Below are 140,338 nucleotides of genomic sequence, written 5' to 3' on the forward strand. Positions count from 1 at the left end.
GGCTGTGGCAGATTGGTGCCACCTCCCTGCAGCTCCGTGCCTGTGAGGACCTCTGACCTGTGTCCGGGTCCAGGGCACTGTGAGGGGCACATGTGAGCACAGGGCCTGTGTCCCTGGGTGCCCTTATGGCGGTCACTCCCTCCAGGGCCCATGCGTCCCTTTGGGTCACCCTCCATCCCTCCAATGGTAGGGACAGATGGGGCACTTGGGGAGGTCCGTGGCTGCCCATCTACCTGGGCTCCACCCAAGTGCTACCCAGGCAGCTGGGGCTGGGTGACAGCAAGGGCACCCCACACTGTCCCTACCATTACGACACATGGTTCCCTGTTACGGATTAAAAACTGGTGGTCAACTTAATGCCAGCTGAATGAAATCAGCATGAGTGTGGATGGCCCACCTGAGGAAGGTTACCAGCATAAAAGGAGACGTGGACAGGAAGAGTGGGGTGTTGTGGGCTCTTCTGAGTGTTGTTTGGGGCTGTGGGTTCTCCTGGAGGACCTTGTCTTGCTGGCTCCCCTGACCTTGTTGCTGAGAGTGTCTGCGGTTCACTTTGGGGGGCTCTGGTCCTTACTTTGAGCATCTCTTCCTGGCACTGGAGGGGTAGACGTGTGCTGTTTAATCTCCAGGAGAAGCTTGTCACGCTGGCTTCCCGGCACGTACTAGACTGTTCTCATCGGAGGAGCTCGGGGCCTCCGTGTTGCTGAGGGTGGCTGTGCTGCTTTTCAGGGGAGCCCTGGTTCTTATTTTGAGCATGACTTCTCAGCTCCAGTGTAGAACCCTCAACCTGTCAGCACAGCTCCTTCACCCCCTGGCATAGACTTTCTAGCTTCCACCAGTGGCCTTTGGGCCTTCCCAGTGCAGATCTGTAAAACAGACTGGCGTGAGTCCTTGTCATGGGCTCTGGACCTCTAGTTGGACTGGTTGGTGCGAGGTATTGTCACGGGCTCTAGGTTTTCAGCCAGACTCATGTAGGACCTTGCTGTGGGATTCAGGCCCTGGGCTGAATATTCTGGGTCTTTAGTGTTGTGGACAGATTTCCTGCATTTTCTTGTATTTAACTCTTGGGTGACCATCGTAAAATAGTATTATAAATTCTGTGTCCTGTATGTAATTGTTCTCCTTGAAATCTCTGACTGCAGCAGCCCCTGTTCACGCCCCGATCCACCAGTGTGGAAGAGGAAGGGCGCTTACTGCTCGCTGTATGAAAAATAATGGAGTCATTAAGAAAAACACCTTTGCTGAGCATTAAAATTAGAGGGGAATTGATCTAACAGTAAAAGTCTTTACTTCTTTGGGCTTATTTAGAGCTTCCCTGCCGCCTTCTCCGTAGAGCACGTCTAACAGCCTGCTGTGGCCTGGGCTGGCAGCAGCCTCAGTGCCTGCCCATGTGGTGGCATTACATACAGCTCCCTGCTCTGCTGGCCTGGTGTCCCCAGGGCCCCTGAGGGTCGTGCCTGCTCTGCAATCTGCTATGGCTCCCGCGTACCCAGAGCCAGGCTCTCTCACTCCCTGAACCTGTCTCTTCCCGGGGTCTCCACTCCCCTGGACGGCCATCTGTACCTCCTCAGCCCCATCCCATGCCCCTTCCTGGGAAGATGCTTGGGGCCCTGACCATGGCACAGGCCTGGGCTGCAGGAGGCCCTGATGCACCCAGGCTGCCACAAGGACGCCTTGCGTGGGAGCCATCTGTTCTCCACTGGAGTGGAAGGGAAGCCAGTGGGGGAGCTAGCCAGGCGAGATTAATTCCCTCAGTGTTTCCAGAGCAGAGAGTCTGTCCTCTGTCCTTTCTAACTCCAGAGCTGGCTGACCATGCTGCCCACAGAGCACCAGGCTTGGCCTGGAACTGCATGTGGCTCCTGGAGGCTGTGGGCCCACAGGCTGAGTTTTTTTTCCCACACCCCAAGCACCTGAGGTGGCATCAGCAGCCCTCTTGTAGGGGGCAAGGACCCTCTGAGTGGTCTCCTGTTCAGGAAGCCCCTGCATGGGGAGCGGTGGGTGCCCTGTCCTGCCACCAGAAGGCCCTGCAACCTGGGGCTGCCCTCTGACTGGCCTGACACCGTTGCCCATGAGCACAGGGGCTCAGGCTGCGGGCTGAGTGGCCTCCGCCCCTTCAGCCCAGCCTGACTTGCAGGTGATGCCTATTCCAGGGCACTGGGGGGGGGGGGAGGAACTGAGGCCCAAAGCCCGATCTGAGGCCCACAGGGTGGGCTCAGTGGCACCAGATCACACATGCTCAGATATACTGCTGCCTCATGTCAGGCAGGGTGCTGGGCATGAGAGTGTGCAGGGCGGGGCCCTAGAGACCCAGGGGTCCCGCCACAGGTGGCCCAGGGCCCAGGTGCACAGGCAGAGCTGCACTGAGTCGGATTGGGAGGAGGCGGTATGTGACGATGGCCTGGCCTCAGTGGGGTGGCCAAGGCTCCTGGGCCCACAGGGGCCCTGCCTGCCTGCTCAGCCACCAGGCCCCGGGGAAGGTCCTGGGGTCTGCCTGCAGCTCTGTCCTGGATGGCCGGCATGTGGCAAGGCTTGTGCCACATCAGTGTCCCCTCTTGCCACCCCGCCGGCAAGAGGACGTGGCTGGGGCTGACATTTCGGTGAGGACCAACGTTGATTTAGAAGTTTTTATAAGATTGTTTATAAGAATAGTAACAACTCTTTCTGAGACAATAACGTGGCTGCAGATGATTTAAAGAGCTTCAGGAATGAGAATTTGATTAGCAATCAGGAGCCCTTGCGGCACCCCTGCCACTGCATCTCCATGCTGTTCACTGGAGTTTTCCCTCTGAGGACTGAGCTCCTCTGAGTGTCAGGCTCCTTCCCAGGCGATGCCCCCTGGGCGGGGGTCCCGGGGGCCCTAGACTGTGGTCTCTGCAGGAGGCAGCCAAGGTATGGTCAGGACACGCCAGCCAATAGAGGAGGGGAGGCTACTGGCTGATGTCCGCCCATGTGGGCCATGAGCCACCAGGTGGCGACAGAGGCCCAGTCTGCGAGGTAGGGGTGTGCACCAGGACAGGTGGAAGAGACACCCCGGGAGAAGGCCTCCGCCTGGGAGTTGGAGGCTGTGCTTGGCTTAGCAAGGGCTGTGTGGAATCCAAAGCAGGGGACCATGGCGGGGGGACCACACCCAGACAAAGTGCCACTCCCAGGCTCCTGTGCAGCACCTGGGCCACCCCACTCCTGGGCTGGTTCTGCTGTGGGGACCCAGGGAGCTCTGCCCTCCTCTGAGTGTCCACACCTGTCAGGATACATGGGGGTCAGGGAGTTTCCTGGACAGGGCACAGCCCCTTGTGGGGTCTTCATGTGACTGAGGGTCCCAACCTGGAGGGCTCTGGCTGCTGCCTGTGGTGCCATCTTCTTTGCTATCCTGAGTCCCAGACAGGGCCTGGGTCCTCCTGATCAAACCCAAGTATCAAAGTGCTGGGTGAAGACACCCTGTGTCCTGTGGCAGGGCTGTGTGAGGCCCCCTGAGAGCCATTGGTGTGGCCATGGTGTTGGTCTGTGGCAGCCCTGTCCTCCTCCTGGTGGGTTCTCCTTCTGGGGTCTTGCTGAGTTCCCTAGAGATAGGTGAGGGTCCCCAGTAGCTGCTTGGGACTTGGGTGAGGACCATGGCTTGTGCTTGGGGCAGGAGATGGAGGTCTCAATTCTTCCCCTGTGGTACAGAGGAGGGGCCCTCTAATGAACCTGCTTATGGTGCAGCCCTGTGTAGGCACCAACTCACAGCTGAGACCTCCCAGGTGATGTCCCCAGATAGCCTCTTGGTGCCCTGCCCACTGCCCTACCTGGGCAGCCTGGCCCTGTATGGAGACCTTGCCACTCTGGCTGTCGAGGTGAGTAGTTTCCAAGCAGCACTGTGGCACAGTGGGGGTGTTCTGAGGGTCTGCGTGCCTGCAAGTGGCCACAGGCCAGGGACTGGCCTGGTCCCCATCTGCTCCAGCTGCCCTGCGTGTTGCCCAGTAGCACTAGGGAGCTCAGCGGGACCCAGGCCGGACAAGGGGGCTGCTTCTGATAACCTGTGCTCAGGTGACAGGCAGTCGGGCCGGGGTCCTCTGGGCAGTGCACAAGAGCTATGGGGCTGGCGGTTTCCCCAGCAGCCCCCTTACCCACTGGGTGACCATGAGCCTGTGCCAGAGCTTCTGAGATAGTCCCATGCTGAGTCTGGATCCCAGTCCACAGGAGCAGGGTCTCATCCCATCTGCTCCTGCTTCATCCTCATGAGCCCTGGTCCCAGCCCATAAGGAGCCCCTCACCGAGCCCTGGTTCTGCCTCACACCAGTCCTGGGTCAGCCCTAGGCAGGGCCTGAGCTGGGCAGGCTCCAAGTCCGAGGCTGGAACAATGACCACCAGGCTTGGGCAATAACTCCTGCTGCTTTGAGGGGGGCTTCAGAGGTATCCCAGGAGGCACCCAGCTCCTTTCCAAGTGCCTCCTCATGTGACTTTGGGCCTGTGGCTCGCATGGGCAGAGGGGATGCCCTGGGAGGGCATTCTGGGTTCAGGGTCTCTGCAGTTCTCTGAAGGTGATTGTGTGCTGCCTTTAGCCCTCCCTCGCCTGGGAACCCCGTAGGAGGGACATAGCATCCCGTGTCCTCTCTGGGGACAGGGCTCTTGCTGGTGCACTGAGGCGTGGAGGTGTCTTGGCCTCGAGGTGGACACTAACAAGGTGGGTTGGGCCTCGAGGACGGGAGCCCCGTGGCAGCGAGCTGACTGCAGTGCGGGCAGCCCCACCTCCACGTCACCTCCATGAACTTCTCCCCTGGGAGTTAGGGCTCCACGCCCCGCTCCCAGCCCGACTCGGTCATTTTCTCCCTGCTCCACCCCTGTCTGGCTGTGTGTGAGTGGGGGAGTTCTGAGGAATTACCTGCCAGCAGGGCTTATTTAAATCCCTGGCTGATTTATGAGCATGGACAGTTTTAAGGCCACCATGGAGCAGGTCGTCAGCCAGAATGCTGAACTGACAGTTTGCAAAGTGAACACAAAGGCACGTGTGCGGGTGCCGCCTGCTGGCCCTCTGCCCCGCCTCCAGCGGGGTCCCACTCAGCACTGTGCCAGGACACCGAGAGCATCTTGTGGGACTTTGGGTGCACTGGGTGCTCATAGCAGGGGCCGACAGGCCATCCGGGCAGAGTGCAATAGCAGGACCAGGCAGGGGAGAGGGGCTTGCAGGACACAGTGGCCCTAAGCCTGACCAAGCCAGGTCCAGGTCAGGCTGGCTCAGTGGAACAGAGGACAGCTGTGGAGGGGGCTGGCTTCTCCTTTTCCTCAGGGTGAGGACAGTGACAGCAGACGCGGTGGCCCAGAGAAGCCAGGATGGGGGGGGGATGAAGACGGGGTGAGGACAGGAGGGAGGGCTTGGAAGTTGGCCCCAGGCCCCAGCTACCAGAACAGTCCTGCCCTGAGGGAGCCTGAAGATGCCAGGAAGGAGGTTGGCTGAGCAGGGCAGGAGGTGGGCTTAGAGGGCACACATATGCAGTGCCAGTTGGGGGCGCATAGGGGGCGCCACTGATGTTCTTGCTTTGCATAGGCACAAGGATACAGAACCTGAGCTCAAAGACTGATGCTCAGCTAGGCCATCAGGCTCCATTGGACCCTACACCTCTGGCCTTGGACAGGTGCCTGGCCTGCTCCGGAACAGGCAGGGAAGGGGACCCAACCACAGCAAGGACACCAAGGGACAAGGCCCCAGGAGGGGGTGGACATAAACTCCAGTTGGGCCACTGGAGCATGGCACCAGTTCACCAGGAAGCCTGGGGTGATGCTGTCCCTCTCATGGGCCCATCTGCTTCATATGTGGAAAGAGCTCAGGGGTCCTCAGTTGTGCCCACCATAGCACCTCCTGGGGCTCCCATGGGGCTGTGCACACGGGCACCTGCGTGGCTGGGCAGTGTGTGGCTGTGTGCCTTGTGCACATGGGGGCACACTCGTGCTTGGGTGTGCATGTGTGCAAGTGTGTGTGTACCAGGAGCAGGGCTGATGCCCCCTGCAGAGGAGCTGGGTGTGAAGCTGCTGGTTCCTGGGCAGTTCCAGGGTCTGCATATCTTTGCACCTCTGAGGTGGCAGCGTGGCTGGGCCCTGCAGTGGCCATAGCCACGGGATACCCTGGTTCTCCCCGTGGGGACTCAGATGTAGGGTATATTGCAGGAGACACCTGGAAACTGACCTCCCATGCTGCTGAGTCACGGAGACCTGGCGGGAGCGTGGAGGGCCCAGGGAGACCCCACGGCCAGGCAGTCGTATGGGCAGAGCAGACACGGGCAGGGTGGCACTGGCTCCCAGGACCTGTGGGCTCCAGGCCTGCTCTCTTCTCCAGTGAGTGCTGGCCAGGGGAGGGAAGGACAGTGGGGCAGCCCAGGGACAGCCAGGTCCCCATCACAGGCAGGCCGAGGCCCTGCCAGGGTAGTGCAGAGTAGCACAGGTCTCCCCACAGCCTCCTGGGCGTGTGACATCCTCTCAGGGCGACTGCAGCCAAGGGCTCCGCTCCTGGGGAGGGTGCCTGTGTCCGCCGGGGACGAAGGGCCCAGGGAGTGCTGCTGGTGCAAGAGTCCCAGCTACCCCGGGAAGCAGGGCACCTGGAGACCTGCCTCGCTCAGACAGGCAGTATGTGATGGCCTGCACCCTGCCTGGCGTCAGGCCCGGGTGGGTGCCCTCGGACTGGTCAGGGGCTGGTCTCCCTCTGTGGGGACAGACTGGGAAGGTGTGGCCAGGAAAGCTCAGAGGCTGAGACCTTGGTGCCTGTGCCTGGGGTCAGAAGACAGAGCCGGGGAGGATGTAGACACTGCTGTGGGGGAGGAGGGCGGCTGGGCAGGGGCCCTGTGGCATTGGTCACCCAGTGGCCTGGACAGCGAGGGGCAGGAGCTGTGCTTCAGTCCTGAGGCACACCCAGCTTGTGAATATTTAACTCGGCCTAACAAAACTGCATGCATAATTAACCATGCGGTGGAGGGGCTGGAATAATTTGTCTTCTTAAAGGGGATTTGGTAATTTGTTAAGCTGTTTTGAAATCTGCAGTTTAGCTGCGGGAGCTGCTCTGATTTCTAAATTAATTTGTGTGATTTAGAAAGTAGCAGCCCTTTCATTCTGTGAGGCCACAGGCAGCTGGGCAGTCTTGCTGGTACCGGCAATGAGTTCTTTCTGACTCTGTTGGTTGACTGACTGATTGATCGATGCATTTATTCATGGCCCTGCAGGCCTCTGCCTGCTGATCCCAAGTGGCTGTCTCTTGGGTCTCTGTGGTGGGACTGCGATCCCTGCCACCTCAGGAGGATGGTGGTGCTGAGTTCCTCTCCCCCACTTCTCTGAGCCAGAGGGTGAGCCTGGGCAGCACACCCTGGGCCTCATGCTGAGGTCCGTCTGCCCTTCTGTGTTCAAGCAGCAGGCAGTGAGATCTGGAAGAGCCGTGACTCGGGGTCCCTATGGCGAGCTCAGCACGAGCCCCCCTACTGCAGCCTCAGAGCCTGGACCGCGCTCAGTCACGGAGCCCGTACAGTGTGTGGAGGTTTCCTCTCAGCCTGGTGTTGTGCTGTGCACAGCTGGCCTGTGCCTTGGTGCCTGTCCTGTCTCTCAGGTCGGTGATGCAGGCTGCTGGGACAAGGTGGGCTCAGTGGGTTCTGTGCGGCAGGCACATGGAAGGCTGGGCAGACGGCAGACGGCATGTGGGCGTCTCCGGTATTGAGTGAGGCACTGCCCTTGCGGGCGCAGGAGTCCGATGCTGTCCCCTGCGTCAGGCTGGCGGGTTGGTTGCCTGAGCCACGTGCCGCAGCCCTGTGTGCCTGCCCAGCCCCACGCCGAGCTGGTGTCTGCCTCTCCCAAGCCTCCTGACTGACGACCAGCATGCATGACCCCAGTGAGCTTCCCACGGAGCCAGCCCTACCCGGGGCTTGGTGCTCCAGTGCCTTCTGGGTGTTGGCGCTGGCACTGATCAAACCCTGCCTGCTGGCCGTGGGATGTCTCCAGTTCTCCCTGTGGGCTCCTGTCACAAACCTGAGCACATCCGCCGTCTCCTGGCACTGTGTGGTCATCCCCAGGGGAGGGGCAGGCATGGTGGTCACTGTCCTGCAGGCCCAGGGCCCCCAAGGGGACCAGGGTGCTCCAGGGAACACCTTGTCCCCGGTTTTCCTGGCCACGGAACACGGCTGCACCTGGGGGTTTCTAGGTCCCGGGGAGCTGAAAGGGGGCATGCGTGGGGCCTCTTAGCCGGGGCTCTGGATGGGCAGCTGGGATGGGGACGCCCGATGAAGTCCGTGGTGGTTTTGGTGTGTGGTTGTTTGGATTTGGCGAGGAGAGAGCCCATCCAGGGTGACTGGCAGCCAGGGAGGACGTAAGAGACCACGGGCTAGCTGGTCTGCTTCCTGGCAGTGGTTCTGACACCTGCCCGGCCTGCATGAGAAGGGGTAGGGGTGTCCGCTGCTCTGTGCTCCCCTCCGCTTTGGCCATGGCTTGGTTTGGGCTTTCACGGCTGGCCAGGCCTGATGACCCACGGCACAGGCCCTGCTGTTCCTCTGCTTGGGGAGAGCTGGCCCAGCCTGCCCACTGCCCAAGCCCGTCGGGAGCAAGACTCTGGGTGCTCATTCCCTAGCATCTACACAGATGAGCTTGGGCAGGGAGAGCAGTGCTCTTGCAGGGTACAGCCTGCACCTGGGACGGCTCTTTGCCCTCACCCCTGTCGCTCCAGGGATTCAAAGCTTCCTGCAGGAGCCTGTGGCCTGGAGCTTGAGGCAGGGTGCACAGGGCTTCAAAAGCCATCCTCCAGGGGGCTCCAGCTGCTGCCGCCTCTGCCTTAGAAGCAGGGGACCCTGACAGCCCCTTCCCACCACAGCACCTGTGCTTCAAAGCCACCTCTGGGGTCTGAAAATTCAGCTGCCGCTGAGAAACCCCAGGAGAGACAGTGACTGGTCCCGAGGAGGGGACTCTAGGGGTGAAGAGGCATTGGCAGGGCCAGGCCTTGGGGTCATGGCCAGTGGCCAGGGCTGGGTGGATGCAGGAGGGCAGAGAAGATTGAGCTTAGAAGCCTTGTGACAAGCCTTGGGTTCTGTTGAGCAACCCACTTCCTGCACAGGAGGGAAACTGAGGCTTAGGGTGCAGAGCAGTGCCTGGCGGCTTCTGATCAGGGCTACAGCATCCTGGGTGGGGCTCCCTCACCCCAGCAGCCCCAGGTCCCTCGCTGTGGGGCTTTCTGAAGACCATGGAGCCTTCCACCCCCCCTCTTTGTTCCGCTCATGGAGGCCTTCGGCAGCTCTCTCCACGGCTGGGTGAATCCTGAAATTCTCTTTCCATTAAAAATAAATGCCCCATTTTATCTGCCTGAAATGGCTCTACTCTCTGATTGTCTTTTCCACGATACCGTATATGGAAAACTATAAAATCATAATACAACTATTAATCCCCTGTATCTGCTTGTACCTAATTTTTATTAAAACTATCCTGTGCTCCAGCTGCCTTGGAAATTGTACTGAGGCTGGGAAGTCACGGCAGGACTGGCCAGGCGAGCATCGTGCTGAGCAGTGGCTCCCCCGGCCCAGGACATCACCCAAGGTGGCCCCCCCATGGGGCCCCTTGGCCTGGGGCTGCCACCTGGCGCCCAGCCCTGCTAATGACTGGTGCCCCAGCAAACTCAGGCTGCTGCCATGGTCTGGACCACGTGGCTCTTATGTGGGCTGGGGGCGGGGGCAGGGCATGGAGTTTTGGGAGTAGCCCAGGCTGGCTCTAAGCAGGCTGGCTGTGCCCCTGCAGCTCCCGCCCTGTGGCGCTCAGACTCTGGGGTGTCGGCTGTCTCCACTGCAGGGTTCTAACCAGTGGGGCCTCTCTGTCCAGCCCAGGAAGACAAGGCCTAGTCTCTCTTCACAGTCCCAGCCCTGCCCGGCTGCTGTGAAGGGACGGACCGGCCATGAGGGCTGGAGTGATGCCATGGGGTACAGGAGGAGCCCTGAGGTCCAGGGCCATGGCCTGGGCAGAGGCAGAAAGGTGCCCACCAAGTGCCAGCTCCACTCAGCATGGAGAACCGCGGGCCTGAGTCTGCAGAGGCTGAGGTCCTGCCTGCCTGCTGTGTGTTTTGGAATCACCTGCACCTTGGGTCATGTGTATGTCCACACTTGCACTGACCCTTCCAGGGTCCTGGTCCTTCTAACATCACCCCCCAACAGGCTCTAGCAGGGCCCCCACTTCCCACAGGGATGACATCTCTCAGCCCGCAGACTCCCCAGGGGCACTTGGTGTGCATGCGCATGAATAACCTTCCCGGCCAGGCTCAGCTGGAGACGCTGCCGGACCAGAGCCAGGCTCCAGCTGCTGTGTCTGGTGTCTGGTGTCTGGAGGAACGGAGTCAGGTGTTTTTCAGATCAAAGCGCAGGGTGCTCAGGGGCCCTGTCCCCATCCAGGGCCTCGGGGGCCACCAGGCTCATGTACCTCTTGCCCTGCAACCTCCTGCCCTGAGAGCCATGTGCTCAGAGCTGGCCCAGTCCCCAGCGCCTCTGCTCCTCGGGCCCAGGGCTCTCAGCTGGCCCAGCCCAGCACCTGCAGCTCCGCCTGGCCAGGTCCCTGGAGTGAGCCCGTTCTTTGGGCCAAAGCAGAGACCCATTCTTTCATGTTGCTCTTGACTTTGTGAGCTTGGTCTTGAGCATCTGATTTGTGTTTATAACTATACTGGTCATGCACCCACATGCTCCATGTGTACAAATTCCACCAAATGAGAGTCAAAAAAAGTAAAATAATTCCATCCAAATTGAACACATGCAGACATTGCCTGTCAATGCACCCTGAACAACTCTGGGAAAGTGACTGGCACGGGCACAGTGAGCTGAGGTGACCCGGTGCACACATGAGCAGGCGGTGGGGACAGCAGGGACTCAGGCACCGGGAGAGCTTGGTGTCTTCTAGGTCCTGGGACTGCAGCCTGCAGGGCCCAGGGACGAGTGTGATGACCATGCATGTGCGTGGGGTCACCCCTGTTTCAAGTCCTGACCTGGCAAGGAACACTCTTGGGGTCCCCCACAGGACACCAGTCAGCAACACCTGCTGTGTGACTCAGTTTCCCAGCACACAGCTCTCCACCTGGTGCCACTGCAAGGGACCTGAGTGGGGCCTGGACCTGGAGAGGGAGACAGAGAGGCCGCTGTCGCGGACACCCCACCACACTGCATGGGACCCCAGCCAGGTCTGCTGCTGAGTCTGTGCCTAGATCCCCAGTCTTCCAAACAAGAGCATGCTGAAGACCCAAACAAATGAGACAAGAGGGGTGGTCTTTAGGGCTCTAGGAGGACCCAAACCCTCTGTAGATCTTAACTCTGCTGGCCGGGACAGACTGCGTCTCTGGGCGGCCTGTGTTTATTTAGTATTTAAACTAGGTTAGAGTGGAAAATGCAGGAAACCTGAGCAGGGTCTCAGGAGGGGTTCAAGGAGCCCTCAGAGCAACAAGAGATGCTAATTAAGGAGAACTATCCGGGAAGCCTCCAGGTGGCCTCACTGTGGCCTCTTGCCTCCTGAGGGTCTCCTCGTGCTCAGTTAAGTCATGCCTGGGCTGCGCCAGGGCTCTGCATGTGGATTCAGCTTCAGCGGCTCCAACAGGCTGCCCTCCACGGCCCAGCGGCAAGGTGGTGGGTGGGCTCAGAGAAGGGGGTGCCTGCTCTCTGGCCCCTGAGCCTCAGGTGTCCAGGCCACAGTCTCCGCTGGGCTCAGGCACCCCTGTGCAGGCTCTGAGGGGCTCCAGCATGGCACCCCCTGCAGGCCCCAGCTTGGCGCCCTCCCGGGCTCCCAGGCCTGGCCAGCAGTGGGGTGAGCACAGCAGCCTGGGCGTGGTGGGGGACAAGCGCTGGCTGCTTCCTGGGGACACAGCTACCCCACCGCGTAGCCTCCCAGCCGCCCCTCTGGAGTTCTACCCACCACTCCCAGGGGGCCCTGGGTGGCCTTTGGGGTGCAGGTAGGGGGTGGAACTCCAGTCTCCTCTAAACCACACCATCTTTGAGGCTTCCTGAGGGTCCCTGAGGCCAGGGCCTGCTTATCCCACACACAAGGGCGGGCGGTGAAAACCCGTTTCCCACAGAAACTGAGCCTTAATCCACATTTCCCTTCCATGAGCAGCTTTATTGTGAAGGAGGTTTCCTGCAGCCAGTTCCAACAGTGACCCCTCGAAGGTGCTGCCTGCTCCTGTCCATCAAGAGCTGCTAACTGGGAGGGAGTGTGAGGTGAGGGCAGCTGCAGCCTGGCTGTGGACCTGCGCCCAGGCTGGCCCTCACCCATCTTGGGGCCCCGCCCCTCGCCCTCTGGGCTGCCCAGGCCTGGTAACACCATGAGGACAGGTCTGGAGGGTTACAGCTGAGCCCCTTGCCCAGGCATCTGGGGTCCCTCCTGCACCGTAGGTCCCAGTTTCTCCCATGTACAGTAGGGACGGGCCTACTAGGCAGTGTGACCTTGGGGATCTCCACCTCCAGCATGGGCAGCTGTAGACAGGTCGTCCCACCTCAGCGCCCCTGTCTGTGGCTTCTGAAGTGGGGTCCTGACCTGCCTGGGGACCCAGGGCCGGAAGAGAAGTTGGAGAAAGACAGCAGGGCAGGGAGCCTGGCTGTGGGTGGGGTGCGGGGAGCTTGGGGTGGTGGTGGGGGCTCTGCTGGGCTCTTGGGAGCCCCTGGTGACCTTGCTGCTGGGCCTCAGCCTCGCTGCCTCTCCCAGAGGCCAGGCCCCGGGCTCTAGCTGAGGACACTGGTGGCAGAGAGCAGGGCGGGAGGAGATGCCAGCACTGCAGCAGAGTTGACCGTGCGCCATCCGACTGGGCACCGAGTGAGGCTCGCACACGGGTGGCTGAAGGCGGATGCGCCCAGGAGGCCTTCAGCACTGTCCTGCAGCAGCTCACTGAACTGGGAAATCAGCTCAAACTCTGGGTCACCCAGTCCCCGTGAAAGCCTGACCTCAGTGCAGTTGGAATCCAAACACCAGCTCTACCCAAGGCAATATTTTGGTCTCTTGTCAGGGTAAAGACCACCTCAGACTCTGTCCAGTTTCTCTGATAAGCTGCCATTGGCTGTATCAGTCAGTAAGGCTGCACTGTGCCAGTAATAAGCACGCCCAGGCCTTGGGGCCACCAAAAGCTGACTCTCACCCTCTCACCGCTGCGGCAGGGTCTGGGACGGTGACTCTTCCCAAGAGGGGTGAGTGCTGGCTTCTCCACCACACCCTCTGCACCTGCCTGAACAGTGTGGCCCTCGGAGGCAGCATCACCGCACTGCAGGGCTTGCACAGCCAAAGCCCTGTGGCAGCCGGCCCAACTTCTGTCAGGGAGCTGAGGGGCCACGGACGAGTCCACCCAGCCAGCCTTGCTTGGTTTTGTTTTTAGTAACAGTTATTCTGGGCTACAGCCAACTCAACATGGGTTCACCAGCGCATTCTCATGTTTCTCTCGTAGCAAGAAGTCTGAGGTGAGGTCGGCAGCCCCAGAGGGCGCAGGGTCTTTCTGTCCCATTCTGCCTTCCTTAGTGTAGCTTTGGTTCTTCTGTTTTCTGCCTCATGGTCAAAAGATGGCTGCTCAGGCTCGGGCATCATGTCTACACTTCAAGCAGGAAGAAGGAGCAGACAGAACACAGGTGGGAGCGAAGAGGCCCGGGGCTGTGCTGCCCGGCCACCTCCGCTTCAAGGACCTGGGAAGCCTTGCTGGTGGCAGGGGTGTTCCCTGGTCAGAGCCTCGGTCCCTGGCAAAGCACAGGGATCCTCCTGGGTCAGGACCTCCTGCAGGGCCGCCACCCCCACCCCGTGTCTTCACAGAAGCAACCGGCTTTCACCTCAACTGCTTCTTCACACATGCTAAGTCCTGTCTCGCCTGCGCGCAGGGTCACAGAGCCCTTCCAGGCTCTTGTGGGCGAGGCACCTGTGCCCTCCACGCGCACTCCTGCAGCTGGTGTCTTGGACCTGTCCCATGACACTTGCTGGCCCTGGGTGCTGGATCAGGCCGCTTTCCCGACAGACGCAACACCCAACACTCACCCTGGAAAGGAGTTGGTCCAGGGTTCGGCTCCAGGTCGCTGGCCCAGGGCAGGGCCACGTTGCAGTCCTGACACACCCGGAGTGGGCTCCATGACCCCTGCAGCTCCCTGTCAAGTTGACTCCGCACCCAGGTCTCCACAGGTTCCGCTGTCCTTGGGCCTCTGTGTTTGGAGGCCGAGAGACAGAGCTCTGGGCTTGCGCCGACCTGGCCTTTGCCCTGGCCCTGTGTCCCTGGGGGAGAAGCAAGTGCCAGAGCAGTAACGGTTGTGGTCTCCTGTGCCCCAGCCACCCGTGTCCTGGCGGGCACTGTAGGGGACAGAGTCAGTTTCCCTTCTGGCAGACGTCACCACTACCTGTCCCAACCCCTGTCACCAAGGATGGAGAGGGGCGGGCATCAGGTTTGGGGTGGGAGAGCCCCTCCCACCCACATCGGCCGGTAATTAACAGGACACTGAGTGCACTGAGCAGCCTGGCTGATTGCTTTTTTTTATTAAAATAAAGACGCCTCCAGGCAATCAGGGGGAATCGCGTGGAACTCAGCAGTTTTCCCTGTGTATTTATGGTGGCTCGGAGCGCAGACAGTCTCATTACCATCTGTAAATACCAGGGCTGTGTCCTTGATGCTGAGAGGTTGCTGGGGTGGCGGGGAGAGAATGGTCACCCAGTGCTGAGACCACTGGCCCTGGCGTGACCGCTGTGGTCCACACAGGTGTGCGGCAGTGCAGAAGCTCGACAGAGCCTGTCGTTCTGCTCCAGGTTCCCCAGGGACTGAGCCACAGAGATGGGTTGGTCAGGGCCTCCCTCTCAGAGGCAGGATCCTGGGTCAGGGCGAGGACAGGGACAGGGGTGGCTGTGTTTTCCACACGATTTCCGCCTTCCTAGGCTCACTCTGGTTCAGGACAAGGACCCTCCATGGAGCCCTGGTCAGACGTGGTCTGGGCAGCTGCCTCAGGCCAGGGGCTGATGTCTTCCTTGGAGAGGACATCACTGTCCACCTGTCACCACCCTGCCATGAGGTTCCCGGTGTGGTCATTTCACGGCAGGTGGTTTCATGCAGGGGTCCTGTCCTCTGTGTCTTTTGGAGCTTTGGGTGGCTTCCTGAGCCCTCCCAAGGTGTCCACACCCAGGCCTGTGTCGGCAGCCTGGCCATCTCTCCTCTGGCCTGCTTCCCTGGGGCCTCCTCTGGCTGCCGCTCCTGGTCATTGCTGTGTCACGATGTCCCACTCAGTTCTACTTGCTGGATGGCATCCCTGACCACCGTTCTTCCAGCTGTGCTGTCACAAATGAGCCCACAGGTGGCTGTGGACACCTGGAAGCCCATCTGTGTCCCAGTGGTGCAAGGTGGAGGAGGGCTCAGCCCAGCTTGCCTCAGTGGATCAGGTGACACCCAGGCCTCTCCAGGCAGCTTGGGCCCCTGTCCCATGTCCAGTGTCTATGGCTCCAGGACCCATTGCCACCAGGTGAGGACGGTGACCCCACAAACTCCCTCGTGTCCCGTCCATCATGGCTGCCTGCCCCCTTGCTCAGATGCCTGCTGATTTCCCTGTGAAGACCTATGACAGGAACAGGGGTGACAGCACAGTGAGGAACATATTGGAGACTTTGGGGTCAGCTCAGTCTCCCAGCAATGTGGAGAAGCCTTGAGCTTCCAGGGGGGCAGAGCCCCATTTACCCAGGTCCCCTGCACCAGACCTCTGGCTGGGGATGGCACTGGCATTTAAATCCCTGAAATTCTGGGGGTCGCTCTAACTCACACTGGGGTGTGCAGACGGTACCATCCTGTTGGCAGTGGGGTCTCCACTGCTGCTGCCCCTGCCCACCCAGGCATTGCAGTACCAGCCTCCCTACTCTGGCACCAGGTGTGAGGTCTCCAAGTGCCAAAGAGCTCCACACTGGTCATCTGAGGCAGCTGTCAGGGCACACGGGACTGATGGGAAACCAGGCTTGGAAAATGGGCAGCAACCCAGGAGGCCAGGTGATGAGAAAACCTTCTTGTGCCCGCAGGACCATGTAGCTACAGGGCTCCTGGTGCCACTGCCACAGCCCAGAGAAAGCACAGCTGCCCTTCATGGGTGTCGTGCCCAGCTTTCCAAGTGCTTTGCAAATTGCTAAGATCCAGGTGGCCAGGACCACGCTAGGAGTGTGGCACACCACAGAGGTGCTTCCAGAGGGAGGGTTGGCAGAGCTGCCCGGAAGTCCTCTCGTCATCCTATACGCTGCTCGTGGGCCTTTGGAGGTTCCCTGCGCCCTTACCCCATCTCCCAGCTCTGCACGCCCAGGCTCCCCATCCAAGCCCGGCGGTACTCCCCAGTGTTCCTGGGGGCCCTGCTGAGCCTGGCTGATGGCATCTTGCCCCTCTCCACTCAGCTCTACACAGGAGCCGCCTTCCTTCCCCGTCTGGTAGGAATGGGGAAATAGTGCTTTGCTTCTGAGCCAGCACTGGAGAGAAGCAGTGCTGCTCCTAATGGCCCTGCAGGGAGCCTCAGCACAGCCTGGCCAGGTGGGTGCAGGGCGTGGAGGGCAGCCGGCCAGCTCTGTGCTTGGGAGGACGACAGCCACTCCATCTCCATGCTGTGGACAGAGGAGGACACGTTGGCTCCTCCCACCACCACCTCACCCTTTGGGATGCCACACCTCAGAGTAAGGCAGGTGAGGGGCTGGACGCTATGGATACCCCATCCCCAGATTTTGACCTGCCTGGGCAGCAGTTGAGGCAGTGTGGCAACAGGGGGTTCTGCAGGCGGGAGGGATAGCCCAGAGAGGCCTGGGTTGAGGAACCTGCAGGGAGTGGGGGACCTGAAGCCACCGGCGAGCATTGCCAGGGTAAGCACACCCCAGGGTCCCTGGCAGTCCACAGGACAGGAGGGACAGGTCTCCCATAAGCCCAGCCTGGGCCAGGGAGGAGGGCAAATGGCACCCTTGGGGACCTCAGGCTGAGAAGAGGGTGACAGAGTGGGACTGACACAGCAGGAGGTAGCACAGACTCCAGGGTCCCTGCCCTCACCCAGCTGGCCTCCCTGACAGGTGGCAATGCTGGTGGCCGGAGGATGCCGCTGGAAAGCTGCAGGTGGTGTGTGGCTGAGTGTGTGGGGAATGGGCCCCTGTTCCTTCCCCCCCTGCATATCCACGTGGCCTTGGGACTGAACTGACTCTTGGGCTGGGGTAACCTTGAGGCAGGCGCCTCGTCCCCTGGAGCCTCTGCCAGGGGAAGCTGGTGTGGTGAGCGCGGGAACAGAGCGTGCACACAGTGCGTGCACAGCCAGGGGTCAGGGCCTTGCGTGTGGCTGAGCACTTCTGGGAGTGTCAGCATGTCACACTGGTCCCTGTGTGCCTTCCCTCCATCCCCATGTGTGACAGCAGGAGGGTGCCTTTCCCCTGAGAGCCAGGACTGAGTGCTCTGCAAAGAGCTTGCCCGCCCTGCTGTGAGGATGAGTCAGAATAAATTAGCATGCTAACGAGCACTGTGCGGAACCATCTGGACGGTGCTGTCAGGAGGTGCCAAGCTGGCTGCAAAGCCATGCTGAAAGCTCCAGCCTGGTACCCCCTCCCCCTGCCTCAGACGCCGGCATCCGGGCATGAACAGGGTGCAGCCCCTTCCTGCAGGCCTGGGTCCCTGTGACTCCTGGGCCCCAGGTGATGGAGACAGCCAAGAAGGGTGGAACCAAGGGCTGATCTCAGGCTGCACTGTTGCAAGGCGAAAGGAAGCTGTTTGGGGGCATCAGAGCTGGGACCCCAGGCATCAAGATGGGGACCTTGGTGTACAGGCTTGACAGGAGAGACAGACAGACACATAGACATACAGACATGTAGAGATACACTCAGACACACAAAGACACATAGATACATTAGACACATAGAGACAGACACAAGATTCTCTCTCTCTCTCTCTCTCTCTCACACACACACACACACACACACACACACACACACACACACACACGCCTCCCTGGCTCTAGTAGGGTGCTCTTTACCTGGAAGGACACAGCACTCAGGAATCTGCATCCATAAACATCTGGCCTCTTTGGTGTCGGTGTGCAGGACACACCCACCTTAGAATCGGCTCCACTCTCCTGCAGATCACTGAATCCTGCAGCCTGTTTCCTGTTTGATGAGGGTGACAGCAGCTGAGCCTGGCCACAGGTGCTGGCACCCAAGCCCGGGGCCCCAGGTGCTGGGGAAGCATCCCCCAGCGCAGATGTGCTGCACAGGGCTTGTCTTGCGAGACTGGCCCTTGGTCTAGGAGGCGGCTGAGCTGCTGCTGGGGGAGAGGGCTGGAAGGATCAGGGAGGACAGAGACCAAGAGGGCCAGCGGGGAGACCCTGGGCTCTGGTCAGGGGGCAAGGCTGTGGGAAGTGAGCAGGTGCCTCCCAGGGCCAGGAGACTCCAGACCCTGGCTGTGGGGTCCCCTCTGCAGTGGCCAGCCTTTCTGAGTGTCCAGAAGGTAAGGAAAGCATTGCACTGTGGTCCGGTTTGCCTGGACACTGCAGAAGGGAGTGCGGTGGGAGATAGGATCAGAGCCTGGGGCTGGAGTGTGGGGGGTGGGTGACCCCCACAGAGCCACAGGACCTGGTCCAGGTCCACGGGGCAGGGCAGTGCCTGGCTTACTCTCATTTGTGCTGTCATGACCCACTTTCCACGTGGGGCTGAGCCATTTATCTCTGACGACTGCAAAACAGGTGTCAGTTGCGGTGCCAAAGCGCTGTACTGCAGGACAGCACAGTCGCCCTGGGACACGGGTGTGTGGCTGCTTGGTCAGAAGCTGCAGGACATCAGGTGCCAACCCCTCCCATGGCGGTGGGGAGACTGGAGGCTGGGTGCTAAGAAACAGGGGCAGAGTCTCTGGGCTGGGGAAGCAGTGCCCTCTTGGCCACCTTGACCCCTGGGGTCTCTGCTCTGCCACCTCCCAAGTGTGGGAGAGTGCTGTGCCCACAGGACAAGCTCCATGCACTTGTCTGCTGTGTCCCCTCCCATCACTAGGGGAGGGCACAAGGCCCAACCCATTCCGTCAAAACTGCACTCGAGCAGAATTAAGCAAGGTGTGATTTCACGTAGTGGAGACTTAGCCTTCCCAGCCTCTCAGCTGTGAATTTGCCGTGGTGTTTGGGACGCTCCTTTGTGTTGCAGATCAGGATGGTAAATGGTTCACTGCTTAAGGCCCACCTTAGAGGTTGTCCGGTTCTCCTCAGTCACCAGTGTCAAATTACTCTTTTTCCACTTTCAGGGCGTCCTAACTTCATCTGATACCGTTGTTACCGACTCCTTTTATTTCTGATGGTGGCCTAACACATCCCTTTCTTTTCATTACCGCAGGTGTCATTTTCGGTGCATGCTGGGGAAGGGTGCGCACTGAGCTTTCCCTGTTGGTAAAGCAGACGTGTTTGTTGACACATCTGTTATTTACGCTTTGTTTTCCTCTTTCTGCCTTTGGCTTGGGAGCTGTTTGTTTCCTTCTCTAGCATTTTGGAAGGCCTGGTTCTCATTTATATTCTCTCCGCGCTAAATTCTAAGTTTAAAATGTCTTTTTAAACATCTTTGTTGAGGTATAATTAGCATGCAGTTAACTACATGTAAAGTGGGTGATTCTGAGGAAACCATCCCCATGATGGAGGCCTATGTGCGCCCCTAAACTGGGCTGTGTGCCCGCTGTCCTCTCTCCTGAGGGTCTTCCCTCCCGGGACCACTGATCCACGGCCAATACCGGTTAGTGCACGTGCTCCTGAGCTCTGTGCACATGGCGGCGCAGTGGGACGTGTGAGCTCTTTTGGTCCATGTGCTTTTGCTGAGGATGAGTCCTGAGACCCATCGCTCAGTCTGCCTTTGAGCAGCATCCCCCACAGGGACAGAACAGCAGGTGTCTTCACCTGTTGGATGCATTCACTGTTTGCAGGGGAGGTCTGTCACAGCATCCGTGTGGACATCGGCCCTCTTTCTCCTCTCTAAACCCCGAGGGCTGGTGTGGCCAGCCCTGGTGTGGGGCTAAGTTTAACTTTAAAAACCCCACTGAGCCACTGCCAGAGAGCAGTGCCCCATTCCCACCCCGCAGCAGCAGAGAGCCCTGGCCGCCGGCGCCCTGGTTCACCCCACTGAGGGAGCCGGACCACCCCACATACAAGCGTCCACCAGATGGCTTCCGTTTGCTGCCTGAATGCCATCTTTGGTGAAGTGCTGGTTCCAACCTCTTGCTCCTCCTCTGCCCTTCCTCTGATACAGGGTTGGGGCAAACAGAAACCAGTAGCAAAGCCATGGTTACAGCCCAACCCTGCAGCACTCACGCTGAACAGCAGTGGTCCGGACAGCCAAGGGACTAGGCGAGGATTTGCAGGTTGTATAACAGAACCAACTGCATGCTGCTTACACAAGAAGAAAACCTCAAACACAAAGTCATCTAGAAATATAAAAGAAATGTTAAAGGAAAAATGGGGTTTCTTATCATTGTCACAGTAAATTTTGGAACAAAGAACACTGAGGGAATAAGAAAGGTCATTTCATAAGGAAAGAACTGTCAACTAGGCATGATGAGATAATAATCATAAATGCTGTAAACAGAGTGACACTCAAAACACCAAAACAAACACTGACAGAACTTCAAGGAGACGTAGCCAATTCCACAGTTGGAGCAGTCTTTCTGTGATTGAGAGGAAAAACTAAAAAAAATAAAATCATCAAAGGTGAACCTGAGCTCTGCCAGCCAAGCCTGGCGACACCAGGCCACACTGCAGCAGAGCTGAAGGACGCTTGTCCTCGGCATTTGCCAGGCCCGTCACAGTAAGGGCCACAGATAGAATCTTCAGAAAGATTCACACTCTATGGGGCCTTGCCACACTTAGAAGTTTATAATAAAATGAAATCTGTAAACCTCACAAACATTCAACTAGGTAACATAAAAATGCACCATTCACATGTCTTGGTCACTTTCCTCATTGTTGGGTCAAAATGCCTGACTTCTGCGATCTAAAGGAGAAGAGTTTACTTCGGCTCAGAGTTTAGATGCTTCAATTCATGCTCACAAGCTTCACGCAGAAAAGGCCCCTGGGCCATGGAAGGGCAGGGGTAGGGAGCTGCTCCCACGGGGCAGCCAGGAAGGGCAGGAGAAGGCTGGGGCAGGGGCAGAGGCCGCCTCCAGGCCACACCCTAGACCACGCCCCATCCAGACCTCGCAGGTCCAGACGCCCTGCCCCAGCCTCTTCTTGCTGAGTCCTCCTGCTAATGGTCCACTCAGCGCTGAGCTCACCGGTACCCGAGCCCACCCGGCACAGCAGCACCCACAATTATTCACCTTGCAACACAGGCGGCTTTGGGGGGACAATTTGGTCTAAACCATAATGCCATAAGCACCAAATAACCAGTGGCTCAAGGCAGAAACTAGGAGAAATTAGAAAATATCTTCAAGTGTAAAATAAAAGTGTAACCCAGCAGCATTGTGAGGAACGCAGACCTGAAAATGCCCTGCCATGGAAGGGGTGCCCTGACATCAGTGGGTATGTCCAGGCTGTTAAAACCACAGAACGAGAGCAAGTCAGCCCCACAGTGAGCAGAAGGAAGCAAACAACAGAGATCAGAGTAGAGAGCCATGAACTAGAAGATAATATAGTACAAAACGAACAGAGAAAGCCAAAGCAGAAGCTGGTCATTTGAGACGCCCGGTAAGATTTATAAACCTCTAGCCAGATTCGCCAGGGAAAAAAGCACGAATTATGAAAGTCCAGAATGAGAAGGTACAGATTTCACCAGGATCATAAGGGCGCATTATGATCTTTACATCCATGTATCTGGCGACTTTGTTGAAATGAACAAATTCCTGGGGAATACAAACCACCAGAGCTGATTCAAGAAGCAGAGAACTTGAACGACCAGGAATCTATAAAAGAAAAGGATTAATAATTAAACTGTTTCCACAAAGAAAATTCCAGGCCTGCGTGTCCTCCCCAGGGAATTCTGTGGGACGGTTACGGGAGAAATCGTGCAGGTTCTATACCAGGCCCGGAGCGCTGCAGAGAGGGGCTCCTCCTGCCGGTGCTGCGTGCTGAGGAGGCAGGGGACCCTCTTTCTGTGGGACGGGAGGGAGACAGGGTGCCCAGTCTGGCCGTCTGCTGCTCTTACGGTCAGCTCCGTAAGCCAGGAAGAAAACCCAGGGCATCGTCTGGGAAAGGCAGAAACACAACTGCTGTCATTTGTGACAACATGGTCATCTTGTAGAGAAGCTCATGAAATGGACAGTAACACCGTGATGCTTTTAATTTAAAGTTCTGATTGCTGAGCCATAACTTGATGGTATGAGGCACAATTTAGTGAGGTTACAGTTGAGATTTTAGACACATTTAAGAAGAAATTCTGTAGGCCAGGGCGTACTGACTCTGGCATTAGAACAGTTAGAGCTGGATATGTCTTCTTCGTTGGGGGCATGAAGACTCCATCAAGAAAGTGAAAAATACCTCAGACACTGGGAGAAGCTGCGAAGGGCCATGCAGGAGTCTGCAGAGCACAGAGCAAACCTAACAACACAGGATAGTGGAAGTTGGTGGACGCGGCCCCTCACTCTCAAAATATCCTACAGCCTCTGCTCAGCCTTCTCGTGTGCTGTGAGGTGACAGAGCACCTCTGTGGTGAGACGAAGGTGGCAAGGACGTGGCCTTGTGTCAGGCGACTGATCTTCTGGCCATCTGGCAGGAAGAGGGGGTCCACCCTAGTGGCCTGGACCATTAAACAGTGGTGGACACGCTGGCCAAAGAGACAATTCGTGTCCTGTGTGGGATAGGATTTCTCCACATGCTCTGAATGGCACAGGATTTGAGACCCAGAGGTTGTCTATTTCTAGAATTTCCCATTTAATATTTTTAGGCTGCAGCTGACGGAGGCCAGGGAGGGTGAGGGAAGGTTAGGGTATTCATGAGATTAGCCGTGGTTAACGGTTTCTGGAAGAAAACCAGCTGGTCCAGACAGTTTACCAGTGAATTCTACCAATCATCCAAGGGAAAACTCCCGATTTGCCTACCCACAATGAAGCTGCCATTGCCTAGATAACAAAACGACAAATGCATTACCAGAACAGAACACCAGAGACTGACATTGCTCATAAACGTGGGTGCAAAAATATGCAGAAAATAGTACTTAATCAAATGCCAAAACAAAACGTGTAAAGTGGGACAGACCAGAGATCCTAGAGATGAGACCCCATGCCTGCAGCCAGCTGGCTGGACAGGACGCATGTGACAGAGAGGAGTCCTCCTGTACTGGAGCCCGTGGCTAAGGTCCGCACGTGGAGGAAGGATCCAGTTGTGGCCTTTGCCCCGTGACCCACTAACCTAGTGCATGGCAGCCCCGACAAAACCAAGGAACTCAGAGGGAAGCCAGGGGAGGCTGAGCCTGACCTCGCTTGGGCAAGCATTCTCAGTACCGCCCAGCGCAAAAACCTCGGGCAGTTGGGCTCCATTTCATCGAAAGCGCCTGCGGCTGGAAGGAAAGGGAGGGGCAGCCCCCGGAAGTGGGGTCTCCTGGGGTCCGCTCACTTGCTCTGGGACGGAGGGGAAGTGGTCAGTTGTAAATCGAGTGCTGCCATTCAGGCGGTTCTCTGGGGCCGGCTGTGCGGGCTGCGGGTCAGAGCGCTCTTCCGCTGTGCACTGTGTACCATGTATTCAGCCTGTGGACTTCTGTGCAAAATGCACAAAGAAATCTCCACACTCAGCAACGAGAAAACAAACATCCTGATTAACAATGGGAGAAAGATATCTGGAGAGAGAGCAGATGGCCAATAAGCATATGAAAAGATGTTCAGAGCCATTTGTTTCTGTGGAATTGCAAATTAAAACAATGAGACCACTAGACTCAACAGAAAAAAGGAAAAAAGAAAAGCGACCAACACCAAATGCTGGCGAGGACCGGGACTGAGCACCAGGAGCTCCTGCTTGAGGCTCCTGTGCTGGATAACAGGAGCCTCACTCTCCACACCGCTGGGCGGTGGTTCCTAGCTGTCTACTTCAGCTCTTCCAGCACAGGCGGCCAGTCTGCTCCCTGGGGCTGGAAAAGCAGGCCTGGCAGAGGGAAGGCGTGGCCAGGCTCAGCATCACAGGTGGAGCCCTCCCCTTCAGTGGGGTCCTGGTGGCCACAGGCATCGATCCCCCTGCCCCCTGATTGTGCAGGGAAAACCTCTTGGCCAAGCCCTGCCTCCATCTCAGGCAGGAAGGGTGAAGGTGCCAGGCCCCTCCCTCCCCTTTAGAATAGGATCATCTGGGGCTCGGGTCCCTCAGCAGTGGAGGACACTTAGCAGGTGGGAGGCCGTGCACGTCACCCCCAGCACCAAAAGGAAATAAATCCAGACAATGAGAGTAAGGGTTCTGCTTCTGTGAGAAAGGCCGACCCTCATCATCTAAAAAGCCAGTGATGTAGGGAACCAGGAAGGGGGGCGCTTGCTCCCGGCCTGCCTTGCTGATGGCCCGCTTGGGTCTTAGGGACGGTCTCCAGAGGGATGGTGGCCAGAAAGCTCACAGCATGAGATAAGGGCAGAAACAACTTCAGAGCCTCAGGTGGCCTTGGCCAGGTGAAGCGCTACCCAGCAAGCCAGAGGGAACCGGAGGGGAGCCTGGGTACTTGTCACCAGCCTGCGGAACCAGCATAGCGATTCTGAGGCGGCCATGTGCAGGGCTTAGATTTTGGCTCCCCACCCTTCCATCATTGCTGATTTTGGTTGGTTGTTTGTTTTAAGACAGGGTCTTGCTACGTAGTTCAGGCTGGCCCTGAACTCAGCAATCCTGCTGCCTCTGCTTCCCGAGTGCTGGAAATTTTGGTAATTTAATTTACCCTCTCACACATTGTCACTGTTCATAGCTTTTAACTGTCCTCCTCCATCGGGTCCCCACCTCGGTGCCTGCAGCGAATCTCCAAGCTTTTACCAGGGCCCCTGGACCTCCAAGGTTTGTTCCCAGTTCGCCCTGGCCCACCCAGAGTTCCTCAGGGCTCATGTGCAGGGGACCTCACAATTTATCATCTGGCCTGGAGTGCTTGGCAGCTGCTGCTTTGAAATCAGGAAATAGTTTCAAATTTAACGAAAAGTTGCTGATTGAGTATTTTTGAGCACTCAGTCTGAAGCGGCCGGGAGAAAATGAGAGCTAAGGTAACAAAGGAGAAGGAGGCCTTTAATGCAGGCGTGGGAGAGCTTCATGGGGCCGTGGGTACAGAGGCTCTCTGTGAGGACAAAGAAGTGGGGCCACTTTTATCAGTCTCGGTTTGGAGAGGAGTTTAGCAAAGTGACATTAATAGCTGATTTGAAGGAGCATGTGCCTGTGTTAAACCTCCCGGGAACAAAAAGATCACTGGGGGCTGGAGGTGGAGGCTTGGGTGGTTGTGTAGTTTGGGGATTGGAAAGGGCTGGGCGCATGTGCAAGAGGGAGAGGAGATCTCTCTCTGGAATGAGCAGGAGGACGTAGAAGTTACTCTTGGAGAGATGAGTTGTTTCTCTGAGTCTGGGACCAGTTGGGAGGACGTAGCTAACCCCAGGCCAGCAGAACCTATCAGCTGCAGAAACTAAAATGGTACCCGGAGCAGCCAGGGCCTCTTTCTCAGATTCACCTCCACTGTCTGGCGTTCCTGTTTTTGGAATGAGGGATTTGCCACACGGCCTCAACTGCATTCTTGCTGGTATGCTCACCCCGTGTGCTCCCCTGTGGTGTCGAGTCCCTGCTGTACCAGAGCACTTGTCGAGGAGAGAGGTGGGGACCACAGCTCAGGGTCCTGCGCCCCACCCTGCCCTCTCCCTCTCCAGGGTCTGCGTGGTTTTGTGAGGCTGCTCGCCTTTGGAACTCGCCCGCCTCTGACACTTGGGTGAAGCCCCTAACCATTTCCGTCCCTTGCAGCCGTCCTGATGGTGTCCAACCCCTGGCCCTTGTCCCCTGGGGCCTCTGGAGCTGCAGACTCGGCTTGGGGACCCGAAACTTTTCACAGCTGGATGATTACTGTCTCCTCCCCGGGTTTCGATCTCTTCCCCTTAGCACCCTTTGCACGTGTTAGACCTGCGCGGCTTGAACTCTGTTCCTGCTACCTTGTTTCTGCACTCTGGTCCTTAGCAGTGTCCCTGTGCTGTTTCCCGTCAGGGGCTGGCTAATCTGGAGCGGCTTCTGTAGCCCAGCACTCTCCCAGCTCTCAGGGCTCTCAGCTTCTGTTTTCTGTGCTCTGTCCTTGGAAATACACGTGTCTTTCACCCTGTCCTCCTTGGGGACCAGGCTGTCTCGGGGCAATGGAGATCTCTGTCCCAGTCTGAGTTTCCTGGGGTGGCTCCTCTTGGGGTGGGTGTTCTGCATCTGTCTTTCATTCACAGTCCTTTCATTCTAGTTTCTGAAGTCTTTATGCAAAGGTGTGAAATTACTTCTGCCTCTTGATAACTAATCTTTCACAGGAGGACGCGGTCTACAGGCTTATGTGTGTGCACGTGTGTGTACAGGAGTGTGCTGGTGTGTGTGTTTTGGGGCAACCCATCCTCCTTTCCCAGGGGACACCACGCTGTGGGGAACTCGCAAGGCTCACAGGAAGATATATCCAGTGCTGGCCACTGTGTGACTCTCTGGACACCTCCTGAAGTTTCTTTAGGAAGTGTAATCAGGTCTGCTCATGTTCTCATCTCCCCGCTTTCCTACAAAGAAAGGTTAGGGTTAGGGTTAGGGTTTAGGGTTTACGGTTTAGGGGTTAGGGTTAGGGTTAGCGTTAGGGTTGCCTGTGTGGTCAGGGTCAGGGTCAGGGTTAGGGTCACCTGTGTGGTTAGGGTTAGGGTCAGGGTCAGGGTCAGGGTCGCCTGTGTGCTTTGAGCTTAGAGCTGCCTGTGTGCTTTGCCAGCATTGTTAGACATGCTGTCTGCCCTGCTGCAAACACAGGGCTCCGCGGGAGCAGTGGCCACCACCTGTTCATTGGCCTCAGGCTCCGATTCAAATTCCAGTTCCCCCACATGCGTTTGTAGTTCCAGGAAACCTGGCTGTGTCACCTCCCAGGGGCTGCCCTGCTGGCAGTCACACTGATGCATGGTCCTCACCTGCCCACGTACCTGCCATTGAACGTACAGGCTTTGCCACTTTGGGAGATGAAACCTGGCATCTGAGAGTAGCGTGTGCTTTTAAAACTGAGGTTAGGCACACATTTGTTAGGTGCATGGCTTGGGGATGTTGACAGGGGTCTTTCTGGGTAATCCTCACCTCTGAGCACACAGGGACGCCCTCTCCTGTCAGGCAAGCTGGGGGATGCTTGTCCTGCTGTGTCCTCCATGCTGCTGATGACCACTCCCTGCAGGGACAGACGATTAGGTGTTACCTGCTCACTTCAGGGACATCTGGCACCTTTCTGGCCGTGAGGAGAGAAGCTGCAGGCGCTCATAGGTGTGGACACAGATGTGGGCACAGATGTGGACAGGAAGCTCTTCTCCCAGGTGAGTCTGGGAAGTGAGCCAAGGTCATAGAGCTGATTCTGAGCCGAGCACCCTGTGTCCCTCACTCTGAGGAGGTCCCAAGTGCTGGTGGTCAGTTTTCACCTCTGCTGTTCTCTGAGCACACAAGCAGTGGGGGGGGGGGCTGGTTTCCTTTGTCTGGGGCCCCTCCACAGTGGACCTTTCAAAAGGATGAGTCTTCTCCCCTTTAGAGCAATGAAATGCTCATCTGGATTATTCTGCAGGCCCTCGTGGAGAGGGTGCAGGGTGAGCTCACCTCACACAGGGCAGGGAGGGAGAAGTGGGGTCCATCTGTGTGCAGGGGGCTGCAGGGGTGAGGCCAGGGCTCCTAGGAGAGGTGACTCTGGACCTCTCTGGGACTTGTCCTTGGCAGTCACCGCCTTTCCAGTGACCTTTGTGCCTGTCCCCTTCCCACTGCCCCAGCCACAGTCTGAATGTGGCCCATGTTCCTGGACTCAGTGTCTGGGGTCTCATATGGGGCCCAGGACAGGGGGCAGGTGTGGTGGGGAGGCCAGTGCCAGGGAAAGACAGGTAGGCTTTTCATGTGGGTGGACAGCAGGCTGAAGGCCCCAGCTCACAGCCAGCTCCTGCCTGGTAGCTTCATGGTACTGAGGTGGCACCTGTCCTCCTGGACCCTGATGCTGGGAGGAGAGCATGGTCCTGAATTACCTGCATGGCCTTAAACTAGTGATAGAGAGACCACGGAGGAGAGAAGAGGAGGAGAGTGAAGACTGAGGCAGGGACTGCAGCAACTTGGTGACCACAGCTGGAAGAGGTTGCAAGTGTCAGCTCCAGATGCCTGGAAGGACAGGGACCCCACAGGAACCTCGGTTTTGTGCATCAGCCTCAGATGGTGAGATGATACGAGCGCCCTGCACCTCTCTGGTTTGGCTGTTCATCGCAGCAGCCTCAGAAGCTGACTGGTGCAGCCCAGGTCCCCTCTTGGCATGGCCCAGGCCCTGAGAGCTGGCCACAACCTCCTCCAGGTGGCCACTTGGAGACCCAGCTGGTGCATACCTCTGGCGAGGGTGGTGAGAAAGTGCCTGGGCCCGACCTCTCCAGCCTCCATTTGTTTCCCGGGGTCTCAGCCATCTGAGCCACAGCTTAGGCCTGTCCCCGCCTGCTCACAGCAGCCCAACACTATTTATATGTCTTTGTGGTTGAACGCATGCACAGCCTGCCTTCTTCTAGAGCAGCCTCGCCTCTGCTCTGAGTGCGCTCACTGGTCCAAGTTCACTTCTACTGCTGGGTTTAGATTTGAGCTTTCTGTGGTCAAGGCCACCACCTGACCTCCTGTCCCAGGTGTGAGGCTAGAGTATCGGGAGATGTAGCTGTTTGATGTTTCAGTTCCATGAGGAAGGGCAGGGCTCACACTGGGGAACCTGCAGAGAAGGTAGCTGTGTTCATCACAGCCTGCTGGGCTTAGAAAGATTAGGGATAGGGGCTGGGGATTTAGCTCAGCGGCATAAGCGCCTGCCTTGCAAGCAGGCAGTCATGAGTTCGATCCCTGGTACCGATAAAAAATGAAAAAGACCAAAAAAAAAAAAAAAAAAAAAAAAAAGAAAGAAAGATTAGGGATGTTAGTAGTGGGCCAGACTCCCCCTCTGACTCCTGCCACCTCCAGGGGGTTCTTGTTGCTTCTTCAGAGTGGGGTCCAGGAAGGAGAACCAGGACCTTCCATTCTGCCTCAGAACCAAGTCCTGAACTTGACTTCAGAGGCCAGGACAGCTGTAGGACAGTGTGGCTGAGAAGACAGAGGTCCCTGGCCAGGGAGTGGCTCTGTGAGCAGGTGGGGACAGGCCTAAGCTTTCTGCAGAGGTGAGGCAGGGACCTGATCTCCTCTCAGGGCCCTGAGGATGCGCAGTGGGCTGGGGCTACGGCCTGGACAGTGCGGTGCGTGACATGGCTCACAAACCTGGCCCCTTTCTCGTGACCGCTGTGGCCCTAGCCATGATGGAGAGGGCTGGCCAGCTGCCTAGAGAGCTGCAGACTGGGTTCTAGCTGGGCCTCTGCAGAGTGGACAGGCTACAGATTCCCAGGCTCCACACACCCCAGTGCTGCAGGGACAGACTGTCCAGAGGAGCCCTGCAGGCATGTGTGTCCAAATGTGGGGGAAAAAAAAAATCACACAGAAACCTCCAAAGTGGCCAGAGGGGACAGTTGCCTTCGTGAGACCAATGGGTCATACACAGATGGCTTTTCTGGAGGGACAACAGAGCTCAGAAGACAATAACAATGGGTTTGCAGGAGGGCAAATAACTCAAAGGACTGAATCAGTAAGGGTGCTGTCCACCCTCCTGGGCCCAGTCTACTATCTGGAGTGAGGATGAGCTGACCTGTTAGGTGGGTCGTGGGGGTAGGAGAAGAAACACTCACCTGGCCTGCTGAGCTGCTGTTGTTACAGGAGGCAGAGGTTTACTGGAGGAACAGAAACGGTAGCAAACTTGGCAAAGTGGAGGGAATGAAGCTTAACACCTGCCTGTAGGCTCAAAGAAGCCACCAACTCCAAAGTCTGAGCCCCAAACTAGTACAGGAAGTTACTTTTGTACTGTGAGGGTTTTTTTTGTATGTGAGTAGATATGGGGACAAACTGGAAACAGAAACAAGCTGGATACAGCTTGTACCTGGTACATCTTGTGATCAGCAAGCCTGTTTACAGAAGCAGAAGGAACCCTGAAGACTGTTGACACATTTGGGTTTGGAAACATTTTGAACACAAAAGTTCTACACAGTAGGTCTGGGTGACGGCAAGGTGGGGGTGCCAGGGCCAGTGAAGCTTGTGTTGGTAGATGCTGGAGAACAAGCAGGTTGCTAGGGCGAGATGTGCTGGGGAGCAGAGTCCGAGGGAGCGTGGTCTCCACCCCCATTTCAGGGCCCTAACGTCTCCCAGTCAGAGCTGCGTGTTCTGAAAGTCTAGCTGAAGCTGTAGTCAGCAGCCTGCATATGTCAAGCGTGTGCTTTGACTTTTTAAAATAAATCATTAATTTTAGAACAGATTTTGACTCACAAAGAAATTTCTACACATGCATGCTTACAATGGTCCCACAGGTGACCTTGAACCTGCCTGGTCCCCTGCTTTCTTGCCTTCATCTTCCAGAAAAATCGCACCTCACTGTTTCCTGGAAGCACCTGGCGTGCACCCTGGACCATCGCCTGCCTTCCTCTCTCCTCCTCCTCTTCTTCCTCCAAACCTCCTTCTCCTCCGTCTCTCAGAGCCTGGTCCTCAGACAGGGACCCCCTCCAGCTGAGTGTGCACATCACCTCCACCTAAATCCAAACGTCTTAACACCCCCAAAAGAAGTACTCACAAAGTGGCACTGCCTGTCCCGCCCAGGCGTTGGTGGCCTCCAATCTCACCAGCAGTCTCCATTTGTTTTAATGGGACCTCCCTGTAGGTGGCCCAGGCACCAGGGCTCCCATGGGCATGCAGCTCCATAGCACAACATGCCCTTTACTCTCAGGAGGCTGAACATCTGCTGCAGGTTGGATCAGGAGGTCATTCTGGAGGGGCCAAGTCACGCATTAGAAGTCTCTTCCATTCAAGCCTTCCAGGGACTCCAGGACACCCTGGGGACACCCTGCACCCCTCACCTGGCCTGTGAGTCGTCACTCTCTGTCCTGCCTTGGTGGCTCTCTGTCTCCTCACTGCCCACTCCGAGCTCCCCTGAGGGACTGTGCCACTCCTCAAACTGTTTGACGGGGGACCTCCTCCCAGCCACCCACATGGACCCTCGTTGCCATCCAGTTGGTCCCGGGCCGTGGTCCAACACCCTCACTTCCACTGCCGCAGCCTGGAGGTGGCAGCCCAGCTCCCGGGTGCCCCCAGGGTGCCTGGCACTGAGCCGGTGCTGGTGAGGGGCTGAGCCTCTTTGGCAGGGGTGGCATAGATGCAGAAGGAGTGTGAGGTCGCGGTGCTTCACCACCGTGGCGCGGTTCCTGCTGGCACCACAGCCTATTCTGGCACAACACGCACAGGGGCTCCGCAGCCAGCTGGCCACGCACATAATTGGTCTATACCCATCGCAGAGACTGTGACATATTTTTCTTTTAAAAAATCAGTAAATCTTGTGTGGGGCTGTGGCCAGCAGCTCCGTGCTATGTTAACCCTTTGTCTGCTTCAGGGCCGCCCTATCTGGGAAACTCCTGTAGGACTCTGACTGGCATGTGTAGATGGGTTGGGTCCCAGACATTTCTGGGTCATTCTGTAAGCTCCTGGGGATGGGCAGGAGTTTGGGACCCTCAAGCCAAGGTGCCCCTACTTGCTGCCTGGAGTCCCATGGGCAGAGGGCCCAGGAGTCACGAGGACAGTGGCAGGGACAAAGTGGCTCCGTGGCTGCTCTTTGGTTCAAAGCCTCAGGATCTACTGTGCGGCTGGGGTGGTGCCTGGGACGCCACTGCTGTCAGGACACTAGGCTGTGTCTCCTAGAGTCACTGCAAGACCCAGACCCTAACCTGCCCAGCACCACTGCCCCATGGTCAGCCTGGCCTCTCTGGGGTCAGCAGTCCTGTGCCCCGCCCTCCAGCCACAAGGCCCCTCCTTCCCCGATGACTCCCTGACTGAGCTCCCCGTGCTGGGGGGCACCTGGCTCCTGTCATGAGTTGAGGGCAGGACAGGCTCCCGGCCCTGCCCCGACGGGCACCTGACTGCTGACTGACTCGGGGCCCTCTGTGTGTCTGTGAACTGCTCCCAGTCAGCTGGTCTTTGTGGCAGACTTGTCACAGACATGGACGGTCGCAGCGCACACAGGTGACTTGGCAGAGGACCCCCGCCGTCCCCCTCTGTGCCTGTGGTGTCCCAGCCCATGCTGGCCCCAGGGACATCCTGACTCCCTGCCCCTCCCCAGCGGGCCTGGTGTTGAGGTGTGAGGTCCTCTCCTGGTTCCCTGTCCACGTTCTTCGGGGACCTCACACTGCTGGTGCCTTCCAATCTCACCCTTTGGGTTTTTTGGTGGGAGTCTCTCTCTCAATGTCCTTGGCTTCCACAGGATCTTGGGGTTCCTCGAGGCCCCTGTGACTGGAGGGGACCTGTGACCCTTCAGGGACTGGCCTTCGAGGCCCCTGACCAGAGCCTCCAGCTCCTGGGCTGGGCCTGGGCTCATCTCATGGACAAGTGGCCGTTGCTGGGGCAGATGTGTGTGTGTGTGTGTGTGTGTGTGTGTGTGCACGTGCACAGGTGTTCACACACACGTGTATCATCCCGACACCAAGTCAACTGCGCTACATAGGCGTGTGCCGCCTGGGACCCTGGACTCTGCCGCGGTGGATGTTGGGAAACGCCCTGGGAGAGAGCCTCCTAGGAAGTGGCACCGAGGGCCAGTGCCCAGCAGGGGTCACTGTGCAGATGGGATTACGTGTGAACCCAGGGGCAGGGAATGCCTGGAACCCTGGAGGGTCCCTAAGGAGGGCTGGGCCTGCCATGTACCTATAACTGTTAAACCTGTTTCAATGGTGTATTTGTGTAATTTTAAAATAAAAAATGTGAAAAACAACACTGCTTTCACATAAAGATGACTTTGTAATGGGCAGAACTGATAGGAAGGCTGACCCTAAGTCCCTGCACCCTGTGTACTGGCATCAGGGCTTTTCTGGCTGGCATCTCAGGGTTCCTCAGCCCTGGCATCCAGCCTGCCCCCACTGGGTGCAGCCATACCCCTACCACAAGCGGGCCCAGGAGCTGAGGGGTGAGAGTGGCCATCCATGAGGTCGGGGACTGGGACACAGGAAGGGGTGCAGCCCATGCTGCGTGTTGGAGGATTTGCAGGATTGGGTGAAGGGGAGAGCTGGGAGGGAGCGAGGCCACGGCCTGTGTGGGGCCTGGTGCCAGCCATGTCCTGGCTGGGCCGCTTCGCCCCACGGCACGCCTGTCGGCGATGCCAGCAGAGCCTCCGTCTTGGCTGGGCACGAGGCTGGCCCTGCCAGGCTCCACTCAGAGCCAGGAATCCTTGGCGAGCCCCCTGGGGCAGATTGCTCCCGCGTCCCTGGCTGGCCGCCCTCCCCAGATGGGCCCGCCCTGCGCCGGGTGATGGAATGTGGTGCTGCCTGCCCGCCCCACCCGCTGAGTGGGCCCCATTGTGCGGATGTGGGGTGGCCCCTCCCACACCTGTGGGGTCTCTGCCTCCCTCCTCCTCTGTCCATGACTGGTGAAAAGAATCTGAGCCCTGAATCAAATCGCATTCGCAATTTGTCAAATTATGCAGAGGAGATGGTGGAGAGGAAAGGGAAATGGTTTGATTCTATTATGTGGAAATTAGCTTGAGACAGAGGCTGTTCACCAGGGAGAGTGGTTTCTCTCCAATTTTCTGGAGAAAATTGCCCTGCGCCATCCTCCTCCCCCTCCTCCGGCTGCCCCCCAGATGCGCCCCCCATGGGTGTAGGCCCACAGCGGCTCCCCAGAGGGTGGGAGTAGGGAGGGGTCACAAGAGGCTGCCTGAGGAGGGGCTGGGCAGGAAGGGAGGGGAGGGGCACCCCAGCTCACTGCCCGGCCAGCTGCCCTCTCATTTGCCACCAAGACACATCCTGGTGTCTCCTGCAGGCCAGACCTCCTGTGCCCCAGAAGCAGAGAGCTCTCCCTGTGGACGGTTGGGTGTGCACGCACTTGGCCTCCGGAGGCCCAGTGCTGCAGGTGGTGCTGGAGTGGCAGGGACTGCAGGAGAACGAGGGACCACTTACAGGCACCCGGCAGTGTGTGGAGAAGTCCAGGGTCAGCCAGGTCCAGGTAAGGAAGTGGAGACCTGGGCTGCATTTTATGTCAGATCCCGGGGCCCAGCCTCAGGGCGGATGGGCATCTGGGGAATGGGCAAGCGTGAGTCCTTGCCAGTCTGCCCTTGTAGCGCCCATGAGCCTGGACACTGGGCCCCCTGCTCCACTGTTCCTGTGGTCCAGGCCCTTAGGGGGAGCCATGAAGCCTGCCCCCTCACCTCAACCCCAAGTCCTCCCCCCAGGAGGAGGACACAGCTGGGGCTCCAAATATAAGATGTACAATGTGTGTGTATATAAATAGATACCGGCCGGTCTGTGGACTGTCTTAATCTTTTCCCAGTGTCTTGGTGACCTGAACTTTTAACTTTTGATGAAATTCCATTTATCCTGTGTCGTTACTGGCCAGTGCCTTTTGTGTGCCCTCTAACATGTCTTTGCCACTCATTGTCACAAAGACACCCTGTGTGCTGGACACCAGAAGCACCTGTGCGTCTTACCTAAGGTCCACCTGGAGTTAACGTGTAGGTGTGGTGTGAGGCTGGGTTAGCTCTTCCCTCCTCGCATTCATCCAGTTCTTCTGACATCACTTGTTGAAAAGATGCTTACTTCCTACTGAATCACGTTGGGGCCACACGGCTGAGGACTGCGTGCCGACCTGAGCCCTGTCTTGTTCTGCGCCCTTGGTGTCTGCTTCGTCGGAAACCTCACTGTCTCGGGTCCTGTGATCTGCAGAAGCTTGGAACCTGCTCTGTTCCAGGATAGGTGTTGCTCCTTGGGGCCACGGTACCTGCTAATGCACTTTGGCATTATTGTGTTAATTTGATTTCGGTGGAGTTGCATGGAGTGAAGCCATCAGTTTAAGGTGACTGACACCTGCCCGTGAACTGGGTACATCTTTCCTTTTGAGGACTCTAATTTTTCTCAAAATGCTCCTACGTTGGGGGCACAGGTCTGGACTGGTGTAGTCTTGGTAAGCAGAGTCTCCACTGGCTGGGATGTGAAACCTGGTGCCCAGGAGCCTGGGACCTTTAAGGCTCTGGGCAGCAGAGGTGGCCGCTCAGCATCCAACCAGGCAGCTGTCACACCCCACAGCAGTGCACCGTGGGGCTTCACCTTCCTCCCACCCAACTCCAGCCCACCCTTGGGAACGTCCCAAACATCCTTGTTCAATAGAGCAGGGGAGAGGAGGGACTGGTTCCCCCAGGCCCCGCCCCCCCATGCTGAGAGAATCCAGGCCTCTGCTTTTCCTCCATTTGGCTATGTGTTGGCTATGCCTCTTGCCGGGGAAGTTGAGCAGGACCTGCTGCCTCTGTCGTTATGGCTACGAGGAGGGAGGACAATTTCCTGTGAGATATCTTCTCATCGCTCCTGCTGGATGCTGGGGCAGATTAGGTGAGCTCCGTGGTGACGGCTCTCCATTCTGCGGGGACCCAACCATACTCATTCTGACCTCTCACACGGACTGCTGTCTGCTGACTCCATGGGGGAGACAGGATGGAGCTCATTAAAGCCATCAGAGCATCATTTGCTGGTTTTGTTGCAGTGGTAAAATTGCCTTTGCCTTGTTCTCTCCAAATGCCAGATTACAGCACTTCAAGACACTGAGGAAACCTGGGAGGGAGGCCCTGGAGGGGCGGCCACCACTGTGTGGCGACAGCACCTGCCAAGGAGCCCCCACGGTGGGGCATCTCCCTGCTGCACATCAGCCCAGGATGCCGGACCCAGCCCAGGAGCTATAGATGGCAGGGGAGACAGGTGGAGACTCACCACCAAGGTCAGCAAGGAGGTGGGGGCTGTAGCAGCGGGGCGAGGTCACCAGGAGAGGATGAGGGGGTGGACAGTGCAGGGCAGGGGCCCGGAGTGGAGAAGCAGCTGCAGCCCAGCAGGAAGCCATGTTTTGGTCCTGGTGTTCCTGAGCTTGGTGATCTCTCCAGCCATACAGGGAGAAGGGTGGCCATGGCGTGGTCTCGGGCTGCCTGGGACTCAAAGTCAGGAAGCAGCAGCCTGGCTGCTGGCTCACCCAGCTCTTTGAGGGGACACCTGTCCCCAGGAGCCCCAGCCAGCAGCTCAGCCTCCCCACAGCAGTGTCCCGCACCTCCTTCCAGACCCACTCTGGCTCAGAGCAGTGCCTCACAGGGGCAGGGGAGGCGCTGGTGACAGTTGAGCACTCCTGGGGCTGTGCTCCTCCATCTCCCACATGTGACTGTGCTCACCCAGGTGGGGCTCTTGGTGGCTCCTGCGGTGACCACGCTCCCATTGCTACTGGTGGCCTATAGAGCCCCTGCCTGCCTGCCTGGCCCCTTGCACTTTCATAACGATGCTGCCTGGATACAGCACACCCCCGCCCTGGCTCGTGGGCAGCCCCTCCACTCTGTTTTGTCCTCAGTGAACACCACTGACCCTGCCTGGCCACATGGCATCCATGTGGGGCACTGGGGACAACTATGCTGATCTGGTGGCAGATGTTGTGGCCCAGGAGTGGCAGCCTTGACCCCAGCATGCACAGCGATGCAGGGGGATGACACCCAGCCTTCTGAGGCCAGGCTGCTGACAGCACAGATGGGGATGGGGATGGCTGCCTGCGGGGCTGGGTGGTGGGTGTCGCCGGCCTCTTCCCGGTGTGATCAGGACCTGGGACTCACAGGTTCCGGGCATTTTCACCTGTGGAGTTTCCCACAGCCCCATGTCCTGGCCACTTGTACTCTTCAACCCTGCTCCTAGCCAAGGAAGCCTGGAGCCCCCTGGCTGGCCACAGGAGGTCAGGGGCTCTGCAGTTGCTGTCCTCGAAAACACAGTGTCTTCAGGCCAGAAATTCCCCTCTCATTACCCGAGAGGCTGGAAGTTCAGGATGAAGCTTGAGGGCTTGGAATCGAGCTGTGTGCAGAGCAGGGTGCTCTGGAGGCCTCACGGAGGGTCTTCCTGCCTCTTCCCGCTCTGGGCCCCCAAGAGCACCCCGGATTTTGGCTGCACCCTTTCTCCCACTCTGCCTCTCTCCGCTTCTTCTAAAGATAGCCATGGAGCACTGAGGGCCCGCCCCATGCAGGACCTCCCCGACCCCGAGATCTTCACCTCAGGCCTGCGGCTGACGCATGGCCACCTGCCTCCATGGAACCGACTTGGAGGTTCCTTTGGGATGGCTCAGAACTCCTGGGTTCTCCTTTCTCTGCTCTCTGCCCTTCAGAGTGACAGCTCTGTGTCCTGGGAGATGAGGGACACTGAGGACCAGGAGGAGCTGATGGCAGCGAGTCCTGAGAGACCATGGTGGGAGTGTCTCCTGCAGAGTGCAAAGTAGAGTGAATGAACTCTGTAGGGGTCCCCGAGCCCCTCCTGAAAGCCAGCTGTCCCAGGGAGAGGGGTGCTTCAAGAGGGACCCCATAAAAATCACGTCAGTCAGAAGGCTGTGAAGCAGGTGGCTCGGACCCACGAAGCAGTCAGAGTGGAGGAAATGGAAGACACAGGAGAGCCCAGGAAGAGTCCTGCCTCAGAGCGGGGCTGAGTCCACGCAGGGGAAAGGCTGCTGTGGACCCACCCCTATCCCCGGGGCAGGGAGCGAGTTTCCAGAGGACCTGGCTTATTTGCCTGGGGCTCAACTGTCTGCCTGAAAGAAGCCAGCACCCTTCGAAGGAGTGTACCCCAATCCAGAGCTCAGTGCTGGGCGCCATGCTGTGTGATATCCAGCACCCAACCTAAAAATTACCAGATAGGTGGGGACCTGAGGAGATAGGACAATCAGGAGAAAAATCAGCACATGGAGGACAGACCCAGACTGCCGGATGGGGGGAATGTGTGAAGACACATGTCACACATAGGTCAGCAGTGCTTATGCGTTACACACACACACACACACAGAGTGAAAAGAGGATTGGGAGACACTGGCCACAGTGGCCTCAGGGACATCTGTTTGGTCCTCAGGTGCCTGCAGCCCCCATGAGCTCCTGGAGAGCTGGGCTCAGGTGTGAGGTTCGCTAGAGGGGGCCAGAAAGATTGAAAGAAGGGAGAAGCTGGGGAGGGTGAGACACCCATGGGGTCCCCAGTGAGCCTGCGGGCACCTTGGAGTCACCCACCCAGGGGCCAGGGAAAGTGGAAATTCCACAGGAGGGCTGGGATGCTGCGGGAAAGGCAGTGGGGCCTTTACAGGTAACAGGGCGCTGCCGAATGGCGGCCTGCGGCCAAAAGCCAGCCTGTTGCTCTTTTAGCACAAATAAAGCTTTCCTGGAGTTGCCTGCTGCTGCGCGACACTTCCGAGTGGAGTGGCTGTACAGAGGCCTTGTGGCCCACACTGCTGAGTGTTCTCCCTGCCTGGCCCTGTACAGGGTCCGCTGGCCCGCCCAGGCCTGGATCTCCAGCCCCCACATTGCCGGCTGGCTCCAGTTTCGTGTGCAGTTTAAGTCAGTTGGATTAAACTTGCTCCACATCAGTAGCCTGAGTTTCCAAGGGTGGGAATTGCAATCTGGGATTATAGTGGGGCACCACGGGGATCGAACAGAATGGATTGTGAGAGTGTGCGTCGCTCCGGTGCCCACGGGGACCTGGCCCAGGCCGGGCCTCCCTCCCTGCCCTGTCCTGCTCCCTCCTTCTCCCCACCGGGGCCTGAGCCCTCCACTGCCAGGAGCCTGCCTTGTCCTGTGGCTGCTGGCTCGGACGCAGCGGGAGGCCTGACCCTGGGCCACAGGCCACGGGAGCTGCGGGAGCAGAGCCCAGGGCACAGAGATCGCAGCCTTTCTCATCCCCGCGGCCCGGCGCTCCTCTTCCCCTCAGCCTCTCTTTTGTCAGATTTTAGCTGACATCTATAATTTGGAAAGCCATAAAAATGAGTCTAGATGAAATATTAGAGGGTGGCAGGATGAAGAAAGCAGAACAAAGAGGCTCTTGCTGCTTTAAACAGGTCTTAAAACTGCTTTCATCTGTGTGCTCGCCTCAGCCCAGAGAAATTGATTCATTGACCAAATTGGCCATTTAAAATTCAAAAGCCTTCGCTTCCCGAGAGCGGTTCCCTCCTCTCCAGATTTATGGGGCCGTGGAGAGGCACCCCGGTGTCTCTGGTTTCTTTTTTAAGGATGATCTACAGTGAGCAACAGGCCCCTCTTCCCAGAGAGCACACGGGAGGCTGTGCTGGCCTGGGGCCCGGGGCCAGCTGGGGCGTCTTTGAGGCGCTGTCCATGCGTGGAGCTGAGCTCCGGTCCGGTCTGTCTGAGGCTCCTACCTCCAGAGGAGGAGGATGAGGGGTGTTCACAGGGAGGAGCAGGAGGAGGGGCTTGAGATTCAGACTGTGGTGGCATCACGTAGAGAACTAGGGCTGCTCTGCCCGGCCTCAGGGAGATGGACACAGGCGGCTCCCACCTCTGAGCTCACCTGTCTGTTGGAGAAGAGGAGCAGATGGCACAGGTAGGGCAGAGCAGAGCCTGGAGGCATCGCAGGCCAGGTGTGGGCTTCTTGTGCTGCAGAGAACTGCAGAAGAAGCAGAGCGCTGCCCAAGGGGCGAGCTGACCTCCACCTCCCTCGGTGGGGGAGCGGCGTAGATAAGCCTTATTGGTGCGGCCCGATGGGAACTCCTTCCCTGGAGTCACCTGGGCTCCAGCTACCTCTCCTAGGCAGACCAGCTATCCCTGCAGAGCCTTTCAGACTGGAGAGAGATGGGGTGGGAGAGGGGTGGGAGTGAGCACGTCTGCAGAGCAGTCACCAGTCCAGGGGACTCCTTCAGGAGAGCCCACAGGGACGGCAGGAGTGGAAATGTGAGGGAGATCAAGATGAGATCAAGATCTGGGCTCAGTCTGACACCAAGCTGGTGCTAAGTGGCCGAGGGGGCTCCCTTTCAACCTGTGAACAGGGAGCTGTTCCCCTGGCCTGCAGTCCTGCTGAGGTTCTGTCCAGGGCCCACCCCTCTGCCCTGCAGTGCCTTGTGCTGCGTGCCTGACCCTCTGCAGTGCCTCCTCTGGCTGCATGGGGCCTCGTTGGCCCCCATGCTCTCGCCACAGCACACCCTGCCCTTGTCTGCCCAAACACACGCCTGGCCTACAGTGGCCTCAGGGACATCTGTTTGGTCCTGCAGCTTCCCTGGGCCCCTGGAGAACTTGGCTCACGTGTGAGGTTTGCTGAGGAGGAGCCAGAAATAGACTTAAAGGAAGGGAGGGGTAGGTACCCATGGGGGTCCCCAGCAAGGCTGTGGGCACCTTGGAGTCACCCACCCAGGAGCCCAGGTCTGTTAGCTGCTCGCTGTATCCCAGGAGCCAGGCAGAGGATGATCCTCTGGCATTCGTGTGCACGTGGCTCAGGGGCAGGGTGGGGGGGTCCCAGGGCACTTGCCCAGGCAGTGTGGGTGCTGGCTGTCAGGGTAGGTCCGGGGCACTGGGAGACATGCTGAGCTTTGCAAGCCCCTCTTCCAGGCAGATAGAAGGTCATCCATGCTGGCCAGGCCACCAGGAGCCTGCTGCTTCTCTATAGCTCGCCCTGGGTAGAGCTGGGGCCCCCACAGTCATCACCCCCAACAAAACCTCTAGAATCTATTTTAATTACCCTGTATTATTTTGTAACTTTAATTACATACTAAGTGACATACTAAAAAACCATCGTTAAAATTTAAGTCTTTGTAATAACACCATTTTATTACATTTTGATGACTTTATAACTATGATACTTTATTATTCGTTCCATGCTATTTTATGAAGGCACAGTGAGGTTTTTAATACCTAATTACAGTACCGGGTGATCATTAAACCCCACGCGTGTGTGCTGGGGGAGGAACCCCCCATCGGGCCCGGCTGGGCACGGATGGCATCCTGGAGACCCGGGTGCTGGCCCTGGGCAGCTTGCCTGGCTGGACCATTCCAGCAGGTCGCTAGTCAGCCATCGTCCTTCAGAAGTGACCGTTAGACGCTTGAGGCATTTGTGGCTTGGGGTATCCTCCAGGTCTGAGCCCATGAGAACAGCTGGGCTTTGAGGACACTGGCAGGGCCCTTGGACTTCTGCTTTCTGTGCCCGAGGTCACCCTGGGAATCTGTGGTGGCCCAGGGAGCCCCACAGCTGAGCGGCCTGAGGATCTAGCTTGTGGCTGTGGGCAAGTGGGGTGGGAAGACTTCCGGGGAGCAGAGAAGGTAGAGAAGCCAGGGCCTGCAGGGCTGGGGCTCCTGGCCTCTGTGTCCCCACCTTGGGTGGACCCTGTGCCGTCCCTGGGCTGCAGAGGAGCAGCCACTGCAAGCCTGTTTTGTCTCAGGACAAGAAGCACAGGGACGGCTGGAGCCCCAGGGGCAGGAATTCTGCTGTGCTTCCTGCAGAGAGGCTGCCTGTGGTGTGGCCTGCAGGGCCCTGCTGCTTGCCTGGCTGTGGCCAGCTGTCCCCTAGACCCTCTACCCCCTGCTGTCTGTTGAGGTGCTGGCCACAGCCAGTTCCTGTCTGGCACACTCTCTTCTGTTGTTCTGGGGCCTTCCTTTCTTTGATGCCCACTCAGTGGAAGCAAATCCTGCCAAGTCCCACCCCTCCTGCCCTGGTCACTGCATGGAGCACTCTTTTTCTTCTTATTCCATTGGGCCTGTGTTTGCTCCAAGGCCAGCCCAGTAGGCAGAGGCCCTCTCCCATGGACTTGGGATCTGATACCCAGGGAACCCTAGCCTGGGGTCCGGGTATGATGCACCCAGCAGCAGTGTGGAGCCACCTAGAAGCCAGGGGGACCAGACAGCATGGGTGGTGGCCTGGGACCATGCCGTAGGTCCCAGAGGTCCTGGCCCCTGGTCAAGGGTAGGAGGAAGGCTGCTCCTGGCAGTGGCGCCAGATCTCTCGGGACTGTGGCTCTCGGCCTCTCCCTGGGGCTGTGGGTAGCACAGCAGGTGAGTGGCGAATGGGGACAGAGCCAGGCGGGGGGGGGGCTGGTGGGAGCTCGAGGGTCTCAGGGAAACCGCTGCGCAGAGTCTTTCCACCGCTGACTCCTGGAGTGTGCGGGAGCAATCTCGCCAGAAATGAAGCGGCAGCCTCGCAACACTCACTCCAATCCCATGATTCAGTAGCTTTGCACAGGCCGTGGCAGGATTTGATCGTCCCAGGAATTATATGGCCCTCTCGTCCCATTCAGAGGAAACTCAATTACCTGGAAGTGGAGCAATCAGCACTGCAGTGGCTGCGGCAACGGCGGGGGTCCATGAGCTGCGGCCTGGGGGCTGCCAGGTCTGAGGCCGTGGAGAAAGACCCCCCCATACATAGGTACCCCAGGGACATTGAGCGACTCCAAGCAGGATGCCACAGGGCACTGCCTGCCCGCACCTTTTGCTTGCAAGTGAGAGAGGGTGAAACTGAACCAGTGGAGTCCTCTGTAGCAGCATGGGTCCAGGCGACCTTGGCTCTGCACTGTCATCTCCTGATGGCCTGGGGCCGGAGACATGGGCACTGTCCTGGGACATGACTCTTCCCCAGAGTCAGGGGGGGAGGGAGGCCATGGGCATCCTGGTGGCTGCACCTGTCACATCTATGTCTTCCCTTCCCAGGAGGCTGGGGCTCAGCAGCACCTGCTGGCAGCCAGAGGTCCTGGAGCCCCTCCTGTGTGTCCAGACCCCAGCCAAAGAGGCCCACCCCCTCTGTCCTCCACTGGGCTGCACCCATCTGCCCGCCAATCCACAATGATGTCTTGGCCCTGTCCACTCTCCCTGCCCACCCTCCCTGCAGCATTACCCTGCCTTTCTCGGGAGGAAGACCTGCAGCTTCTGGCAGCCACCTGCTTCATCCCCAGCCTGCACAGGGAGGCTGTGGGAGGGGATTCCCTTGGGGAAGGGCTGAGGAGGAGCCTGCAGGCCTGCGGCCAGAAGCTGTGGCCCCTACGAGCCCACTCCTCTCTTCCCAACCCCAATACAAGTCCTCTCCATGGGTCCCTGGCCAGGCAGCCCCATGTGGCTCTCCGTCGACAGGGTCTGCAGTCCATCTTGCAGCAAGGGTCACTCCCCCTCCCCCATTGAGGGTTGGGCCTGAGCCTGCTGCCCGCAGGGCCCCTGTGTTGTGGAGAAGCTATAGTCTTTGCCTTCACCGAGGAAGTTGTCTCCTGGCTTCAAGCATGGACTCCTGAGCCCCCAGCACAGACCCTTCAAGCTCTGATATGGACTCCCACAGGTCCCTGCAGTAGGCACCGGGCCTTCGAGCTCCACAATGCGTGGCAGCTCTGCGGCTCTGCGGGCACCGCTGTAAGCGACTGTGCACCCTTCTACTCGGGAAGCCTGGCGTTCAATCTGTCTTCCTAGTGAGCACTGGTAGACACAGATTCTGGTGTCAGGTGAACCTGTCAGTCCCAACAGGGAAGGGCAGAGGATGGGCGCTGGCAGGGCAGGGTTTTCCTGGTCTGGAGGAGCCTGAGGGGAGATGCTGAGGGGCTGTGGGGCCCTTTCTCACTCACACCCCCCACCCCCTCCTCCATGCTGGAAGGGACCTTCGGGCTTGGTGGACAGTTGGCCTCGCCCTGCCATCCTGGCCTCACCCCAGGTCTAAGCTGTTACTTGGACATCACAGCATCAGTCCCATGGTAGGCAGATCGAAGATGTCTCTGGAACTAGGACAGCCTGGCTGTGGGGCCCAAGGAGCTGGCCTGGCCTGGAGCTAGGGGCTTCTGTCCCTAGGAAGGTCCTGGAGCTTTCATCCTGGGGACACCAGGCAGCCTGAGGGACTGTCGACTACAAGGACATCCCTGGGCTGAGCAGAGAGGCCTGGGCACAGGCAGGCTGGAGGAGAAGGGGCAGAAGTGGAGGGGCCCACACTGGCACAGCTGTCAGCTGACGATGAGGACGGTCTGAGAGCCAAGCGAAGCACTTAGCATGCAAGATGTGCCCATGGGTGCCAGCGGGTGCTCACTGCAATGCATGTGTGAAGACAAGGGCCTGCAGGCATGGGCACCCAGACTTCTCTCCTCTCACCTTTGGGAACCTGGGGTCACCAATCGGGGTCCCCTGCTGACCCCTGCCAGGCCAGGCATGACAAAGACACCCCCTTCCTGCCACACTCTGGGCACAAAGAGCTTGGGTGGGACTTCACTGTGACCTCCTTTCCCCTGAGAGCCAGCGACTGTCCTCCTGCCCTTTGTGCCTGTGCCTCCCTGGCCCGCCCTGGCCTGTGCCTTGGCAGACTCGCCCCAGGACGGAGCTGCTTCTGAGGTTGTGCTCATTTTCAAGTTTGTGTACAATTCCAGGAGAGAGCTGGAGGCTTTGTCCATGTGGAGGCAAGGGGCTGAGTTGGGGTGCAACTGGGCCCCCCAGGTTGCCCGTGTGAGTGTCAAGACCTTGGTGTATGCCTCTGTTTGGATGTGGGACCTCGGTGGAGGTGAGGATGGCCCAGTGAGGTCACTGAGGTGGCCCTGACCGGCAGTCCTGACATCCTTCTACGAGGAGACGTGAAGAGAGACGGGCCCGGGGGACGCAGGGGAAGAGGGGTCCCAAGTGGCCCCGTGCCAGCCCCACTGACCTCAGATGTCCAGCCGCCTGTCCAGTGCAGAGTGGATGGACAAGCAGGCTGGGCCGTGGGACCCAGCGCTCAGCAGATCCCCTGGGAGGCTGCCTGGAGCGTGGGAACAGCGTGGAAGACTTCCTTGTGGTTTTTTCTGTTCTTTCTTTCCGTGTGAGTCCTTCACCCAGTTAGAGCTTATTTTTGGTTAAGTGAGTGGCTCCACTTTTATTTCTCGGTAGCTGGCTGCCCTCACTGTGTGTGGGCGCTGGCCTCCCGCCCCCAGAGCCTCCTTCTCACTCTGAGCCACTCATGGCTCCTGCGGGTCCCTGCCTGTGTCCCTCCCCTCTGCACCCCACCGCTGAGGACTGTCCCTCTGTGTGGACCTCACACAGGGCCAGAGACACGACTGATCCTGCAAATCTGTCAGCACATGATCTTAAGCTGCAGGCTGAATTCAGAAGCAAACATTTTCATATGAAAGTGCTTATCAAGGAAGATAAACTTTTAGTGTCCTTAAGTAAAGTGTTGTCATGCTTTTCAGGCTGCGTCGGTGGGGACCTCCGGAAGCCAGAATCTGCTCCAGGTCTTTGGAGCGGAGGGGATGTATCTCGGGGAGCTGGTCCCTCGCAGAGAGGGTGTGCAGGCTGGGAGAAGAGGCGGGGTCGCCTCAGTGTGGAGCCTCCAGGGTACCCAGCCGCTGCCAGAGGAGACCCTGGGAGAGAAAGGGGAGAAAGGGTGACCGCAAGCGTTGCTGTCCTGCCCCTTCCACCTGCCAGGAGCCCGGGCAGCGGAGCAGAAGGGGCCGCTGCAGACCGGCAAGGCCTCAGCTCCGCCCTGCTGCTGGCCCTCCTCTGTGGACACACTGCTTTCTTTTCCCTTTTGTTTCCGGATTCTTATTTAAAACAGGCTGATATTTTGTGCCTGCATAATCACATGCACCTTCCATCCTGTCACATTTTCCTGTGAATTTTAAGCTTTGAATACAGTGGCTGGGGCTTGAATACAAGTTCCAGGGCCCGGGGTGTAACTCGGGGAACAGCATTTGCCTGGCATGTGCAAGGCCTGGAGTTGAATCCCCAGCACCACAAAAGCAAGCAAACAAACAAAACAAATGGTTTTCTCTCTTTCTTCTTCGAGCGAGCTACTAAATACTGCGTTTTCGTGTTTGTAACTGCCCGAACCCTGACCCAGTTCCAGGTGGCAGCAGTGCTAAACCTGGGAGTTCTGATCCAGGTCAGTGCCTCATGACCTGGGTGTCCCTCTTGCCAAGTGGCCAAGCTGCCCCAAGGGGCTGCGGCGGGGTCAGTGGCCCTGCTCTTGGAGATCTGGTGGTCACCTGCTGGGTTGGACAGCTCTGCACAGACAGCGAAAGTCAGATTGCAGCCCACAGCTGCCGCGCCCCCATCCATAGGCCGGCATCAGAACAGAGGGGCTGGGCGGCCCTGCCTGGAGGACCCTCAGCCGCAGTTAGCACTTCACAGAGACTCAGGGGCCTGCGGCTGTCCCTCAGGAAGGGTGACATGGGCCCTGCTTGGCGCCCTCTTGCCAGGTGTGCCAGCCTGTCCTCCAGGAGCCCACAGTGGACTCAGGTGCAGGCTGCCCTCGGGGAGCCACTCCCAACCTTGCTGGCATGGGAGGTTGCCCCCTCCCATGTCTCATCCTGGCTCTTCACAGGCCTGACGGCTGAGCTCCGTCAAAAGCATCTCTGCATCTGGGGAAGGGATGTCCTGGTGGGCAACAAGCATTCAGATTCTCAGCTGGATTTCCCCGTATTGAGCCATCCTTGCTTGGCTGTGGTGGATTCATAGTTCTTGATTCCATTTGCTAATATTTCCTTTAGGTTCTTCTCTGTGATGAGCGATACCATTTGTGGGTAGCATTTTCTGTTGTTAGGAGACTGTATAAAGAACGTGTCACTGACCTTGCACACTATCTGCCTCCTGTCCCAGAATGTTCAGAGTGACACTCGATTTCTACTGCTGTGTGGACAGAGCCAGATCTGACCTCTCTGGTCTTGGTGACTTTAGGAATCAAAAAGCTTAATTGATGCATGTGACACCCATCTGACGAGCACACGTCGGCGTGTTTAGTAGATCCATGGGCCCTTGCACACCTCCCTTGTGTAACTCTGGCTGCCTTCACCTCATGAGCTACAGCCCACCCCCAGCCTCCACCCCTCCACAGGCCTCCGTCTCATCCATTCTCCTGCTCACAAACGCCATTGCACAGGCTGGCCGCTTGCAGATTTCCTTTGATGAAATGTCCATCTATGTCCTTTGGCCACTTTTAAATGCTGTTTTACATATCAAGGATATAAGTCCTTTACCCTGCAAATAACTTGCAGATATTCTCTCTCTCTCTCTCTCTCTCTCTCTCTCTCTCTCTCTCTCTGTCTCTCTCTCTTTTTGTTTTGTTTTGTTTTGTTTGTTGGTATCAGGGATCAAACTCATGACCTTTGTGCTTACCAGGCAGGTACTGAGCCAAATCCCCAGCCCCTTGAAAATATTTTCTCCCATTCTACAGATTTGAATTTCCACTTTCTCAGTGGCATGAGTAATAGCATTAAAGTTTAAATTTCGATGTAGTCCAGTTTATCTACTTTCCTTTTGTGGTTTGTGTCGTATCCAGGAAACGGCTGCCTACCCAGGGTCAGGCCGACTGCTTTCCTGGCTGAGGACAGAAGCCAGGGCCCCATCCCTGCCAGGCCTGTGCTCCGCCGCTGAGCTGCACCCAGCTCTGTTTCTGTCTCGCCTTCCCAACCTCACCGTTTTAGCTCTCATGGCGAGACCGGGGATGCACTTTGAAATTAATTTCCGTGTGTGGGACAAGATGGGACGCAAAGCAGTGCCCGTGCCCTTGTTGAGAAGATTTCTCCTCACTTAACTGTCTGGCTCCGAAGCGCAGGGTTCGCTTCGGTCTCCTTCTGCTCCGTGTGGCCATGCTCAGGTGGGGGACGCTGCGTCTGGGGCACCACCGTGATGGAGTCAGTGGTGAAACGGGAAAGTGCGGGTCCTCAACCTCTGCTCTTCCTGTCCAGCTTCCCCTGCTGTGCTGGCCGCTCGCATTGCGTGGGATCTGCTTGCCAGCTCCGGTGATAAAGCCAGCTGGTCGTGGTGAAGGGGCTGCGCTGGGTTTGAGGTCACTCGGAGCAGTGCCGTCGCCTTAGCAACACGAAGGCTTCTGAGCCGTGCACTCGTGCTATTTGCCACTGATTTTGATTGACTTTCTTTCAACCACATTTGTAATTTCCAGCATACAAATGCTACACTTCTTTGTTAAATTTATACCTAAGTATTTTATTTTTTATGCTATTATAAATGAATTTTTTCCTATTATTCATTACTAGAGTGCATAAATACGATTGATTTTGTATAGTAGTCGCATAAACTGCAACTTTGCTTAAGTCATATGCTAGTAGTAATTGGTTTTTCTATGTGTGGATTCCTTGGGATTTGCTACATAGAAAATGATGTCATCTGCGGATTGAGGTATTCATACTTCTTTTCCAGTCTGCATGCCTATTATTTCATTTTCATGCCTGATTTCCCTGGCTGGACCCTCTCGCCCGTGATAAACAAGAAAGAGGAGCAGCGGCCAGGTCTTGTTCCGGGGCTGGGCAGGGGCACCCAGTCAGCTGTGGCTCTTTGCAGATGGGTTTGCAGGGCTGGGGACCCCTCATACACCTGGCCTGTCCAATGGTTTTACCTCATTGTTCTGGGCTTGTTAAACACTTTGTGTCTGTGAGGTGATCACTGGTTCTTGTCCTTCATCTTTTGTAACCTGGTGCCTTCCACCAATAGATTTTTGTGTGATAAATCAACCCATCATTTCTGGCTAAATCCCATATGGCCATGGTAAATAATCCTCTTATATGCTGCTGGAATCAGTTTGATAATACTTTCTTTGAGAAGTTTTTCATGTATGTTCACAAGGTAACTCACCGGAGCCCACTGTGTGATGTCTCTGTCTGGTTCTGTTCCACTTAATCCCGGCTGCAGAGGATGCGCCGGGACATGTTCCCTCTTCTTATTTTTTAGATGAGATTGTGAAGGATCACTATGAATTCTTGGAACATTTGGCAGATTTCAGTGGTGACCCTAGGACCTCGCTTTTCTTTACGGATTTTTCCCCCTAAGTTTCTAATTCAGTATTTTTGCTTGTTATAAGTCTACTTAGCTTTTCTAGATCATCTTGAACTAGTTTTGGTTAGATTTTTCTTACTATGAATTTTTCTGCTTCCTCTAAGTTATTGAACTTGTCAATGTCCCTCTAGTCACTGTATTTCGTAAGACCAATAACTTTACAGATTTCAGTGGCTTAGTCTTCTCTTTTTCTTTTCTGGTCTCCACCACTAAAAAATTGTCACTTTTCTTCTTTTCTTCAAAGAACCAGACTTAAGTTCACAATAACGCAACTAGATCTAGTGGTCTTTATTGTTTTGCATTCTGTGTTCCATTTATTTTTGCTCTGATCTTTATTATTTCCTCTCTTCTGTAGGCTGTGGGATTAGTTATTCTTCCTATTCTGCTACTGTAGTGTATACATTTGCAGGTGTAAATTTCCCTCGAGCATTTTTACTGGCTTCCGTTCATTGTACCTTGTGTTTGGTGGGCTGCGTTTCCATTTTCGTTCATATAAACGTGTCTTCTAATTTAAGATTTCCTCTTTAACTATCGGTTAATTAGGAATGTTTTGTTTAATTTCCTCTTCTTGTGAATTGTAAATTTTGTGGTGCTGTTGCTTCCTGACCTGATGACGGTGGTGGCTGGTGGAAGCGTTTTTCCATCCCGGCGGCTGTGTCTGGGGACCACAGAGTTTAGGCCAGAGAGCCCACCTGTCCTTCTGGGGGCAGTGCTGTGGGCCTGCTTGGGGTCCGGCCGTGTGGACACCTTGTTTTCTTTACCCGAAGTGAGCAAAGGCAGAAGTGTGTTGGATTTCTTGTTTTTCAGATGCTGAAACACACATTTGAACTTTACTGGTTGGACACGCTGAATCTCAGAATCTGAAATTCAGAATGCTTGGAATTTTGTAACTACCTATGCACCTTTGCTGACACTTTTTGTTTATTGTGTGGGTTTGAATCACTCTCTTGTGTTTCTTGCTGTCAGTCTGGAGATTTTTCTTTTCTTTTCTTTTCTTTTTTTTTTTTTTTTGTTATTTCTCATAAGGCAGATTTGCTGGCAAGAAAACAATCTGGTGTTGTCTTTCTTTAACTCCTTGTTTAACGATGGATTTGTGGGGTATAGCGTCTCGCTTGGCAGTGTTTCCTGTTACCATCTGAATGCGTCCTCCCAGGCCTTCTGGCTGCCCGTGAAGCGGGGAGGGGGTCCCTCATGGTGCCTCTGGCACACGCAGCGGCCTCCTGCCCGTGCCCACAGCCTCTTCGGCCTTGGTCTTCGGTGCTTTGCTGGCCACGGTCTGGGTGAATATCTCCTACTCTGCTCACAGGGCTGAGCACCCTGGATGCCGGAGGAATATTTTTCAACAGATCTGGAAAATTTCCAGCCACTATCTCCCCACATTCTCTCACCCTGCCCATCCTGCCATCCACGTGCTCCTGTTGGGTATTCCCTGCTGTCCCACGTCACTGAGGCTCTGTGGTTTCTCTTATTTCCTGATCTACTCTTCCGTGTCCATGACTTCTACAGGTTCATCATTAACCTCACTGACGATTTCTCCTCGCAGCTGCTCGAGATCGTGCAGTGTTATTCTCACTGGGGATGCTGTGTGCATGGGCGCTGGAGTCCCCCTCAAGACGGCTGTGAGCCCCCACCACGCCCAGCTCTCGGTTTCTAACAACTTTCTCCAGGCACAGGGCTCCCTGGCTCCTTCCATGGCTGGGTCAGAGATTCCAGGGGAGCCCAGAGAGCAGAGCAGTGTGGGAAACCCTGCCGTGAGGAAATGGATCAGAGGGACCTGACTGTGGGAATGGTCCACACAGCCAGGGACATTACAGCAACAAAATAAAGTAGGCGAGGTCATGACCCAGGAACCCAGGAGTCCCTCCTGATCTATAGACGACTGAATAAACTCCAAAGAGGGGAGGGGTGGCATCTGTTCCATGCAGAAGCATTCCAAGCAATTTATGTCAATCCTGTGTTTTCCCTCTCCTTAGGTGTGGACAGCTCACAGCTACTTCTTTCCAGAGACATCAAGGGGTGACTAAAAGCCACTGTGAAGGCTTACATGCTAGAAAACCTGCTTTGATCCCAGTCAGGACACGGAGGCAGGTGTGGCATTGGGTAGGAGACCCTGCCTGAGAGGCCCTGTGGAGGCCTGCAGAGGGGCTGGGCCGGATGTCTGAAGGAGGGCTCAGGGCTAGGGAAGGTCTCAGGGGCCTCTCCCAGGCTCATGTCTGCAGGACCTGAGGTCAGCGGATGCCACATGGCCATGCTGTGGGTGCAGCACTGGGCACTGTGGAAGCTGCATTTTTGATTCTGGTGAGGACAGCTGACTTCCCACGGAAGTAACTGTATCACGAGTCACATATTCTTCATCAAAATGATACAAAGCGACCCTTTGTTTCTCACACCAGTGTCCTCCAGGGGTTATGGGGGGGCCCTGGGGGGCTCCTGCTGCCATGAGTCCTTGCTGGCAGGTACGGGAGCTCAGAAGACCCAGTCGCTCAAGTTTGCTCTGCAGTGAGCTCAGGCCCCCACTCCTGGGCTGTCGCATGCCGAAGGAGAAACCCACATGGGGGGTGTCCAGCAGAAATCCCCGGGTAGCGGCTCACTCACAGGGTGGCTGTTCCTAGAGTGATGCAGAAGGTGGCTTCAGAGGATGGGCACAGCGTCAGCAGACTGGTCACACACCAGGCTCAAGGTGGAACAACTCCAGCCAGGTGGGTTTTGATCTGCAGATATTCCTTTTCGTGGCCAGCGAGTTCACACCCAGAAGAGAGGTGCTCTCCTGGGGGATGCACAGGAATTTAATGTCCGCTTTGCAGTTAGGCCGTTCTGAGCCCAGGGATGGCACAGGGACCCGCAAAGGGTCATCAAGGGCCACCATGGAGATCTGCATAGAACTCAGATGTGGCTTCCCTGGAGCCACAGCCAGGAGCTGACCACTGACCTCGTTCAGGGCATCTGGCCAAGGCCAGGAAAGGAAGGCGATAGGGTCAGAAAGGGGCGATGTGGGTTATGAGGTTTTAGTAGGCAATGTAATTTTGCTCAGGGACTCTGTGATTAGAGTTCATAAGCGTGGGTGCAGGAAGACAGCACCTCTGCATCACCGTGCAGGAGCCGGGCGAACTGAGAAAGTAACGGAAAAGCTGCCCATTCCCAGTGGCGATAACACTCCAGGATGACACTGATGTGAAACCACTAAATGAGGAATAATAAGCTTTTAGTGAAGGCCATGGATGAGATTTGACTAATTGGAGGGAGATGTCAGGAACGAGAAGACTCAGTGATCTATAAATTCTGTGCAGTTTCATGTGAAATCCTAGCCGGGCTCCATGGGACCTGGTGGCTCTGTCATTCACGTGGGTGCCAAAGGGCTGAGGGCAGTCAAGACCTCTGAGTCACCACAGGGGGGAGGGCACAGCAGAGGTGTCTGGGGACCCGCGAGGTCAGGGGGTGTGGATAGGAGAGCTGAGGAACTCAGGTCATCACCCAGCACTGGACAGAGACAGAGTGCAGCTGGGCCCCAGGCAAGCACCCGACACGCAAAGCTGTAACCATCTTAGAAACTCGGGGAATGGCATCAGAGCAGAACACAGAAATCTTCCTCAGGTAAGGCGTGCAAAGGGAACACAAGGCTGGCGTTTGGTAAAGCTGACTGTGGTGTGATTAACAGCCTGTGTACAACAGGGGCAACACGAAGTTAAAAGTTAAAAGACCAGTCGCCAGCCAGGACAGAATGTCTATTATTAAGGTAACAGAAGCGTGGTAATTACCCTGCATACACAAATCACTAAGACAAGTACAAGAAAGAAAATAGGCAAATGATATGAACATGCAATTCCCAGCAGGAGACGGTGGCCAATCAGCGTGAGAAGAGGCAGCAGTGACAGTCACACCTGTAACCCCAGCTACTCAGGGGGCTGAGGCAGGAAGATTCCAAATTTAAAGCCAGCCTGGACAACTTAGCAAGATCCTGTCTCGCAATACAAAATAAAGGGCCTGGGATGGAGCTCAGCCGCAGAAGTGCCTGTCCCTCAAATGTCCCCTCCCTCAGGCCGGGAGACACTGTTGTCCGTCTGCACAGGCAGCTGCTTATGCAGGGTGTGGCGGCAGATGCGGGACTTCTCCTGAGGATCTGACCCCGAGGTGCTCTGCAGGCGGACGCGGCAGCCATGGCTGGCCCTGCACAGACGGGGCCAGAGGTCAGTGCCCAGAGGTGCGGTGCCCAGTGGGCAGGGATGAAGCTGCGCACGGGTCGCCGGGTGGAACACTGAGGCTGTCTGCTCGTGGGGCTGCCCGTGGGGCGGCAGATGCTGGAGTGGGGAGAGAAGAGAGCAGGGCTTTCGTCTGTTCCTAATGTTTTTGCTTCTAAAGGTAATTACCTGAAGCAAATATGGAAAAATGCTAATCTGTGTTAAATCTGGGATAAAATCACACGCTGTCCTGTAGAACATGCTCTGCGTGTTTGGATTACCCCGTAATAAAACCTGGGGACAAAGAACGCAGATCCTGGGGGGGAGGGGCCTAGGAGAAAACAAAAGATGCTAAGATAGCAGAGAAAGATGAAAAACGAGCCCACAGTCTGGGATAGAAATCAAAGAGGAAAAGAAACCATTTCAGAAATGCGGGTGGAGGAGACTGCTGAGCACAACCTCAAGGACGTTTATTCATTCAACAAATAATTGAACACCTGCTGAGGGTCAGGCCTTGGGGACTGAAGTCCTTCCCCTCCCAGAGCTGAATCCCCTAGAGAGAGGCAGAGTCAGGCTCAACTGGCAGGCACAGGAACGGAGCTCAGGAGAGTCTGAGCTGTCAGCTCGGGAGGGGAGGGGAAGCGCTGGCTGTGGCCAGGGTTGGGGAGCTCGGTGCTGGAGGGGGGAACACGGGCCCCTGCAGGGCTTGGGGTGGGGACCCCATCAGAAGAGCAAGGAGGGCAGAGGCCCTCCAGAGTGAGGCCCGCTGGAGTCAGAGCAGACACGATCACTGGCGCTGGCTGGAGGGGCCACCTGGACTTGGGACAGAGGCCTAGAGTCCTTGCCCCAAAGGGCCTCAGGGCACCCAGAGTGTCCTAGTGGCACCGTGTGGCTATGTGGACCGACATGTGGGAACCGTGGGAAGAGACAGAAGAGACTGAGAGATATACTTAGAGAACATGGTGCTCTCTGCTTCCTCCTCCCAGAAAACAAACAGCCAGAGAGGAAAAGGAAAGAGGGACCAGAAGTGGACTCAGCGTGTGGGAGCCCAGCTGCCCCCGAAGTCCTGGAGTAGAGGGACCAGGTCCCAGGCTGGGCCTAAAGCAGACTGCCATGCGTGGGCGGGTAGCTGGTCAGTCCCTCTGCACGGGGCCCTGCAGCTCAGCCCAGCTCCCCTCTGCGGAGACAAGAACCTGGGTGTGGGAGCAGCCAGGTGCAGGTGCCCTGACAGTAGCAGGGCCCACCTGTGCCCAGCCCATGGGCATCCAGGTATGGGCTACTCTGGACAGGGACAGGCCGAGGAGTGGGCACCTGAGCCTGACACAGAGTGGGCTCCTGGTGGGCAAGGGGAGAGTCATCCTGCTCACTGTCAGCTGTGGAAGGCTGGTGACATGCTGCGCTCCTGGCCATGTTTACTTCGTGCATAAGGACACCGGTGGGCAGCAGGGCCAACGTGGGGTTCAGCACTGGGGGCCTAGGACAGAGCCCTGCTCCTCACCACTGTCCCAGCTCGGCCATGGAGGGTCCTGCTTACTGCACAAAGCGCGCTGGTGATGCTGACCACAGAGTCTGAGGGGTAGTGCCTATGTGTGACCTCAGGGGCAGGCGCTGCCAGAGATACCCTGGGGGTATCGGGCTTGCTAAGGAGGCCACAGGCTGGGCTTTCCACACAAACGGTTCCTACCAGCAGTGCTGATGGGGCTCTGGGGCGATGGTGGAGCGGGTCCTCAGGTGGAGCTCCGTGGGCCCTGCGACCCTCCTGCCCCTGCCCCTGGGTTTGGGCAGCTCCTTGGTCCCAGCCCACCTCTCCCCTGCCCGCAGGGTGTTTGGTCTGTCATTGGATTCAGCTTTAAACCACTCCCAGCTCAATTCGACTCAGTTCCCTCCCAGGCCACTCTCAGCTCAGACCACATGCAGGGTGTGGTCCTGGGCTGGGGTCGGGACTCCTGCCAGGCCCCACGCAGGCCATGGGCCTCTGCAGGTGGCCTGGTCTGGACTTCCCGAACTTCACCTCACGCACTCCTCTAGCCAAAGCCTGGCCACAGGGATCGGCCACGGTGTAAGCACTGCCTCCACCTGTCCAGTGATGTGCAGACCTGGCCCGCACGTGGAGAACAGCAGAGGAGGGGGACGCGAAACTCGGGCAGAGCTCTGCAGTGTTCCCTCGCTGGTGTGCTGGGGACGGCTAGTGACAGCAGGTCCCGGGAGGCAGCATCCCCTGTGGGTCTCATTGATTCCACACCTGTCTGCAAAACCACCCCACAGGGGCATCCCAGACTCCGGGGCAGGGGCGGGGTGCTTGGGAGATTTGAGGGCACAAATCGAACTCATCCTTATTTATGAACCGACATGGGGCAGCTTATTACTCTGATCACTCACTAATCATCCCCATAAATGCAGGGAGCGACAAAATCCCACAGAATCAATAACGTGGTAAGTTCTGTGTCTAAATCACAGCACCTAGTGCTCTTGAGTAAACCTTTCGGTAATTTACAAAGGCTGTTGAATTTTATAGTAAGTGTTTTTCAAACCAAGCTGGATTCTAAACAATAATGACTTTTTAATGTGGCTCTGTGATTACATTGTCATCGTGAAATACGGGGGTCTCTGACTGCATCTGAAATGAGCCTGGTGTGAATTACTCCCCGGCATGGACCAGCTCGGCCCAGGTAAAGCAATCTTCATAAATCACCCTCCAATCCGGGTGGCCTGGCAGGCGAGGCCTGATGCCAATGTTTGCAACTCAGATTTCCACGGACAATTTGTAAACAAGCTCTTCCATTTGTTCCGGAGCAGCGGCCACAGCCAGGCAGCTTGCAGTGGCCCTGCCCCGTGCTCATAGCCTCGACCTTGGCTGGAGTAAGGCCAGTGGCTGCTGCCCCGAGGCTGTTCATGCAGAAACAAATGAAAGGTCTGTAGCCCTGAGCGAGGCCAGGGGTGGCCCTTGGGGCTGGTGGCCACTGTCTCATTGGGTTTCTGTCTAGATGTCCCCGTGAAGCTCCACGCGGCGAGGATGGGTTTCTGGGAAGGTGGCACTCCAAACTGACTTGCTGCTGCGAGCCGAGTCTGCAGGAGGAAGCAGCCAGCAGGGGCCACAGCCCGGAGGGGCTGTCTCTCTCCGGCTCCTCTTCACCCCTGAGCCCTGCCCTCAGCAGCTCCCAGCCCTGCGCCATGAGGCTGCCCTGTCTCATCCCTTAAGCCGTGCATGTTGGGTATTCTGTTCCCTTCATCAAAAAGGGACAAAGTATGCAGTGCCGTGATGGCCCTGGGCCTCAACCTCTGGCACATGTGTCCTTTCCTAGTGGTCACCTTGGCCACCCTGTGCCCTACTGTGGGTGCCTGATTGCCTGCTCCTGAGCTGCTGCGTGGGCCCTGGTGGACCACACCTTGGGTCTCCACTGAGCAGGGCACGGGAAAAGAGGGCTCTGCCGGAGCAGGGTTCCCTCAGCCACCTGGAGGCTGTGGGTGGTGTGGAGCCAGAGGGACTTGGGCTGCCTCGTGGGGTTGCACTCAGCTGTGGGTTCCTGTGTACCCCAAGCTTCTAGGCTGAGCCTGTGAGGAGTCAGAAGACCCTGCCCTATGGGGGCCGCCAGGACAGATACACTTTTCCCTGTCTTTCTGGGAAGCGAGCTCCTTGGCTGGAGGCTCTAGGCTCCCAGGGTCTCAGGATGGCTTCTCGGGACTCAGGGGTGTCTGCTTCCCAGAGTGAACCAGCTGGGGGGCCTGTGTCTTGTTTCCAGAGGGGTCAGAGGCAAGGAACACCCTATGGGCTCTGGGCCTGGGGCTTGGGGGCAGAGCTCCATGAAAACCTGATGCTGAACCCCATGGTCAGCCCAGAGTACAGATGAGACCAGGCAGAGGCTGTGGAGCAGGGCCCTTGATGTCTCAGGGCTGCTACAGGGGCAGGGAGGGGTTGATTTCATTTCCTGGTGGCTTAGGATGGGTTTGGATTTAGCCTCAGTGCTCCCCCACTTATCCAGCAACCCTGGGAGCCCTCCACGCCAAGCCTGGATCGTTGAGATGGCCTATGGGCCACCCTCGGCCTTCAGGGTCCACCTAGAGATGAGACATGGGGCCCAGAGCATGGGGCCCAGCTAAGGGTGAGGTGACATCCCTACGTCTGTGCCTGGTGCTGCCCAAATTGCAGGCAGGAGGGGGACAGGGAGGCAGGCAGGGTCCGGGGCAGGCCTGGGGGCAGTGCTTGTGAGGCCTGAGCTCACGAGTGGGCCCCTAGCAGGTGCCACCTCCTCTCCTCCGAGCCCTGCCTTAGAGTCACATCTGTGTCTCTAGATAGGGAAACTGAGGCCTGCATGGAGGGCATCTGCCCAGCTCGGAGCACATGGAGGTGAGCATGGGCCCAGACACCATGCCCTCTGTCCCATCTTGGAGCACGAGCAGCCCAGGTCCCCTCCTGGCCCTGAGCCATTCGTACGCTGGGGCCCACGCTGGCCGCACGCTCGGGGAATCGCTGGAGTTAATGGCTCACAGACGGTTAGACCCGGTGAAGGGTTGCCGTTACGCTCCTTCCTGGTATTTAACAAACTCATTTGTTTTTAGTTTTCCGGAGGGAGAGGGCCTGTGAAGGGGCAGCGAGCCTCTGTCTGACCCCTCCTTGAGAAGGAAAAAGGGAGAAGCCAGAGCCAAACCGGCTGCAGCAAGACAGCAGCGAGACGCAGTTTAATCTCTGTGATGCAGGACAGCAATGCCTGGGGCTCCCCCAGGAGAATCAATCCAGCCACTTTAAGGGGGAATGGAGCCCGAGTCTTTCATGTCAAAAATTAACATACGAACTTCAAATTCATGCACCGATTCAAAATCTGATTTAACAAACTGCTCTTATTAAAGTCAATTGGCGAGCATTCCATTAGAAAAACAAATGAAATCTTCCCGTCTATGAGATAAATAATTTTCTCCCCACACCTAAGCGGGAGGCATTAACTTAACGGGTAATGATCTAAATTATGTATTAAACTCAATTACTTTTTATGACCACTTTCCAATTAGGGTGTGCTGATTGACTGTCGGCCGGGAGACTCCTCCTGGGCCCTACCTGGTCCCTGGGCCTGGCGCTGGCCCTGTAGCCCGTTGGCCCCAGCTTAATTGACTGTATCCACAGGGCTGCAGGCGAGGCTGTGAGCACGAATGAGCTGGTGCCAGCTGAGTTTCCCTCCACCGAGCTGCTCCGGGAAACACCTTGGATGTGAAAATCTGGCCTGTGTCCGAGCTCAGAGCCCCAGTCCTGCTGGGTCCGGGAGTGACCTGCCACAGGCGAGGCAGCGGGGCTGCAGCCACAGTGTCTCCGTCCTCTGAGCCGCTGTCTCCTCCTGCCAGGAGCCGGTGACTTCCCAGCCCAGCTGAGGCTCCCGACTCGGGGGGCCACGTCCCCAGCCACGCTTCTCGCAGTCTTCCTTACCCAGCGTTTCACTTCCTGTGACTCTGGTTACTTGAGGTCAGCCTCTCTCTGACAATACCAGGTGGAAGCCTCCAGAAACACACGAGTGGGGAGACTTGGGCTGCACACCATTCTGAGAAACTCGACGAGCTCTCAGGTCACCTGGCAGCGTCCGGCCTGTTCCCTGTCCACCGGCCTGTGCCAGGCCCACTGTCACATAGCCGCATCAGGTGAGGGACTGAAGTGAATGTTCCTGAGGCCGCGGGTGGAGATAGCGTGGTTTGGAAGTGACCGGTCCCCTGATGCTCTCTGGTCGCCACAGCCTTGACTTCTCCTCCCTTCACCTTGCAGGTGGGCACCGAGTCACCACACAGCTTCGAGAGACGGTGGTCACACGCAGGGAACATGCCCACGTCCTTTTAGCTGAGTCCTGTGTCTGTTGCTGACCTCCTATGGTCTTGGTGGTGCCTGAGATCTATCATGGTGCCCGTGCATGAAAACAGTTTTTGGGTTGGGCGCCTGCCGAGGGCTTAAGACTCGTAGGTCCAGGCGAGGTGCCGCACCAGGCCACGTGTCAGTTTAAGAAGCCTGGAGCTGAGCATGGTGGTGCACAGGTGGTGGTGCAATCCCAGCTCTCTGGAAGACTGAGGCAGGAGGGCCAAATATTTCTAGCCCAGCTTGGGCAACTTTCTGACTTAGAGAGACCTTGTCTCAAAATTTAAATAATTTTAAAAGCACAGGGGATGTAGCTCAGTGTGAAGGCCCTGGTGCCATTTCCCATAGCACGCTAAATAAATATAAATAAAAAACACACCGAGACTCAGCATGAAGGGACTTCTCTGCAGGGGACCATCTACCCTCAGCTGGATTGTGTGGCCTTGAGAGTGGGGCTCGGAGTGGGGCAGGGGCCAGAGGATGTGGGAATGGTGGCACTGATCAGGGTGGGTCCCCTGGCACTGAAGGGTAGGCCTGGAAAGAGCTGACCATGCCAGGGACCCCATCTCTGTTGGAAGGGCAGCCACGGTGGACTGAGCTTCAAGGAGGCCTCAGAGCTGGGCCCCTCCAGCCCCTTCCCCTCACGTTTTCTTCCTGACCACAGGTAAAAAGGAGCGCTGAAGCGTCATGGGCTAGGTTCACTTCCAGAAAGAGGACTGAGAGCCCCAAGGGTGCCCACAAGGTTTGGGGGACACACAGAGGACCATCTCTGCTGCTCCTCTGCCAGCTGGGACGCAGCTCCAGCCCTATGTGAGTGACCTGGGGCACAGTGGCCGTACCCCTTCCGCAAATAGGCAGGGGAAGGTCTTGGCCATCTGAAAGGGGGATCCTGTTGCCTGGTGGGGTCGCCCAGGGCCACCTGCTGGGGGGAGGTGACCTCCTGGACAGGGAGCCTCCCTGGCTCCAAGACAGCAGGGTTGCTATGTCCAGCCTGACCCCAGGGCAGGCCCTGCCTGCCATCAGGGAGCAGCAGGACAATGGGAGCCGGACAGATGTCCATGCGGCAGCACTGGGCAGCAATGAGAGGGAACCCCGCCCTGCTGCTCTGTGGGCCACCGTCTGAGGCGTTGCGCTGTCACGGAACCCCAAGTGGGGCCTGTGTGGTTGTGTACCGGTGCAGTGCAGTTGATGGTGCACAATGTCCAGCCGGGCGAGAGGTGGGAGGACTATCCCTCAGCAGCAGCCCGGGATGTGCCTGGGCCTGCTCTCCTTCTCCACCCTCCTCCCTGCTGAGGACCCTGGCAGGTGACTCAAGCTCTCCTGGCCCCACCACCTCTGCTCAGGCACCAGTGCAGGGTCAGTGCACCAACTAGGAGGCCCTTCAGGTCCTTCTGCGTCTTCTGGGGCTCAGTCCTGCTCCTGATACCACCTGCAGCCTGTTGGAGGCCATCTATTTTGTCACCACACCTGTGGGTCCTCCTGACCAGCATGGGTTGCCAACAGCGAGTGCCACAGGTCAGATGCTGCGGCTGAGTGAAGGCTGAGCTCTGCCCAGCCCTGCTAGGTTCTTCAGACAGGAGGTGGCATCCAGGGCCCTGAGCCCTGCTGAGTGCCTGGCCCTACCCTGGACCCCAAAGGGCCCCCGGCAAGGAAAAATCTCTGGTCTGAACCCCAGGGTCCATGGCTGGGGTGTGTGCCAGACAGAAGTGGGCTCTGCAGTCAGGCACATGAGAAGTCGCACAGCTGCTCGGTCGCTCCTCCTGGGCCACCTCCCTGCCACCTGCTTGGGTGCCAGTGTTCCTGCAACTGCTGACCAGGGCACTGGAATGGGCTCAGCCACAGCCAGCCCTGGCCCTGTATGGCCCAGACTGGGGTTTGCTTTTTGTTTGTTTGATGAATTCCTCTGATGTTCAAGAAAGAAATTAATTTTACTTGTTCCTCCAAGCGGTCATTAGAAAAGCTTTTAATGAACACAGTAAAAACCAACTAATTATCCCAATGGCATTTTACTCTAAATAAAATTGACAGGAACCATGAATATGATGCATATAATTCTCCTCTGTTTATTAAAACCCATTTATCACATTTTATCCTAGAGGAAACTGATCATATTAGTCTGTGATAATTTAACTAATATTTCCTGGGTGCATCTAATATTTAAGGAGGTTTCCTGTGTCATAGGCACTGTGGCAATGACCTCCCGTCCTGATTCCTCTTCCTGGTAGGGATGGGTGACTCCATCTGTGCCCAGTCCCCAGCCGTCCTCCCTGGTGGGCTTCTGATTGGAGAAACCCCCTTCCCTCCTGCTCCAGTGGAGTTGGTGTGGTCTTGCCTTGGTAGTGGAGATAAGGCCCAAGTACAGGTCTGCCCTTCAGAGTCCAGCATCCCTGTCCATCCCCACCTGACCACATCCGGCCCTGCAGCCACCCAGAGCCTCTCAGAGAGGGGGAAAGTGTTTATTTCCGCTTTAAAGAAAAATAACTCAGAAGTTACGATCTTCAAAATACCAGGTGAAAACTTTCCAGTGCTCGTGTTGCTCTGGGAGCCTTTTATTATTCCAGATCAAGTCCCAGACTCAAGCCGTTTACAACACAAGAGCCCACAAGAAGGGGAGGACGGGGTCTAGGCCAAAGGGACCATGTGCATTATGGAGACAGAGACAAAAACCCACCCTGTCCTCTCAACCTTCTTCAAAGGGACTCAGCGCTTCTCCAGGGTAACTGTGTGCAGCCCTCTGGGGACATCCAGGCCTTGGCTCTTAGCCAACATAGATTCTGGAAGACCCAAGTATAATTGTGGCCCTGCAGGCCGAGGAGGGCCCAGGGCTCAGGCAGCCATGGGCCGAACTCAGGTCCACCTCACAGTGGTCCCGCGGGGCCTGATGTGTCCTGACGTGCCCTGGGTCATCTCCAGGACCAGGATATGTGACTGGTCTGGATGCACTCTGCAGCTGGCCCTGGTCCCCATACCAGGTCCCCGAGCTGAGGGTCTCACCAGGGAGGACAACAGAAGCCATTAGAGCTGTCCACACCCAGGAAGACAGGAAACCTAAAGAAATCCTGTTTCCCCTTGGTGGCAAAAGGCACTGAAAGGTGGGGGAGATCTCCCTACTTCCTCTGGGCCTGTGCAGGCCAGCAGGTCTTGCAGTGTCAGCAGGTGGTCAGGAGCCTGCCCAGGTGGGGGACTCCAGTGGCTGCTGGGGCTGTCTCCCTTGACCAGGTCAGCAGTCTCCAAGTACCTAGTCTGTAGCCATGGTCCAGCAGATGCCTTTCCTCTGCCCTTGTCCGCAGGGCCCACCAGAAGGCTGGCCATGCACCTGCCTGGTGGCTGGGGTGCGGACTTTGTTCTCCAGCCCTGGGCCAGGGCTCAAAGGCAGGCCCTTGATTGCTGCTCCTCCTGATGCTCTGCCGTGGCAACTGAATGGTGTGTAGCAGCTGCTTTTGAAGTAGAGTAGGACATCTGCGTGTCAGAAACCAGGAAATTAAAGTTCTTCACACGTCAGAGGCCTCTGCTCCAGGGTGATTCCCAGGGCCAAGGGTGTGGCAACTGCAGAGCTGGGTGAGACCCCTCCTGCCACCAAGGAGCACAGCCACAGGAGCCCTCAGGGTTTTAGAGCTTGGTGTGTTGGGGACCTGGCCAAGAATCCCAATCTCCCAAACAAGTGTATGGTAGAAGTAAATGAGACAAGTGGTATGATTTTAGGGCTCCAGGAGGATCAAAACCCTCTGCAGAGTCTAAGACTCTAGGAGCTAAAACAAGGAATATCTCTGGGCAGCTTGTATTTATTTAGCTTTCAAACAAGGAAGGGGTTAGAGTGGAAAATGCAGGAAACTGAACAGACCTTGGGAGTGGTTCAAAGACTTCTCCAAGTAACAGATTATGTTTACTTTAGGAGAACTATCTTACATTAATTTAGGAGAAGATTTCCATGTTGCATTTCGCTACAGGGGTGCAATGCCTGCAGCTACAGTCTTTAGTTAGTTAATTGGAGTTGGAGCCAGGTGTCCTCAACTGTGTCTTTATCTTGCCTCTGAGGCGTCTCTGTTTTCAGCTGGCCGTGTCCTAGCCATGCTGCAGCCCTGCACGTGTGTTCAGTTTCCAGCTTCAGTGGCTCCCAACACTGAGCCGTCCATCCAGGGACTGGGCAGCTGGCCACGCTTGGGCTGCCGAGCATGCTTCTCTGCCACATGGTCTTGGGCGGTGCCTGGGCTAGGGGTGGCAGACAGACATGCAGTCTGCATGCTTGGTGGCCCGTAGGAGACCGTGGCTCCCACCTCCAGAGTCTTGCAGCATGGACCCCCATTCTCTCTCATGCTGCTCTCACCTCCTGAACATGTGGCCATGGCCACATGTCACCATGTGACTGCCCTCATGCGCTGGACATCGTCTGAGCCCAGCCACAGTTGTGCTTGGCCATCACATGAGAATGGTATACACAGCAAGACTCTACGCCAGCCTGAGGCCCAGGGAGGACCACACAAGGAAGGCTCCTGTTCTGAGGAAGGGTTTGGAAACCCTCAGTCCTTTGCCTGGTGGTTGCCACGTACTGGGCGCAACAATGACCTTGTCAGTGTCTTTATTTGGAGAGCGAGTGCCACTGACAGTGGTGAGTATGGATCCAAGTTGACCAGGGCTGTCCAGGCCCATGTTGGCCAACGTCCCACATCCACTCGCCGGAGCTCAGGGGTGCCCAGATCCAGCACTGTCTCTGGAGAGACAGGTGTTGGAGTCCCCACCCACCTGACTCTGTAGGGCTTGTGCTACCCAGGCCACACCTGCATTGAGCCTCTCTGCCTGCTCCTGCGGGGGCACCCTCGGGTACCATGGATTGAGTCTCCGGCTTGCAGGTGGCAGATATTGGGCTGTGGCCTCCATAGCCATGTGTGCAGATAGTGGTTCTCTCTCTCCTCTTGGACCTGTTTTCTTGGCCAACCCTGACAGTTCTCTGCCCTCACCCCCACCACAGATCCACAGTCAGGCAGAAGCACCTGCTGTGACACAAAAATAGCCACGGTTTATTTGTGACTCCATGTGCAGTGGGGTCTGGAGGTCGTCACGCCCCCTGCCCTCTGTGCTTTGAGACGTGTTCTGCAGGGGCCACATCTGGTCCTTCCCTCATGGCCACACTCCAGCGCTGCAGGGAAGTAGCCGAGTGGTGCTGTGAGTACCCCAAGTGAAGGCCACATGCTCTGGTCCCAGTGCTGCCAGGACTGTGTTCTTTGAACCTCAGGAAGACCCTGCCATGGCTCCCCCATCCTTCTCCCACCAGCTCCCCAGGGTTCCATCCCACCTGGAAAGCACCCTGGGCCCTGGTGGCCCCAACCCCTCACCAGGAAAGGACCTCACATGAGACCCAGCTGCCTGCCTCTCCATCAATGTCTAGCATCCCTGCATGGCCAGGGAGCCCTGCACAGTGAGGAGGTGGCCTCCCCAACTCCACAGTCCCTGACACGGTGTTGCCATCCCACCATGTGAAGCACGCCTGGCCCTGTCAGCAGGGCAGCTGCTATCATCTGACTTCCCACTTCACGCTCCTCCAGAGCAGTGCCATCATGGACTCTGTCATGGCTTGTATCTACATGTCTCCAGGTCTCATGCAGTCATGCTGCATGAGGGTGTGTAAACGTGGGTTAAGGGTGTGATGCTGGGTGAAGCGTGTGGATAATGGAAGCCTCATTCCGGGCGTGGTATGGAATATAAGCAGACAGAAAGGAGGCTGCCGCCGCCGCTTGCTGCCTTCCGCCTGCCCTGCCATGGACTGTCCCTCCTCTGCCATGCACCCTGCCTTGGAGCAGCCAACCATGCACTGAAACCTCTACAAACGTGAGCCAAAACACACCTTTCCTCCTTTGACTTGTGGCTGTGGGTCCTGTGCTCAGCAATGAGAAACGTAGCTAAGACTGACCTCTAGCCTCCCATTGCCCAGACTGCCAGACTTGGCCTTCTCAGGAATCGCTGACGTCTCTTCCTGCTCTGCCCCACACTCTCCCAGTCCTCCGCTGCCTCTTGGCCTCTGCCTCCAGCCCCCTGGCCAGTGCCTGCATCCCCTCCAAGGGGGCAGCCACCGAGGGACTTCCCTCTCCACTCCTCCCAGGACACCTCGGCCTGCTTCACCATGCGCGCACTCCGAGACCCCAGCCTCACATCCGGCTCCTTCCTCACTACCATCCGTCACACCGCCTCCTGCTCTTCCTCTTGCTCAGCCATGGTTAAATCTCCCTGGGCACGTGCACCCACAGGGCCACTCGCGCCCACGCCCACACGCAGAGGACACTGCGTCCCTCCCAGCGCTGGCCGGCTTTCTCCACAGTGGCCAGCACATGCATGCACAAAGTGAAACACATAGTCTTGTCTGGCAGTGTTGCCTCTGCACAAATGGAGTCATGCATATTTCATGGGTTGTCTGCAACTTGCTTTTTATATTTAACACAGCGCCTCCAGAGCTCTCCGAGTTGGCACATGTGCCCGACCTCTTTTTCTTCTTTCTTTCTGTGCTGGCTGTGGATTCTTTGTCCTGTGACTGGCACTGCTCTGCTGGTGGGGAGTTCAGACTCCTCTGTCCTTCCTTTTCAATTATTCTTCCCCTGTCTCCACACGGCCGCTGCACATGTCCTGCTGCATGGAGGGGACCGTCTCCCGTGGCCGAGCCTCACAGGAGGGCTGAGTATGGTGGCGTGTGACTGTTTGGGATGGGAATTCCCGAACTGGGTCCTGAATACATAATATTCCCCACGACTGTGGCCCGAGCCCCTGCCTCTCCTGTGCCTGCATCAGTCTTTCGTCATTTATTCCCAGTTTTAGGGGTGACAGCCATCGTTCCTTGTTGCTTCCTTCAGGATCTCCCTGACTAACGCTGAAACCAAGCACCATTTCATTTTGGTTTGTCTGTTTTCAGATCACCGTCCTTGCGCTTGGACTGAGAAACAGACTTCCTGTCATCCCAGTGGCAGTGTGTCCGTCTTCCCGTAGCCGAGCTGCACCTGCTGCATCTTGTCAACCGAACGCACTCGGTCTCTGCAAATCCAGTCTCCCTGCTCTCCCTCCGCAGAGAACAGGATTTGCCAGCACTGTTGTTTCCGGCTGAATTTTAGCCAGCTGGCCAGACTCCGTGTGTGAGGCAACCGCGGTCACCTGGGGTCCCGGCGCCCGGACACATCTCTCTGGGAGACCGTGGACCTTTCTATGACATTCACTTCCTCACGCAAGAGCCAGACACAGACATCTCTTCACTTACCACGTTTTCTTCTGTGCCCGCCAATAAAGTTGCCATTTTCCTCACTGAGCTTCTTGCTTGCTTTTTGCCTCTCAGAGCACATTACAGATTTTCTCGCTCCTGTAAGAAGAGACGGCTTCTTTAAATAGTCATTTCTCATGTGCGGAGGGAAAGTATGGATTTTTCGACGCTGCCCGTGTCTGACTCTCTCACTGGACTCTGATTAGTCGTTTATGGTTCCTTTTCCCTTGGAGTTTCCAGACGCAATCATGTTATGAGAAGCACAGCCGCGTCAGTTTTTCACTTCAGGACTCATGGCTCTTAAAGTTCACATTGTGGGCCACAGGGAGCAGAAGCTGCTCCCCAGGGGTGAGGGGTTCCCTCTCCCCCTTCTGGGAATTCTCCTCCCCATCAGAGGAGCATGGGCCCACTGTGTCAGTGGAGGGAATGTACCTTCTGCCTCGGTGACTCGTAACAATCACAGGAATAGGCAGGCATCCCCCGGTTTCCGCAGGGAGCCTTCCCTCCTCCAGGCTGGCTCTGTTCCCTGGTGCCCTCCGTCCCTCGCTGGATGTGATGGCTCCTGCATGTGGCTGGACACCCCCGAGGGTCCCCAGCCGCCCAGAGGCACAGTCAGAGAAGGAGCACACCCACAGAGAAAAGAACCTGAAACCTGGAACTTGCTTGATTTCCCTCCCTGTCCAGGTTCAGCTGTCTCTATGCTGGCTCAGGTGAGCCAGTGTGTTCCTGGCTACCGAGACAGAACATACCCTCGTGCCCAGAAGGCCTGGCTCTGGGTCCTGCTGCACCAGCAGCTCCTGGATGGTGAATGGGACACCTCCACCAGGATCCACGGGTCCTGTGTGTGGAGTCCTGGGGGCAGACGCCCGGCAGACCTGCCCTCGGGGGTCTCGAGCAGTGAGCCGTGGTGCCCTCAGTGCTTGGGCAGCATTGAGCATTAGTACCGCCGCCCCGTCATTGCTACTGGTGTCCCGGGCGCCCACCCTGGCCTGCGCTCCTGCCTGCAATGCCCGGGGCTTCCGGTCCCACAAATTCCGGCAACACGCAGTGGCACAGGGCTTATTAATTTTTTACACTCTAATGAGTGAAACATGGCATCTTGTTGCTTTAATTTGTGTTTCTTGGCGTTAGCAGTGAAGCCCAGCATCTTCTCCATATTTATTACACAGTTTTCTCCCCATATTTATTGTTTCTTATCACTTGCTCATTTTTTATTGGGTTTCTTGCCTTTTTCTTATTGATTCTCAGGAATTATTTATGTATCCGGACAGTGATACTTCATCGGTTATGGGGGTTGTAAATACATCCTCCCAGACCCAGGCTCGGGTTTTTTCCTTTCTTTGTGGATGGCGTCTTTTGCTGAACAGAATCTTAAATTTTCACGGGTCCGCGGCACCAACTTTCCCCATGCTTTGTGATGCCCACGGGTGGCTTCTGCAGCTTTGCATTCCGCACCCGGGCTCCGGTCCCTGTGGTATTCATTCTTTTGGGGTGCAGTACTTTCACCCCTCATTCCAGAGCAGAGCTTGAGTACTCCAGCCCCCGCTGAGGGCCCAGCACAGGCCGAGTAGGGACACTCACGGCTCCTGACCCTTCGAGTTCTTTATGTTGCTTCCACTCCAAGCCCTACTGACTCAGACTCATCCCTGGGGGAGCCCCACCCTCGCCCTCGGGTGCTGGCTACTTTGGACCCATTGCTCACACGTTCATCTCTCAGCTCTGAAACCTGTTTGGTTGTAGGCGGGAAGCACACTTAGTCTTTGAGCAGTGACAGGGATTTTCATCGTGATCATGTGCTGCCTCCCGGAGCGTGGCCTACGTCTCCATCTATGCAGGCTCTTTGATGTGGTCGAGTTTTGCCATTTCTTCCTACTGGGAAGGTCTTGCTCTCTGGACACTGTTTCTCCCCACTGCTCGTGGCATTTTCCCGTGTTACATTCACACATTTTGCTTTTTAACGATGATCTCTGTTCCAAAGCTCCCTGATCTCTGAGGTTAGCACTTCTCTGGGGTTACCTGGCTGTCCCCTGCAGGACAGTCTGGACGGCAGTGGCCTCGCCTGCTCCTCTCTGGGCTCCTCTCCCCTTCCCTGTGCTCCTCTCCCCCTGAGCCCTGGGCGGAGCTGGTTTTCAAGGCTGGGGTTACATCTCACTCCGAAGGAGGTGAAGGAGGCATATTGTTCATCCTTAGGAGGCAGAAGGGTCTGCAGGTGATATTTATGTCCTCTAGCACTTCAGTTCCTCAGGATTTTAATGCGGTGTTAGGGGTCACCAGTGTTACTGCCCGACGGTGCCACAGTCCCTGATGGTCCTCGAGCCCAGCAGACATCCCTGGGTTCCTCTCATGGAGTTTCTTCCCTCACCTGGCTTCTTGTTTCCAGCCCCATTGCTTCAGTTCCGATTTCCTCTGGTCAGGTGGGCCTCTCGGCAGGGGTCCTGTGAATTATGCCCCGGGGCAAAGTCGGGCCCTTGGTTCTAACCGCCTTGCTTACACCCTGTTGGGGATGGTTCAGCGGGCAGAGGTCTCCCCACACCGTCTTTGCAGTTACAGCTTTCCTTTCAAATTGTGTTTTAAATAATTTATAATTTAATTATAATTTCTTTTTAGTAGAGTGATATTGAAGGACAGGCAGCACTGCATGTATTGGAGGTGTAAAATCTGGTACGTTAGACACGTGTGCATGCTTGTGAATCAGGGAGCACAGTCATCACCCAGCATCACCACGTATCCTCTTGCTCCTCCAGCCTCAGCCCTGTCCCCAGGACAGCACTGTCACACGCTCCGTCTCTCGGGTTAGGGTGCATTTCCTGTAGCTGTATATAAACGGAAGCACCGAGTATGTCCTCCTTGGGCAGGGGTCTGGCTTCCTCCAGCTAGGTTGTTATAAGTCACTGGGGCCTCAGCATACCAGTAGTCCACCCCTTTTTATGGCTCAATAGTGCTCAGTTATAGGACTGTGTATGATCTGCTGGTCCATTTGCCAGTCGAGGGACTGGGCGGTCTCCGGTTTCGGTGATTACAAACAGTGCCGAGGGAACGTCTGTGCACGGTGCTTCCGACTCCCGGCAGGGGCGCTGGGTGGTGCGGTCTGTGTGTGCTTCGTGTTCAGCAAACATTCGGGCTGTTCTCTGAAATGGCTGCACCACTTGTACGCTTCCACCAACCGTGATTCTAGCTCCTAGCGGTTCACCGGTTGGACTTTTGAATATAGACACGACCAGGTGTACAGTGATTTTAATTTGCATCTTTTTGTTGGCTGCTAATACTGAGAATCATTTCACACCATTTTTGCTACCTATATTTGTTTGGTGAAGTGTCTGAATCTTTTGTTTCTCCTTGTATAGCTGCTTGTTTGTTGTTATTGCGGTTCATGGGTTCTGTCTGCTCTGAGTAGAAGTCCTCCACAGACGGGCACCTCGGACGCGTGTTCCCGTATTGTTTTGTCTTTGCACTCTTACACGTGTACTTAGAAGACTGGCAGTTCTTGATCTGGTCAAGTGCACTCTACCAGACTGTCCTTTTGTGGATTATCTGTTTGATGTCTTCTAACAAAAATCCTTGTGTAATTTAAGGCCAAACTATAGGCTGAGGAAGCAGCTCAGTGCAAAGGCCGTGGGTTAGTCCCCAGCAGGGGAGGAAACGCTTTCTTCTGTTTTCCTCTAGAAGTTCATAGTTTGCGATCCCTGATCCACTCTGAATTAAAATTTGGCTGTGAAGCGTGGGTCAGAGTTTCCTTGTGGGTTCATTTATTGAAAGGTTATATCTTCTTCACTTGTCTTTCTACTTTGGTCAGACATCACTTAACTGTGTGTGAATTTATTTCTGGAGTCTCTGTTGTGTCTCTTTGTGCCAATACCATACGCTTTTTGATTAATTTACTTTGTAATTAACCTTGAAAACAGATTGACAAGTCCTCCAGCTTTGTTCTTGTTCGTGCTTCTTTTGATTGTTCTAGTGCCTTCTTGCATCCACATGAATTTAGAGTCCAGTTGTTAATATCCACAGAACAGGCCTGCAGAGCCTCGCTGACTTGCGCTGGTCGGAGGAAGGTGCGGGAGGTCGACATTCCCCCACTTTGAGTTTGCCGTCATGAACGCGGCTCGCATCCCTCTGGGTGGGTCTTGTTCATCTCTTCCACAGTACTTTGGTCTTCAGTGGCCAGGGCCGGACACGGCTCCTGTTAGACGTTTGCCTGGTCACGTCACACCTGCCGCGGGTCTGTGACTGATGTCACTTTTGAAATGTCGATTTCTAGTTATTAGCTGTAAATACATAAAAATACAGTTGATTTGTGTATTTTTTAAACCCTCGTCACCTTGCTTACTTATCTAGCAGTTCTGGTGGCTTTAATTTGCGGATTCCACAAGCTAGTCCGTCTACACAGGCAATAAGAAAAGCGTTTTTTTCCATCTACCTGACTTTTCTTTCTTTTTCTTGCCTTATGCATTAAGTGGAACCTCCAGGGTAATTTGTGATAAAAGAGGTAAGAGCCCATGTCTTTAACTTTTCTCAATCTCAGGAAGATGTAACGCTTCGTTTTGTTTTTGTAGAAGACCTTTATCAGACAAGGAGGTTACACTTTGTTCCGTGTTTACCAACGTTTTTGTTATGAGTAAGTGGTGGGCTTTAAGCATTTTTTCTATTGAGACAGTTTTTTTCTTTTTGGTTTACTAACATAGTGAAATTGACTAATTTTTGAATATCAAGCAACTCGTCTTCTGCTGTAATAAATCTGCACTGTATTTTGTGATTTCGCTTCATATGTATTTCAAGGAATCGGCCCACTTCACTGGATGTCTAATTTGTTACGGGACAGCTGTCGGCAGTGATCCGTCCCTCTCACCAGGGTGTGGAAGGTCTGGTGCCATCCACCCCTTCCCGACACTGGATTGGGAATTTGTGCCTTCTTTCTGATTTCTTGACCCATCAGACTAGAAGTATACATTTTTTAGTTGGTAAATGGAAATGACCAACTTTTACTTTCTTTGGTTTTTCTTTGTACTTCCTCTTTTTTATTGATTTCTGCTTTGTATTATTTTTTTTCTGCTTGCTTTGAGTTTAATTTCCTCATCTTTCTGATGTCCTAGGCTGAGAGCTTAGGCCGTCGCCTGGAGCTCTTTCCTCCGGGTTTGGCTGGTCCTCTGCCTGCTGTGGTGCAGTGTGCTTGGTCCTCGGGGTGGTAGTGCTGGGTGGAGAACCTGAGGAGTGGGACCTGGCAAGGCGCCGGCTGGCCTGGAATGTGGTCCCCCTTGGAAGACGCTCTGGGCTCTGCTGCTGTCGATGGAAGGTTCTGGGCAGGTCCATTGGGTCAGGTGAGTTCGTGGCATTTCTCAAGAAATATATAGAGACATTTCTCCTTTAAAGACCCAGCTATGTTGTTGCAAGCAGGTCATTAAAATGGGTGGGCCACTAAAGGAGGAACTGCACAGAGAGTGCACGTTATAATATACAGAACAAGGAAATGGTCAGAGAAACTCCAATTTGACAACTTCCTTTTATTTGCATAACTCTTACATGCGGGATATAAAACTACAGTACTTTATTGTACAATATAATCAGCAAAATTTACAGCACTGTATAAAAAGATTTACTGTGCAAAAAAGGCACTGGGGCTGTATAATAAGACGTACAAAGCCACACAAAAAGAGGGGTTGAGAGCACAAACACACACCTTGGCTGCAGGTCCGAGTCATCATTAACAGGCAGGGCGTTAAAAGAGGGAAATCTGCATATTTCTTGTGTTTCCTGCTTATCCCTGAGCACATGGGAAGCGTGGCTACAGTTGTGAGCTGTCCGTCCCACTTGCAGCTTGATCCATGTCTGCTGCAGGGTTCTGGGGCTTTGTGCTTCGCGGTGCCCGTCGCAGGGTGGGCGGCCTGTCCTGTGTCCTGAGAAGTGTGTCTTCCTCCCCGTGACCCTGGTCGGCAGGGCTCCTGGGCTCCAGCTGTTTCTGGCCAGCGTTACCATGGCGGATCTTTTGGTTTGTGTGCAGTTACGTGTGCCGCCGAGCACGGCTCTGTGCAGGTAGCACACAGACGGCGCCTGCCTCCGCCCAGGAACTTTGTCTCACTGCGTGTTGGTCATACTCTCCCTGTTGATAGGAAGCTTAAATATTCTGTATTTGTCACCGGCTCTTTTATTCCCTGTCCTGTTTCTAGCTTCTGTGAGGCTGAACCCGAGTGTAATGTCTCCCCTTTGTCCCCTCCTGGGCCACACCCCCTCCCGTGTCCTCGCCCCCGTGGGGTTGCGGGAACCCCACGCTCGCTCCCGGGCCTTGGCCTCCTCCCCGGGCCCTCAGCCACTCTGCCTCTCCTCACCCCTGTCCAGGTCACTCTTCCTCCTGGACACCGTTTAACTTTCCTGGCGAGGGGTCTGGGTGCAGCGGTCTCACCTCTCTTAGTCTGCAAGCTTCTCTCTCTGGCCTCAGTTTTCGACAGACACCTTCAGCTGCCGGTCTGGCGCCCTGTATGTCAGAGCTGCTTCCCATGACCTTCAGGCCGTGTCGACAGGAAGTCCAAGGTCATCCGCGTGCTTGTTCTGCTGTGTGGAGTGCGGTTTTTCTATGTCTGCTTTTAGTTTGCTTTTTCGTTAGCACACGTCCGTAGCCCATCACACTTGCCTTCCCTTGTGGGGTTGGTGCCTGTGGACAGCACATTTAATTCTTCTTTCTCCCCTTCCTCCCCCGCTTTTCCCTCCCTGCGTCTCTTCACCTCCTTCCGATTAGAACAATCTCCCTACCTGCGATTACCGAGATAAAAGATTTAGTTTGCTCTTTATTCATACTTTGGATTTCTCATACGAGAGAACCCCTGCTATAATTAAGCTTGTGTGTCTGGTTTATTTCTCTTAGCATTACGGTCTCAAGGGCATCCATTCTCCTACAAATGTCTCAAGTTCATCCTTCTTTATGGCAGAATAGTGCTCCGCTGTGTGTAAACACCGCATTTTCTCCATCCACTCATCTGTCGGTGGACATGCAGGCCCCTTCCAGGTCCAGCTGTGATGAGTGGTGCTGCTGTGTGTTGAGGGGTGTGCATGTATTGCTGTGAGCTCTCTAGGAAGACACCTAGAAGGGGAGGAGCTGGGTCAAACGAAACCTCTGGTTTCAGTTTTTCGAGGACTCTCCACACTGATCTCCACAGCAGTGTATTTGTCTCCACTCCCACCAAAAGTACAGAAGAGGCTCTTTCCCCTCAGCCCCTCCAGCGTTTGCTATCGTCTGGCTCCTTGCTAAGAGCCATTCCTTCTGGGATGTGATGGAATCTCAGTGCTGTCTTGATTTGCGTTTCTCTGATGGCTGGCAGTGTCGAACATTTTGTTCACTTACTATTGACATTTGTACTTCCTCGGAGAAGTGTCTGTGTTTTCATTTGCCTATCTTTTGAGTGGATCTTTTATTTTGGGGAGTGTCTAATTTCTTTGAGTTCTTTGTGTTTTCTATGTATGAGCCCCTTGAGGAAGAGCAGGCAAAACTTTTCCCATTCTATGTGTTGTCACTTTTTTGTGTGCCTGGAATTGAACGCAGGACCTTGTGCTTGGCAGGCAGGCGCTCGTGCCCGAGCGACATCCCTGGCCCTATAGGTTGTATCTTTACTCTACTGGTTTTTTCCCTTGCTGTGCAGAAGCTTTTGAATTTGCTACGATCCAATTTGTTGATTCTTGCATTGTTTCTTGTGCCACTGGAGTTCTGTTCAGAAAGTCCTCGCCTCTCACTTTAAGAGCTTTAACTACTTTGTCTCCCAGCAGACTGTTTCTGTCTTAATGTTTAGATCCTCGATCCATTTTGGTTTTAGTTTAGACGTGGTGAGGTATGTGGTTCTAGACTCCGTCTCCTGCCTGTGGGTTCCAGTTTTCCCAGCCTCCTTTATTGAAGAGTCTGTCTTTCCCTAAGACCAAACAGTTGAGTGTGCCAGAGCTGTTCTGGGTCACACATCTGTTTTTAAGGCAGTACCATGCTGTTCTTATCACTGTAGCTTTGTAATATAACTTCAGATGTGGGCTTGGGGTGCCTCCTGCTTTGCTCTTGTGACCCGTGGGACTTTAGCACTGTTTTCTCTAGTTCTGTGAGCAGAGCTGCTGGACTTGGCCTGGGACTGTGTTAAACTGTGGCAGTGCAGCCGTTTGGCTGTGTGGTCCCACCACTCAGGGACAGAGGACATCTTGCCACTTTTTGGTCCTCTTCAGTCTCTTTCTGAGTATTGCAGGTTTCACTGCAGAGACCTTTCACCTTCTTGGTTCGTTTGCTTCCTAAATGTTTAGTTTTTCTCGATGCTGTTGTGATGGTATTATTTTCTTTACGTCTTTCTGTGAGTCCATCATTGGTGCATGGGAGCACGATTGATTTTTGTGTGTGGATTTCATACCTTGCTACATTGCTAAATTGGGTTATTAATTCCAGAAGCCTCTTGATGGGGTTTCTTGGGTCTTGTAAGTGTAGGATCGTGTCATCCGCAAATAATGGTGATTTGTCTTCTTCGTTTCCTGTACGTGTCCCTGATTTCTTTTTCCTGCCTGATCGCTCTGGCTGAGGTTCGAGCTGTGTGCGGAGCAGGAGTGTGGCAGTGGACTCCTTGTCCTGTGTGGCCTCTCGCCTGCCTCCTCCTGTGTCTCTGCTGGGCATCGTGCTCCTCTGCTTTCCTGCACATGGAGACTCTGTCCCCATGAGCTCTGTCCCTCTTGCCTGCGGGTCCCATCCTGAGCTGTGTCGGCCCCTGTTCCCATTGGATGATTTTTCTTCTCATTTTGCGTTTTATTTTCCTGCTTGTTTGCATAGCTGGTGATTCTGACAGGATGCCAGACCTTGTGATTATTATGGTACTGACTGCAGTTATTTTGTACCGTTTTTAATATTTTCAGAGCTTGTTATAGAGCATGGTTATTTTTAGTCCCTTAACTGCTTACTATTTTTGAGGCTTAGACTGAAGCTTTGCTAGCTGGGTGCAGAGCGGCCTTTGGATTAGTGCTAACCCTCTGCTCAGCACCACGCCTTCCTGGTGCCTCATCTGAGGTCTGTGCTGCCCGGCTGTTCTGTCTGGTGGTAGGAACGTGAGCCACCCTGTCCCGCAGACCTGCCACCCCTTCCTGGCAGGCAGAGCCCTTGCCTGTGGGTGCTAGGAGACACTGCAGAGTTCAGAGCCCCTGTGCAGCTCCTGCTCTGAGCACTGCGTGCAGACCCCCACGCAGACCTAAACCCCAAGAATCTGAAGACACTGTGCTGCCTTTGCTCTTTCAGCCAGGACACCCCCCGCCCCCCAATTGCTCTCCAGTCTACAGGGCCTGCGGGTGAAGCCAGGGCTTTCTGTGGTCTCCCTGGTGCCAGTGGTTTCTCAGGGTTTTCCGGAGCAGGGTTTTCCATGTGTGTAACACTGACGACAGGGTGGTGGGGTCTGTTCATTGGCTTTCAATTTTAAAAATCAGCAAGGAGACAAAGGGCAGGGACTTTGTTTTATGACAAAACAGCTCAGTGCCCCGAGCCATATGCCTGGGACCCGGATGTCACCAGCAGCCTCAGGGCTGAGCAGCAGTCAGAACACTGGGTGAGAAGCGAGCAGAGCAGACATGTTTTGGTCTAAAATTAGCAAAGCAGGAAATAGAAACTCGGGTTGCTTGTTTAGAGTTTTGGGATAACTTAGATGAAAACACGGATCAGCAAAGTGGGGCTGCCACAGTCTGGGCCCTTGGGGCCGGCACACACGCAGAGCCTGGGAAGCAAGGCGGAGGGCAGGAGGGAGGGAGGACATGGCCTGGCCGGCAGAGGCAGCGACCTCTGCCACCCACCAGCTCTGGAGCCCAGAGCTGCTCCGACTGCCTGGTGTCCCCTGCTTGGTCACTGGCACCTGACAGCCGACAGCTGTCACTCACTCACCTGCTACCTGCAGGGCCCGGTGCTGAAGTCTGAGAGAAAGCAGGACCAGAGGCTGTGAGGTCTGAGTCACCACTGTTCATGGGACGAGGTGTCCACGCGGGGGACGTGGTGGCCCCACCTGCAGGGGTGGAAGGCTGTGGCCCAGGAGGGTGACAGGGACATGGTTACCCTGAACAGCTGTGCTCTGCACACATGTGTGTGTGTGCTTGTGCATTGAGATGCGTACATGCACGCTGCATTCTACTGGTCTCTGCCTCCCAGCCGTGCCCTGGGAGCCCCTCTGGGCACAGGTGTGGAGCGGTGTGGGGGGACAGGGAGAGGGAAGGGAGGGCACCTGGCCACACTGGCCAGAGCTCCGAGAGGAGGGATGGCAGAGAACATCGTACACAGGCAGCACCTGAATGTCCATCTGTCCACCCGTCCCTCTTACGGGAGTCACAGGAGTGAGAGCACAGTACAGGCTGAGCCCGTCTCCTTCGGCCATGCCTGTGTCCCCAGGAGCCCTCGGTCCCCGTTCTGTGTATGTGCAGAATAAACCTAGTACTCAGAGGTGATGCCAGCCTCGGTGTGGGAGAAGGAAACGTGCCAGAGGGAACGCAGAGCTGGCCGAGCCTGTGGTGGACAGGACAGGGAGGGATGGACACCGACAGGGCAGGTACTGCCGCCTGTCAGGCCCAGGGCCGGCGGCCCTGGGTGAGGAGGCCCCCAGCTCTGCAGCAGCTCTGGGAGCCGCCTGCACCAGGGCCTCCTTCAGGGAGGAGGGAGGTGAGACCCGGTGGTGGCCAGAGAGGGCCCAGCCCTTACACATCATGATGCTCAGGGCCTGGGCCAGGCCTGGGCAGAGCAGGAGCATGGCCTGGGCAGGTGGAGCCACAGGGAAACTGAGGCCCCACAGGGCCAGTCGACGGCTCTGCCATTCATCTGCCCCCATGCAGCCATTTCCCTTCACCCACCCCAACATTCCCTCGTCCATGTGCCCCTTCCCACCCCTCTCCTGGTCTCTCCTGCCCACCTGTCCTCCGCGCACCATCAGAAAGCTGCATTTCCTGCCTGCCTGGTCTGCAGGGAGGACTCAACATCCTGCCTGGCTGGTGGGGTCTGCTCAGAGCCCAGGCACTGGAGCGAGTCCGAGGGGCCACCCTGGTGTCAGTGTGGCGAGCAAGGTGGGTTACATCACAGGGAAGACACCAGGCAGGGAGGATCACACCTGGATCTTGATGTTTGAGAGGCTGAGGCAGCAAGATCACAAGTCCGACCTGGGCAACTTAGGGAAAGTCTGTCTCAAAATTATAAGAACCGCGGAATGAGGGAGGCTGGGGATGTAGCTCAGTGCAAGTCCCCAAGTTTGGTCCTCAGGGCCACGAGGAGGGCACTGGTGACCCTCTCGCCACCCTCAGGGCCTCCTGTCCAGATAGGTCAGAGCCAAGGTTAGCAGGGACCACAGGTGGATGTCCAGGGTCTTGTGGGTCAGCAGAGGGGTGACCAGGCAGTGTTTGATGTAGAAAGAGGCCCAGCTGCGCCCATGGCCCTGACCCAGTAGGGAGCTGCACCCATATCCCAGCCCGCCTGAGTCCACAGTGTACCCTGTCCCGTGTGGCGGTCCCAGCCGCACCTGGGTTCCTGGGCAGGAGAGGGTTAAGGAAACAAGGAACAGATCTAATTTACATGCAAAAGCTTCTCCATCCCTTTGTCCTGACACCCCAAGGCTTGTGCGAGCCAATCAATATTTTATGAAGACGTTTCCTGCCAGCCTGGGGGGGCACAGGTTCCTTCTGCAGGGGGAGGAGCGGGAACTCGGGTCTGCAGCTGCAGCCCTGCGTGTCTTCACAGCTGAATCCTCCTGAGCTGACCCGTGTGCTCTGAAAGAGACCCAGGCTCCTCTGATGCAGGACCGGAGTGAAGCAGGCAGGGAGGCTCCTCAGCGTGCAAGGGCAGCGCACGCATGCCGGACACTTGTGCCTGGATGGGTGGAATGTGGATGGGTGGACAGGTAGATGGAGGGATGGAGGGATGGATGGACAGACTGACGAATGGAGGGATGAACAGATGGATGGGTGGATGGATGGACAAAAGTATGGTGGGTGGCCAGGTGGATGGGTGGATGGGTGGATGGATGAATGGGTGGAAGGACAGGTAAATGGGCAGACAGATGGAGGGATGAATATATGTATGAATGGATGGATGGTTGTATGGGTGGACATTTCGGTGAATAAATGGGTAGATGGATGGATGGGTGGGTGAACAGGTGGATGACTGGATGGGTAGATAAATGGATGGATGGATGGACTGATGGACAGATACATGGGCAGATGGGCAGATGTATACTTGCTCTGTTCCAACAGCTGCTGTTGGAACAGAGCAAGTATACATCTGCCCTGAGAACTGTACTGGTGTCCCATGGGCCACCAGAGGCCCAGACCTTGGAGTGGGAGGCCAGGCCCTGGTGTGTGACTGCCCAGCTCCTCTTTCGCCTGTCTCCTCGGGGAAAGCGTGGCACCTCCCCCTTCCCTGGCTCTTCTCCAGGTCCTTAGTGGAGGGTGGCCCCTGTCCCTGCCACCACTGTCACCTTGACCCCTTGTGGAGCCTCTTTGTTTCATGGAAGCTCTAGGATCTGCCCCAAGTCGTGGAAGCAAATACTCTTCATCCCAGTAACATGCAGGTCCAGTGCAGGGCACTCCAGCTCCATGGAGACAGAGACCGGATGCTAGAAGCACCGGCCTCGAGTGTACACCTACTCGGGACACAGGGACTCCAGACACCCGAATCTAGGCCTGCCCTGCTCTCTGAGGTGGTCCCACTTGGAGCGGGGGTTCCCGGAGTGCTGAGGAGGGTGGCGGAGAGCAGATCCGCCTGCCCAGGGAGGGTTCTGTCCTGCTAAGGCCATCAGCGGCTTCTGGCATCACTGAGGCCTCGGATTAGGCTGCTCCTTGTTCCTGTCCCTGGAGCCTTGGGGCCCAGCATCTGACAAAGGAAGGAGGTGTCTGGTTCACAATTCTGTAGCTGCAAGGGTACAGGCTCAGGCCTGGCGAGGTCCCCAGGTGGCTGGCATCACGTGAGGGCACTCATCACACTGTGTGGGGGCAGGAAGCTGGGCGGCTGGGCAGGACCAGGCTGCACATCAATCACAGCCCCCCCTACAGGGCTGGCCAGGGCCCCGGGCTCTTCCAAGGTGGCCCCCATGGCTGTCCCCCTGCTGGGGCCCTGCTCTCAGAGGCTACATGGCCTGCTGCTCCCACCCTGGAGGTCACAGGTCTAGCCGAGTGCCTGGTGATGACAAACTCCCCAGGCCGGTCCCACCCCTAGCTGGCAGCCTCTCCTAGTCTGGGAGGGAGGGGGCTTCACACTAAGGGACAGTAGGGTTCCCCCCAGGTGGCTCTGCTCTGGTTGGGTGTAGAGGAGTGAGGGAAGGTGGGCAGGGCAGGACACACGGCAGCCACGGCTGGAGGCTGCAGAAGAGCCAGGCCAGTCTGTCGAGTGGCTGGGCCCAAGGGCTGAATCAGAAAAGGCGGCAGCTCGGGTACGGGGCAGCACAAGTGCCCCGAGGGCTCAGGAGAGAATGCTGTCCCCAAAGCACCACATTCTGCCGATACCCAGATGCTGCGGGCAGAGCCCAGCTGGCCATGAGGAGCGGCAGACAGGAGTCAGGCTGTTGTTCTGGCTAGCACCCACGGCAGCCTATTACACAGCCACGAGAAAGGAGTCATTCACTCTGCCCCTCCGCTCTCACAAATGCACACCCACGCACATGCATACACAGCACACATGCCTGTGTGCGTGCAAGGATGCCTGAGGCATGGGCACACATGTCTTACACACAAGCATACATGCAAACAGGCACACTGGAACTTGTGCCTGTACATACACACATGCACACGGACCTGCCCAACTTGGGCATGTGCTTGCGAAAACACAGACTCTAGGAACACAGCCCTGGAAAAGCAGCCACAAGCAGGCCAGCCAAAGAGAAGAGGTCAGCATCGTGGCTTCCTGTGCGGCAGAGGCCCTTCCACCCATCCTGCAGGCCAGGGCTGGGCACCACAGGTCCAGCACGTCCAGGGTAGGGTCAGGAGGCTGCCTGGACGCTGGTGGCTGCATTCGGATGCTGGAGCAGGTGGCTGGGCAGGGCCACAGCCAGCACAGAGGCAGGCCTATGGCCAAGGACATGGTGAGAACCCACAGCCCCCAGGCTCGCAGGCTCCCCAGGGATCCTGTGCCTTGCTCCAGTGAAGAGGAAAATGAGAACAGAGCCTCCCTCCAGCAGTCCAACGGATGCAGGCTGCTGTTGGGGGCGACTGTGAGCATCCCCGGCCTGCCCTGGCTCCACAGCAGGCGGGAGGGCTAAGCCTACCCAGGCCGCACGCAGCCTTTCATCTCCAACGGCCGCTGTCTTAAATCTTTAAACAGCACCTTCTGCCGGGTGAGTGCTCCACACAGCTGTGACAGGCGGAGAGGGTGGGGCCCTGCCGTGGGCAGCATGGCCCCCATCTGGCCAGCTGCCCACCACAACTGTGCCCGGCCTCGTCCTGAGGTTGTGGTCCTGGGAGCTTCCTGGACACCAGCTGCCCTCATGGCTGCCCTGCCAAGAGCTCAGTGGTTGGCAGGCTGCTGCTGGGGGCACCGCTGCCTTCTCCTGCCTCTGCAGCCTCCGATGCCCTGGGCTGGGGAGACAAGCTTGGCCACTGCACACTAGCTGCCTTCCTAGGCCCTGGGGTCTCTTGGGTGCCCCTCCCTCCTTCTAACATCAGTTGTGGGCACTTCCTGGGCTGGACTTGGGGCTGGCTTCTGCTCAGCTGGGGCAAAGCCTGCCGTGTCCACCCCTGAGCTTGGACCACCTTGCTTCCTGGGTCTGAGGACATCGTGTCAGAACAGGGAAGGATCTGAACAGCTAGGGTGGGTCCAAATGTGCCTCAGCTCCCCCGTGAGCCCGAGATAGCCCGTCAGTGCATGCGGTGTCAAGTGACATGCCAGGCTATGCCTAGGCAGCAGGACACGGCAGGGCCCAGCTAGAGAGGAGTCTCAGTCCCCAGGTCCCAGGGGGGTGGCTGGGGACCCAGCCCATGAGGAGTGGCCTGCGGCAGCTAGATAGAGACAGGGAGCATGTAGAAGGTCTCTCCCTACTCTCATATGGACGAAGCTCTGCTGTATGTGCCCCGGAAGTACAGAAAGTGGGGAAAGAGCCGCTGTCTGCATCCTACATGGGGGGCTGAGTATCGGGTGCCCTCTCAGCCTCTGTGGGTGTGAGGTGGGGTCAAGCACCCAACCCTACAGGGAGCCCACGACCTGCCACAGGTGGTCCACAGGTCACTCAGGCGGGGGAACAAGGGAGGGCCCCAGCATTCCTGTGCATGGGGTGCCCTTTGGGGAGGGTGGGATGGCAGGGTCAGGAACAGGACTACAGGGTACAGGGCAGAGCCCACTGCCCCACAGTCACCCTGAACTCCGAGTGTAAGGGGTGAGATGCACCCACTTGAACCACGTAACAGCTAGGTGCCTGGCCAAGAGGGGTTCACCCCTCCCCCAAACCTGTGCCTGGTCCACACTGCACCTCAAGTGGCCCAGCTGGTGTTTGTCCTTGAGCAGAGACTGGAGAGCCATCATGGGTCTGCTTCACACCAACCTGGGAGCCGGGACGGCCACCTCCTCCCCTACCTGCTGGCTCAGGCCCGGCTCCTCCTCCGCTCACCATAACCTTTTATGGAGTCACGGCCTGGTCCTGGGTGACCTGTAGATGTGGGGCCTCCCCTCCCATCGCGGCCAGCACTGATCTGTCCTCAGCGTGCAGTGTCCCCAACAGGGTCCCCAAGCCCAGGACTACACAGGGTGCAGTGGCTGCAAATAGCAGGCCTGTTTCCAGGCAGTGTTCTCAGGAGGTGGTCTCCTGACAAAGGGGCCCTGGGAAAGGACCACAGTGCCCTTCCCAGCCACGCCCAGGTGCTCTGAGTGAGTCGGGCATAGAATCAGGGAATGCAGAGCCCAGACAGGAAGGCCGCAGGCTGGAAGCCACTGTGAACAGCCCAAGGTGGGGAGTGGGCAGGACTAGTTCGTCTGGGCTTTGTGGTGTGCTGGGGCTGCCACAAAGGGCTGGGGATGGCTCTGAGCAGGGTCTGGCTGACCAGGAGGGCGTCATCTGTCTACCATGGCCATCCCCCGCCTCTCTGTCCCACTGTGTGGCCCGGGCAGAGGAGGTGCTTGTTGTGTCCTACCTCACGGATAAGGAAAAGAGTCATTAAAGAATGGACAGAACTGGGCTCCCCGCTCCTGGACACAGCTGCCTCCCTGCTCCCAGGTTCCATCCAGGGCAAGCAGCAGCTGCCACAGGGCCCTGTGGGTACAGCATCCCCAGCCCTAGTGCATGCACTCTATTGACCCCAGGAAGGACACTGTGACGGTCGTCATCCTGCACAGCCATCAGGTCATCCCAAGACACAGTCTGGGGACCTTGGCCAAGACCTCCTGCACCTGCTGTACAGCCGCTGCTGCTGGGCAGGCTGCCCCGAGGCCCCGCCCCAGGCTCAGTCCTGTCCTCACCCTGCTGTGGAAAGAGTCGCACCTGCCTGTGTCCCTCCTCCTCCTGGCTGCTGTCCCCAGCACAGCGTCACATTGCAGACAGTGCGCTCTACCGAGACTGTCCCTTCCCACAGTGGGGACCAGGCTGCTGGGGTGAAGAGTCCAACTCACACCATCTGCAGCAGGCAGGCTCGTCTTCCCACCCTGTGCCCCCGGCCACGCCAGTGAGCGAGATCACCGCACATACGCGGAGAAAGACTTGGAGCCTCGTATGTGTCTTCAGCGTGTGTATGAGATGGGCAGAGGGGAGGAGGAAGAGAGGGCATCACAGTGCCCGAGCATGGGGTGATGTCTGAGGATCTCAGAGGCTGTTGATGGCCAGGCAGTCACCACCTGATCAAGATTAAAAGGCTTTCATCACCTGGGACGTCTCTGCCGCTCCCTGTAACGCCCCGCCTGGGTGGTGCCTGCTCTGGCGCTGTCACCACAGCCGCCTCTCTGTCTGCACCTGGACCTCACGCGTGTGGGACACCGAGCCCAGAGGCAATGCGGCTGCCTGTCACCTGTGTCCTGCTCCGTTGCTGACAGACACTGCTCCGCCCGCCTGGGTATTCCCACCCGCATCTCCCTGTAGATATGTTCATTTCTCTTGGGTGTGGAGAAACTTCTGGGGGTAGACGGGGGTTGGCTGAGTTGCCGGGTCTGCGTTTCCCTTCCCAGAAACCACCAGCCTTCCAAAACCACACCTCACAGCACTCAGCATCACTGGACTGTCCGTCCTCGGTCAGTCTGTCCTCAGTCCTTCTGTCCTTGGTCAGTCCGTCCATCCTCGGCCTGTCCGTCCATCCTCGGTCTGTCCGTCCTCAGTTATCTTATAGGGAACAGAAGTGATCCCTCACAGCTCAGCAGCTTTGGTTTGGGTTCCTAATGTTGTTTGCTGTCTGTTACTTTTTACTCGTGGCTGAGACAAAATACCTAAAGCCCAAAGTGGGAAAAGGAAAGGTTTATTTCTTACAGTTTTTGGAGGTTCCAATTGGCTCCAAGGCAGGCGGGCATGGCTGGGGCGCAGTTCATGGTGGCTGCAAACAGCAAGCAGGAACCAGCAAAGAGCAAGACACACCTTCTTCCTGCCATTACATCACATCCTGGCTCCACCCCTTTGTGGGTGTAGCTCTGACACCATCAATCCAAGCACTAGACAATGAACCATCACAAATGCACAGTGCAAACGCATGAGGCCTGGGGGACACAGACATAAACCATGACATTCCACCCCTGGCCCCCAGGACTCATGTACATCCTTTATCAAAAGACATTTAGTCTACCTCCAAGAGTTGCCAAAGTCCTAAGAGCTTCAGCATTGCTGAATAGTCCAAGTCCCAAGTTTTCTCCAAGATCTATGGCAAACTCTTAATTGTAACCCCCTGTACAAATGAAACAAGGTTAAACACTTCTGAAATGCAAAGGCAAAAGATAAACATTACCATTCCAAAAGTTACAAACAGGGGAATATAAAGCATTGGAAACAAAGCAAGTTCAACATCCAGCAGGGCAAACATTAAGTCCTAGAGTTCCACACTCAGCATCTGAAGCAATCTGGTTGCAAGCTCCAAAAGGCTTGGGTGATTCCACCCCCAGGGCACTTCTGGCAATTTCAACTCCTGCAGCTTTTTTCTTAACTCCTCTCTGCTCGCTTTTTGCAGCCTTCCTTGGATCATCCACATTCCTGGCTTTTCCAAACTTCTGGGGTCTCCACTGCACCTTTGGCTTCACACTTACATCTTCACAAATTGCCCTCTTAGGGGCACACTGCTTGGCCAGCCAGGGCCTTTGCAATCGAGGTGGAAGCCGTCTTACCCTCAGATTTTGTGCATTTTCCTTGCACCTAAGATCAGCACCTTGCGGATGCCGCCAAGGTTTGCTGCTAGCTGGAGCAGTAGCCAGGCTTTTCTATCTCTTGGCTGTAGGGGTCAGCTGCCTGGATCGAAGTACTCTGTTTACCTGATTGTGAGGAAAACCTTCTCTATGTTGCCGCCATTCTGGAACCTCATGTGGCCTCTGTTGCCATTCTAGAACCTGGTGCTCTGCAGCTTTCTCCTCTGAGCAAATTCTTTTACCTTTGCAGTGAGGCTGCAAAGAGTGGGGACCCCCTTCCTGGGATGCCCCAGGGCCATCTTTCTTATCTCTCTGTTTCTCCTCAGCAATCAAAATCTCAACTCTGTCTTTACCATCCACAGCCTTCCTAGCATTTTCCTTCTGGCCAAACTCACAGTATTGCAAATAATCCTGCTGGGCTCTTTGCTCTTGATTTGCAACATAAAGCTGGCTAAAAGCCCCCCAACAATAGCCATACCACAGCCTCAGTATTTGATTGCTTTTTAATTTCTTTTTCAAAATTAATCAGTGCATTGCCCTTTGTCTCAGTCTCAGGCAAAGTCTCTGGGCGGGAGAAAAATGCAGACAAACTTTCTGCCAAGCCATAACACACATCATGTGGAGTCCAACAACCAATGCAGTCCTTCTTCCCAGAAAAAACCTTCCAAGCTTTGTCTTTACCATGAGGGTTCCTATCAGCCTTCTGGTCTCCTGAGCTCTGACTAGAATCTCCTCTACAGAACAGCCTAAGCTGCTCCAGCTCTACGCATCCAGGCGACATATCCGAACCTTTCCAAACTCTGCCCACAAGCCATTTCCAAAGCTTCTTGAAAAACATGGTCAGGTATAGTCACAGCAAATGACCCTGAAAGAGTTTTGGCCCAGACAGGACACTGTAGCCAGTAAAGCCTCAGACCGAACCAAGGAGCTCCATCTCCCCCACCCCTAGGAATTTACCTGTGACTCTATCTTCCCCACCCCTAGGAATTTACCTATGGAAGCCAAAAGAATACTAATGGGCTACCTGTGCATCCCTAATGCCCCCTTAGGTTCCACCCCAAACCTAGGCTACTTATATGCCTCCATTCCACGTGTTCCATGGAGAGATCACTGACCACAGGGGGAGATGCTGCACCCCAGGGGATCGGGGGTGTCTCTCCCTGAATTCTCAAAATAAAGGTCATTTATATTTCATACTTCTTATCTTTTCAGCCGCCACAGTTCTATCAGACCCCACTCTTGGTACCAAATTCTGTCTTAGTTACTTTTTACTTGTGGCTGAGACAAAATACCTGAAGCCCAAAGTTGGGAAAGGAAAGGTTTATTTCTTACAGTTTTTGGAGGTTTCAATTGGCTCCAAGGCAGGCGGGCATGGCTGGGGCGCAGTTCATGGTGGCTGCAAACAGCAAGCAGGAACCAGCAAAGAGCAAGTCACACCTTCTTCCTGCCATTACATCACATCCTGGCTCCACCCCTTTGTGGGTGTAGCACTGACACCATCAATCCAAGCACTAGACAATGAACCAAATGCACAATGCAAAGTCATGAGGCCTGGGGACACAGACATAAACCATGACATCTGCCTTTCCTGCCTTTTCATGTTCTTACCACAGTTTCACTTTATGTTTTCTGAAGGGTCTCAAAGTGCTCTTTCTGGGTCTTGATCACTGTCCTTTAATCTGGACGCAACATCTTGGGCGGATCTGTGAACCACAAAGATTTCTCTACATGTGCCTGGTCATTTAGCATCTTAATTATGTCTTCCCATGCCAGTAGGCCGCTTTCTGTTTGTCTTGTTTTGCAGAAGTAAACTTCAACCTCTTCTCCTCCAGAGGTAGCCTTTGTTTGCAGGACACTGCTGCCTCTCCAAAGTCAGTGTTGTAAGCTATAAAAAAAAACTGTGCTAAACCTGGTTGACCTGTAACTGAACCCTTGTGGTTAAAATTTCCCATGAATGTTTGTACAACCATTAACAGGAGATAACCTCAAAACTTCCCCCAGAGTTGTAAATAACCTGGAAACTTCCCAAGTCATAAATAACCTCAAAACATCCCCCCAGAGTGTTTTTCCCTGTGGTCTCAGCTGTGTAACTATTACCTGATGTCCCTCAAGATACCCTGTAACAAAGCAAATTCCTGTGGTTTTAGGTTTTAAATACCCCAGACTCCTCCCAGTCAGGGCGCTAGTCTCCTACTTGCTACTAGGGACTACATCACTGGCCAGCTAAAATAAACGCGTGGCGGTTTTTTCCCCTTAAGTTCTCTGGTGTCTTTTTGATTTTTGGACCCAATTTGGATTGATTTTGGCAGGTGGGCTGCTTAGGCAGGGCTGATCTCCTGTCTCCGCCACAAGTTCTGCATCTTTGCTGCATGGCTTAGACTCAATTCGTCTGCACGGAGCTCCTTGTGGGGCCCCAGGAAGAGGCTCCTCGCCCCTCTAGGCATCCATCAGCGGTGTCTTCCCTCCTCCTGAACTTCGGGTGCTGCTGCCAAGGCCTCTAGATGATACCCAGGATCTGCTTTGGACCCTGGTGCTGTACACCAGATGACTTGTCGTGCTCAACCCAAACTCTGCCTGGAATTCCTGCAGCCTAGAGGCATGGCTTGCAGTCGGCAGTCCGACTCCTCCAGTTCTGTTCTTCGGGATTCTGCTTTTTCTATTTTTGAGCTCTTGCACTTCCAAACAAGTTTTAAGAGCAACTTAAAGATTTCCATAAAATTCTTCCTGGGATTTTGATCGGAACAGCTTTGAGTCTGCGGTTAATCTAGGGAAGCTGGCCTCTCACCAGTCCGGACCCTGTGACCATCAGCCTCCCACCTGCCACAGGGCCTCTCCCTCTGGGATCCAGCAGCACCTTCTCTCTCATTGAAATTCTCGTCAAGTTCTCTCCCCAAGACTGTTTTAATAAAAATAAAAATTTCATTTGCAGTATAGAGAAGCCTGACATGAAAATACATAGCCTATTTAGTTTTTAAATTTTGTTACAAAAGCAATTGTTATTTGAATGTCACTTTCCTGTCATTTGCTGAAAATGTATAAGGTAATAAACTGACTTTTCATATTGATATTGGGTTCTTCATTTTGCAAAACTCACCAATAGTTGTAGCAATTGCCTTTTAGATCCTGTAGGATTTTCTGTGTAGGAAAAAGTCACTCTGTGCCTAAAAACCGTTTCACTCCTTCTTTCCCCGCCGGAAGCCTGCATTTCTCTCCCCAGCCTCATCACGTTGCTGGACCGCCGTGCAGATGATCACACTGGATTTCAGGGGCAGATTGGTTAGCGTTTCTCTATGAGAATGGTATTTGTGAGTCTTTCCAATTCGTTTGTCTGGATGTGTCTTTATTTTGCCCCTGTTCTGGCGGATTGCTCTCCTGGGCGTAGCATTCCGGACTTTTTCCTTCTTTGGGCGCTGAAGGAGGGTGACTGAAGGACGGTGATTCGTTCCTTCGGTCTCCCTGGTCTGCTGAGCCCTCACTTCCCTCTGCGAGTCCCCGTCCAGTGTCTCTGACCTTCCTGGTGTGCCAGCGGCTCATGGCACATTCCCGCATGTGCATGGCATTCCTTTGTGTCTCTCATGTGACATTTTCTAAGCTCCTCAGACCTTTCGGTCGTCCTTTCCATGGGCTTCAGGAGCTTCTATCATTATCCTGAAGCGTTCGCCCCTTCTTGGACTCCGGTCTCTCCTGTTGCCCCTGATAGAGTTATTTCCAAAAGATGAAAAATATTAACAAAAGATGAGAAATATAAAATAAAAAGCAGCCTTTATTCTGAGAACACGGAGAGAGATGACTGGCAACCCCACCGCTGGCATCCGGCGATCTCTCCGGCGGACACATGGCGTGGGGGCCTGTAAATAGCCTCGGTTTGGGGTGGAACCTAAGGCGGGCATTACGGATACACAGGTAGCCCATTGGTCCTAGGTTTGGCGCCATATGTAAATTCCCAGGGGCGGGAAGATGGCGTCACAGGTAACTTCCTAGGGGCAGGGCAAGATGGGGCTTCCTGCTTCCGGTTGTGGCTTTCCTGGCTACAGTGTCCTGTCTGAGCCAAAACCTTTCATATCCCGTCTTATGGTTATTATTATGAAAAGGGGCGAAGATTTCTCTCTTTAACTACTTCCTGCTGGCAAAGGGCGCTGTACTGGAGCCTAGGGGAGTCGACAGGATGAAGGTTGATGCCCAGGTAGACGCTGGTGCCAGGTGTTTTGGCCAGGACAACTTCACTGGTGAATGCACATATGTCAGACTGGAAAAACAAAGAGACAAGATGTTATGAGGAGACATGGCACTGTCATATTTAAGGACCCAGGTGAGGTAGAAGGAAAGGTGCCTTTGATTTAGACATATCATTCTATCAGGACCATGTTGAGGTAGAAACATTTCCACGGTAAGGCAGAATTCTGAAAATTAAACGTGGGGTTAGGAGGAGTGGAGTTATGAGAGGTGATTACTCCCCCATCTGAAAGCATAAAAGTTAAGACGGTAGGTTGGTAAGGCTTGTCTCTGGTATGCATGACGTTGGAGTCTGTAGGCAATACTGCTAAAGAGTCCTGCTGTAAAAATGATCATTAATAGAATGTAAGAAATTAGGAACCAAAGTGGATAACAAAACATGACTTAGCCTGTTAACTGTGGCTGCGAGGCCTTTGTGAGACGGAGACGGGTAGGTGACAGAAGATGAGATGAACACTCAGAACGATCAGATTTAGGGCTGGGAGGGCACCTCTTAGCCTGAGTGATGTGAGACCAAGATGGCAGTCTAGCAACTTTGATTTAGGCATGGTTCGCTGTAACCTGGTTGTAGTCCTTGGAATGATTTGCTGTAACAGAACTTTAGCAAGTATGAGAAAGGCTTTTATGTATCCTGAAAAAGTATAAACCAAGTGAGAAGACAAAAATGTATCTGTGTCTTGACTAGGGTTACCTGAGAAATTGGTGAATAAGAAAGGAAGGGGGTGGTCTATATCACTGAGGAAGGGTCCACCAGCAACAACAGGTAGGAGCTGTTGAGGCCTCAGTGTGTCTAAGTCAGCCTGTATAAAAGGCATTTTAAAATTTAGGACTGGGACCTGCACAAAATAGGCCCTGTTTGTAAATGGCATAGGTTGACCATCAATACCCCATCATAGAGATTGAGGACTTAATATAGCAGCCTGAATACTCAGGAAGAACTCTGTATATATGGCCTCTATGTCCACAAATATAGAGAATGTCTTACCTGAGAGTTTTGTGCGACTTGGAATCTGAGACGGACACCTTAAAGGGGGCTGTTGTTGCCCTGAACTTCCTCAGTCTTCAGCAGCGGATTTTCTGTCGGTGACGAATCTGGCAGTGTCGACATTTCCTATGAGGGCTAGAACTTAGGATGGCTTACCCACTCTCTGGTGGCTAGGACAGTCCAGTAGCCCTGGAGTAAGGTCTCAAAGAATGCCAGGATGGGGCATTTTCTTGCCCAGTATCTTCTGCTGCATTTGAGCGTGGTCCATGGAGGGGGCAGGCAGCTCCACCTTGTGTAGGTTTACCTGTCTCAGAACTCCAAGTGTCACAAGTGTTAAAAATATAAAAAACCATATTAAGATCTCTATAAGGTTTGAAGGTCAAGTTTTGCCTTTTTGTTTGGGATTTGGACTATAGTAGAATTAAGTAAGTATGCAGGAATTTAATATTGGCATTTTGGATTAGAGAGCAGGCTTTATCTGGATGGCATATCGCTTTTTTTTATAGGGTGACATGTAGAATTAACAAAAAAGCTTTAGTCTGCCAAACAAGGCTTTAATGGAAACATTTTGCAGTAAAGGTTTAGCAATCTTATGAATAAATCAATCAAAACTGATCTAATACTGTCAAATTCTGAACACATTTAGTGTTTTTAAACCTGTTATTTGCAGTAGTATGAACCAAGACAAGTAAAATAAAACTTTAAGAAAATCCTTGTCTTGAAATACAGCTAGTGGTTCCCAGCAAAAAGGAATTTATTACCTTAGTTGTTAAACAGGAGATTGGTGAAGGCTTTGATTGATAAACAAGGCTGGTAAAATTATCAGGTGGCCAATAACCTTGATTAAATGGTTTGAGAATTGTAATAAAAAAGCATCTTTTGAGCGGAGCCAAATTGTAAAAAAGCATGCCTGAGCAGAGCCGCTGAGCTGCTGTTTTGCGGCGCTCCGGCAGAGCACGCCCAGTGGGTGGGGCAAGCGCTGGGATGTAGCATGCAGGGGCGGGCTCGGACTGCCCCCGGAAACGTGTAAGGTGGCAGCGGCGACGACGGCGCATGGGGGAGGGAGGGGCTGGGACGGCACATGGGGGAGGGGCTGGGAGGCGGCCCGACACAGTGCACAAAGCTGGAACTGCTTGCAGGGCTCGAGGATTAGAAAGCCAATTTAGGAACACAGCTGGGTTTTGATTAGCCTCCTGGACCTGTTTTAAAAGTTTGTTATAGTTAGTATGCTTGACCTGCTCTGGCACAGCTGTAGGCCTAGAATCATTATCAGCGGTGTTTACCTGTCTGTGATCAGCTTCTTTTTGAACTGCTTGCCACAGTTGATTCCGTTCTTGTGAGCTGAGAGTGGTATTTAGAATCCCATAACATCCTTAAAATGTAAATCATAACAATTAGTAATGAATTTAAATTGCCTGATATAATTCTGTGGGTCAACAGAAGAGCTACCTAATTTATGGGCAGTCTGGGATAGATCAGAAAGGGAAAAAGGCACATGGATGTTAACAAGTCCCTCGGGGCCAGCTTGCTCCCGAAGTGGAAGCAGAGCCTGAGGAGAAGATTCCAGAGCAGAGGGCCATTGAGCAGCTATCCTTCCGGTAGGCGCATGTGAGCAATCATCTGTAGAGCGGCTACAGAGCTGCTGCCGGTCACCCTGGGAAACACGAGCAGATGGCATCTCACTGTGTGCCTTGTAGTGAGAGGACTGCTGTTGGCAGCACAATGAAGTGTCATGTGCACTGCAACAGGGCGGCTGTTGTAGTTCACAAGAGGAGCCACAAGGAGACGCCTGTTGACAGTGAGGGTCCTGGAAACATGGCGGCGCCCTGTCACGTGACCCGAAACATGGCGGCGCCCTGTCGCCATGTGGCCCTCCTGAACATGGCGGCGCCATGCCACGTGGCAGAGGGTTGCAACATGGCGACTGTTCCCCGCGCAAGCTGGAACAATCACGCGACCTGCTGGAAGGACATAGCGACCGAGACCTAGTATGGTGGGCGGGCGGTGAGAATGCTGTAGGGGATACAGAATTCTCAGGATTAGTCGGAGACTGAGAGGAAGCACTAACAGAGGGATCAGAGCTGCTGGGAGAGTTATGGGTCCTGGAAGGTGGAGAGGGAGACTATCATACAGCAGGAGGTATCTGCGACGGAGAGGGATTAGAGCTGCTGAGAGAATCAGGCATAGGGGAAGGAGAGAGCGGTCCAGCGGGAGGTAACGGCAGGGAACGAGTTTGGTGGTAGGCAGGCGGTGGCCAGGAAAACAACGGAGGGCAGGACGGAAAAGTTTGTGGCGCGGTAGAGTTAGCTAAAAGTATCTCAGCGGGAGCACAAGACTTAATGAGAGATGGGCGTGTTCTCAGAATAAGAAAGGCTTGGACATAAGGGAGTTCTAATAACTTGTTGCCAGCTTGACAAAAATCATACAAGTTCCTGAGAATGCAGGGGTCAAATGTTCCTTGCTGAGGCCAAGGCTTGCCGATAAGCAGGTAGGTTGGCCAGACCTCCTGGCAGTAAAAAGTTAGTTGTTTAGTTTTTATGGTACCTTTAATTTTTAGAGTACATAAATTGGAAATTAGGCATTGTAAAGGCGTCTTTTGGGAGTTAGAAAATACGTTCCCCATGACTGATTCAGGCAAGAAAAAAAAACTGGAGGTCCAGATCAAGTCGTCACTTATTTGTGGCACCACGCGGAGGCTATGGCTACGGTTCCAAAAACTCGTAAATTCCAGTCGTCACTGAGAGATTTACGAATGGAGTCTACGTGGGGTCAGTAACAGTTTTGCCCATGAAAGCGCAAGGCTTTAAGGGAAGTGAGGCATTCTTTCAGTGTGGGCGGTCCCAAAAATCTCTGCTTTGGGCTATCCGAACCCAAAGAACGTGAGAGATTTTGTGGGCGCAGGTTTGCCCAGAAAGAACCCTGCCCTGGGCGGTCCTAAGGACGTGAAAATGCACAGACCCACGCAGACGGGGAGAACATTCCATTGGGGCTGCCCAGTGTGAAAAGTTCCCCGGGGAGTGCTCACCTGAAATCAGTCTGGCCGATGTGGAGTGCAGGTGGCTGCCGACAGGAACGTCTTGGGAGAGGAAAAAGCTCGGGATTAATCCAGGATGTTATCTGGTTATCGGCTAGAAGACTTTGGGTATGTGGCCCAAGAGTCAGTTGCCTGCCGATCGAGTCACGGCACCAAATGATAGAGTTATTTCCAAAAGATGAAAAATATTAACAAAAGATGAGAAATATAAAATAAAAAGCGGCCTTTATTCTGAGAACACGGAGAGAGATGACCGGCAACCCCACTGCTGGCGTCCGGCGATCTCTCCGGCGGACACGTGGCATGGGGGCCTGTAAATAGCCTCGGTTTGGGGTGGAACCTAAGGCGGGCATTACGGATACACAGGTAGCCCATTGGTCCTAGGTTTGGCGCCATATGTAAATTCCCAGGGGCGGGAAGATGGCGTCACAGGTAACTTCCTAGGGGCAGGGCAAGATGGGGCTTCCTGCTTCCGGTTGTGGCTTTCCTGGCTACAGTGTCCTGTCTGGGCCAAAACCTTTCAGCCCCGCCTGCCCCTTCTGGGCCTCCACCACCCTGCCCACCGGCCCAGCCCCCACACTGCTGCCCTGGACTTTGCTCTTCAGCCACAGCCTCCAGCCAGGGTTCCACCTTGAGCTCTGGTTCTTGGACGCAAACATGTTCAGCCTCCTGCAGACCCATCTGCTCAGTCATCACGGCTCCATCTCCTGTGTGTGTCGTCGCCCCTTCCTGCCTTCCCCCACGACAGGGAGGGCATCTGCTCTGGCCAGCCGCCTGCCCTCCGGAGGTCTGGAAGTTTCTCCTGTGCTCCGGGGCTGTGGAAGACTTGTGTGGGGGCGGATGCTGTCATGGAGTTGTGCAGGCTTTTCTAGGCAAAGGCCATGCCCGCTGCACCGCCTGCCCTGTGCTGGCTGCTCAGCCGTCTTCACGCTCCCCAGGTGTGCAGCAGCACGCCTGCCAGCTCAGGGCTGTGAGGCTCACGTGCAGGACTGGGGGTCTCCGGTTCTGGGCCTCTTTCGTTTCCAGGCTCCCTGCTACTTGCTTGCTTTCCGGCTCCTGGGACTGGAGCGGTGCAGCCTCCTGCCTTGAGTGGCTGCCAGGCACAGGACACCCCCCGGGCGTCTCTCTGAGGATAAGGCAGGAGGAGCCTGGCCTCAGCCACCCGGCGACTTCTAAGCTCACAGCTCGCATTGGGTGCCTCTGGTGTCTTCCGGCATCGTCACGTATATTTTGTCTGGGTTTATATTTCTAGAAGGGTTGCTCTGAGACCAAGCTCTTCCTGATATTTTCTGGTGCATGTTATTCAACTGAAAGATAAAAGGGTTACTGTCCTAACTTGGCTTTTCTTTGGTTACATAGGGCTGAAAATTGTTCCTTAACTTCTGATGGCCAACCTTTGCCAAATATGCACAAGATGATTGTATCTTCCTGGATGGTTTTTAAGAGATTTGATTTTGTTTATATTTGTTGTGAACATTTTTGCAATTTATTTATGTTTTCAATTTTGTTTATATTTTTTCCACATGTAATTGCTAAATAGTTTGGTGGATTTTGTCTTAAGGCATTTGAGAACCTTTGCCATTTATTTACTTTTTAAAAAATTTCCCACATAGCATGTATTTCGATGCCATTTGGGGACCTGTTGGTGTGCTGTGGGGAGCATGAACTGATTCTGCTCTATTAAACCATTCTTTTTCCTATGTTCAATCATTGTATTTATTAAATCTTTCCTCCTTTTCCATTTAAAGCTGCTGATTTAAAATACATCTGAGATTTGCTTGCTAATATTTTGGTGAGGGTTTTACACATATTTTCATCTTTACAGCAGACTTTCCCAGGGGCTGTGCCTCCGAATGCCACTCTTGGGAAATGCTGCAGCTGGGAAGGGCTCTTTGCTTGGGCAGAAAGGCTGGCGTTGTCCAGCATGTCGGACTCCTGCCCTTCCTGGGGGTCACGTACACACTTCGGTGGCACAGACTCTAGGTCCGGCATTGAAGACCCTGCTGACTTTATTCAACTGTTTCCTGATTGCGTGAGGCAGTGTAAACCTCTTTTTGTGTCATAATTAACATGGTTTGGAGAACACAGGGTGGGTCATACATATCCGTCAGGTTGGGGTTCCTGCATAACACCGTTGGGCTGGTTTTCCAAATGTGCCAGCTTCCAAAACTGAGTACATAATTGGGGAATTAATTGCACCTTAAAAACTCACAATATCTCACCAACAAGAGCATCTGAGCCTTGGACCGCTTTGGTGGTAGTTCTGCTTAAACCCATTTTTTAATTTTTATGCAAAGATAAAGGATTATTCAGGTGGTTCAGTCCTCTCCGTCTGCTCCCAGCAAGCTTTGTTAGGTACAATCACACACGTGTGCATTTTCCATTTCTTACAAGATTTAGAATTGGTTTACTGGCTGTTTCTCGGTAGTAACTGGGTTAGCCAGGGTTTGTTCTGCTGTGGATTTTCGCCGTACTTAGCTCTTTATCCTTTCGCTTTTAATTTGCTTACCCGTGCTCATTTCCCTTTGTCTAATTTAATAACTTCTGTATCATCTGCTCTGCTTTAGTCTCCCTTAGAAGTGCATCACAAAACTCATTGGCTTGAAAGTTGTGATCTGGTCTTTCTGGTTTGATACCAGAAGTGTTTGAAGCTGCGGCTCCGTCTTTGAGGAGTTTGATAGAAATCACCCGCCGTCAGCAATTTTGTAATCCCTGATGTTCTCAGATTAAACAATATTTACTTTTCCATGCTCCCTCAAATGTTTACAGGGCTACATTTCAATTTCCAGTGGGTTAGATTTTCAATTTAGATTTTGTTGATAACTTCTGGTTTTATTGTTTAAAGATGAAAAATTCCCTTGATACAACTTTAACTTTTTAAAAAAATTTTTCAATATATTAAGGTTATATGTATGTGTGTATGAATTTATTTCCTAGGAAATGTCCTTTTGGAAATCTTCCATGGACCATTTGAAATATTATTATGACCCAAGCAGTCACGATTACATTGTCGTTATAATAAAGTGCAGATATATAAAAACACTCCTGACCTTCACCCCAAATTCTAGCCGGCTCCTCAGACGAAAACCACTACTGCAGTTCATCTCAGTCATTATGGCAGTGATGCGAAATAAATCAGACTCGGTAATTTATGGGCCGCTCCCAGCTCTGGAGACGAGATGGGGGGGGGGATCCAGGACTGACTGGTGAGGGCCTCAGGGCTCCTCCACGGTGGGCCTCGGCTCACCTCTAGCTTCTGTGTTCCTGATTCAAACTTATTTAAAGTTTTTCCTGGGGTGCACGCAGGTCTCCACTCTGCAGCATGCTGGGAGTGTGCGATTTGTTTCCACTATGAAAATCTGGGGCACTCGGTCTTCTGAGTTCCCTTTAGAGCACTAGAAATGTAAACCTGAAGGGCTTGCTCCCCGAGGGAGGGTATAGCCCGCGCCACCCAACACAGGGGGCTGAGCTCTGCTCCGGAAGAGACTTCTATGTGACAGGCAGGTTGTGTTTTCTGAAACCTAAACTGAGTCAGTTTATTGTCAAGATAATTGTCGAGCTGACTTCTCAGTCTATAGCCATACAGGAAGCCTTTTCTAAGGTAATATGGTAGACCTCCACTTCGCTATCTTTATGTACTTCACAGGGCAGCAAGGCAGGGAGGCTGGTGGGACTGAAGCCTGGGCAGGACACCTTCCAGCGTCCTCCTGATGTTGCTGGGTAGGGTATGACAACTTGACTCTCGCACAGAGTGTGTAGAAGGGTTCGTCTTACACTCAGAGATGAGGTGTTTCAACTCGGTGTATCCAAAAACCTGCTTCCCGGTTTAAGTGCAATGTTGTACTTTAAACATTTAAACTTTTACTTGAAGTTCGATTTCAGTGTTTTCCCTGTCGTCTTTTTTTTTTTTTTGGTACCAGGGATTGAACTCAGGACTCTGCGCTTGCAAGGCAGGCACTTATGCTGCTGAGCTAAATCCCCAGAAGTGTGAAGGTCAGCGTCTGCCAGGCAGGACCGGTAGAGTCGGCCCTCTGGGCCTCAAGCCTCAGGCAACGCCGAGTGAAAACAGGAAGGCGTCACTTGCTCTAGAGCTCATCATTTAGTTTATTTTTTGGTACCAGGAATTCAAGGTCTAAAATTTACATTTCGAAGTGCTTGTAAATCACCACCTAAACACAAAAGATTGCTGTATTCCTTGATAACAAAATCCGAGACTTCTAGGAAATATGTGCTCTTTGTTGCCACTTAAGCTAACAGCCAGGTGACCCTTGTTACCCAAGCGTCCTGCAGATTGCTCTCCTTTGCTTCTCTGACTGTGCCAGCCTGAGACCCCACGCTCCACCACTCTGCGGACGCCAGCACCTCTGCCCGCCCTGCAACGCGGTCCAACCAGGCCTCGCCTCCCGCGGAGGTTTGAAAACAACCTGGGCTTCAGCCCCCAGTTCTGACCCTGGAAGATAGACATAGGTTATGGGAAAATGTTCATGTCCCCAAAACTTTCCCCAGTTAACCCCAGCAGCTGATTAGGTCAGTTCTGGGGACTTGTTGCTTTTCCTCGGTTTATTTCGTCTGGTTTGCTAGCTGCTAGCGCGCTCTTAGTATGAAAAACCCCCTTACATTAATAATCAGCACACTTGGAACAGACTGCCTGAGATCTTGGCTCACATCCACAGGGAACTGATCATTACAACCCCTTACAATAAGATTACAAATGATCAATTAACGTCAAAGGAAGACAATCCGTGCAGAGGCTGAAGGCGTGGTGCCGTTTGCCTGTGGCTGGTCGCTGATAAACAAGGACACCACTGGATTCATTGTCACTGCACAAGAAAGCTGGCCAAGCTCCAAGCTGCAGAAAGACGCCAGCCAGCTAATCACCATCATTTAGAAAACATTTGGGGCAGACATAAATGAAAAGTATTAACAAAAGCAAAAAAACCTAGTTTCCTACAGAAACTCAGACTTTCACCCTTCCTAAGCCTACTGTAAAGAGCCACGTAGACCAAAACGGTAGCTGTTTTAAAGATGTCCAATTATCTATGAAAATATGGGGATAAAATAGGTGTAATTTTATCCTTCAGGAAGCTTGGTGAGCACGTGACACCCTGCACCCGTTTATTGCATTAGCTCCTGGGAGGTCACTGCAGAGAGGGCAGGAAGTAGTCGGTGTGGCGCAGGCCTGCACAGCGCCCTGCCAAGGGCACCGGAAGACACCTTGTGCTTCCTACCACCTGGGGACGCTGAGCCCTCTGGGCACCAGTCTCCAGCTCAGGCTGGGGTGGCAACGCTGCCGGGTGGCTTCCTCAGACCCAGGCGTCTCTGCTGACAGAGCCTTAGTGTAGACACCGACGCCTGTCCCACAGCCATAAGGAGCCCACAAGAGGGTCCTTGGAAGAGCTGTGCACAGCCAGGATGTGGTCCGTAGCCCTATGGCCCATGGCACCACCCAGCTCCCACAGCAGGGCAGGCTGTGGGTTTAACACCTCCAGAGCCCTGCTGTGACCAGGTCCTGCTGGGAATTAGGCTCCAACAGAGGGGCTGGGAGGGACATGGTGCATCGGAGCACTTCCCTCCAGACAGGGACAGCTGCTCAGGCACACAGAGATCGCGCCACACGTGGACACACGAGGGACAGAAGCAGTGGTGTCACCTGACCCAGACAGGCCCGAGCTGTGCTCAGTGGCCCTATGGCCTGGCCTCTTTGCTCACGAGCAGAGCTGCCCTGTGTCCACGGAATGGAGTCCGCTGGGTGCCTCCAACTGCTGACTCTTGTTCCCCTAAGGGCAGCGTGGGTGGGAACACTGGCCTCCAAGTGGCTGCTTTCACACCTTCCCTCCCGAGAGCAGGGTATCAGGATGGTTCCTACAGCCTGCTGCGGACTTTGCCCATCCTTTGAGGGTCCTCGTGTCCACTCAGATGGACATCACGACCAGCAAGGTGCAGCTCTGCTGGTGGCTCCGTGCACCAACAGCCTCAGCCTTTAGTGTGCAGCTCTGCACCTGGTGCCTCTGTTTAGCGCCAGACACTGCCCCACACTGCCCATGGCCAGACTCTACTCACTGCTGGTCCCTGCCCACTGCTGGTTTCTGTCCAGTGCCGGTCCCTGCCTGCCACCGGTCTCTGTCTAGTGCTGGTCTCGATTACTGCCTGTCTCCCAAGCTCCTCAGGGCTAACAGCCCCTTGTGTGTATAGCTGTTCTGAAAATATTTTAAATTAGCACATATTTATAGCACACAGTCATGACCTTCACTGTGGGTGTTGGCAGTGTGCACCCACAGCCTAACTGTCTTTATATTCCCTCTCCCCTCGGTCTCTTCCCTTTGTAGTTTCTTGTTTCCTTTTAGCCACCTTTTATTTTGCTCATTTATTTATACTTTGGGTTTCTCCTATAAGAGAAACAATATGGCATTTAAGCTTGTGTGCTTGATTTATTTCATTTAACATCATGGCTTCAGGGTGCATCCATTTCCCTACAAATAGCTCAGAGTTATCCTTGTTTATAGCAGAGTAGTTCTATTTTAGTTTTTTGAGGAATCTCCACACTGATTTCCATAGTGGTTTATAGCTCTTTTTTTTTTTTTTAAACAACTGCTCTCTGCACTCTGCTCAGAATCCTGAGTAGATTTACAAGACCTTTGGAGCCCCCACGCCCTGAGAAATAAATCAGGAGCAGCACTGCAGGGTGAGGCGTGACGCTGTGTTAGAGGGGACCACTCTGCTACAGTGCACCAGAGGGAGCCACCTAGGCCCACCTTGGTGAGGAGTGCTGCTTATATAGATGCTGCAGGCCTGTGATTGGTCCAAATTTAGGCCTGTGGATTGGTCTACATCAAGCTTTCTGACCTGAGTGTGCTGATTGGTCCACTTTCAGTTCCACTGCTTGGCTTGAATTCAAGCCTGTTGCAGTCAAGACAGACATGGCCGGAGGGGGTGTGGGGTGTCTGGGACAGGGACGGCAGTCCCACAGCAATTCTGCAGAGCATCAGAAAAAGTGGCTTTTTTTTTTTTTTTTGGTAGTGGGAATTGAAGTCACGACTCACGCTTGCCAGGTAGGCGCTCTGCTGCTGAGCTAAATCCCCAGCCTGAGAGTGGCTTTTGATTGATACCTGCTTCACCTGTGCAAAACCTGGCAGGGCCAAAGCCGGAAGTGTCAGGGGCCAGCAATGTTCCTCACAGCTTCTGGGAATGGGAATCCCCCCAGTCTCTTCATCGGGGCACTGAGGAGACACCACTTTTCCAGAGGGGACACTGAGGCCAACAGCGGCTGGACCTGGTCAGCAGTCAGCATCCTGGCAGAGGGCTTGCTACTGCCCTGGGATGGAGGAGGACACTGAGGCACTCTGTCCCCACCCATCCTGGGGGAGGAGGCAGCTCGCAGCCTGGTCCCACCTGCTCTCTGCCCACCGGGCTCCTGACCTGCTGCAGGTGCAGATGTAGGGTCCAGATGACCAGGTCCTCCGGCTCTGCTCTGCATCAGGCAGCTGTAACCTTCCCGAGAGGTGGAAATGCTTTCGATTTTGATGAGAGTTCATCCTGGTTACAGATTGTTTCCAGGACTGGCATTGAAATGGCCAACACGTAGGCCTCCGCTCTGTGAGCAGCAGCGTCCTGTTCCTTGGCGCTCTGCTCACCCTTCAGACTTCTGTGCATGTTTCAGTGGGAACCGTGTTCACCCTTGTCCCGGGGTGCTGACATCTTTCTGCTGTGGTCAGTGGAGGGCTTGGGATTTCCCTTGCTCGGTGTTTGTCAGAATGCCTGCAACTGCAGCTGGTGGCCGGGCGCTGTGGTCAGGTCCCCGCAGTGTTTTCTGCGTAACTGTCACGGCCTCTGCGCATACTGACAATTTGATTCTCTTCCCTCTTTGTTCATTCATTTCTCTTGCCTAAATGTACTTGCCAAATCTCTACACTTTTGTGTGTGTTGTACTGAGGATTGAACCCAGGTCTCCGCACTGAGCTACACTGCCAGCTCTGTTCATCAGCTTTCAATTCTGAGGCAGGGTCTCCCTAAATGGCTAAGCTGTCCAAGCTGGGCTGGAACTTCATCCTCCTGCCTCAGCCTCCTACAGTGGTGAAATTATAGGTGTGTAGAGGCACACCTGGCTCAAACTGCACTTTTACAGAAGATCAAGTAAAATAAATGTTGACGATGTGGCCTCTCCCTCTTCCCGCTCTCCTCCTATCCGCCCCATGTTTTCAGTTTACTTGCTGTTTTAAGGAAGATCAGCTGCAGCTCCTCCGCCTGAGTTTTTCATCACTGTGTGGCTGAGTTTTGCCAAACCCTCTCGATGTGGCTCTGGAATCTGAATCCCAGGGATTGATTTCTCATTCCTGAAAGCCTTTTTACAGTTCCAGTATGTGATTACTTTTGTGTATCCTGGGATTCAATTCGCCGGTATTTTACCATGCGTGTTCACGAAGAATCGGCCTGCTATCTGTCCCCACGACCCCACGTCTGCGTCAGGCTTGACCAAGGTCAGGCACAAGGTCATGTGGACAGCTGTGCCCTACATGCTGCTCCCGAGGCCTGAGGGCTGTACTGCTTCCTCCCTTCGGTCAGAGACAGGCGCTGCTACACTTAGCAGCTGGGTCTCCTTGGTGAAAGCGTTTTAATACAATTTATTTAATAAATACGAAGCTCTCTGTACTAAACATATCTGTCACTTTTGATGGATTATGTTCCTTGCTGGGATAAGGAATTTGCCATTTAATCTAAATGATCAACTTTATTAACTTCAAGTTATTTATAATATCCTCATGATTTTGTTAGTGCCTTTTATTCCTAGTTTGTTTATTTGTATTTTCTCTGCTTCCCCATCACTTTAGTTAGACATAGGCGATGAGATCAAAATATGTGTTGAATATTACAATTTTTAAAAAAATTATTACAGTAAAAGACACATTGTATAATCTCCCCCAAGCCCTCCCTGGCTTCAAGCACACTTATTCCATTCCTCTTGCCACTTTCTTTCACTGGGGTTTTTGGATGAGACAGGGTCTTGCTGTGTAATTCACGCTGGCCCTGAACTTTTGGCAGTCCTCCTGCCTCAGCCTCTCCTGTGCTGGATCAGAGGCCAGCGCTGACACGCCCGACACTCTCACTGCTCTCTGAGCAGTCCTGGAGTCCCTTCTCGTGAGTGCCTTTAAGAAGTGCGATTATGTCTGTTTCTGTGCACACACAGGCAGCTGCACAAACCTGACCTGACACCGCGCCCTTCTCATCTGTGGGACCACGAGGCCTTGAAGGGTAAAGGATTCGAACCCACTCGGGACAGTGAAGCAGCCAGGCCACCCAGCCAGGACAGGAAGGCAGGTTCCCCAACGGCATCCGGGGGTGGTGAGAGCACAGGGGGTCCCCAGCCAGGAGGGTTGGGGGGTTCCTGGCAGTGTCTTCTACTGCGATAAGTATTTTTAAATTTAAAAGTTCTCCCCACTTTCCGGTCACTCCTGTGTGGCCGTTTCATCAGTGTTTTTAAACAACCCTGTCTTGGCTTCGTGGGTCTGCTGTGTTTTCCACTTCACTAATTTTTTGTCGTTTCTTCATGTCTTCCTTCCGGGGCTCACTAGGCGAGGCTCTTCCCGTTTCTCAGCACAGAAGGTTGGGTCCCTGGGTTTCCCCCTTTCTTCAGGTTAAAGGGGTGCGCGCTGGCCTGCACATTTCCCTCCCAGCCCTGCTTTGACTGCACCCCGGCTTGGGTGTGCTGGGTCACATTATCAGCGGGTCCTTGGCGTTTCCTGATTTCCTTTGTGATTTCTTCTGTGATTTAGAGGATGTGACATAATCTCCAAGCCACGAGGGCTTTGCTTGCTGCATTCACGTTTGGGTCACGGTGCGCTGCGCCACGTGAGGGTAGCCCGCAGCGGTGAGGGGGACGCGTGCCCGGTGGCGCAGGTCCTGCGCTGATGAAAGGACGGGCGCTGCTGTGCTGGGCGCAGTGGTCTGTGTCACTTGTCAATTAGGTCAGCCCTGTCAGTCGCAGAGCGTTTCTGCGTCCTGCACATGCTGTATCCATTAAGTCAGCCAAGGGGTGGGCGGCAGAGCCTGCCTCTACCAGGTGGCCGCTTGCTGTTTGTCCTCCACCATCCTGTGTTTTGATGCCTCCTCGGGCCGGAATGTCCCCCTGAAGCTCAGTCCCCAGCGCCTGGCTGTCTGATGTCAGCTGAGCCGCCCTCTGGCTCACATTCGCTATCTTTCCCCACGTTGGTCCCTTCACTCTGTGCTCCGTGCCCTAGTGGAAGGTGCCTCTCTCATGTGGTGCACAGTGGGCTGCAGTTTCCTGCCCATCCGACCTTGGCACCCTTGCTGGATGCCTGCGGCTGGTGTGCGTGCCTAGACCCCGCAGGGTGCATTCGCGGCTGTCATCCCAAGTCTCCCCGAGTTTTCTTCATCTCCCCTCACTTCTCGCCTTCTCTCAGATGCGGGAAGTCTTTCATCGTCCTAACTCATCGACTGCCCTGCAAAGGAAACACTCAGCAGATGGAGAGGCGGCCTGCAGGGAGGGGAGACGTCCTCCGAGGGGACCTCTGACAAGGGGTCGGTGTCCCCTGTGTAAGCAGCTCCAGCAACCTAAGAGCAGAAAATTTAGAACAAGCCATGGACTGGGACAGACATTTTTGAAGGAAGACACACAAACAGCTGACAGCCATGCAAATCCACTCCGCGTCCCTAATCATCAGGAAAATGCAAACAGAGCAAACAAACCCTAAGCCCTCATCCTGCGGCTCTCCTAAGGCCGGTCCTCCAGGATGAGGGGATGTGTGGGGACAAGCGGTGGAGTCACTGGCACAGCCGGGGGAGCTAGTCTGGAGCTTGCCCATGCCATGAGACACAGAGTCCCCTCCTGGACCAGCAACCCCACAGCCGTGTCCCCATCCCAGGAAAACAAGCCAGGACGCCGGCCATGTGTGCCGCCCCAGGGCCTTCATGACGGCCAAGGGGCAGGAGCTGAGGGTTCTCAGCTGCAGGGCACAGGAGTCCCTGCTCTCGGGAAAAGGTGGGTGGAGCTGGAGGTCACCACAGTGATGTACGTGCACCCATGTGTATAACAGCACAGTTTGTAGTACCCAGATCTTGGAAACAATCCAAATGCTCATCAATTGAGGAGTGGATAAAAAAAGATGTGGTATTTCTATATGATGAAATATTATTCAGCCATAAATAAGGATAAACTGGACACTTTTATAGGTTAATGGATGCACCTTGAGAACATACTCATTAATGAAATAAATAAGAAACACATATAAACATCGTATTGTTTCATTAGTATGAAAGCTGAAAGAAACAACATATGTATGTGTGTATATATGTGTATATGAAAATAATTAAAGTAGCTATGCTACTGAATTCTCTGAGTTCAGTGAAGAGAAAGATTTGTACTGGTATTGTTTGGACAATTGAAGGCAGATGTCCTGTGCTCTGGGTGAATGATCTGGGGATGACAATGCACAGTATATATACCACTGTTATCCCTTGATTGATGCGCTTTGAAATTTTGTTGTAGTTTTTCTTCTTTTCATGTTTGAGTAAAATGGATTTTAAAAAATAAAAAAGATTAGAATTCTTGCCCTGAAAAAGAGAGAGAGAGAGAGAGAGAGAGAGAGAGAGCGCGCGCGCAGGTGTCACCAGGGGCTGGAGGGTCGATAGCCAGGCACTGCGTTTCCAGAAACATTGGAAAAAGGGTCTCATGTGTTTCCACCAGAGAGGAGTGACAAATGCCAGAAGTGATAGAAATGTTTACCCAGACTTAAGTATCACACCACACGCACATGCATCGGAGAAGCACATGGGTTTCTGTAACTGTGTACAATTTCCATGTGTTAAAAATTGAATTTAAGGGGTGTGGTGGTGCATACCTGTGATCCCAGCACTCAGAAGGCTGAGGCAGGAGGGTCGCTGTGAGTTTGAGGCCAGCTTGGGCTACATAGTGAGTTCAAGGCCAGCCTGAACTGCACAGAGATACCCTGTCTCAAAAAAATCAGAAAATTACATTTAAAAACCTTTAAGTGTTGTTACACCCTTCTGTTGGTTTTCTTAATTTGAGATGTGTTTTCCGGTTCTGGAATGTCCATTTAATTCCTTTTCTTCCCTTCTCTCGCGTGCTGTCCTGGCCTTTACGTCTTTTCTTACAGTCTCCTCCTTGCTGCCTTTGCCCTTCTCCTCACCCCGCGTCTCGGACGCCGCCGACCCTGCCCTGAGTGCTTTCCTGCCCTGTCCTTTGCATGTGTGCCTTTTGCCGGTCGGCTGCTGGACCTGCTGTCTGACAAAGGCTGTGAGGTAGAGTGTCGTGTGCACACCGCACTGTCCCCAGCAGGGGACCTTCCCCGCCAAGGAGCAGAGGCAGGGCTGACCCGGGGCTCTGGCCACCAGGCCAAGCACTCAGTCTTTTCCCGAGTTCCTGGCTCTGCTCTGCTCGCCAGCGCGGGCCTGGGTTCTGCCTGTGCCCTGTACCATCAGAGCCTGGGCGGTGCTCAAAGCGTTTGCAGCCAGAGTCCACCTGCCCAGGCTCCTTCTGTCTCTGCAGCCTACACACTGGGGTCCTTGGGGGCAGCCAGGCCTGGAGGGCAGACCTGCCTTCTGATCTGGGGCCCCTGGCATTGGGGTGCCCTGGGCCTCTCTGTTCCTACGCTCTCCAGTCACACTCAGCAGGGTGATCACCCCCAGAGAGGACGGCATCCGAGTCGTGCTTCACATACCTGGAGCTGCGGTCAGGACTTGGGCATTGCTGCCTGCACTAGAGGGGCTCAGACTGCAAGGTCCCAGCTGCACACGTGCCCCACCCAGGACCCCTCGCTGTGGTTGGTTGGTCTAATGTTCCCTGTCCTGCCAGCCTTTAGCCCTGAGGGTGCAGAATGCTCTCCCTGGGCTACCATGAATCCCTGGGGCAGAGGGGAAGGTCAGCTCCTTGGGCACAGCTGACCCCAAGCAAGAGCCACTGCTGCTCATTGTCACTGGGTGGAGAGGAGGCGGGACTGCATCCCAGCCTACATGGCCCAGGGGTTCCTCTTCCCCATCTGAGCCCAGGGCACCACTGGGTGCTGCGGTGAATGACAGAACTTTTTAAAGGTTTCCTCCGGGGCCCCTTTGAGTGTGTGGGTCTGTGCCCTTTCAGGCTGATTCAGCTTGGAGTTGTTTCTGATGTCGCCCCTCTGGGTCGTGTGGGCATTGACCTTGGTCCTTTGCTGTTAGCTGTGTATCAACTCTGGTGTGAGCATCTCTGGACCACGAGTGTGACTGGGACCTTGTTACTGGGTGGGGTAGGACCTGCTGGGGCCCTGTGGCCACTGCACCTGTGACTCTTCCCCTCAGAGCGTCACTCCCCAGGGCCTTCTGCCACTGGAGGAAAAACAACCAGAAGTCCCTTTCTGACCTCGTGAGCCATCTGCAGTCCTTGGGATTCCTTGGGGGCCCCAGGCTGGTACCAGTCCCCGCTTCCTTTTCCCTCTGCATGGTACCTCAGAACCAAGCACCAAGGGTCGCTCACTGCTAGGAGGCCTGATCGGCCGGGCTCCCTGGGCGGCTGTGCTGAACTGGACCTCTGCCCTGTAGCTCCCTTGGTAGCAGCAGTCCCCACCTTGAAGCCCCACCCCGTGGTGACCTCACCCTGCAGCGTGGCATCACCAGCCACCTCAAGGTTCACTTGTGCTGGCCACTTATGGCTCTGTCCCTGAGGCACCCTTGCTGGACCAGCAGCTTTGGGTCCTGGGTGGAGGCGGCATCTGGCTGTGGACACATGGCCACCTTCCCACCCCACCCACTGTCCTGCTCTCTGTCCAGCTGGAGTGCAGCAGTCTTCATGGAGCTACCGTGAGCACCCCATAAGGGCCCCCAGGTCACTGACCTTGTTGTCACTGTTAATGTGCCCATGTGAGTGGCCTGCAGTGGGACAGATTTTAGCATTTCCGGTCCTCTCCTTCACGACCTAGCCGCTCTGTGAACCACATTCTTCCTGGGTCCTTGCAGGGCTCAGCAGCATCTCTATTTGTGTCTGTGCCGTGAGTGACATTTAGGTGGACGGTGATGCTCTGGGACGGCAGCCTCTCCCATCAAAGCCCCTCCCACGACCCATACGGTGTCTCAAGGTCGTCAGAGCTGATTACTCCCAGCTCTGACTTGGATAAGGAGCCCACTCTCTGACAGCAGGGGACACACACATGTGACCCTGGGCACAAGTGGGGAGGCCAAGCGCTCCTCTGTTTCCTGGGAGACGAGTGAGAGGCCGCAGGCTGGGGCCCAGGTCAGCCGGACAGGGAAGGCAGGGTCATGGCTGGGTAAACATGTATCTCCTTTGTCCTGTTGGCTGCTATTGGCAGGGTCCCCAGGCAACGGCTGCTGAGTTTCAAAACAAACTCTCCAGCAGGCCAGGCAGGTCCTGGGCTCTGGACATGGCTTCTGCTGTCCACTCAGGCCAGGCGCCTGGACTGTGCTCTGGAGAGATACAGGGCTGGGCTGCTCAGCTCCGTGAGTGTTGGGTGTGGCATCCGACCAGCACACCCAGGCAGTCACCACACTCATCAGTGGGCAGGGACGGCCCGATCCTGCAGGGCACACTAGGGGATGCTGCCTCGGGGTTCACCTCTGCCACAGGCCACTCTGGGCCGGGCCGGGTCCCCAGGGTGGTGGATCCCATGAGGAGTGTTTTGGTCAGCCTGCCCCTTGTTGTAGGAATCACAAATCTCTGGTAGCACAAGAAACCAATCAGGCCCTCAGAGCGGAGAAAACAGAGCTTTTTATCAGCGGCTGAGCCCAGGGAGGTACATACTCCAGATTCTGAGCCCCAAGCAGGGGACAGGGAAAGTTTTACGGTCTAGTTTAAAATGGGTTGGGCTGGCGTCAAATGAAGCAGAGCTTTTGTAAGTGTTACATTTTGAGATGAGGGGATTTTACAGAGTCAGAAGTTCATTGGGGGATTGGGAATATAGTTCACAGGCACAAGGCCTGCCTGACAAGCTCGAAGTCCTGAGTTTGAGTTCCTGTACCAAAAAAAAAGTTCAATGAAACATTTGGTGGTTGCATATATTGTGGCTACAAGACAAGCACGGAACAGTGGCTGGTGGGAGGGTAGAGGCCTCTGGCCCTGAGGCGGGGAGCGGGGCGGGGAAACACAGGGATCTCAGGCTTTAGATTCCTCTTTAGGCACAGCCCTGCCCTGTTCCCGGCTGGGTCCCACACAGCCCCCTCCCTCTCCGCCCCTCTTGTGGCTGTGGGATGTCTCCTCAGCAGGCCGGAGGCAGGCGCACCTGGCTGCAAGACTGTTTCGAGAGCAGCCTCCTCCCGAAGGCTTGAACCCTGCTCTCCGTCCTCAGGATCTGCACCTGGGTCTCAGCAGGCAGGCGGGGTGGGGGGGCTGCATGTGTGGGGACCGGAAGCCAGGTCCTGCCGGGCGCACCTTGGAGTCCCCACCCCAGTGACAATGAGGCCAGGGTTGGAGCCCTGATCTTCCCTCCCGGGGGCAGAACAGCGGCTGTCAGCCACCTTCCACGTGGACACCTGGACACCGCCTGGGGGCCTCCGTGTCCCTGTGCCGTTCCCTTTCCTGCTTCTCTTGTCTGTCCCTTTTAGTGCTTTGTCTTTTCTGTTCCATCTTCTCCCCTTCCGGAGCCTCACAGTGGCCTTGACTGTGGCCTTGATGGTGGGCCTGACCACGTACCTGGCCACATCCCTGACCGCATCCTTAACCACGTCCCCGACCGCGTCCTTGACAGTGCCCTTGTCTGTCCGGCCTGGGCCTGAGTGCTGCCCTCGGCCGGGGCTGTGGCTCCTGCTTGCCTCTGACTCCCCGGGTCACTCCGCCCCTGAGGCCGTCCCTGCACGGCCCTCTCCAGTCTCCCGTCTCTCCTGCTCTGCTCCTCCATTCTCCCAGTGTCCCCTTCCTTCTCCTGCCCGCTCCTACCCAACCTCCCTCTGTGCCCTCTGCTCTTCCTCCTGAGGACTCCTCCTGAGCACCATCCACGCTGCAGGGTCGTGCCACGTGGGGGCGTCCCTGGAGACCCCTGCCGCCCTGTGGGTCTCCACATCACTGAGTGCTCTGTGAGGCTCCCTGGTGGCCGGGATCCTGCATCCTCCTTGGCCTGGAGGGAAGAGCAGAGGTGACTTTGGCAAACGGCACCTTCACAAGCAACAGGTGCTTTGGACATGATCAGTTTTGTGTGTTTCTTTCCCTTTGTCTGCTGTAACAAAACCCACAGGGAAAGGAATCAGTCCTGACTGACAGCTCTGGGTGTGTCACAGGGTACCTGCAGACAAGTGGCTTGTCACAGAGGCCAGGCCACGCTGAACCCCCAAACCAACCTGGAGAGGGAGGACACCGGAAGGGCCAGTGGGGGGCGGGCTCAGCCTGTGGGAGTCACCAGCTGTACTGGAGGAGCACAGGGGTCACTGAGGCCGAGGGCTGCTGGTGAGTCCTGGGCCCGGTACCAGGGTTCTGCTGCTGCCTCTGAAGGCCTGCGCACACCCACAGTTGCTCACACTCATGGTCACTCACACCCACAGTCTCCACACTCACAGCTGCTCACACACACTTGCAAACTTTCACAGTCACGCTTGCGCACACTCACACACAAGCACGGGAGGGGTGCGTCTGTGGGCTCTGGAGGATCTGTGCCGCCCGGTAGCCCGGAGGTCACGCTGAGATCCGAGGCTGCCCTGAGGGGCCTGGTCTGAGCCCCCACTTCCTGTGTCAAATGGGAACAACTCCCCACAAGGCCTGGGACCATGGACATGACACCAAAGTGACCACCCCCAAAGCACAGGTAAGCTCCCTGGGGACCTCCGCCCTGTGGGTAGCTGAGGTAGGAGGTGCTCAGGGCTTGAGGCTGCCTGAGGCAGCTGGAGCGCCCAGGTGCCAATTCAGGCCTGCGCCACCCCTCTCAGCCTCAGTTTCCCCACCTCAAGGGCCCACTTGTCCTGACTGTGGGGTAAGGACAATGAGCGCCTCAAGGTCCTCAGCCCAAGGCTGGGTCTCCACCTGCGGTCACCCCAAGGCAGAGATGGGTGGCCACAGGTCCTGGTCCCTCTTCCACCTCCAGCACTGCAGCAGTGGGAGATGGGGGATGCATCCCATCAGGAGCCTGGTTTTCTCAAAGACGGGGACAAGGTCCAGCAGAGGCAGCAGGCCAGCCTCTCCCAAAGGCCAGGGAGCTGGGTGTGAAGCTGCCCGTGATGGGGAGGCCCCAAGGCGCCCAGAGACAGCAGGGTGTGGGCCCTGTGGCCACTGTCCTGGGGCTGCAGGGGCTCTGTAGGGGCCGCTCCAGGCCCAGGGCTGGCCAAGGCCACCCTGGACCCTGCAGGGTTCTCAGCCCCCCACTGCCCCACCACTCCTCCATCATCTCCCAAGCTGATACCCTCCTGCCTTCCACCCAGAGCTGGACGCTGGAGGCAAACGCAGCACCAAGGCCCTCTCTGGACCCACCTTGGGTCGCTGGTCTGGCCCAGGGCCGTTTCACCCTCTCCCACTGAGCTGGGCTCTTCCACATGCCCCAGAGCTGCCTCCGAGAGGCCCTAGGAGGTGGGGCACAGGCAGGGGTCCCCAAGACTCACTATGGAAAGTACCCATCTAGCAGCAGCAGCAGCATCTGCCCCAAGTCCCCACCACCAGGGACAGACGGCACAAGCCAGCCGCCTTCATCCTGTGTCTCTCAGAGCAGCCAATCTGGAGCCCAGGCCAGGAAGGGGCAGCTACTACCTCATGCCTAGCAGGCTCCTGCCCCCCAGGGGTGTAGGGCTACTGTGGGCCGCTGACCAGGTCACGGGGGGCAGTGGGAGAGGGAGCCACATGAGCCCATCATCGACCCACAGCTGTTGAGAATTTCCAGTTGGCACCATTCTAGGGTGCTGGGTACCCTGCCAGCTCACACTGTAAGACTTCCTGATCCAGCCTGGGTTCTGGGGGCTCCCACCTGGCTACGGCCGTCCCTGTCCCAGAATGGACAGACAGGAGGCTCAGCCAGCGGGCAGCTCCCCCACTTAACCCCAGGCCCTGTGAAACAGCTGTTCTGCCCCGCAAGGGTGGGGGAATCTGAGAGCAGTTCCATAAAACCAGCAGGCCGTGACGCCTCAAAAGTAAAACCGCCATGAAATGTTACTGCCGCGCAGTGGCAGGGACAGCCGGCTGCCAGGACAAATGTCAGACGGACGGGGATGACCGCCCGCCGGCGACCATGGGCACCGTGGCGGCCCTGTGCCGCCCGGCTCAGAGTCACCTGAAGCTGGGCTTTGGCTTCTCCAGGCGATGTCCTGGCTCAAGGGGGCCCCATCCACTGGGTCCTTGGAGGTCCCTCTCTGCTGCGCTGCTGCCCGGGAGTGAGCCTAAGCTGCGTGGGGTCCACTAGTCTGGAAGTGGGGAACCCTGCCTGACTTGGCCTTCTGTGGGAGCCCAGGCCTTTGGGACCTCGGAAACCAGGCTGGGATCCAGGTTCTGGGAGACAACAGCAGCCCAAGCCCCAGCTGACTCAGGGACCACCGACTCCTGGCTCACAGCAAAGCCGCCCCAGCTCCCCCGCCAGGCTTGAGGTCACCCCCTGGCTGTCAGAATCCACAGCTGTGTGATTCGTTAGTCACTGTGGGAAGCCCATCCCCTCCTCTGCCCAAGCCCCAGGACAGCGACTTCTCCACAGGAAGATGCCACAGGCCCTGGGGATGGATAGGCTCAAGCCTCACACAGCAGCCAGCACAGAGCCTGTCGGCCGTGGCAGGGGACAGCAGTGATGTGGACCCCAAGTGCAGAGGGGTCGGATCGTGGGGTGCTGTGGGAGTCAGGTGTTTGTTCTCAGTGATGGAAAGTGACCAAGAAGAGTGAGGCCAGCACTCCTCCTAGACCGAGCCATGTTCTCCAGACAGGCTGCCTCTTCACAAGGCTAGGAATGGGGGGACATGGTGCCCCAGGACCAGACCCAGCCCTCGATGGGCCTCAGTTTACCCTCACACAGCAGGACTGACACTGCCGAGGGGGTCATGTGAGAGCCTAGGTACCCGACAGCCTGGCGCTGCCTGGTGCCTGGATGCTGCCAGCCCTGCTTGGCACTAATTTACTGCATATTGTTTGGGGAAAGTCAGTTTAATTAAAATCTAAATGAGGTTCCCAGGAGGCCCCTCCCATGGCCTGGTGGGATAGGGGGGTTGGGTGCTCATGATGCCAGCAGCTTTCATGTTTTTGTCACCTGAAGCCCTGCGATAATAAAATTTATTCATAGAATTCACACTCCAGTGGTGTAAATAAATGCGGGCTGAGACGCCGAGAGCCGTGCAGAACCCCAGCCAGGCCAGCTCTGGAGAGGGCACCGACCTCTGCGCTCCGCGCTGTAGATCAAAGCACACAGGGGCACTGAGGGCCAGGGGCCACCATGGTCAACGACATAGAGGACTCCAAATGACCATCGCCGGGACGTTGTCTCAGCTTGTGTGGGGAGGGCAGGCCATGGTGCAGGACACAGGACCCCTCCACCCACCCTGTGCTAGGGCAGTGGGTCTCCATCGCCCGGGGGGTGCTGCTAGGGTCCCCCAGGTCTGCTATCTGCCCAACCAAGTGCCCAGCACCACCAGGTGGCCCCTGGCAGGCAGAGTGGCCACAGCAGGCGGCACGCTCTTCAGCAAGAGAGAGGCTGTGGGAGGGGCAGCCGGCTTGGCCCCTGGGTGGGAGGAGCCCCGGCTCAGCACCTGCAGGATCGGGCAGGACAGGCCAGGGCTGCCCAGCACAGAGGAGTCTGGGGCTGCTCTGGAGCTGGGCAGCAGCCACAGCCTTTCCCTCTACCTCTAGCCACACAGCCCTCTGGGTGGGGCAGCTCTCAGGCTCTCTGCCTCCACAGTTCCAGGAAGTCCTCACAGCGTGGCCTCAGGGCCTGGCCGGCATCCACAGGTACTGGGGCCCTGGCGCTGAGGTACAGCAGGAGCCCAGCAGTGGTCACTCTGTTACAGGTGCCTCACACCCAGCCACCAGCTCTCTGTGGTGGGCTTGGGGCCCCACTGCTCCCCATGGGCTGTGGTGAGCCAACCTGCCCCTGGAGAATCACGTCGAGGCTGGGCCCTGCATCTGTCTGCTTCTCCCAGGACACTGGACATGAGGCTACTGCTGGGCGGGAGGAGCTCGGCATCCCCACCGCCCCCACCTGTCACCTTGCGTGGAGGCTGCCGTTAAACACAGTCTGGCACTTTCTCCAGCCTCTCCGGCGTTATGATAAATAACTGAACTACGCCACACACGTCAAAGCCAATGACCCTCTCTCAGAGGGAAATGAATCTCCACAGGTACAGCAATCTTTCTCCTGCAGTGCGTAAACGGGGACCTGAGTCTGCAGCAGCACAGGGCACCCATGCACCAGAGTTCCTGCCTCCAGCACGGCAGCTAGGTCTGCGTATCTCTCCTTGGCTCCCCGCAAGCCAGCCCTGGGCCCCAAGCTTCCTCCCTGCCTCGTTTCCCTGGGATCCAGGGCTCCCTGGGCAGGCAGGGTCGGGACTGTGCAGCCCGAGCTTCCCCGACATGTGATTCTGGGACTGGTGGCTGGGGAAGGACAGGGGCTAGGGCCAGGCCTCCACCGAGGCCTGCGTGGACACACAGGCCCTTTGCTGGGGTGCGGCATCTGAGGCCCGGTCAAGCAGCTGGCGCAGGAGTGCAAAGCCATAGCGGCAGCCGTGGAGGGAGGGGGCTCATATCGTTACGCGCTGATTTACATTTACAGCCCGCCAGGTGCTCCGCTCCCACGTCAAGTGCTCACGCCGATTTTTTATGCAAGATTGAACAACTTAACGGCCTGAACAAGTCGGATGACAAGACTTTAATTGCTATTTTTCTCCCTCCGTCCCTCAAGAGAGCTATATGTAGACATTTAGAGAGGTATTTCATAAAATAGGAAAGAAAGCAATTCAGGAAGTTCCGTGTAAATCTGCCTCCCGCGCTCTGTGTGACAGCAGCGCCCTGGGCAGAAGACACACGTGGTGTGGATCCCGTGCGGCCGCAGCGGACAGGAAGCCTGGGAGGGCCCGCGGCTGCTCCAGTGGACCAGGTCCTGAGGCTCAATCGCCTGCCTCCAAGGAGCAGGAGGGAGGGTCAGGAGGGGCTCCCCTGGGGCTCAGGCTTCCCCTGGTCACTTCCTCTTCCCCCTCCCCCTCCCTTCCTTCCTTCCTTTCCTCCTTCTCTTCTTTTCTCTTCCTTCCTTTCCTTCCTCCCCTCCTCCTTCTCTCCTTCCTTTGTCACACACTGACCGATGCTGCATAGAGTCCACCCAGTGACCACTGAGAGTCATGCTGGGGCTGGCCCCACGGCCCAGCAGGGCAGGGACAGGTGGGGCCCTGCCCAGAGGATAGGCGAGCAGCACTGGTCCAGCAGGGCTGACCTGGGGGGGCACCCAGAGGCTTGTGTGCGGGGCGGGGGATCGATACCGTCGATGGCTGCTCGAGCCTGGCGGAAGATGCATGAATGCATGTGTGGGGGCGGGGAGGGGATAACAATGACAGTAATTTGTTAGCGAGGATCCCCTCACCTTCCGGCGGGGTGTGATGAACGACTCCTTAAGAAGGCAGGAGACGTGTCCGGGGACCAGATGGAAATCAGGCTTTCTCCGGAACCCGCAGCCCCTCGGAATCCCGGGAGCTGCCTTGGCTGCGTGTGGTTCATCTGCAGTGTACTCAAAGGACCCTGAAGGTTGGAATTTTCCTTTTAAGAAATTGCTCGGGGCGGCGCGTTCCCCTGAAGAGCCTGGCTGACATTTCTCATTAGCGCCTCCCACACAGCGGAGGATCCCAGGCAGAGTGGGGCAGGGCACACTGACCTTTGTCCTCCTGAGAAGGGGATGGTCAGCAACACCCATTGCATCCTTATGCCGCGAGGGAGGGACTGAGGGCTACTGTGTAGCCCCATTCTAACCACACGCATTTGCATCAATAGGTAAACTGAGCCTAGAGAGGACCAGGGGCAGAGCTGCATCTTAGAGCCCTTCCCCAACCCCAGGCCCAGAATCCCTTCAGGGTCCAGGGGGCGTCGGCACCTGCCCTGTGTTCAGCCAGGTGCATCTGGAGGGCGTGAGCAGATTGAGGGGACCACAGAGAATGCTGCTAGGCTTGCACACACATGCACAAACAGGTATGCACATGCATGTGCACACAACACAGACACACATGTGCACATACAGGTGTGGCACAGCACTCCCCACACACCCACACACTGGTGCACGCGCCAGGCAGCTGAGTCACTGTCCAGGCTCAAGTCCAGGGTGTGAAGTGCGCTGGCCTGGAGACCTGTGTGGGCTGAGGCCTGTGATTGAAGCTGAGCCAGCAGCCAGGCAGCCCCACCGCCCAGCCCTCGCCTCCTCCTGGCTGATCCCTCCAAAGCCTCGGACACCGTGATGGCAGTGAGGGGCAGGCAGGGGCTGGACAGAGTGAGGGGGAGGGGGTGCACCGTGCAGATGGAGGGGGAGGGGCCCTGGACTCAGCAAAGGAAACACAGGAATCAAATCACTTCCTGGGGCTGGGGAACCTCCAGTCCTAATTAAATAGCCGGCCCCAGAGCCGCTGTCAGAGATGGTTCCGGGGCGGAGAAAACAGCTGCTGCCCTTGGAAGGGAAGGACGGCCGCTCCCTTTGATGCAGCCCGGCACCCACCGCGTCTAATTAGGCCGGGCTGTGCCTCCTGTCCTGAGGCACAAATCCATATTTACAGGCTGGGCGGGCGGGGCATTGCCCTCCTCCAGACTCGCCTCACTCTCAGGCTGTCAGGGCCGGGCCACTCCTGGCTGAAGGGACACAGGGGCCAGTGCAGGCCTCGAGCACCAGGGGGGCTGAGCCAGAGTCGGCTGCAGAGCCAGCTGGGTGGTGGTTACACACTTTCTAGAAAAATCTCTGGCCACGTGGGCAGTGCAGCAAGGGGACACAGGAGTATGGGACAGAATAGCCTCTGCACTCATTAATGCCGAAGCCTCACCCCAGGATTCTGCAGAGAGGGACCACAGCTGGGGACAGCTGGGGGGGCAGAGGGGTTGCAGGTGGGGCTCAGAACAGAAACTGGGGACGCAGGGTCCACACCACTGACCTCCCAGGCTCTGGGCACCAAGAGCCAGGGAGCCCGGGAGGCGCACTCCTGCTGTCCCAGACTCTGGTGCCAGTGCCTCACAGGGAGCACATGGAGGCCATGCTGTGCGTGCACTGAGCCTGTGCTGGGGCCCCAGCCTCCCCCGGGCCCAGAGTCCTAGCCAGCATGTGGCACACAGGTGCTTCCCTTATCCTGGAACCCTCCGCTGAGGAGCGTGTGAGCCAGCATTCCCAGTCAAGAGCCCACCTGCGCCAGCGGGCAGCAACCCTGACATGGTCCGAGGGGGGCTCAGCACGGCAGGGCTGGGCAGAGGTGGCTCTGTTCAGCCCCCGCTTCACAGGCTGCTCTTTGCTGGGAGCCGGGCCTCAAGTTTCTGCCTAGGAGTCTAGGAGCTGTGAAGGCTTCCCGTGTTTCCTGTAGTGCATTTTTGCGGGGCCGAAGGTCTTCATTGTCTCATATCTGAAGCTTTTTTCTTCTACTTTCCTTCTCTCAGAAGGCTTCTGCTGTATGTGGGGGGAGTTTCCAGGAGTAGGCTGCAGCCTCCCCTCCACCATCTTCTGGCACTGTTCCCCTCTGGAGCCCTCCTCCGGAGCCCCCCCATCAATCTGGTGCCAGCTCAGGACTGGCTTTGGGGAGAGCCCCTCAGCCTCCAGTGCTTCTCCCCGGGTTCTGCTGTAGCTTTATGAGCTTGGGCATCTAAGGGTTTCAAACCTGCAGATCAGGGTCTTTCCTCAGCCTTTGGGACTCTAAGCCACAATTTGGATATAAGGTTCTGCCCTGTCCGCTCCTCTCCTCCGGCCTAGCCTGCCCATCCCTTGAGTGTGGCACTGTTGCACGGGACCTGACACACACGTTCCTCCTCACTGGGGCTTGTCCCCCTGCTGGAGGGTCCCAATCCTCATCTCTGCAAGTTCACTCGCTCCTTGCATTGTCTTTTCTGCTCCTACTGCTATACCCATTGTCTTAGTTACTTTTTACTCGTCGCTGAGACAAAATACCTGAAGCACCAAGTTGGGAAAGGAAAGGTTTATTTCTTATAGGTTTTGGAGGTTTCAGTCCATACTCTCAGTTGGCTCCAAGGCAAGCAGGCATGGCTGGGGTGCAGTTCCTGGTGGCTGCAAACAGCAAGCAGGAACCAGCAAAGAGCAAGTCACACCTTCTTCCTGCCATTACATCACACCCTGGCTCCACCCCTTTGTGGGTGGAGCACTGACACCATCAATCCAAGCACTAGACAATGAACCATTACAAATGCACGGTGCAAACTCATGAGGCCTGGGGGCCACAGACAAAAACCGTGACACTCATCCATCCCACTTTTAATTTCGGTTGGGTGTCTTCCGTCTAGTGTTTCTCTCAGTTTTTTTTTTTTTATGATTTCTACTTTTCTACTGCTTTTATAACGTCATATATATTATCAGTAGCCACTTTAATTTCTTGTCTCCTCAGTCTCCACTCATCTGGGTTCTACCCTCTGGACTGAAGACCCTCACAATCAGCCTGGGGTTCAGGCCACGGAGCCTCTGTCCTCACAGCCCGAATCTCCACTGACTCTCTGAACTGTGGCTGGGGCAGCGAGGGGAGAGTTCCCGCTTAGACTTCTGGATCTGCTCCTTCCGGTCTGTTTCCTTTCTTCCTTTGACGCGCCCCACCCCCACCTCTCTGTGGCTGAGTTTATGTCTGCCTTGTCACCTGCCCAGGAAGACCATGTACTTTCTGTTGGACTCCAGATAGCATCTGGGACCCACATGCACGGTGCTGGGCAGGTGGCGCTCAGCTCCAGGGGCTGGGCCATCTCCAGTGCCTTCAGAAAGCCGTCGTAGGGTGTACGGTCCAGTGTGGACTGTCGTCATCTTGGGGAGAACAGTCTGACAGGAACCAACTTGGCTGTTGCAAGGACCCACCTGGGAGGCTTGTCCATGCTGGTCCAAAGTCGCTTTAATCCTGAGCTTGTTCACCTCCTGCCAAGGTCCGCACCCTGCTGGATTCCTGGCTGGGCCCTTCAGTGTTGCTGGGATGGATTTCTGAGGTTGCGGTGATGAGGCTGGGTCTTATCTGATGAGCCTGTACCTGGTGAAGAGAGGAAGTCTCATCATGTCCTCCACCTGAGGACATGGAGAGGAGGTGACCTCTACAGGACTCTGGGCCTCTAGCTCCACAACTATGCAGTGTGAGCTGCCCCTGCCATGTGTCTCGGTGTCTGGTGGTGATTTGAGGCCTGCAGATTCTCTCTCTGGCTGCATGGCATGCGCCTGTCTCCCGCCCTACACCACCTGGGAGCTGTTCAGCTGTCACTTGCTGTCCACTGCCCCGTGGCGCCCACCATGCACCCACCTACACTCGAGGGCCCCTGTGGGGACATCCAAGGCTCTTCCAAGATGCAGCTTCCTTGTACATCTGGCTGTCTAATTCGGGCCGCCCCAGCTTCACTGTGCTCAGTGTGTGCCTCTTAACTCAGTCTGACTTGCCTGCACCTGCAAGGTCCTCCTTCCTGTGCCACAGCCCAAAACTACCTGCCATGCCTCACCGGCCTCCTCTGTCCCTTCACTCAGGGATCCCAGGTGTGCTCTACTTGTGGGAATCAAAACAACAGACAGACATGTGCCCCCAGCTGGAGCACACTCACACACATGCACACACACATGCACACACAGACCAGGAGTGGTGACTGATATGCTTAGGTGAAAACTCACCTGTAGCCAGAATTAGACCAAGAAAGAACAGCGCCAGAGCCCCCAGCAGGGTCTCCATCTTGGGGCTGCCTCTGTTCTTACTCCCTGCACTGTACACTCGTTTCTGCTGGTTTTGACTTTCACATGTGAAAATCTACGAGATCAAACCAGAGAGAAGAGTGATCAAAAGACACAGTGAATATTCACGTTTTAAAAAATGTCCACTACAGTCTAAGAACCGGCCACTAAAGCCCCAGAACTCCCCCATCTTGCCGTAAAGCCTCGCATCACACTGCCCCAGCTGCCTTCATCAATTGAAAACGCTCCCCGGCCGGCCGCAGTCATTCTGACTCCCGGAGAGTCCAGTGGTCTGACTCTGGGAAGGCCCAGCCCTCGCCGGCGGGACCCACTGAGGGAGTTGGGTGAGGAGCAGCGTCCGCCTGTGCAAGCTGCTTTTGTGTGAATGGTGCCCGGCAGCAGCAGTCACAGTGGTTCTGATCACGTCGGGTACAGAGGGCCACAGAGGAGGACTCTGAGCTGCTCAGAAAGTGGCTCGAATGATAGTATGTGTGTGAGAGGGTGGGGTGTGTTTGAGGGGAATTCATGGCCTCGTGCCTTTTATTGTAGTTTGTAAAATGTAAGCAGTCACTGTCCACAGTGTCCCTCTTCACGTGTTTTGCATTGGCACAGCGGTTAACTCTGGTTCCTTTTCTTCCAGAGCTGAGGGCTGAATCCAGGGCCTTTGTGCTGAGCTGCATCCCCACCCCCTTTACTTCACATTCTGAGACGGGGTCTCACAAGTGGCCGTGATCCAGGCAGGACTCAGACTCGCCCTCCTGCCTGGGCTTCCAGAGCTGGGGTTCACCAGCGGGCATCAGTGCAGCCGCACGGGCTCCTGGGCTTCTGTTGCCTGTTGCCCACGGCAGAATCAGCCCCCACGTCCCTTATTCTGGAGCATCGTGTGGAACACCCAGGGCTGGTTCTGGCGCTGCCTGTGGCCGCGCTTCCAGCTGTGAGGCAGAGTTCCCGAATTCTCCCACTGAGCAGTGCGCTCACTTACACCCCACTTGCACCCGCCTGTCCCCCAGGGCGCACGGGCTGGGCCACAGTGCTTTTGTTCAGCACTGATCAAAGCAGGACCTCCGGGAAGGGGGGGACTCCCTGCCCCGCCCCCCACCACGTGCGGCGTCTACCTTTTGTTCAGCCGCTGCCTGCTCCTGGCAGAGTCCAGGCTCACACCAGGGACACAGCTCACCCTTCCCGCCGGCTGAGGCGTTTGGCTCTGCATCTTCCCTGCGTCTACAGGCGTCCGGAGAGCCCGGTTCACAAAGTGCGAATGCAAATATTTGCCTATTTTTCTATTCACTTGCTTCCCCTCCTGCTTTTTGAAAAATTAATGTACTCTCTTTCTTTACTGCGGATGTGAGTCTTTGTTAGATAGGAGTCTCACAGACGCCACCTCCCAGCTCGGCTTCCACTCTGCTGACGGGAGATCCGCTGAGAAGTTGTGATGGGCGCGCAGGCCAGGGCTCGACTTACTGCCCTTGTGGACTGTGGTGCTGTGTCGTTCCACTTCCTGGAGTTTTAGTGTCGAGCCATCCGCGCGCACAGAGGACTGAATTAGGATTCTGAGTTGCATCCTCTTCCCTTTGTTTCAGGAGCAACTTGACAGGCAGGCCCTTTATTTCCCCGTAAATCATTGATAAGAGTATCAGAGGATCCAGGACTGATGTCAGTCCCTGGCCACCCGCAGACCTCCGCGGGGTGACACCGGCCCATTAGCGGCTCTCTTTGTCTATAATTATATACAGCAAGCAGAATTCACTTAACAGATCGTCTGGGATGTGTCGTGAGGATTTCATACTCAAGAATAACATGGCAGGCTTTGCAAATGCCTGCTGGAGTCACAACAATCACAGGTCCCTGTCTGCAGGGCTAAGGACCATGACAAGAAGGGACAACGTGGTTAGTCTCGCATGGCCAGGTCTGCGGAGCCACGGAGGCTGGGGGGGCGGCGCTGAGGGACTGCCAGCCCTCTTCCCTGGGACCACACATGCACTGCAGAGGGCTGGTATTTTAAGAAGTCAGCAGGTCCCCTTCCTGTTGAGCAGCCCCCCCAAATATGTGTGTGGGAGGGTTGCCTAGCAACTGCTTCTCTTGCTGCTGTCACCAAGCCCCCAGTCTGGTACCTGAGCCCCAGGGCGGGAGGTGCCTGGAGGGAGAGGACTGTGATGGAGGGGTGGGCGGGGCTTCATTGGGTTCCAGGCTGGACAGACCTGGAGGAAGGTGTGCAGACTTGGAGCAAGGCCTTGGAGGCCCTGGAGGCAGGAGATGGGGTGGGCTTCTGCAGCTGCCAGGGGAGTTCCCAGCACAAGGACAAGAGAACAGGGCATCTCCAGCCTGGGTAGCCAGGCTGCCCTTGCTAGGAGGTGGCCTTGGAGCTGACCCTGTGCCCAGAGCAGTTGGCTCGTGTGGCCCCCAGAGAGGCCAGACCGGGGAGGGCAGGCAGATGGCTCTGGGTAGCACATGTAGAGGAACACAGAGGTTCATAGAGGCCAGCATGGTGGCAAGGAGGGGTCAGATGGGGGCCCAGTCTTCTCAGCTCAGCCTCTCACAGCCCCCAGAGCAGCTGCAGAGTAGGATGCAGGGGGCCACAAACATGCAGTGACCACAAATCCAAACCAAGTTCATTAACACAGAGAAGTGATGGCTGAGGTGGTCAGGCAGGCTTTGACTCCCCGTCCACCCAGGCCCCTGAGCAGTCCAGTGGGCCCCATCCCCTGCCCCAAGCCCAAGTCCAGGCCCTCTGGCCTGGTCCCTTCACCAGAATGACCCCTTCCACTGCCACCAAGGCTGCTGGCACCACTCTGGCCTCTCAGGATCTCTGCCAGTGCCCCCACCATCTCAGGACACCTGGTCACGGGCCTCCAACCTTAACCTCCACTGCCTGGGTGTCTGCTCCTGCCAGCCCCATCTCTCCATACTGTGGGATCCCATGGTGGTGGCCCTCAGGTGCTGAGCAGGTGCACAGTTTGGAAGGGCTGAGCATATGACTGCCTCCACTCCAAGCCTCCCCGAGATGAGGCTCCTGGTGTGGGCACAGCTGCAGGAAATTCCAGGCCTTTCTCCGTCCAGGGCCTCACGCTCCCAGCTCCACCCCCTTAGGCATGGATGCAGGACCTTCACGGTGGGCTCTGACACAGCCGTATTTCATGTTTTATTTTTATTTTGTCTTTTTCGTTTTTATCAGTACCAGGGATCAAACTCACGACCACACACTTGCAAGGCAGGTACTTATGCCACTGAGCTAAATTCCCAGCCCCTACATTTTTTTATTTTGAGACAGAGTCTCGGGAAGTCCCTAAGGTGCCTGACTGATCTCAAACTCAATCTTCCTGCCTCAGCTTCCCAGAGTGCTAGGGTTACAGGCAGGCACCAAGCTACCTGGCTTCTCACAGCCCCCCAGAGGTATCCATGCTGGTCCCTGCAGCTCAAGGGGAAGAGGGCAGCAGGAGGTGACTGGGAGGTGACTCCTGAGCTTGGAGACCACCAGGGGCTCTTGGGGTACTAAGTGTATCCCAGGTGTCCTGAGGTAAGGGAGCCAGGGGACAGAGCTCATCAGAGAGCAAACATGGCCACCGCTTCGAGGACAGGGAGGGGACAGTCCAGGAGCATGGCACCTGGAAGCTGGAAGGCGCTGGCAGCCCCTCCCCTAGCTTCTGCTGACACTGTGACCTGGGCCCAGGCCACCAGGATGGGGTCCTGCCCTCCAGCACCATGAGGTTTTTGAAGCACAAACTTGGGGTAATTTTTCACCATGGCAACGGCATCTCAGGATGCTGGCCTGGCCACCAGCCTCCACCAGGACACTCAGCGCATGCCAGCGTCCTGTATTGGGCACGTCTGTCCAGCAACCCCTCCTAGGGTGGCAACTGCACCACTGCCTGAGGACAGCAGAGGACTCCACCTTGGCCCTGGGGAGCTGGGGTCAGATGAGGGGAACCTCAGCACCAGGAAGCCCCTTTTTCCCCAGGCACCACCCAGGGAAAGCTGACCAGGCCCACCCTGCCTCCAGGAGGGCAGGCCGGCACCTGCAGCCAGCTTCCCCAGGGGCGGCTGCTGCCAACGTGGCCTTAATTGAAAGCAGCAAAGCGAACGTTTGCTTTGCTGATCCACCGAGTTAGCGCGCACAGTATTTTAATTAAGCCTGTGACAGATGAATCTCAATAAAGCAGCTGTTCAGCAGCGCCAGCGCAGGTAGATAAATAGGATGCGGGGCCATGACACGGGGCTGCCCCGCGCACATGTAGCTGGGCCTCAGGAAGGTCCGTGGGTGGTGCTGGGGAAGCCCCAGGTGACCAGCACAAGAGGACTGCAAGGCTGCAGGCCACCGGGGAGCGGCCAAACCCAGACCCCACCAGAGGGAACACAGTGCGCAGGTGCTGAGTGGCCCCGAGCAGGGTCCTCGGGCCGCCCTGGGGACACCTTGGGCCTCGCCCTGGCCAGTGTGCTCTTGGGGAGCAGGAGTCCCCGCTTCCCACAGTGGCAAACCCTCGAGGTGGTGAACAGCAGCAGCCCAGGGAGTTCAGGATGGGGTGGTTCTGGGGTGGTGTGGGCTCTGCTCTGGGCTGGGAGCAGGGGTGGGCTGAGGGGGGAACAGGGCCACGGGTGGCAGCCCTCGGGCAGCCTCAGAGTGGGAAGCCACCAGGCATGGGCAGTGCTGCCGCAGAGGACCTCTCCAGGGCAGGAAATGTGGGGACAAGGGAGGCTGCGGGTGCACCCTAGAGCCCACCCCGCCTTCCCCTCTGTGTCTGAGTCCAGCCCTCTGTGAGGAGGACACACCCCCCAACCCCCCTCAACAGAGCACACCTGCGTGAGAGGTGCACTCAGCACGGAGGTACTCGTGATCCTCCCAGAGAAGCCAACCTGAGAGAAACACGAGGCATCTCTGGGACAGATTTCCTTCCTTGGTGAAAGAAAGAACTATATAAAGAGAGGCCACCCTTATTCTTGCCTGATTTAGATACTCCTGTGTGTAAATGTGATGCTGGAGCTGAGGCAGCTATTTTGTGATGAGGTGTAATGAGCCAGAGAACAAATGGCCAACATTTGAGTGTGGATGAGGGAAAGCAGAGGATCCGGGGTCCTTGATGACATCATTATCTCTTTCCCATTGTTTCTTATGGCTTCTATTATAAGAAAGACAAAGAAGAAAGAAAGAAAGAAAGAAAGAAAGAAAGAAAGAAAGAAAGAAAGAAAGAAAGAAAGACACTTCCACAAATTTGATAAACAACAGAAATCTCTTGCCAGGCAGATAGGCAGGTCTTAGGTTCTGAAAGCCAAAATATGTCTCTCTAGGCTGAGAACGAGGTGTTGGCTTCAAGGCCTCCAGAGGCACAGAAGAGACCTCATCCTGCCAGCACTCCTTAGCTTGTGGGCCCGTCACCCCAGGCTCTGCTTCCCAGTCAGATCCCTTCTTTTTGCACCTCTGGCCAGATCTTCATCCCCTCCCGGATAAGGACACGTGGACTTGCACTGGAGACAGGGTAATCTGGGGTCCTCTCCCCTCTCAGGCTCCTCACTCTATCACAGGCACCCCTGCCACATGAGGTCACATCTGCAGCACCAGGGAACTAGACTGGTACCTTCCATCTTCCATCTACTGTGTGACCATTACTCTTCTCCCTTGGTGTCTTAGGTTCTCCCTGATCACTAAGATTCAATACCCCACACCCACAGCTCCAAAGAGGAGAGGTTTTAGCTCACAGTTTGGAAAAGTTCCAGTCCATAGTCCGCTGCCTCCAAGGCAGAGCAGAAACAGTTCATGGCAGGCAGGCAGGAAGCAGCAATCAAGGGAGGAGGGAAGGAGGCAGATGGTGCCAGCCTGTGCCCCCAGCACCTCCTCCACTGGCAAACATCAGCCCCTGATCCGTTCACCTCCCAAAGCCACACCTATGGGTGCTGAGGCTGGAGGACACTAAGATATCAACCCTAACACTTGGTACGTGAGAGATGGGATGCAGGATTCCAAGCTCCACCCTCTCACCCCTTCTGTAAAACAGGGTGGTGTCTGCGAGTAACCTGCACACGTCTCCCCTCACTGTGAATCACCTCCAGAGCCCATGTGCCACCGGGCATAGGATGAAGGCTCTGTAGGCAGGGGTCAGCCGTGGCACCTGGGGAGTCAGGATGACACAGACCATTATTTTTCCAAATGATTCTGGTCCCAGTGGTGCAGCTCACCACCCCTAGAGGGTCTGATGCTTTGCCCTCGTGCCCTCAGAGCCCCCCATCTGCATTCAGGGCACACAGGGGCCAAGGAAGGGACCCAGGGAGGAACACACAGTCCCAGTAGGTGTGCGATCTGTGACTGAGAAGGAGCCAGCCCCTCCCGAGACCCCACCTGGGCTGGAGGTGGCTGACGGACTATGCGCCCTGCTGACCAGAGCCACATGTCCTGAGATGGCCTCTCAGGCTTGTGCCTCCCACCCAGGCATCTTCCAGTTCCTGACCTCCCCAGCTCTGTCACTAGTATGGTCACCTCCATCATCTTCTGCCTGGTAATTGAGCAAACAATGAACTGCAGAATTGGACAAAGTCCCGTTAAGTAGTCTGGGCCCCGTCAGGCAGAGCCGGCATCTCCCCTCACCACAGAGGAGTGACGTCTTGCAGTCACGGGCCTCACATTCCCATCACAAGCCATTTAACTTGAGGTTTTGCATAAATTCACTCCAAGTGCAGCCAGAGAACCTGGTGTCAGGAGAGGGTGGATGCCGGGGCCACTGGCAGATGTCCTAGGCCTGTGGGGACCTCGACAGTGGCCTGCAACTGTGACAGTGGCCACCTCCATCCCGGGCTGTGCTGCTGAGGAGCAGTATCCTGGCAGGCCTGGCTGGTGCCCTTCCCAGTCGTGGTGATGGCAGCCCTTGAGCACCTGGGGGGCTAGAACACCTTGGCTCCCAGGCTTTGACTTCCTCCCCAGGGACAAGAGGCCACCAGTAGACAGCACAGAGAGGGCCTGGCTGTGTCACGGCTGTTGTAGTGAAAGCCACACATTTGGGACCCTGATGTGTACTCTCCTGGGGTCCTGGGTCTGAAATTGAGGCGACCCGGAGCCACAGCCCTCTGAGGCCCCGGGAAGGTCCCTTCTCACCCCTGCAGGGGCAGTGGCTCCCGCTCCATGGCTGTGGCCTTCATCGTCATGGGCCTCGTCCTCTTGTCAGGACACTCCTCCCTGCGGGATTCAGGGCTGGAGTAACCTCCTTTGGGGGTCTTTGTCGTAATGACAGCTGCAGAGACCCTCCCAACAAGCTGAGGCTGTACGCCTGATTTCTGGGGCTCAGTTCCTCAGCACAGGGGTGGAGACCACTGTGTGACTGCTCTGGAGAGGAAGCACAGGTGTGAGATGGATGAGCAGATGACCACTGGCTTCCACAGAGAAGGACAGACCCCAGTGCCACCATCCCCAAGGGCAGGACATGGAAGCTTACAGAAGGGAGGGGCTCACCGTGTGGCCCTGCAGGTTCCGGGGCAGGGCAGGGTTCAGTGTCTGAGGATGGGTCAGGGAGGGTGACCGAGGACCTGGAGAGGGAGAGAGGACGCTCTATGTATTTGGCTGGCCCTGGGGGGACACCAGGAACGGGTCCTTGCTCCGAGGCCATGAGATGACACCGCCGTGGGTGGAGTGATGCAAGGTGGGGCCTGGATGCCAGCCCTGAGGGGACAGAGGACAAGCCAGGCCTCGTTGCAGCAGGGATGCAGCCTTGGTCCCTGCAGAGTGTGAGGCTCAGGGCCACTGTGCCTGGAACCCATGCCGGTAGTCCCAGGAAGCCTCTGCTTGGGCAACTTGCTCTCCAGAGCTGGGCCATGGTCGGTCCCTCAGCCCACTGGGATCCCCTCATTACTTACCAAATGGTTCCTGAAAAACTGCCTCTTGTCAGGGCCCGAGGTCAGGGCCAGTGCCATACATATCCACGTGGAGACTTCATCTTAAGAGCAGACACCCAGGGCTATGCAGGAGGGGAGCCAACAGGCACAGGCCCCTCATTCACCACCATCACCATGGAAACCAGCAGCCTGTCTTTGTCCCCAGGGGACAGTGGTGGGTGGGCAGCTGGAAAGCAGAATGGCCCTGGTGATCCAGGAGGCCTCAGGACAGTGTCCAGCAGGATGAAAAGGTGGACCCCAGCACTGCCACCCCACCCCATGGGCATGGGCCATCTCCCACAGTGATGGGGGTCCCTGCTCCTTAGTATTGTGTCCTAAGGTGGTGGTGGGGCAGGGCTGGGGCTAAGAGGCTGGGCCACCTGCCTCCTGAGGCTGCCGGCCAGGAGCGGACATCGACAGATAAGCCTTTTGGGGATCCAGATGTGACCCCTTGTGGTATCTGTTGGTCTGCTATGAGGGGCTTCCTTGTGCTGTTTCGGGCTGGACGCTGGTGGTTTCCAGAGGACATATGGCCATGCTTCCTGTGGCACCCTCAGGCACCAGCCTGGGGCGACACCTGCCCTGAGTCCTGTCCAAGACCCTGCAGGCCTAAGAAGCCCCATCCACCCACACAGGGACCTCCAGGCCTGATGATCCATCTCCAGAGACCAGAGGAAAGATGGGAAGGTACAACTATCACTGGGGGCTCGGGGAGCCCCAGGATCACTCCAGACTGGAGGCTGTGCTGAAGTGGGGAGCAGGTTCCAGCTTGGCCAGCTCAGTCTTCCAAGGTCTTGCCTGGCCTTGTCCAAACAGCCCAGCCAAGATGGAGGCCCCCAGAGAGGACAGAGGGTGGTGATTCCAATCAGCAAGGTATGGGCTGGAGGTCCCTAGCCTCAACCTCTATACGGGGTGCAGCTGGGACACAGCCATCACGTGCACTGGTGAGGGAGAAACAATTTAGAGGAAACCTCCAAACCACGTGGGTGACTTCTTCCTTCCTTTCCTCCTTCCTTCCTTGTGGAAATGGAAGAAGAGATTGAAGGAAAGGAGAAACCTTTGCTCTGTGGCCATCCCCTCACCATGAGGACAAACCCATGTGGCTGGCCTCACCCTGCCTGGGGAGCTCTGGGCTGCAAGGCCAACCCCAGCTGGCCTGGGTCCACAGACGTCAGGGAGAACCCTGGACAGCCGCTGGACCAGGGCTGAGAATGGAGCTGCTACCCCTGCCCACCCACTGTCCCGGCCACCTGCCCGGCATGGATACAAGGAGGCCAACGTGCAGGGAAAGGACAGGGTGCAACCCTCGAGGCTGGGGACAGAGCAGGAGCTGCAGGATCAGGTGCTGGATGGAGTCACAGTCTTCACCATGGCTCTGGCCTCTGGAGCATAGTTCGGGGGAGCTGAGGTTCACTGGCTGAGGTTGGCAGCCCCTGCATGCCCAGCCCTGCCCCTCTGGGGTCTCCTTTCTACCCTAGGGTCTCCCCAGGCCCTTAGACCCAGCAGCCTCCACCTGGTCCTCATCACCAATCCCAGCTGCCCTCAGCGCAGGCTGCTGTGAGCTGTCAAGGCCTCTTTCCTGGGGCTCTGAGCTCTGAATTAGCCCACAGTTGGGGGTTCACATGACTTTATATGTCGTGGCTGGTACCAAAGGCACCTAAGGGCAAAACCTAGGCTCAGGACATGTAACACTTCTGCACCCAGGGAAGCAGAACAGACTGTGGAGGTGGCTCCAGTACACTTCTGTCTGGTGGCTGGAGAACGCTGCAAGGGGGCAGGTAGGACCCAGTGGGAACAGCTCCATGGGCAGCAGCTGGAAGATGCCCAGAGCACAGGGCAGGCACAGGGCGATCAAGCCCGAGGTCCTGGAGCCTCTCAGACAGTGGGCTGCTGGAGGAGCCTCTGTGCCAGCAGTCAGGCACTGTGGAGTTGTTATGTGACCCTGGGGACACCACACCCCAAAGGTGTAACCTGGTGACCTCCCCATACATCGCTGACATCCTCCTCCCACTCTGGCAAGGACTCCCTGCCTGGCTGGGCCTGGCTGGGCCTGGCTGGAGGGGCTCAGAACAGGGGCAGGTAGGGGCCCAGAGGGCAGAACCCCCTGTGAGGAGTGCAGATCTCCTTTGCTTAAGCCTCCTCTCTCCCTCTGGGCAAGCAGCTATCTAGCATGTCACCTGAGGGGAAGAGACCCAGGGAAGCCAGGCCCAGACGGGAAAGGCCCCTCCCAAACTCACACAGCAAGTACCCGGCAGGAGCTCTCCTGATCTTTCTGCCACCGAAGGCTGGGCAGCTTCTCCAGCCTCTGGGATTCTTCCGAGAGATGAGTGTTGTTGTGGCAACGACCCCAATGGCCCTAGTTGTGTGGGGACAAGCATTTGGGGAGGGCTTGTACCGTTCCTAAAGACCAGCCCTAGGCAAAGGAGCCGGATGGCAGGAGCGCGGCGCGGAGGCTGGCTGCCCCGACACCTGCTGCCCCGACACCACAGCACATCCACCTGCTCTTCCAGCTGCCGCTCACTGAGCCAGGGGCTGCAGACAGGAGCTCAGGGGAAGCCCACGGCCCATTAGGTCACCAATGGGCCTCGCCAGGCACCCACCCAGCTCCACACTTCGTTAGGCAGCCTGCCGCCCAGCACGTTGACAGGAACGGCTGATTACCTTACTAATTAGAGCCCAGCGGCCTCACGCAGCGCACCAGCCCCTGCAATTGCCCTGGTGCAATGCTGCCTAGGCTTCAGAGTGGGACTGCAGGGTCTGCCAGAACCAGTGCCCATGCGGATTGCAACCAGCTCCTCTCCTTTCTCACAGCGTCCGCGCCACTGCTGCCACCCTCCTCCCCGCCCAGGCCACCATCCCATGGGGTCGGGAAAGCAGCTCAGCACCCACAGGGCAGACAGCACCTGACCACCCCGTCTCTCCCAGGCTGGGGGCACCTGGGCCAGGGCACTTCCTGGCAGTGCCGGGCAGGTAGGGCGTGCAGGAAGCACTCATACCCTGCACACCATTGCGGGGCAGGCAGGGTCCTGAGGATTTGGTTTGTCTGGGTCCCGAGGGTGGAGCTGGGGAGAGGCAGCCTGGGGTCACCCCGGGAAATCGGCTTGCACTGTTCCTGCCTTGGCAGCAGGGAGATGCAGGCACGTCGTCCTGAGCCATTGGGCCTGGAGACTCACCCAGACTTTGTAAAACTTGACTTTCCCTGACCTGAAGTTAGGATCTTCTCTGGTCATGTCCAACAAACAGCTCCACAATGAATACTTGATGGTTTAATTTCCTGGAGGGATAAATTGAGTGCTATGGGTCCCTCATGTGCACGGTTGGACTCCTTTTACAGAGTTCCATGCTGCTTTATGACTGGACGACCTCACCTCATTGGGCTCCTGGCAGAGTTCTCTGCAGGCTGGCAGACTGTTCAGCCAGCTCCCAGGTGGTGTGAGTGCCAAGGCCTCGCTGCAGTCCTGAACCACACATCTGGGTGGCCAGAGCCAGGGTGGGCCTGGGGTGCCGTGCACTCCTCCGGCCCACAGGTGGCGCTGCAGGAAGCCTCCACTGGCCAGCCCAGATGACTCCCAGGCTCCACCCCGTTTCCCTGGGCCAGGTAAAGCCCTTTGCACTCTTCTGTTTTTGTTTATGTTACCGCCTACTTTCAGGCCTTCCTAATCCTAAGCTTTTTAAAATTCTTTATTTTTCTTTCTCCAGAGCTTGGATGTTACACATACTGTTTATGTTCTTGTGACAGTTGCTTTGTTCTGAATGCTTGTGTTCCCCCAAAATCCAGTGGTTGAAACCTAATCCCAATGCAGTGATGTGGACAGGTTCTTTGAGGTGCTCCCTTTCCTCCATCCAAGGGCTACAGCATGCTCTGCCTCTGCCCCTCTCCTCTGGCCTCTGGGTTTCCTCTGGCCGAATGGTTCAACATTCCTGGGAACTGGCCCTCAACAGATAGTGATGATTCATAATTCTAACATGCTTACTTACAAAATCAAACATTAACCAAAGTTTTCAGCCAGGTCAGCATAGCAAACCAGGAAATGAATGCACGAGAAAACGTTCCCATTGTTTGCAAGTAATATGCTGTTTAAATAAAAAGGAGCAAACTGCCAACACATAATTAAAATTAATAAAATAGTTTAGCAGATGTGCAGGATACACAATCAATGTCCAAATCCATTTGTGTTGCTATAAGTCAACCACAATATAAAATTTAAGGTGCTATTTGCAGCCAAAGTATTTAAATACTTGGGAACTAAACTAACACCAGTGTTGTTTGTGACTGGATGTCTCCCCCAAGCCTCATGAAGTCATGGAGGTGGGTCTCGATAGTTTATGATTGATTCATAGACCAATGCTGAGATTATGATTGAGTGCTGCATGCAAGTGGTATGGCCTACATACAATCCAAGGGATGAAAAGAGTCTTCTCTATGTGCTTCCCTCTTTTGCTTGTTGCTTTTGCTGTCTTCTGCAGCCATGACCTGTTGCCCTCTGCTATGTGCCACCCTATCTTGGAGCCAGATGATTATGGACTGAAACCTCCACAAACTGTGAGCTAAATATACCTTTCCTTTCCTAACTTATTTATTTATCTTTTTGAGACAGGGTCTCACTATGCAGTTCAGGCTGACCTTATGCTCAGTTTGTAATCCAGACTAGTCTTGAACTTGTAACAATCCTTCTGCCTCAACCTCCTGAGTGCTGGGATTACAGGCATGCCCCACCATTCCTTAATTTTGAGTGTCAGGTATTTTGTCTCAGCAATGAAAGAAAAACAACTAAGACAAAATTTGGTGCCAGAAGTTGGGTCATTGCTGTGACTATACCTGATTATGTGGTTCACAAACCTTTGGAACTGGCTTGTGGGAAGAGTTTGGAAAGGTTCAGAGATGTCACCTGACAGAGGAGTGGAATGACTTAGGCTGTTCTATATGGGAGATTCTGGCCAGAGCTCAAAGGACCAGAAGGCTGATAGAAATGCTGCCAGTAAAAACCAAGTTTGGGAGATTTATTCTGGGGAGAAGGACTGTACTGGTTCTTGGAGTCCAGACAATGTGTCTTATGGCTTGGAAGACAATTTGTCTGCCTTTTGCGCATGTCCAGAGATTTTACCTGAGACTAAGTTTAAGCACAGTGGACTAATTCATCTGGCAGAAGACATTTCAAGACAGTTAAATGTTGAGGCTGTGGCATGGCTATAGGTGGGGACTTTTAGTCAGATTTATGTTGCAAATGAAGAATAAAGGGCCCAGAATGATTTAAAATGTTGTGAGTTTGGCCAGGAAAAAAAGCTCCAGTAAAGCTCTGGATGACAAAGACAGATCTCAATTGCTGAGAAGGAACAGGAGAATATAAAATATAGCCTAAAGGCATCACAAAAAGTGGCAAGTCTTAACCCTTTGCAGCCTAAAAGTGCAAAAGTGAAAGACTTTGCTTTGAGGAGAAAGCCACAGAGCACCATGTTCCAGGGTAGCAGCAGTCACACTAGGTTCCAGAATGGCAACAGCGGCACCAGGCTCCAGAATGGTGGTGGCACAGAGAATTTGGTCCTCAGAAACAGGTTCAGTGCTCTCAGCAATCCAGGAATTTGACTCCTACAGTCAAGAGAGAAGAAAGCCTGGCTACTGTTCCAGCTGTCAGCAGACCTTGGCATCATCCATGTGGTGCTAGTTTTAGGTGAATGCAGAACGTAGGAGTTCTGAGATTAACAAGGCTTCCACACTGATTTCAGAAGAAGGCCTGGGGGCCCAAGGCAGTGTGCTCCTGAGAGGGCAGTGTATGAAGCTATGAGGGTAAAGGCAAAGGTGCAGTGGATACCCCAGAAGTTTAGAAAATCCAGGAGTGTGGACCCATTTTAAGGAAAGCTGCAAGGATTGAGCACAGCAGGCCAAAGGGAGAAGCCCCAGGAGCTACAACCACTGGAAGTGCCATAGAGGTAGAGTCATGCAAGCCTTTTGGAGCTCACAAATTACCATAGATTTCTTCGGATGTTCCACATGGAACTCCAGGACCTAATGTTTGCTCTACTGGATGTTGGGCTTCCTTTGGTCCCATTCTTTTGTGCTCCTCTGTCTGCCCCGTTTTGAATGGTAATGTTTATCTGGTGCCACTGAATGTTGGAAATGTTTAATTTCATTTGTACTGGAGTTTGCAGCTAAGAGTTTGCCTTATATTTTTGAGGAGATTTAGGACTTGGGTTTTTCAGCAATGCGGAAACTGTCAGGATTTTGGCAACTCTTGGAGATGGACTAAATGTCTTTTGCGTGAAGGATGTACATAAATCTTTGGGGGCCAGGGGTGGAATGTTATGGTTTGTGTCTGAATGTACTCCCAAAGCTTCATGCAATCATGGGGCAGGTTTCTAGAATTTGTGGTTGATTCAAGGTCCAATGCTGGGATTATGTGTGTGAGTGCTATACCCCAGCCCCGAGAGTGGGTGGTCTACATACAATATAAAGGAGAGAAAGAGTTTTCTCTTTGTGAGCTTCTCTTGGTGCTTTTGGTATCTGCTACCACCATCAACTGTTACCCTCTGTCATGTGTCACCCTGCCTCAGAGCCAGATGATTATCAACTGAACCCTCCAAAATTGTGAATCAAATAAACCTTTTCTTCGTTAATTTGGGCATAGGGTATTTTGTCTTAGCAACAAGAGAAAAGTAACTAAGACAGGTATGAGCATGCTTTCTGAGCAAAGTTACAAAACTTTATTTAAAGACATTTAAAATGACCTAAGAAAAAGGATAGCTGTATCACATAACCCATAACGAAACACACTGCATATTTCACAGCAAGTCTATTCTCCCCACATTGATCTAAAGATTTAACTCACACAGTAAAAACACTAAGCGTTCTCCCAAAGGCCCGAAGGTGGCTGAGACACCCTGCCGTGTGAGCTGGGACCTGTGCCACCTCATGGGTCCTCGTGCTGAAACTCATCATCTAACCATGCTATCGGTCCACGGGCACACACAGAGGTCAAGGTGAGATCACAGAGTGCTCAGAAACTGAAGTATTTGTGGCAATGTGATGGGTAACTGGTGTACTTGATTACACAAAGACAATGTCATCAAAATGAAGAGATGGGATGTAGCCACAGAAGTCACTGGAGTGAACAGAGACATCACCGGCTGAGAGGAAGCACTGCCCAGCTGGAACTGACGGGGGGACGTGTGAACCCACAGAGCAGACTGCTCAGTGGGGAACGACCAGGACCCTGCAGGGAAGTGGACAAAGGATGGGCCCTGCACCTCGCCTAGGAGCAGACACTCAGGCCTGAAACCCTACGTGGGAAGCCCGACTCTTCTGTCCCCGCAGTGAAGGACATGGCTTCGTAAACCGCAGAGCTCCGCAGCCTGTTTCCTCCCCAAGCCCCAGCAGCAGCTATGGGAACGAGACGCTCGGGTGACGGACTCCTCGGGATGAGCACAGCGGAACAGGCGGGGGATGCGCACACTGTGACAGACTCAGCTGTAAACAGCAAACAGTAAACAGCAAACAGCCAAGAACACACACCCTCCCAGGAGCTGCGATGCTTCCGTCAGCCAAGGAGAGAAGCTGCCAGTCCGCCTGGTTTGTTCCTGAGAACATTCAACTCGGCCTGGCGGCAAGAGGCTGTGGGATGGGCGAGGCAGAGCCAACCATGTGGACGACAGCACGTGGATCTGGGTTCGAGCACTTCGGGTCCCAAGCCCCGGGGTACAGGTCATAACTGTCACCTGTCAGTCACCTGTGGCAGTGGGATGAATGGCGCAGTTCCTGTTGCTCAGACCCCTTCCCCTTCCTGTGCTGTTTCCTGATTAACTGCAGTAGGTGTGTTCTCTGGGAACAAAGGCGGGAGCCAGGAAGGCTGGGAGGCAGGGAGTGGACCCTGGGGGCTGGTGAGCAGAGACCCCAGGGTAGGATGCGGTACTCACCCGGGCCCTCTGCCGAGGCCCCTTTTCATTCCCATTAAGTCACAGCCAGTTCTCTCCAAACACGAAGTGATCCAGGAAAGAGGCCCACTCGAACGCCACCCAGGGTCCCACCTTGGCACTAAGAAGGGCATCATGGAGGCCCTAGGGTCAGAGGGAAAGTGGGCTCCTGGCCGGACAGGGGGTGAGGGAATGCAGTCAAAAAGGGACTGGGGAGAATGAAAAAGAGCTAGAAACCCAAGGCACCTGATAACTCTAGGAAGTGCAGACAGTGAAAGAGGATGCGTGGTGAAAGGGGCCGCTGCCGTGCTGGGCCGAACAGCAAGCAGGTGCCGCGCAGATGCAGCCAAGCAAGAGGCGCGGGCCGGCCGCGGCTGGGAGAGAGGAGGCGCGAGGCCCACAGTGTGGGACTGTCAAACCCACGTCCTAAACGGATTAATCAAAAGCGGGCTGAGAGGCAAGCTTTTAAAACCACAACTGGTTGATTCTGGAGGGGAGACTGGAGGCCGGGGTGGGGAAAGACCAGCGAACCAGGCCATTTCCGTTACCAGCCGCTCATACTTCCGTGGTTAACCATGCGTACATTCAGTAACAATCGATCAGGCTCACTGGACTAAAGTATGCTTATTTATGAATTTGAAATACAGTCACCATCACATTTGCAACAGTTTAAAAAATGGGTCAGTTCCAGGAACCAGACAGAAACCCTCAGCCACCGCTGTGGGAGCCGCTCTGCTTCTAAGACAGGTTGCTGTACAGCGGAGAGGTGGCGGCACACGCACCCACCCCTTCCCGTCTGGCACAGCACTGTCCACCACCCCGACCCTGCCTGCTGCTTGGTTCGACACCACGCCCCCCACTCAGACCTGCGCCAAGCTCAGCACTGCACACACGTGCACACCCGGCACCTCCGCCTGCCCGGTTGTGACGGCAGCAGCATGGTGGGCAAGCTCGAGGCTGTGGCCCCCACCAGCGACGTGGGAGCCTGGGTGCTCACGCTGCAGTGAAGGGGTCTGACCGCCTCCATAGAGCAGCATGGACCAGGGCTCCGGGCACCAGACAGGAGAAGCACAGGCAGTGACCGTGTCCTGCCCAGCAGCAGGGACACCTGGGTCCTGAGAGTGCCCTGGGGGGAAGGAGCTGGGTAGGGCTCTCATCCAGGGCAGCTCTGGGCTCACCACGCACCCCCCCCACATGCCTGCCCATCCCGCCTCAGCCTCCCTTCTGGGCCACAAGGATGGGTATGAATGTCCAGGTCCTGGGCTCCTGCTCCTTCCAACGCACCCCAGTTTGCCAGGCATTGGGCCCAATCAGGACATGCAGAGCCTGGACACAGTCCGTCATCTGCAGGCCAGGTCTCCTGCACCGGTACAGCCCAGAAGCCCTGATGTCTCCCTCAGTGGCACCCGCAGTGGTCTCCAGGACCTGGTGGGGACAGGGAAGGTGTCAGAGCAGGGGCCACCCTGAGCAGCTGGTGAGTTGGGGAACTGAGGTGCCCGACACCCGGATGCTCCTGCCCGCCTGCCCTCAGCATGGTCTCCACACAGGCCTTCCACTCAGTCGCCTCGCCAAGGCCTTGCGCTTTTGTTCCAGAGTTTATTTCTCATCAGGCAGACACCAAGACCCTTCACACTGCGCTGTCTCCACTGTCAGCAAAATAAAGATGCAAATAAATCCCCTGACCCGGCTCCGGGGCCGCAAAGTACCGCACACCCCCCACCGCCCATGGAGGCTTTGAATTTTAAATTTCATTTTCCCATTGCTTTTCAATAAATGCTTTTCCCCGTGATGTCTCGAGTCCTGACCTTATAATGCCCGAGTTAAAAGGCAGTGTCTTGTTTCCAGCTGCAGATAATTTACTTTTGAACGCTCCAATTACACGGCCGCCAGAGCTCCTCGGGCTGCACAGAGCTGTCGCTGGGCCGGGGGAGAGCAGAGGCCTGTGACACATGTGCACGCCGACCTGGAGGAGGTGCGACAGAGACCCAGCACCTGAGTGGCTAAGGATACAGCAGCTCTCTCCCCCTGCCACCCTGCCCTGGGTTCGGATCCGGCCACCACCCCCAGGCACCGCAGTGGGTGCGGGAGCTCAGCGTGGCAGTGCTCTGCTTGGCTTGCGATGGGAGCGTGAAATCTCTCAGCTGGGCCTGCTGGGGGCCGCCGTGACACAGCGACTCCGTGTTCTATGCTTCTGTGACGTGAAGTCAGACTCGGCTGCGATCTGAGCCGCTGCGCTCCTGAGACACAGCACAGGCCCCGTGCACTCTGATGTTTCTCCCCAAACGGGGAGGGCCAAACTCTGCTTCAGGGGCCTTGAACTGGTGCTGCTGTCACTGTGGCTGCTGCTTGAAACAAAGGGGCCCCACAGAGAACAGACACTTTCCTGAGGTTTTCCTTACTGGGAATTCCTCCTCAGGCTGGGGGTGTCGCTCAGAGGCACAGCGCCCAGCAAGCTTGAGGTTGTGGGTTCAACCCCAGGTACCAGGAAAAAAATCCATGTGCCCAACAATTTAAAAGCAGTGTGCTTCAGAGCAAGGGACAGTGTGTGGTCTGTCTGTCCCGTGACATCCTCCGGGGGAGCGCGATCTGGTGGCCGCTAGGAGGGCCACCCATCTGTCCTTGCTCCAGGCACCAGGGCCCACCTGGGCCTGCAGAGGGCAGCAAGGAGACAGGGCCCTGCAAGGTGGGAGGGTGGGGTGCTGCCTGCTCACCGCCCCTGCAGCCTCCTTCCCGTGCTCTCCATGCCCTGCCCTGCCCTGCAGCAGATGCTGGAAAGTGCAGGCCCCAGAGGAGGCTCTGGACCTCTGGCCCGGCCAGGCTGCCAGGGTCAGGACAGGCCACTCAGGCGTCCTCCCACTGTGGAGCAAATTTCGGCAACAGCAGCTGTGCTACGCATGGACAGGGTCCAAGACGCAGGCACTGCGTGGGAGAGGAGGGGTTTGTTTCTCTGGAGTCCATGCCAGTCCAGGGCCAGCTCTAGGGCAGGCCGGCCTGGGCTCAAGGGGACAGTGGCCTCCCTGGCCTTAGAGGTGGCCTGGCTGCCTGTGCGGCGGTCACAGGAGAAGAGGCTGGGAGTAGGATAGAGGGGACCGGAACCAGCCAATGAAAATGTTGAGACTCAGGCAGGCCATGGGTCAAGCTGTCCACGGTCCCTGCTGTCCTGCCAGAGGTTCCCTGTGTGGCCCAGCTGTGCCCTGCTCACAGTGCTGGGCTGGCCCTGCTTTGTCCCTGCTGTGACACCTGTGGGTTTGGGGCCTGGGGTCTCCGCTGATAATAAGCTGGTGGAGTGGAGGTAACAGGGACACTGGGGATTCAAGGGCCACAGGCCCAGGGTCACTGGCTTCATGGACTGCCTTGGAAGGGAGTTTAGGGGCTCAGGCCCAGGCTGTGCACCTGTGGCCCCTGCTCCACTCCAGGGTCCCATGATACCTCTTGCTTTCCCCAGCTTGGGGTCCCTCCCTGGCCCTTGACCTTGGATGTCCCCAGGAGGAGGCCAGTGTAAGGGTGGACAGGGTGCCTGCCAGGGAAAGCTGCCCAGGGCAGCACACCCTGCCCCTTGGGCACCAGGGCAACTCTGCCCATAGGACGAAGGCCAGGGCTCACGGGCAATGAACCCATACCCAAAGGGCCGACCGACACGGCCTATGTCCTTCTCCACCTGCTGCCTGCTCGGTGGTTCATCCATCACGGAGACCAGTCAGGCCTCATCACCCCCTCAACAACCTGGACAGACCTCCCTGGACTGCACTGTGGAAAAGGAGCCGCTGTCTGCTGCACCTCGAGCACCGGGAAGCTGCTGAGTGAGCCTCTGCTCGCTGCTGCGCCCAGCTGCGCTGGGACCCCCTGGGTGCTGCTGCAGGGCCGTTGGCATTGCCCTCTGTGCTGAGGGTGCTGGGGGCTCAGGAAAGCACCCGCCTGGCCAGAATGCCCTTCCCTGGACCAGCTGCTTCCTCCCGGCTCTGGCTCTGGCTCTGCAGCCTGCAGGTCTCTGTTTCAAGGACTTTGTGGCCTCCATAAGTTACAGAGCCACAGCCAGACAGCGGGTGCTGGGGTGGGGGGAGGCATCTTCCTATCTCTGTGTCACCTTTGGGTCTTAACATCCCCTGTCACGAGCTGGGAACACAGCTCATCTCATGAACCGAGATGCCAGGGCCCCGAGATGTCCTCGGGGACTCGGTGTCCTCCCAAGGGAGAGAGAAACTCAAGGTGAGACCTCGCTGGGCCACATGCACCCCCTGGCTGGCAGGAGTCCCAGGGTGAGGTAGTAGGTCTCGCCTCTCTCCAGGCAGGCAACACATGTAGACAGCTCTGAGGGGGAGCACTGTGGAGCACAGGTCCCAGAGGAGACAGTAGCATTTGGGGCACAGCAAAGGCACTCGTCCCATCAGAGCAGCAGTGGGCCTCGGAGACCACACTGGGAACGGCATGGAAACGTGTGGGAGACCTGAGGGTGCATGTTCTCTGACCCCTACGCCACCCAGGTGCCACCTTCCCAGAGTGGGGAATAGAAGCTGTCCTTCTTCACAGCAGTGTGACGCCCAGCCAGCGTCCTCCGCTCCAGGAGGGCAGGCAGGCCCAGCCTCCCGCTGTGTGGCTTCTGCACCACCACTCTCCCACTCTGGCTGTGTCCCCCAAGGTGCCCTTCCTTACTGCCGCAGAGCCCTGCCCCTGCTCAGCCCCTCTCCTAGGGCCTCTGCCCCCTCGGGCAGGAAGTGGATTCACCAACACCATCCTCCTACAAACAGGAGATCCCTAGCCTCCTCCATGTCCCCAGAGCTGCGTCCATCCATCTGTCTGTCTTGACCACATGTGAGGCGGTCATGGAATGAAACCCCCAGGGTCCTCAGAGCCCAGCTTCTGGCTGAGAGGGCCCTCTGGGAGATGCCCTGCATCCTAGCAAAGGCCTTGTAAGGGCTGCCGCATCACGGCCTTCGTCTGACCGTGGCCTCACTGGGAGAGGGACAGCGTTACCTTCTGGCCTTCCCTCAGATGGGTCCTCCCATCCCTCCTCTGCTCTGTCCTGCCTCCCCCGCTGGATGCCCCTCCCAGGGCCGCACCCCACCATCTGCTCTGTTGTCTCCCTGTTGTCACAGGGATCTGCTTGCCACAGTTTCCGAGTGATGAGGGCCACGCCCTGCACCTCCAAAGGCTCCTTGAATGCCTTCCAGCCCTCCATCCCCCAGAGCCTGCCTCGTGTGCTGCAGGACCCGTCCACCACCTCTACTTCTCCCCAAACCTGGCAATGCTGAGGCCGTGCTTTACACTTCCAGGCGCTGTGGGGACCGAGGCAGGGCGAGAACACTGGTGACCTCCACCCACGGCCTTCTTCTTGGGCTTCCTTAGGAGGGACAGATGGAAGCAGATGGTCATGCCACGTCCCCTCACTATGTTTCTTGGTCCAAATACATCCAATGAGCAGTGAGACCTTGGCCAGGAAGACGGGGCCCCTCGGGGCACAGTGGGTAGTCGTGGCCACGGGGAGCTGCACAGGGAGGCCGTTGCAGACGGACGTGTGGAAGGAGGCGAGTGAGTGATTGCGCATTGGCGGCTGGAGCAGAAACCCAGCAGGAGAGAACAACAGACACTTGAAAATCAGAGCTGCAGGGGCTGGAGATTTAGTTCAGTGGCATAAGCGCCTGCCTTGCAAGCAGGCAGTCGTGAGTTCGATCCCTGGTATCGATAAAAAGGAAAAAGTCAAAAAAAAAAAAAAGAAAGAAAATCAGAGCTGTATACAACACCATCGTCACACATTTACACTGGAAATACTGACGTGCATTTGTCTCTCCCACAAATGTCATGGTAAGGACACATTTCCAGCTCTGGTAACGCGCAGGTTTGGAAGTGGTGAGCCCCCTGCAGCAGCGGTCAGGACGCTCCCTCACCCCCAGAGAAGCTGGGCCTCCTGCAGAGCGGCTAGCTCGGGCCTGGGCCAAGAATGCACTCGGTACCTCTGGACCACTCTACTAGGGACAGGGCAGCCCTCGTTGTGACCTGTGAGGTCACAGGAGGCCAGAGGTGACTGGATTCAGGTTCCTCAGCCCCACAGCAGAGCAATGTCATCTCCAGAGCTGCACTCAGGATGTGCATCCTGATCTCCTGATGCTTTGTGGAAAATCCCAGCCCCCAGGGCCCAGAGTTAAAGACAGAGCCTCTAAGAAGGGAGCCCCAGCACCCCAGCACCAGCCTTGTGAGAGGAAATGAGACAGGCACAGAGACAGTGGACACACTCAGGCTCCGGCCAGGTGGGAGCCACCCCTCCCAGGAACCGGCCCTGGCCATGGCCATGGCTATGGCCATCTGTCCTCCAGACCTGTGGGCAGCGTTGGTCTGCACTAAGCCACCACCCACAGCACTTCATCACGGCAGCCTGGGGACACTAGTGTCACCGTGTCCTCACTCCCATCACAGGACGGTAAGGCATCGACACAGATGACAGCCCATGGCCCAGACTATTGGCAGG

At 55.8% G+C, this 140,338-nt stretch overlaps 5 long non-coding RNA genes across 6 annotated transcripts; 2 read left to right on the top strand and 3 right to left on the bottom strand.

The window, feature by feature from the left end:
* Positions 1 to 39,101: 39,101 nt before the first annotated feature.
* LOC134474186 (uncharacterized) lies at positions 39,102 to 60,672 on the top strand. Its single transcript, XR_010044846.1, has 3 exons — positions 39,102 to 39,463; positions 57,919 to 58,424; positions 58,546 to 60,672. It is a non-coding gene; the product is annotated as an uncharacterized LOC134474186 (long non-coding RNA).
* Positions 60,673 to 82,072: 21,400 nt separating this feature from the next.
* Positions 82,073 to 88,786, bottom strand: LOC134474190 (uncharacterized). 2 transcript variants are annotated; one of them, XR_010044851.1, is made up of 4 exons: positions 85,443 to 88,786; positions 83,251 to 83,659; positions 82,982 to 83,106; positions 82,073 to 82,628 (listed from the first exon to the last, which is right to left on the bottom strand). It is a non-coding gene; the product is annotated as an uncharacterized LOC134474190 (long non-coding RNA). The 2 variants fall into 2 exon arrangements; XR_010044850.1 differs by lacking the exon at positions 85,443 to 88,786 and having other exon boundaries at positions 83,251 to 84,831.
* A 24,326-nt stretch (positions 88,787 to 113,112) lies between these two features.
* LOC106026045 (uncharacterized) lies at positions 113,113 to 113,974 on the bottom strand. Its single transcript, XR_001199665.2, has 2 exons — positions 113,833 to 113,974; positions 113,113 to 113,373 (listed from the first exon to the last, which is right to left on the bottom strand). It is a non-coding gene; the product is annotated as an uncharacterized LOC106026045 (long non-coding RNA).
* On the top strand, positions 113,867 to 119,878 carry LOC134474151 (uncharacterized). The gene is made up of 2 exons (XR_010044797.1): positions 113,867 to 113,993; positions 116,825 to 119,878. It is a non-coding gene; the product is annotated as an uncharacterized LOC134474151 (long non-coding RNA).
* On the bottom strand, positions 116,387 to 120,032 carry LOC134474150 (uncharacterized). Its single transcript, XR_010044796.1, has 3 exons — positions 119,241 to 120,032; positions 118,069 to 118,201; positions 116,387 to 117,445 (listed from the first exon to the last, which is right to left on the bottom strand). It is a non-coding gene; the product is annotated as an uncharacterized LOC134474150 (long non-coding RNA).
* Positions 120,033 to 140,338: the final 20,306 nt, after the last annotated feature.

Source organism: Cavia porcellus, unplaced genomic scaffold (genome assembly GCF_034190915.1).
Source record: "Cavia porcellus strain 051 isolate PalLab524CR breed Dunkin Hartley unplaced genomic scaffold, mCavPor4.1 scaffold_31, whole genome shotgun sequence".
NCBI classification, from domain to species: domain Eukaryota; kingdom Metazoa; phylum Chordata; class Mammalia; order Rodentia; family Caviidae; genus Cavia; species Cavia porcellus.